The 144,179-nt window shown below is 40.1% G+C and overlaps 4 protein-coding genes across 4 annotated transcripts in view; 3 read left to right on the top strand and 1 right to left on the bottom strand.

Moving 5' to 3' along the window:
* Nucleotides 1-48,456, top strand: part of dars1 (aspartyl-tRNA synthetase 1) — a 49,350-nt gene extending 894 nt beyond the window's left edge. The window contains exons 2-18 of the mRNA XM_033024683.1: nt 10,212-10,308; nt 11,230-11,256; nt 12,684-12,741; nt 14,460-14,552; nt 15,885-15,987; nt 20,084-20,186; nt 21,644-21,721; nt 23,584-23,643; nt 32,083-32,194; nt 35,144-35,278; nt 36,990-37,137; nt 40,622-40,768; nt 43,542-43,584; nt 46,823-46,903; nt 47,000-47,111; nt 47,771-47,842; nt 47,935-48,456. Coding sequence (XP_032880574.1) covers nt 10,212-10,308; nt 11,230-11,256; nt 12,684-12,741; nt 14,460-14,552; nt 15,885-15,987; nt 20,084-20,186; nt 21,644-21,721; nt 23,584-23,643; nt 32,083-32,194; nt 35,144-35,278; nt 36,990-37,137; nt 40,622-40,768; nt 43,542-43,584; nt 46,823-46,903; nt 47,000-47,111; nt 47,771-47,842; nt 47,935-48,026 — 1,561 coding nt within the window. The 3' untranslated portion in view covers nt 48,027-48,456. The remainder of the gene's footprint in view (nt 1-10,211; nt 10,309-11,229; nt 11,257-12,683; nt 12,742-14,459; nt 14,553-15,884; nt 15,988-20,083; nt 20,187-21,643; nt 21,722-23,583; nt 23,644-32,082; nt 32,195-35,143; nt 35,279-36,989; nt 37,138-40,621; nt 40,769-43,541; nt 43,585-46,822; nt 46,904-46,999; nt 47,112-47,770; nt 47,843-47,934) is intronic.
* Nucleotides 48,457-53,649: 5,193 nt separating this feature from the next.
* On the top strand, nt 53,650-77,988 carry mcm6 (minichromosome maintenance complex component 6). Its single transcript, XM_033024682.1, has 18 exons — nt 53,650-53,735; nt 53,768-53,893; nt 56,343-56,489; nt 56,788-56,898; nt 59,646-59,895; nt 61,472-61,637; nt 62,873-63,018; nt 67,066-67,216; nt 68,783-68,924; nt 69,654-69,795; nt 70,866-70,973; nt 71,540-71,695; nt 71,786-71,914; nt 72,098-72,259; nt 72,766-72,904; nt 73,466-73,624; nt 75,473-75,612; nt 77,299-77,988. Exons 2-18 carry the CDS (start codon nt 53,793-53,795, stop codon nt 77,416-77,418), a joined length of 2,469 nt encoding a protein of 822 aa, XP_032880573.1. The 5' UTR covers nt 53,650-53,735; nt 53,768-53,792; the 3' UTR covers nt 77,419-77,988.
* A 3,776-nt stretch (nt 77,989-81,764) lies between these two features.
* On the top strand, nt 81,765-131,407 carry lct (lactase). Its single transcript, XM_033023503.1, has 16 exons — nt 81,765-82,407; nt 84,547-84,626; nt 89,385-89,441; nt 95,679-95,787; nt 96,482-96,581; nt 97,894-99,257; nt 100,075-101,616; nt 102,083-102,351; nt 104,704-104,994; nt 106,418-106,616; nt 107,781-107,983; nt 111,434-111,543; nt 112,955-113,089; nt 115,307-115,530; nt 124,631-124,853; nt 131,155-131,407. The coding sequence occupies exons 1-16, from the start codon at nt 81,765-81,767 to the stop codon at nt 131,405-131,407; spliced, it is 5,802 nt and encodes a 1,933-aa protein (XP_032879394.1).
* An 8,872-nt stretch (nt 131,408-140,279) lies between these two features.
* Nucleotides 140,280-144,179, bottom strand: part of ubxn4 (UBX domain protein 4) — a 65,546-nt gene continuing 61,646 nt past the window's right edge. The window contains exon 13 of the mRNA XM_033024680.1: nt 140,280-141,262. Coding sequence (XP_032880571.1) covers nt 141,124-141,262 — 139 coding nt within the window. The 3' untranslated portion in view covers nt 140,280-141,123. The remainder of the gene's footprint in view (nt 141,263-144,179) is intronic.

Below are 144,179 nucleotides of genomic sequence, written 5' to 3'. Positions count from 1 at the left end.
TTGCTATGAGAATAAGAAAATAGTACTTGCGTTTGAAACATTTACTTATCTTTATTCATAATTTATGTTTTAAAATATATTTAATCTGAGGAACGGGCTTGCCAGGTAGCGGGAGAGCGGGTGTAACAGCGAGAGAGAGCGGGTAGATGCAAGTCGGAGATGGGGAGAGACTGAACCAGCAGAGAGACTTTCTCGGCAGCTGAGCTGCTGTGTGTGTATAGACCTGCATTTCATCCGTAGTCAGGATCGAACCCTGGTCTCCGGCGCTGCAAGTGCTATTTAATTGCTACTGGACTGTCCCCGTCCCCAACCCGAGTGGCCCCCCCCATCCTTGTCCGGGGGAGGCCGGAGATGTCAGGGGTGACCCTGGACTGACAGGGCACCAGCCCGGAGCAGTGGTGGCCCCAGACTTCAACTCAGCTACAACTGCCGAGGAACATAGTTCCCTGATGGGCCGGGGTCCATCAGCTGCACCTCTCACCTTATCCAGTGGCTGTCGGTTAACCCCATCAGTGCTGGCGAAAGCCAAGCACCAGTCATCAACGGGGATGCACGCAAAATGCTGGAGTAATTCAGCAGGACAGGCAGCACCTTTGGAGAAAAGGAATAGGTGACGTTTCGGTTTGAGACCCTTCTCCAGAGATGTTGCCTGACCCGCTGAGTTACTGCAGCATTTTATCTGTATCCTAGTTGATGACTGGTATTCGGCTTTCGCCGACACTGAGGGGGTTAACCGACAGCCACTGGATAATATGAGAGGTGCAGCTGGCGGTCCCCGGCCCGTCGGGGAACAGGTTCCTCGGTAGTTGGAGGTGAGTTGAGCTGGGATTAGCGCTTCTTCTCCACGCTGGCTGTAAGTCTGGGGCCGCCACTGCTCCGGGCCAGTGTCGCGCCAGTCCAGGGTCACCCCGGACATCTTCGGCCGCCCCCGGACAGGGATGGGACACTCGGGAGGGGACGGGGATGGTAGTGAGACTCCGTTCGCAAATCTGCCTCCTGGGGTTACACAGGGGAGGGGTGCGTGGTTCGCCCCTGTATTAAAACCCAGGAGGGCAGCCAGAGTGAGAATGGAACCCATACACACAGGCTGAGGGGGACTGGACCGTTATTCATTAGATTGTCACTGTTGAGATTTCTGTATGGACCAGTGGCGAAGGGAGAAATAGTGTCGCTAACTCCAGGAGCAATTCAACAGCGCTTGCAGCGCCGGAGACCCGGTTCGATCCTGACTACGGATGAAACGCAGGTCTGTATACATGCAGCAACTCAGCTGCCGAGAATGTTTTTCTCGAGTGACCTATGACCTGGGCATGCGCAGTCAGAATACCGAAGTCGCTTATTGGTACATGTGACAATAAACTGACCTTGAAACTGGATCTGGATGTAGTACGCTGAAAAGCTCTAGGTAGAGCATCACTCAACTGGTTGTAACGCTATTTCAATTGGGAACTGGAGAACTACTTAAACGCTCCACTTGAAAATTGACAAGCTAAATAAAGCTGTCTTTGATTTAAACTGATTGGTGGGGGTTGGCAGTTTCCATGTAAAGTCCCCATAGTTATTGGACACCGATATCTCCAACACAGCTGCTACTTTAACCACAGGTGGTCAGGGAAATTGACAAGCAATCGCTTCCATTGACACTTGTGCAATGTTACTCTATTAAACAATGTAACATTTAGTATTTTTAGCTTATAGTAACAAAAAATAAACCTGTTGCTATTAAATGTAATAAACTTATTGAAAATATCATAATTTTTGAAAATCCAGTGGGGAAATAATAACTTTGGTATTGCAAGTCTGCAACTCTCTAGCCACTAGACTTCTTTCTTCCATTGACACAATTGTCTTTATAACACTATTTTCCATAATGCACCTTTTGCGTGCTCCCAGAACTGTGTAATAGATAGTGCATTTAGTTGATGGTACGGTGGAAAACTGCTGACTATCTGCTGTGTTGTGCTTAGTTAGTTGCTCACTTTTGTGTTGCAACTTAGAAATCGGGAATTAACTCGAGTTTTTGGAAATGTAGGTTGCATTTAGGTGAGAAGAGGTAAGTTTAAAGGAGATTTAAGAGGCAGGGTTTTTTTTTGCAGGTAGCCTGGAATGCACTGTCAGGGGAGGTGATGGAAGCAGATATGATAGCAAAATTTAAGAGACATTTGACAGACTGAACAGACAGAAAATGGGGTTAGATAGACGATGCCCAGGCATATGTGCAGTTTAAAATGGCATCATACATTGTGGGCTGAAGGGCCTGTTCCTTTGCTGTTTTACGTTCTATCAAAGGTGGCATAGTAGTGGTAGAGCTGCAGCTTCGCAGTGCCAGAGACCGGGGTTCAATCCTGACCTCGGGTGCTATGGTTTCTTCCCACATTCCAAAAGTGTGCAAGTTTGTAGGTTGATTTGCCTCTGTAAATTGCCCCTAGTATGTAGTGGGATAACTAATGTGAACAGATGATCAATGGTCAATGTGGACTCAGTGGGCCGAAAAGCCTGTTTCCATGCTGTATCTCTAAACTAAAAAGTGCTGGCAGATCTTATCTCCTGCCCCAGTGGTGGACTGAGTCTAGGGAAGGACCACAGATGTATCAAGGTGAGATTCTTTGCATTTGGCTGTGAAGAATCTCACCTGGTACATCTAAAGCCAAGGAACCAGATGCACTTCATATTTGGCTCTTTTGCTTTGAGTCGGCGGTAGCTGCTGTATGTAAGGCAACCCCATTGTTTGAATGTAGTTGTAGACATTATTTGATTGGTAAGACCAGGTAACTTTTGGTTTGGCTTAGAGATGCAGCATTCAAATAGGCCCTTTGGCCCAACGAGTCCATGCCAAACATCGATCGCCCGTTCACTCTAGTTCGAATTTCTAGTCCCTACACATTCGGGGCAATTTACAGAAGCCAATTAACCTACAATTTAAATAAAAGTATTAAAACAAATTACTTGTACATTTATATCATCAGAGACATTTAAAAAATGTTCAAAGGCCTTAGACAGCAATGAACTACTAAAAGCTCATAAGCATATTCTGGAGGTATGGGTTTGTGATCTGCCACCTGAGATTCCCTCGACATCAGTTGAACTACATGTAGGAGAAATCAGAAGTGAATGCAAGTAAACTGAGTTCAGTGAGACCCTCTCTCACCGCTCTCCTCTGAGATTCCTACCACCAGCCTTTTCCCATCCCCAATTCCCGCTCCTTCTTTCAGTCTGAAGAAGGGTTCCGACCCAAAACGTCACCCATCCTTTTTCTCCAGAGATACTACCTGACCCGCTGAACTACTCCAGCACTTTGTGTCGATCTTCAGTTTAAAGTAGCAAGTGCAGTTCCTTCCTACATATTTTGACTGCTCCATTGTAAAATCTCCTCAAGGTTGCCTACTTTGAAGAAGTTCTCCTTCGCTCTCCGACGGGAGTTCTGTGAGACTTCTCTCACTGCTCCCCCTCTGATTCCTACTGCTGGCCCTTTCCTACCTCCCAGTCCTTCCCCCCTTCCTCACTCTACTTTCAGTCTGAAGAAGGGTTCCGATCTGAAACGTCACCCATCCTATTTCACTAGAGATGCTGCCTGATCCGCTCATTTACTCCAGCACTTTGTGTCTATCAACAAAAATAATTGAATGTTTTAAGTTGGTCTTTGGAGATGATGTGTTTACTTTTGATAAATAAACTGAAATGTTCATGTCCTGATTGTACCTAATTAGAACAAGTAGTGCGAAAGTACACAAGTACTGAGTTATTAATATAAAATGACTCGCTTGAAACTCCAACTTCCTTACTCTAACTTGTTAGCAGTGGTTACGATTTAATGTCACATGGTAGAGGCGGTGCTTTAGTTATGTTTAAGAAGGAACTGCAGATGCTGGAAAGCCCAAGGTAGACAAAAATGCTGGATAAACTCAGCGGGTGTGGCAGCATCTATGGGGCAAAGGAAATAGGCAACGTTTCGGGTCTGAAGAAGGGTTTCGGCCCGAAACATTGCCTATTTCCTTCGCTCCATAGATGCTGCCGCACCCACTGAGTTTCTCCAGCATTTTTGTCTACCTGCGGCTTTAGTTATACTCTCTATTTAAAAAAAAAATTCTATTCATATTGATAAATTCCAGTCACACGCACACCCAGTTTCTCGCAAATGCTGCATTCACAAATGTCTTGGGGCAGACTTGACCTACATTAAACATGGATATGATCATGTTAATTCTGAGCTGATCTGGGCACAGTCTCTCTGCAGGTCTTTCCTCAGAGACCTCTGTTGGCTGTTTCAATTGTTGATGTTTGGGATTACTATCTCATGTGATTTCCTACACAATTAAAATATGGCCATATCTAAAAAAAAAAGTATTTTTGGAGAAAAGGAATTTTGGAGCTGGAAGGCCAGAATTTCCTGTTCAGCTGCATTTTTTTCATTGCTAAGCAGTTGGCAATGCTTGTGTTTGTACAGTATAGCAACACAAAAAAGCAAGGATGTGCCTGTCACTTTCCTGAACATCACTTGGTGTATCCAGCTGCATTTTAACTTTATTATAATATTTTAATTGCCGTCATGATTCATGATACAATCCTGTTTATTATCAATACGATGCAGTAGATACATAGATACATAGAAAATAGGTGCAGGAGTAGGCCATTCGGCCCTTCGAGCCTGCACCGCCATTCAATATGATCATGGCTGATCATCCAACTCAGTATCCCGTACCTGCCTTCTCTCCATACCCCCTGATCCCTTTAGCCACAAGGGCCACATCTAACTCCCTCTTAAATATAGCCAATGAACTGGCCTCAACTACCCTCTATGGCAGAGAGTTCCAGAGATTCACCACTCTCTGTGTGAAAAAGTTTCTTATCATCTCGGTCCTAAAGGATTTCCCCCTTATCCTTAAGCTGTGACCCCTTGTCCTGGTCTTCCCCAACATCGGGAACAATCTTCCTGCATCTAGCCTGTCCAACCCCATAAGAATTTTGTACGTTTCTATAAGATCCCCTCTCAATCTCCTAAAATCTCCTAAATCTCCTAAATTCTAGCGAGTATAAGCCAAGTCTATCCAGTAGATCCACTTTGATACTGTATCTACTTATTATGTACATTAAACATATTTCAATGATTTAATGATGCTCTATTGTCACGTATACTTAGGTACTGTGAAATTCTTTGTTTTTGCATACAATGCACAATGCAAAGAGTTGCTAAATATCTGGCGCTGGCTAAGTTACAAAAGTACTCTAATAAAAGACCATCTTTGTTCTCACATTTTAGAACCAGGGTCCTGGGGTTTCTATACACTAGATGATTTGGACAGAGAAGGTAAAGCTGTCATTATTGCCTTCCTTCCTCTAAAGTAACCAGTGGATAGAAGTATGCAATTTCAGTTGAACTATGCAAGTTTTCAAGACCCACAGAATATTTGATTTGGACAAAAGAGCTAAAACTCATTATTGTCCTTCCTCCAAAGTAATCTACTTGGCCTATTATAGAGAAATTAATTATTCAAAATGGACCTGTTCTTAACTAATGGCATGAATATTTGATTGTTTTTGGTATTTACTGTTATGAACATAAATGATAATAATATTTTCAATCTAATGCTATGACATGGTTCTTACTCATATTTTCAATCTCATGCTATGACATGGCTCTTACTCATTTTGGAAAGGATTCCATATTGGCATTTTGCCCACTTCTGATAGTGGATTTTATAATTCTTCATGCATTGGCTTAAAGTGTTGCGTGAAGGAAATCACTGTTAGGATTTCCTATTTACCAGAGGAAATGTTTGAAGCTGACTTTTCTGTATTGTCCCACCATTCAAAAAAGCTGCAGGTGTAGCCATTCACAATCTTAAACAGCTGGACTTTGAAGTAAACAGTTGATTTTAATTTTGGCTTTGCATGTATTTGAACCAGGATTGTGACAATGCAGGTAAATGTTATCCTTATACTGAATTAAATCTGGATGGATTCCCACACAAAAGTTGCTTGTTTAACACTACCACCAAACATTACATAATAATCTCCATTGGCAATTTGTTAATTTAAACATTTAAGCTATGTCAGTCAAGGCAAAGACCACTTAGATTTCCCAATGTACAAATTGATTTTCTTTTTAAATGATGATATTTCCATCCAGCCCCACTCCACGCCTCAGTGTTCTCTACTGTGGCTTAAACAGACTTGGATTTCTTGATCTCTTTGTAGCTCAGAGGTTCATTGTTGGGTATGAGATGGGTGCCATTACGACCTTGTGATCCCAAGAATTATCCCATGGATGATTGTGTTAATGGGGGTGGGGGAGCATTTGATAGCTCTGGGCTCTCACTGGAGTTAGAATGATATGGGGGGGAATCTCAATGAAACCTACCAAATTTTGAAAGGCCTAGATAGAGTGGATGTGGAGAGGATGTTTCCAGTAGTGGGAGAGTCCAAAGAGCACAGCCTCAGTATAAAAGTATGTACCTTTAGTATAGAGATGAGGAGAAATATCTTTAGTCAGAGGGTGGTGAATTTGTGGAATTCATTTCCATAGATGGCTGTGGAGGCCAAGTCGTCGGAAATGTTTAAAGCGGAGATCGATATGTTCTTGATTAATAAGAGTGCCAAAGGAAGGAGAATGGGGTTGAGAGGGAGAAATAGATCAGCCTTGATCAAATGGCAGAGCTGACTTGATGGACCAAATTGCCTAATTGGGTTCCCATGTCGTATGGTGTTGTTGTGTGTAACCAAATTTCCTTTTTCTTATCTTCACCAGTTACAGACTGCAGTTTCACCGATGCATCAATATCAATAAACTACTCTCTAAATTGGAGACATGCATTTGTTTTCTACCTCCAATTTATTTATTTGTCAATAACGTTGTCATCATCCACCTATCAATAATACTTGGCACATTAGCCCAATTTCGTAATCTTTCACGGATTACGGAGCTCAGTATCACCAGTCATCGCAACACATAAGTCACAATGGAAAGGTCAGCGCTAATACCACCCACGTCATGTAAGCAAAAAGAAAACCTGGCAATCCAATTGCAATCACTTCTATCAGTTCCATCTTCAATATTAATGGTAAACTTTGACAGATTTTGGTGTCAAATTACTGGTGAAACTGAATAGCAAATGCTTCTGCACTAATTCTGTGAGTGGAACTAATTACTTTCCTCTTCAAAGCACTTAGTTTACATACGGTGGATAAATAGGATACTTTGTAACAAGTTTGCCAATCAGTTTCATTACATGCCTACCGTGCTATGTTTTTTCTATGTATGACCAAATGCTATGTGATATCAATTCAAAAGTGTTCTGAACTCTAAATTAATATTCTTAAAGTTCCTTTCGTGCAAGGCTCAAAGAATTTGCCAGATTTCCAAGGAGGTGTCACCCTTCAACCCCACAGAATCCATTCAATGTTGATCATGATGTTTGTCTCGGCATTATTCAGTGGGGTTGGGAAAGGATGGATCTTGACGGATGGTGTTCAATGGCCTGTGATTCAGAACATGAAGGTTGAAAATATTGTCTTAGTAGACAATTAGCACTGGATATGGTTGGGGGAGTCCAAGCAATGGGAAACGTTAGGGCAGGAGTAGTATGAAGCAATTTGAAGATAGTTTTAAATTTGTGAAATTAAACTATTGTTTATCGGGAAGGACAATGAGGGTAGGTGAGCAGGACTTGATGAAAAATAAGAGGCAGTAGAATTTTGTACAGCAGTAAAGATTCGACTTAGGAGATATAGCTCTGCATTCAATACAGTCATCCCCACCAATACCATCAAACTCCACCAGCTAGGCCTCAGCTCGCCGATATGCGATTGGATCCTGAACTTTCTGACGGAGCGACTGCAGGCAGTGAGACTGGGCCCGCACCTGTCCTCCACTATCACCCTGAGCACCGGCACACCACAGGGCTGTGTACTAAGCCCCATGCTCTACTCCCTCTTCACTCACGTCTGTGTTCCTGCATTCGACACCAACACCATCGTGAAGTTTGCAGATGACACAACAGTGATTGGGCTGATCACCAACGGTGATGAAACAAAATACAGGGCGGAGGTGCAGAACCTGGCGGACTGGTGCACACGTAACAACTTGTCACTAAACACCTCCAAGACCAAGGAGCTGATTATTGACTTCAGGAGGTCCCATAATGGAGAATACGCCCCAATCTCCATTTACGGGGAAAGTGTGGAGAGAGTGTCCAGCTTTAAGTTTCTGGGCACTCACATTTCAGAGGACCTCACATGGTCCACCAACACCGCTGCGCTGGTCAAGAAGGCACAGCAACGATTGTTCTTCCTGAGGACATTAAAAAAGACTGGTCTGCCCCAACAGCTGCTGACACCATTCTACCGCTGCACCACAGAGAGCATATCAACGTATGGCATCTCTGTGTGGTATCTCAGCTGCACGGAGGCGGAGAGGAGAGCTCTTCAGCGCGTCGTCCACAGAGCGCAGAGGATCATTGGGACAGAGCTACCAGCCTTGGAGGGTATCTACCACACAGGAAGGCCGTCAGCATCCATAAAGACTCATCACACCCCTGTAACGGACTGTTTGAACTATTTCCCTCCGGCAGACGTTACAAGGCCTTCTACGCCCGAACCTCCAGACTCAAACAGCTTTATTCCAAGAGCTATAGCGGCTCTGAACCACCCCTGCTGAGTGCCCCCACCCCCCCCTGGACTGTCTCCCTCGGATGGTCACGACACACAGCTTATTTATTTATTTTACTTTTCTTTTTCATCGGTTGGAGCTGCATACTAAATCTCGTTGCACTGACGTGCAATGACAATAAAAGATATTATTATTATTATTATTATTATTATTATTATTATTATTATTATTATTATTATTATTATTATTATTATTATTATTATTATTATTATTATGTAGTCTTGAAGGTTCCATAGCCATTGGGCTGATGAACAGGATAGGCAATGTTTTACACTTCTTTATGACACAGAAGGACTCCACTCAGCCCATCTGAATTTGTACTGTTCCTCAAAGCATCCTATTTCCCACCAGTAATTCAAAATTGAACCTACTTTTAGCATGTTCCCATCGATCTATCGCCCAACTACCATAGTGGCCAATTATTCTACCAATCCACACATCTTTGGGTTGTGTGAGAAAAAAACAGAGTTTCTGAGGGAAACCCATCCAGTCAAAGGGAGATTGTGCAAACTCAACACAGGCAGTAGCGGAGGTCAGGATCGAACTTGGTTGCTGGAGTTGTGAGGCAGCAACTCTGCTGTCTGTGCTATTGTGCACTTTAAAATAATCTGTAGTTTGAAGCTCAGCCATGATCATACAAGATGCTGAACATGCAGGCAAGCTCCTGCTAGGGAGTGTAACAAATGGCAATGGCACAGGATACATTGACAAGTAAAAAAATGAAAATACAATATACTGGGATCTTTGGTTACAGTGAAATGAACAGAACTGCATATGTTGGGTGGTGGTCTGGAATTATTCTGTGTTAGCATTGTGTTTAATGCAAGCCATTTAATTTTAATAACAAAGGATAGTCCCTGGACGAAGACTTCTACCAAGTCTGCTGCTTATCTCTGCACAGCATCTGTTGTGGGCATATTGCATTTATGGAATTACAGAACAGCTTTTTGATAGCCCAGGCTTTTGAGTGTATAAGCCAACAGTAGACGAGTACTAATTTCTTCTTCCTCCACTGGGAGATCACACTAAGTCTGAATCTAGTCCGTTACGATTGTGTTATATCTGTATATCCCATTCATGTGTATTCTATTTTCAGTGGAGGTAACAAGATAACTGAGAAGATGAAAACAAGTTTTGAACTTAAACCTTGCTCTCTTTGTTTTTCTTACAGCTGGTATCCCATATTAAAAGTTCATCTGCGTTTATTTCCTGCAGAAGTAGTTCAATAATTGAATTCTAAATGGATTATTTGTCCACTTTGATCTATTGTAGCTGTTGGTTAAAGGCAATATTGGGTGTAAAAAAGCAATGCACATTTACAATGTTGTAAAATACAATTTTTTTGGAATGCAAAATATAAACAAGAGCTTTATCTGGAAATTACATGGTCATCTTCGCATCCATTAGAATTCATCCTACTTTCTAATAATTTCTTACTGTCTTAAAGGATGTATGAAATAGATAACAGATAGAATTAACAAGGTTATTAGATTTTGAATTGCTTTTTCAAACATATTTTAATGATTGCTACCATTTCAACTTGCAGTATTTCAGAGGACCAGGCACAGTCGAAAAAAGCAGCAAAGAAACTACAGAAAGAAGCAGAAAAGGCAGCTAAGAAGGCAGAGAAGCAAGTCAAATTGGTTGGTTTGAAAATACAATTAAATGCATGCTGTTGCTTCGACCAATTGTGAAATGTAGTCAACTAGACGACTTTGATTTGGAGATATATACCTTTTGCCATTTTTAAATAAAAGCTAAGTTACATAATATATTGTCCAAGCTTTACAGGTTAGCATGCCTTCAATCTTGTGTTCAGTATCAAAGACAATCAACCTCTTTGTGAAGTCCACTCAAATGTGCATTGTGAAGTTGCATTGTAGATTAGAAGATTACAGCAGTTAGTGCAGGAAACACATTTGTATTTTAATTCACAAGAAGTATTTTGTGTTTTGTATTTCTTCAGGTTTTTTAACTCTTTCCCAGATGTTAGTGACATGCTGTCTCCAATTCTTTGTTGTCAGCACGTTTCTGGGGCCCTACCCAATGGATATTCTTCATTAGCGAGCACCAACAAACTTTTTAATCATGGGAAGTATCACATCCCAATCTAATCTTTTCCTTGCCTGAAGTTCACAAAATGGATGTTTATCAACAAGTGATAAACTAGAGAGGTCCGGGATTTTGGTTTGCTTTTTCTCCTCTACATCCTCTTTCATGAGTTAAGGACCCTTTGACTCTAAATGTAGTACCACATTATCTCTTTGTCTCAGACTAGCTAACTTGTTGTGTACCGATTTAAATTATTTGGCTCAGCACAAAGCTATCAGGTTATCGAGATTTTGACAAAATTGCTTTAAGAGTGCAATTTAAGGAAAATGTTTTGAAACATAATTATGGTGGTAGTTCAGATTTTTGAATTAAATATAATAAACAACAAATTTGTATTATTGACTGACGATCATAAATAATGGCATGTTAAATTTGATATCAGTCTTATATTTGTGTAGTTTAATTAAAAAAGACATGATTCATGTAACTAAGATTTATTAATGTTTCTATAGGCAGCAGAAAATCAAGCAGATGAACAGGTTGGTGTATATCAAAATTAAAGATCTTAAGTTAATTTTCAATTATTAAAAAATAAATACTATAATCATTATAGTGTCATTAAATTAAATAACTTTGCAAAAGTTAATGTAAAGCACTTTACCATTAATATGTCTGAGATTTCCAATTCACATTTAAGATTGGTTAACTGGCTTTCATCAGTGGCCTACATCAGTGAGGAGATTGAGTATAGAAGTTGGGATGTTATTTTACACTTATACAAGACATTGCTGAGGCCTCATTTTGAATATTGTTTTCAGTTTTGGTCACACAGTTATAGGAAAGATGTTAAGCTCGGAAAAAGTGCAGAGAAGATTTAAGAGGATGGTGCCAGGTATTGAGGGCCTGAGCTATAGGGAGAAGCTAGGCAGGTTAGGACTTTATTCCTTGAAGCGCCGGAGGATGGGTGACCTTATAGAGGTGTACAAGTACATGAGGGGAATAGATAGGATGAATGCACAGAGTATTTTACCCAGAGTGGGGGAATCCAGAATCAGAGGTCATAGGTTTAAGGTGAGATTGGAAAGATTTAATAGGAACTTGTGGGGCAACCTTTTCACACAGTTAAATGGAATAAGCTGCCGGAGGAGGTAGTTGATGCAGGTATTGTAACAACATTTAAAAGACATTTGACAGGTACATGAATAGGAAAGGTGTAGATGAATACGGGTCAAACTTGGCAGGTGGGACTAGTGCAGAGAGAGTATCTAGATTGGCATGGGCAAGTTGGGCAGGTTTCCATGCCATAAGACACTATAACTTGCATATGGAAAAAATGTGGCAGAGACCATGTTATTATTGCTGGAAAATAGTGGGCACGTTTTTTTATCTTCCCTTCATGAACAGTTGGGGAGTGGGGAAATGGTGATAAATATATCATGAGCACTTTTCAGTCCATAACCATTCCCATGACCTGGGCTTAATTATATTCAATGTTCAAGTAGATTTCTTGTTTTATTTTGAGAGAACACATCTGTTGTAGGCCTGTGGCTGTAAATGGATTCTGAGCTATTTTTAATTTAGGTTGAATTTCAGTCTTGGTCTTTAAAGCTGATGATGTTGCAATATCAGAATTAGCATTTGAATGTGTTTCAGCGCAATATTCTGAAAATAATTTTGACCTAATTCGTGGGCAAGACCTTGTATGTTCATTTAGTTAGGTGATTGTATTTTTTATGATTGTGCATGATGTACAATTTTTTATAAACCTCATTTGCAATAATGATAGATGTAGATGCAGTTTTGATTCTACAGTTCATTTTAAGAATCCATTGTTCTACTGATTATATTTTATGCGATTTTATGCCAAGCGCCTTATGATTTATATGAACACATCAAATTATGATCCATGTAATATTTATTGATTACATATAAACTTCCTGTGTATTAAAAATGGTTTCCGTTTCAGGATTTTTCTAAAGACAGATATGGAATTCTTCCAATGATACAATCACAAGAAAAGTTGGGTGAGTTTAGTAATGAAGGACTTGCAAATTATGATAATGGAAAATGCGAGATGATGATTTATTTTAGAGGGCCTGAGTAAAAGTCTGGCTTGGATAGTTTCAAAAAGTGGCTTTAAAATCGTGTTTTTTTCAAACAAATTGATGTTGTTGTTCCAGTTAAAATGTCAGATACTAAAAACTGAACGATACCTTGTGTTAATGTTTTCTGAGGTAGGACACAAGGATAAAGTCCCAGGTTTGATTTCTTAATTGATTGACTAACTTGAGTTTTTTGAAGAGGTAACGAAGGAGAATAATGAAGATAGGGTAGTGGATGTTGTTTACATGGATTTTAGTATGGCTTTTGATCCCTCATTGGAGGCTGATCCAGAAGATTGAGATGTACAGGCTTCATGATGACTTTGATCGTATGAATTCAGTACTGGCTTATTCGTAGAAGACAGAGGTTTGCGGTGGAAGGTAGATATTCTGGCTGAAGGTAGACACAAAAGTAGACATTCTGGCTGAATGTCTGTGACCAGTGGAATGACACAGGGTTCAGTGCTGGAACCTCTGCTGTTTGTAAATGGGTTGGTGAGTACGTTTGCTGATGACGCCAAAATTGGAGGAGTTGCAGACAATGAGGAATGCTGTCAGAAGATACAGCGGGATATAGATCATCTATAGAAATGGGCAGAGAAATGGCAGATGCAGTTTAACCCAAGCAAGTGTGAGGTGTTATTCTTTGGGGGGTTGAATGTAAGGGAAAGGTATACAGTTAATGGCAAGACTCTTAACAGCATTGATGTACAGAGGGATTTTGGAGTCCAGATTCATAACTCACTGAAGGTTGCAGCATGAGTAGATAGGGTGGTAAAGAAGGCGTATGGTATGCTTGCCATATTTGCTGGGGGACTTAATTATAACAGTCAGGAAGTCATGATGCAGCTCTATAGGACTTTGATTAGGCCACATTTGGAATTTTGTGTGCAGTTGCCCCTTTACAGGGAAGATGTAAAGACTTTGGAGAGAGTACAGAGGAGCATTACCAGAATGCTGCCTGGATTAAGGTTTCAGCTATAGGGGGAGGTTGGATAGCCTTGGATTGTTTTCTCTGAATGTCTGAGATTGAGGGAAGACGATAGAAGTATATACATTTCTGAGTCCTAGATAGGGTAGGCGGCCAGAACATTTTTCCCAGGGTGGAAATGTCCAAATAGAGGGAATAGCTATCCAGTGAGGGGGAAAGTTTAATGAAGATGTGTGGGGCAAGTTTCTGGGGCCTGGAACACATTACCAGAGGTGGTGGTGGTGGTGGAGGCAATTGCAATGTGAGATCGGTTTAACTTGGCATCACATTTGGCACAAACGTTGAGTGCCGAAGGGCCCAGCCCGTTCCTATATTGTACTGTGCTTTGTTCAATGTTATCTGTGCATCTCTAGATTTTGCATGTCTCTGACAGAATGCTAGGCCCATAGGAAACCTTAGAATTTTTACTAATGGGAAAAATACTAACTTCTGAAGAAAGTTTAAATTATGAAGTTTAACCTTTATTGGAGTGTAGTGATCTCATCCAATATCCATATATTAAAGAAAATATGATCTGGGAGATTTTCATAAGCTGCCTAACAAGATTATATATTTTGCATGTTCATCTGAGTATCTTGTTGTTTTGATATTTGGGATGCCACTATTTTCTGAGCTAATTGTAAAACAGTGATATCTTCTTTACGTAAAGACCGTGTGTTGGTTCATGTGAAAAATCTGTCAGAAGATAAAGCCGACCAGATGGTCTGGCTCCGCTCCAGAGTCCACACCAGCAGAGCCAAAGGTAAGAACAACGCATTGCTGTGTTGAGTTGTCTTTCCCTTTATGAGTTGGTCAACAGGAAACAGCTGACTGGAAGTAGAAAATTCTCATCATAAGAATAAGGCTTTCATAAGAAGAAAACTTACTTCAGCCCAAACAACAAATTGGATAACTTATAACTCTTGAAAATAAAATAGAAAGTATGCACAAAACCAGTTTATGTAAAACATTTGATTGATTAACAGTGGTGCTTTCATTCTAGGTCATCGGGTGCAATAAGTACCTCAATTAGATTAATCCAACCACAACTATTCATTAAAAAACATGAGTATTTTGTTTCTGTTTAGATTATTGTTTGGAGCCAAGAAAGATGGTAGGGTCAGTTAACAAATATTTAAACTACCAATGTCAAATTAAACAAATAATCGATCATTAATCAAAGTTCACTACAGACTTGGAGCTTTAGTTGGTAGTTGCGTGGAGTATCATGGAATGCTCCATGAGCTGAAAGAGCTGTCTATGGAATAAGATAAACGAAGATACCGCTAAGATTGTCATAAAAGAGAGGTGGAGGGCTTATGTTATCCTGGCAAATACTTAGCTGTGGACAATTATTACAGTTATCCAAATTAGCTCTCATTTCTTGTCATTTCCTCAAAGGCTGCAAGAATTTCTTGACCTTTCAGCTTTCAAGAGAGGTCAAGGCTGAATTAGTCAAATATATTATTCCTGTTAATCATGTATGCTCTTATTTTTTTTTTAAATAAAGGAGCTAGACATCAGTCCAGTGTTTAGTATATGATTATCTTTGCCAGCTATATAGTTTTACATTATGGGTGTGAATCTGATGGGTCTTGGTTATTTATGTTCCTCTAAAGTTACAGCGAAGGGGATAAAAAATATGTGTAGCACCAACAGCCAATTAAGACTGTTCTGCCTTTAAAAAAGAACACCACTTTCCCGTCCTATCCCAGTTTCATTTAGTGGATTGCCTTTGTTAAATTATCTGAAATGGATTGTTGCTAATATAGCTTGCTTCCTGGCAGTAGATCTTTGATTAAACTATTTTGGCAAGCTAAGGATTGGGAAATATTTTTCCAAAAAATAAAAATTTGGTGTAAAACTTTCTGGAAATATACTTCAAATTATTGATTCGGTCTGTGAGATTCTGAGTTGACATTTCTATTTAATGTAGGAGGATATAAATGTTTTTCCACACGTGCTTCCGTCTAGTTTTAAAGGAAAAAGTAAATGAATAACAAAAAAATTGTGACTCAGTTGAAAGAAACAAAAGGGTGCGCTCGGGGATCTCGTGTTATGTTGCACTCAATGCAAACTATTTTTATCTTCACAGGGAAGCAGTGCTTTTTAGTTCTACGTCAGCAGCAGTTTAACATCCAAGGACTTGTGGCGGTGGGAGACCATGTGAGCAAACAGATGGTCAAATTTGCTGCAAAGTGAGTTCAGGAATTACATCCTGTTGTCCGAAGTAGAAATATGAGGAAGAACAGTGCAGGGCTATTCTGATAAATATCATTGTATGTTCACAGTTCTTAAATTGCATTCTTTTCATCTTCAAGCTGCAAAGAAACTTCAGACATATTAAAATTAATGAAACCTAGATTATTTTGAAAATTCATGCAAATTGAAACTAATCTGGTATATTATGACAGAGGGACCTAATTGATGTGTACAAAAAATGAGAACCAAGAATTGGGCAGTGAGAAGGTTTTCCCCAAAACAGAAGTGTCTGAAACTAAAAGGCAGATGTTTGAGGTTAGGGATGGGAGAATTAGAGTGGATCAAACAAATAATATTTTCACCTGTGTGGTAGTTGGAATCCGCAAAGCACTGTCTGACGTGCTGACAGAGACTGTCACAACATTTAAGAAGCATCCAGATGAGCACTTGAATCACCAATGCATAGATGGCTGTCAATAAAGTTCTGTAATATGGGTTTAGTACAAATGTGTCGTTGTTGATAAGCATGGACATGGGCATGTTATCATGTTGTGCTGGTCTACAATATCAATCCTTTATAGGACATAGAACAGTACAGCACAGGAACAAGCCCTCCGGTTCACAATGCCTGTGCTGAATATTATTCCAAGACCAATTCTTATCTGCTTGCACATAATCCATATCCCTCCATTCCCTGCATATCCATGTGCCTATCCAAAGGTCTTGTATCTGCCTGCACCACCATCCCCGCATCGTGCTCCAGGCACTCACCACCCTCTGTAAAACAACTCGCCTCCTTTGAACTTTGCCCCTCTCGCCTTAAGCTGTGCTTTCTGGTATTTGATATTTCCATCCTAGGAAAAAAGTTCTGACTGTCTACCCAATCTATGCCTCTCAAAATTGTATACACTTCTATCAGGTATTCCCTCACTCTGGTGTTACAGAGAATGCGATCCAAGTCTGTCTAACATCTCCCGGTAGCTAATACCTCCTAATCCAGGCATCATCCTGGGAAATCTCCTCTGCATCCTATCCAAAGCCTTCACATCCTTCATGTAATGGGGCGATTGTTCATTATGTTTGCTTCTGGGTGAGCAGCACCTTAGTTTTAAGATCCTTCTGCTTTAAATCCTTCCAAGATCATCTCACCCCAATTTATATCTGCGCTACTTTCTTCAGCTCGACAAGATAACTGTGACAGAAATAAGTCAATCCAATTTGATAAATTGCACTACTTAGTTAAGTGGAATTAAGTAGAAAAGTTATTTGTGGATAGAAAGAATGTAATAAGAATGCCTCTTGCATTATATTGACCTGGTGTTGCTCTCTTCCTTCATCATCACTTTTTTCCTTATTCTGCCTTTACCAATGTCTGCTACTCTTTTCCACTGTCTACAACTCAGCCATCTATGACATGGTTGCTGGGCCGCTTACCACTATTTTTTCCAAAAAACAAATTGATAACTAGTCATTCAATTAAAATATTTTCCTCAAGAAAATTTGAATTTTTCCACATACATAATTTTTATGATCATGACTATCATGACTATTTGACAAGGGGCTCAAAGCATTTTTCAACAGAAATTCAATTTCTGAATTCTAGTTTTTTTTACTTATGTATAGAAAATGAAGGTTAAAGAAAAAGCTAGAGTCTGGCATTGTATTAGATAGCTCTTTCAAGGAATGAGCGCAGTTTGGGAATCTTGGATTTTTTAAATATAGTGTACATATCGTGACGTAGTGTGTTTACAATATCTTTTAAGAATATTTTGGATCAAATTCTCTCATTTTTCAGTGGTTTCACAATTTTTTAGGTTTTCAAGGATTTCTTCTTAAAGAATCAACATCCTATTGTGCAATTGTATGGTTGTGTTTAAAATAGATATCCTGACGGATGTTTTTGTAAGGGTGATTACAGGTCGCTGGTCAGTAAAGGGCATTGTAAACTTATAGTTGTATGTGATTACTTTACAGCAGACTTTTTCACAGATGGCTCTGCTTGATTGTGTTAAACTGATATGGCTGGCTTAACAGACGCGACAGGAAATTTAGTTGCACCTGTCTCAGTTCATAAGCGGTATTTTTGTATGGGAGTGTGATCACAGATTAAACGGAAGGGTACTAGTTAGAAAAATGTGTTGTGTCTGTATGTGCCTATAATATACGCACTGCCTGCTCATGCAAGAAATGCCCACTTAAAGAAAGGACAAATGTCTGAATTTGTATTTTATTAATTAGAACATAGAACAGTACATCATAAGAACAGACCCTTTGGCCTACAAAGTCTATGCCGAACATGATTTTCTTAGAATCACATGGTAAATTTAGTCTCCTCATATTGTTAAAAAAAGTTATGGATTTAGCTCTCATTGCTATTTCTGCTCGGGCAACTATTTAGCCTAAAAGCCCACTTAATTTGGTGTTTTGGTAATAACACATCTACCTTCTGTCCCATACCCCTACCACCCTTTGTGTAAAAAAATTACCCCTCAGATTCCTATTAAATCTTTCCCCTTCACCTTAAACCAATGTCCTCTTATCCTTGATTCGCCTACTCGGGGCAAGAGACTCTATGCATCTACCCGATCTATTCCTCTCATGATTTTTTATACCTCTATAAGATCACCACTCATCCTGCGCTCCAAGGAATGAGTCCCAGTCTACTCAACCTCTCCCGATAGCTCCGATCCTCTGGCAACATCCTCGGAAATCTTCTCTGTATCCTTTCCAGCTTGACAATATCTTTCCTACAACATGGTGCCTCATCAAACGTCTTATACAACTGAAATGTGACCTCCCAACTTCGATACTCGATAATCCGACTGATGAAGGCCAATGTGTCAGATTCCTTTTTGACCACCCTACCTACCTGCGACTCCACCTTCAAGGAACCATGCACCTGCACTCCTAGATCCCTCTGCTCTACAACACTCCCCAGACCCCTACCATTCACCGTGTAGGTCCAGCCCATGTTAGGCTTCCCAAAATGCCACACCTCACATATCTCGCTATTAAATTCCATCAACCATTCCTCAGCCCACCTGGCCAATCGATCTTGATCCTGCAGTAATTTGTCACAACCATCTTCACTATCTGCAAAACCACCCACTTTTGTATCAGACATTTCCATATAATCTCATGTAACGATTCTGCTTGCTGCACCTCTAGATAAATCTTTTATTTCATTATTTATCACATTGCAACGCTTTTTGGTTTCAATTCCACTTGCTTCTATGGTATCATGGGCTTTCCTTATTGGTCTCTCCTGCCCATCCTCCTTTCTATCCCTAAACCTTGAAACCATGATATTAAACTATCAACATTTGTTCCAAATAAGATGAAAGATGTTTCATTCTACAATTGCAAGGTTTATATGAAATTCAAACAGGGATAGGAAAGATTAAGAGGACCATGAACCAAATGCAGGCAAACGGAACTAGATTAGGTGGATAATTTGGTCAAGTTGGGTCAAAGGGTCTATTTCCATATGACACTGCAACTCTATGACACTGACATTTCTGCCAATTTCTGTTTTATTTACATAATTATGACTCTCACTAATATTGTATTAGTGAATAATTCTCCTATTAAAGATACAATTGTATATATATAATGTAACATGCTTCACCGTTCCATGCCACTGATGTAATTGAACTCTACTTCATATGTAAGCCTGAATGGCTGCTGCCTTTGGCAGCTTCAATTAATGGAATTCATTAGGTGCCAATGAAAATGATTTTGTCTTCTAACCACCCTGATTTTTTTTTCCATCACAGCTTTAATTAACAATAGAAAATTACCCCAAATACCTATTTACGTGGAATAGGGGCATGGACCCACAAGTAAGGAAAGAAAACATGGATGCTCTTAAGGACGCTCTGAGCGTCTAAGAGGCTTTTAGAAAGGCATGTGGATATGCAGGGTATGGGGGGATATGGATTATGCACAGGCAAATAAGAGTTGATCTTGGCATCATGTTAGGCACAGACATTGCGGGTAAATGGCCTGTTCCTGTGCTGTACATGCTATAATGTTCTATTATACAGATTGGAAATGCTCTGCTAAATCATAGTACTTTATTCTATCTGTTAGCATTAACAAAGAGAGTATTGTGGACGTAGAAGGTTATGTTCGGAAGGTGAATCAGAAAATAGAAAGCTGTTCCCAGCGTGATGTTGAGCTCCACATTGAGAAAGTAAGTACCATGCGAAGCTGTAAGATGTGTTGTTTACTGAGTTAGCTGCTGTCTAATAATCTAGTTTTATGTGGTGATAACATTATAAAAGACATTATAAAAGACATGTACATTCTTCAAGTAAAAGTTCCCTTCTTCAAATAAAAGTAACTCTTGAAACATTCAAATACACAATTCAAGTAAGAACAATTCTCAGGTAAGGTCATTAACCTGAGTGCTTAACTCAGTTCCCTTTCTTGTAGGTTTTCAGATTATCTTCTGACTTGGAAGGTGGCTGTTGAGCCCATTGATTTTTATGCCAGCTCTCAGAGCAATCCCATTCCCCTCTGATTTCCATGCAATTTATTTCTCTCTCATGACTGTCAACTCCATCCTGTTTTTCCTTCCACCCATCTGCACGTGGGGTAATTTCCAGTAGCCAGTTAACTCGCCAACCAGTACATTTTTGGGATATGGGCGGAAGTGTGGGCTCCTGAGGGAATCTCACCTTGTAGGAGGGAAAAGGATCCGCACCAACTGCAGGGAATGTTAGGATAAAATCAGGTGTTTAAATTGGAGAATTAAATGTTCACACCATTCGGTTGTAAGCTACACAAGCAGAATTGAGGTGCCGTTCCTCCAGTTTTAGTGTTGCCTCACTCTGGCAATGGAGGAAACCTAGGATAGAAAGGTCAGTATGGACCTGTTGAATTTGGAAGCTGGATGCGTGGAAAGTGAAGGCCAGCCAAGGGAATTGTGTACTTTTGAATGGAGCAGGGAGGTGTGAGCAAGGGTGCAGGAAATTGCATAAAATGCCTTCATGGCCCTGTCGACTATAGTAGAGAGGAATTCACAATTAAGGAAGAAGGATAATACCTCGCATAATCCGTGTTGAAAGTCTGATCATTGATGTAGATAAGGACATGGAGCAACTAGTAGAATGCAATGGAGTCCTTGCAGGAGGTAAAAGTGGGAATAGGTATAGTCAAGATGTTTGTGTGGGTCTGAGCTTGTAATGGATGTTTGCCACAGCCTTGGATGTAGAGAAAGATCCAGAAAGGGAAGGACATGAAGGGGATTTATATGGATGTTTTCTTTAGAAATGGATCCTGGGAAGATGAGGGTAAGATGGAAATTGGCAGTATAAGTAATTACATTTTTGAGTTCTGCAGGAAAGTAGAAAGGACTGAAAAGGGGACATTTTTTCTGCCTTAATGTTGTTTTTTAATTAACATGCTGTACGTTGAACTAAATATCCCAGAAATTCTCCATATTGGTTTATAGAAAATATATCAGAGCTGCTTAATGTTGATTCATCTGTTTTCAGGGATATATATTTGGAAATCACAATACTATTTAGTGTACAATTCAATTTGTTGTACCCGAGATCTTTTATTTGAAGATCTATCTCTATTTATTTATCTATCTGTTCATGCTGTCATTTTATTGCTATCCTAATGTTCATCATTTACTTTCAGATCTTTGTTGTAAGTGCAGCTGAACCACGCCTTCCTCTGCAGCTGGATGATGCAGTGCGACCTGAGACGGGCGATGAGGCAAGTCTGTTCTATTCTCTATACACGTTGGTGCTGTAGTTTATGATTTAGCACCCACTGAGTGCCACACAGTTCTCCGAGCATTGTAATTTTCTTCACTTTGCTTGGATATATTTATTTAAAATGTAACAAATGCATTCCATTTATTTCAACAAGTTAAACTCAGTTTGCACATATGTTTGCTAGATTTAATTGTTCAAATAGATTTGAATGTCTGTGTTCCCCTCCCCCCCCCCCTTTCTCTCTTTTCATTACTCTATCAATCTGTTGGCCATCCTTTCACATATATTCTCTCCGTCCTTTACATTCCCCCCCCCCCCCCCCCATATCCTCTGCAACTTTAAATTTATTTGCCTTTTTCAATTTCCCAATTCTGACAGTCTTTGATCTTAAAGTTTATTGTTTACACAAATGCTATCTGATCTGCTTACTGTTCACAATAATTCATGTTTTTCTCTCATCTTTGCTCTGATGCAGTCACCAGAACCATGTCTTTATAAATGTGACTAAAAATAATAATTTGCTAACAATTCTAAATTATATAAGCTCACTAAATTTGTAATTCACACCAAAAAATCTTAATACAGTAACTTAAGTTGAATATTTCACCAAGACAGTTTTAAATGTTCTCGCTGAGATTGACACTAATAATTAGACTCTGTTCTAACATTAGATCCTTAAGAAGTAAATTATACATTATCTTTGATAGCATTTTACAGTACCTGTACATTTGTGGTAAACACATTTTTAACCATTCATAATTTATCACTATTAAAACTGATGTATTTGGTATGTTAATTTTGACTTTATTGGGAAATTGATGAGAGAAGTTACTTATCAACGAGAATTGCAACAAAACAGTAATGTTATAAACAATTCTTCACTGAGACTTCAATATAAATTACTTTTAGAGCTCCAAGTACATGTATCATATTTTTATTATTAATATTTATTACATTTCATCAAGTTTGAATGTTTGTGACGTTCAATTATAAAATAGAAATGGTCTCAGTAAAAGTAACAAAAATAATATTCAAATAGTAGCATATTTGATTTTTGTCACTTGGCTTATTGGCATAACATAGAAGACAGACAAAAATCTGGGATAATACATCTGAGTTATAGAAGCTTGATTAAACTCATTAAAAACAGCCTTACGTGGCCTCTTAAAAGATAAAATGGTATTTGATTTGTGATACTGCAGAACTGTGATAAGATGCAGATTGTTGTTAAAACAGTGCTGCCTTTTTCTGCTCATATTTTCCCATCATACTGGATGCAGGAAATTGATTAGGTGTTTCCTCTGTCATTATTATTATCTTTCTCACGCACTGAACTAATGGGTTGTTCTTTGATAATAACTGTAATAATAATAATCATTCATTTCAATAGGTGACAACAGGAAAGTCTTGACCATAGTTTTCATAATTTAGAAACAAGGAAACCATTTAGAACCATTTTGAAATAATTTAATCAAAAATAAACCAGTGTGAAGAAGGGTCCCAACCCGAAACATCACCAAACCATGTTCTCCAGAGATGCTGCCTGACCAGCTGCGTTACTCCAGCACTTTGTAGCTTTCATCATTTGACCAATTGGGATTGGCCAATTTTTTAATTTTAATTTGATATCTAATTATTGTAAGCAATATCAAATAGCTTATCTAATAAGCAATTGTCCACAATATCTAAATATTGTAAGCATTTAGAATTTTGGGAATGGGGCAAACAGAATTGGCCTTTAGTTTCTGTTAAAATATTCCCTTTTACTTGTATAACATTAGACAAGTGGAAATAAGATTCAGTTGATATGCTTATTGATACCATTGATCATTTAATATGTATTTTAATATTTCTATATAGGAAGGACGGGCCACTGTCAACCAAGATACAAGACTTGATAATCGGATAATTGATCTACGGGTAAGTTGCGAGCTGCATTGTTCAACAGCCTTCTTAATATTTGCTCACATAAGTAATAATAGATATTTTTTCTTGCTGCCTTTTAACTTACCTAACTTGCCTAGTAGTCCACAGGGTGCAACCAGGGCAGCACAGTTGCACAGCCGGTAGAGCTACTGCCTCACATGGCCAACGCCCAGGTCTCAATCCTGACGTCGGTTGCTATCGATGTGAGTTTGTACATTCTCCCTGTGACCATGTGGGTTTCCTTCAGGTGCTCCAGTTTACCCTCTCATCCCAAAGACGTACGGGTTTGTAGATAATTGGCCTCTGTAAAGTGCCGCTAGCGTGTATGGAGTGGATGCAAAAGTGGAATAACAGAACAAGTGTAAATGGGTGATCGATGGTTGGTGTTATATTCCGGAAGGCAGAATGAATAACAACTTACAGGCAGGTTGCCTGGATCACGAGTGAGGGGTTTATTACCCAACATTCCCTGCTTATATCGAACACCAACTCATTAACATATACATGAATATGCATGAATACATTACAGTTGGCATGGACTCGGTAGGCTAGAGGGTCTGTTTCCATACTGTACCTTTCAATCAATCAGTGACTGGTTTATATGAACAGAGTTCCCACATAATTCGTGGCATCAGTAAATCAATGAACGGTTAACTTTGTTGGTATAAAATATTTACAGTGTGAATTTTCTCAGTTATCTGAGTATAGACTTTTCAAAGAACAACTGTTATAAGGTCTCAAATGATGTAGCCTACAAGAAAAGCACTTCTCACTCAGTGCCTCAGAAGTAACCTGACAACTTCCAACAAGCAGGGTGCCCATAGCGTTTGGTCTGCCCAGTAGAGTTAGAATTGTGAAGAGACTCTCGGCAACTCTGAAAGAAAGTACCAGGACTTATTTGGTGATGACCAGAAACTCCAGGAGTTAATTAACCACAATTAGGTTGGCACCTTCAATAGTCCTCCAGATGGGCTTTTATTTTTCCTTGAGCAAGCTACTCCAAAGCTAAAGAAACAGATGGTTTGAAAGAGTAAAGGAGATTCAACAGTAATCTACCTTTCTCAAAATGTATGGATCCTTCAGAGTTATCAATATCATGTAAAACCCAAACAATCAAGATCTTCCCCGCTGAAAGCCAAGAAGAGAGTAGACTCATTGAAGACAGGAAGACAGTCAGTGAGTTTTGAACATTTAAGGAACTCATCAGCTGAGGCTCTGTCTTACCTCGCAGAACATCATTGGTTTAGTCTTCCCAGCCAGCTCATACTGACAAAATGTTCAAAAGGCCTTGTGTCAGTGAAAAAATAACAGCCTTCAGAGCATATGGCGTTTCTGCTGAAGGTCTAAAACGTAAGAGAGAAGCAGCAAGCAAAATATCCGCACCAACAGGAATCTCTGGCCTGTGACTAATCAAAATGGAGTAAAGAGCATCTGGAACCAGGAATCTCTTTGTCAAAAACAACAAAAATGGCAGAAAAATAATAATTCTTCCTAAACAACCCACCCACCATGAAGCACCTTCTACAAAATAGGTCACCAAAAAGAACACATTTCCAGCTTTTATTGTAAATTGATAGGCACTTCCCATTTCTAAATAAAAGTAAGCAGCCTTTGCCTTATCAAAATATTTCGTAATCTAAAAATCACTGATTTTTCTTTATTGTCTACTTGGTGTAAATAGTTCCAAAGTCTCGAATTCTGAACTCTGAACTAGAACTTATCACCTGTAGTTATGTAGAATCATTACATTGCATGGAAGGAACCATTCAGCAAATGGGTGCTCCACTCATTCTTTCAAAGAACATCCATTTAAACCCAATATACCTGCTGTTTCCCAATGGCCTGCTCCTGCACCTATTGTCTATTATCTATCTTCAGTATCTTCCCATACGGGTGCTGCATCGATCCCGACCACAGGTGCTGTCTGTGCGGAGTTTGCACGTTCTCCCCGTGACCCGCGCGGGTTTTCTCCGAGATCTTCGGTTTCCTCCCACACTCCAAAGACGTGTGGGTTTGTAGGTTAATTGGCTTAGTATAAATGTAAAAATTGGTCCCTGTGTGTGTGTGTGTGTGTGTGTGGGATAGTGTTAGTGTGCGGGGATCGCTGGTCGGCGCGGACCCGGTGGGCCGACGGGCCTGTTTCGCACAGTTTTGGTCTCCTAATCTGAGGAAAGACATTCTTGCCGTAGAGGGAGTACGGAGAAGGTTCACCAGACTGATTCCTGGGATGGCAGGACTTTCATATGAAGAAAGACTGGATAGACTCGGCTTGTACTCGCTAGAATTTAGAAGATTGAGGGGGGGATCTTATAGAAACGTACAAAATTCTTAAGGGGCTGGACAGGCTAGATGCAGGAAGATTGTTCCCGATGTTGGGGAAGTCCAGAACAAGGGGTCACAGTTTAAGGATAAGGGGGAAATCTTTTAGGACCAAGATGAGAAAAACATTTTTCACGCAGAGAGTGGCGAATCTCTGGGATTTTCTGCCACAGAAGGTAGTTGAGGCCACAGTTCATTGGCTATATTTAAGAGGGAGTTAGATGTGGCCCTTGTGGCTAAAGGGATCAGGGGGTATGGAGAGAAGGCAGGTACAGGATACTGAGTTGGATGATCAGCCATGATCATATTGAATGGCGGTGCAGGCTCGAAGGGCCAAATGGCCTACTCCTGCACCTATTTTCTATGTTTCTATGTCTTACAGGATATTCCAGAGATGGTTTTATTGGCATGTTGTGGTTGTCAGCATCCATATAGACATAAATGACACCCATTGACGTCTTTAAGGAGTGTTGTGGTGTATTTAGACTTTCAGAAAGCTTTTGATAAGATGATTAAAGTGCACTGTATTGGTGTAGGTTACTCATTAGTTTAAGAACAGAAAATAATAGAAATAAACAGCATTCATTTACGGATTGAGAGGCAATAATCTTCAGATAGTAAGGGATCTGATTTGGAGCCACAGAGGTTCATATTCTACAATTATCTGGATGAGACGATTAAATGTAATAGGTACAAGTTTGGGTGCTAGGCAATATAAGCTATGAGAAGAATGCAGCCAAGGTTTGCAGAATATTAGTAGGATAAATGAATATGGAAGATCAATGAGTTGACAGTTGCACATGGTTCAAGGAAACATAAAAGACAAGAAAATGCAGATGCCAGAAATGTAAATAAAAAGTGCTGGACATGGTGATGGGTATATGGAACGATCTGCTAGAGGAGGCAGTTGAGCCAGATACTATTACACAATTAAAAGACATTTGGACAGATACATCAAAAGGAATGGTTTAGAGGGATATGGGCCCACGCGGGAAATTGGGACCTGCGTAGATGGCGACCTTCGTCAGCATAGGCAAGTTGGACCAAAGGGACTGTTTTTGTGCTGTATGACGCAATGGCTCTAAATACTCAGAAAATCCAGCAGCATTTGTGGGGAGCGAAATGGAGATTGATGACATTTCAGAAAACTCAAAGCTCAAATATGTTTTAAGTTGAAGGAAAGTGGTGGTTGGAGAGAGCAAAGGGAATGTCTATGATAAGAAATCAGGAAGGAGTGGATGGCACAAGTGGGGGTTGTCATTAGGTCATAAGTGATAGGAGTAGAATTCAAGGTACTTTTTAGTACCATCACCTCTATCATATGTCCTGCCCCCAGCACCAGCTTAACTCGGTCCCCTGTTAAGTGCGAGGAATTTACTACATTTTTCACCAGCAAAGTTAAGAACATCAGATCGAATATTTCCCATCCTATCCGTGACCTGGCTGTCTCATTGGTCTGGTCTTCAAAATTAGACTGTTTCCAACCCGTTACTCTACCATCCCTTGTAAAACTGGTCGCCACCATGAAACCTACTACCTGCCCCCTCGACGTTGGTCCCTCTGCCCTTCTGAAGGATGTCATTACAATAGCCGGTCCCAGCATCCTCGTCATCTTCAACAGTTCTCTGGCCACTGGCACTGTTCCTACCTGCTTCAAGCATGCGGTGGTCCAGCCCCTCCTGAAAAAAACCTAACCTCGACCCCACCTTGCCAAGCAGGAATCAAAGCAGTCAACCCTGTGTGGAGCCACAGGAGATGGGCAACGTCATTGTGTATTTCTCCTCTGTATTTACAGACCAGTGTGGGACTAGTGTTGCTGGCACATATTGGGTGAGTGGGCCGAAGGGGCTGTTTCCACACTCTATCGCTCTATGGCTCCAACACTCTATAACTAATTTCTTTCAGCATCTGATTTACTGGAGATTGTACAGCGCTACTCTTTTGGGAAGTTTCCTGGAATATCTTTAAAGACAGGTGCAGAAGATTTGTTTAATTAATCTTCAATTTCTTTGTCCCCCAATTTCTCCATTTTTCAATCTGTAAGGAACTATGTTCACTTTTTATTTTAGCTAATCTGTGAAGGCTTTTGTTTCCAATTAGCCTCCTGTTTTTCTTTTTGCCAGATAATAATGGGTTCTTGAGGGTCATCGTAGAATTGGTGGAGTGCCTGTTTCTGTCCAGAATGACTATAACTATTTCTAATGCATCGTAGGCATCCAGCATTTATGCTATCATTGAGCTTGCTGAAAACAACCGATCACATTAAACCAAAATTCGCAAACTAGGAACCAAGAAACTAATAAGATTTGTAATTCATATGTAGTTCACTGAGTGCACACCAAGTACGCACTGATAAATAAAACGTGGAACTTGTGTGACTGAAGCAGAAAACTGAACTGTTGTAAATAAACGCTTAAAAAGTAAAATCTCAATTTTGAAAAATGTTTTTAAGAATTAGTTTGCCAAGCAGTAATTAAGGCCTAGACTACATGAGCATATGGATTTCTGTAGATTTGTGTTGAGACCAGTTTACCTGAGCTTCATGTCCAAAAATATATTAAATATTCAAGTCACATTGTGACAATACTGTGAGTGCACCACATTACTATCACTTTAAGGCTTGAATTAATATTTTGTTTCTGTTTTTGTTATCAGTAGATTGCAATGGTTCAAGTAGTAGCTCACCACTAACTTAAGAACCTGCAATTAATGGTGGTTTTGATTGAAGTAATTGAGGCACGACAAATTAGGTGCATTTTACAGAGGACAATTACCAACAAGGTCTTTGGAATGTGTGAGGAAACCAGAGCACTGGGTGGAAGCCCATGAGATCCCAGGGAGAACATTGCAAACTCCACTCAGGCAGCACCTAAAAGTCAGGACCGTACCTGGGTCTCTGGCGCTATGGGGCAACAGCACTGCCAGCTGTGCCACTCTTTTGCCCTGACATTGGCCCGATTCCATGGATGTTTTTTTTTTAAGCCGTGGATTTCATTCTGTTTCTGATCAACTGTTGCACAGTGAATCTGTTTTGAGCTAAGTGACGACAACTGGGGTTTGTGTGGTTTTGAAAGGAAACCAAGTATACTTTATCTTATGTGCTAAACTACATCAGTCATACGATGTGCGTATTGTTTATGTTTCTTGCATGAAAGATTTGAATATTAAATTTTTGCAATCATGCATCCCATATTTATTAGTTATTTTTTTGGAGCTTTGCAGGTGCAATGAACAGCCATACAATGAATAGTTACCCCAGTTAAGCTGGAGTAAGACAAACTTTGGCTTTCTCAATGTTTTGCTATCACGACCTTAACTGGTGACACCTAGATTAGGAATAGCAACACGTTTGAGTGCCTGAAGTCAATAAAAAATATTGTCAAGTTTGCAAGACACCTTCCTGGCTAATTTGCTTTAGTTATTGCAAATGTTGTTAGATATGACATTTACAATTACTTTTATAATTTTATAATTTTCTTGGTGGAATCTGCCCGAACTAAAGCCATAAATGTTTTCATTCGTAACAATGACAATCTCAAATTAGTATGAAAATATCAATTAGGAATTTTACCCTGACTAGTTCTTTCAGATTGCATCAATAACTGTATCAATCAGTGAGGATCTTAAATGGTCTGTGAACTCTGCTGTAGTTGTAAAAAAGGCGCAACAGAGACTTTACTTCCTCAGAACACTGAGGAAGGCCCATCTGTCTGCTAAACTGCTGGAGTCTTTCTACCGCTGTTCGGTAGAAAGCATACTGACTTACTGCATAACTGCCTGGTTTGGGAACTGTTCAGCAGCTCTCCAGAGGGTGATAAAAACTGCCCAGGGTATCATTGGACTCCCCCTGCCCCCTCTGGAGGACATTTACCACTCCAGATGCCGCAGCAGGACCTGTAATATCGTGAAAGACATTACACATCCTTGTCACCACCTTTTCACACTGCTGCCCTCAGGAAAAAGGTACAGGTCGCTAAAGTCACGCACTGCCACTCAAGAACAGCTTTTACCCATCAGCAATCTTGGAACTGAACTCTGTCTCGGGAGCAGGTTATGGGGAAGGAGGGGGGGTGGGAGACAGTGTTAATTTATGTAAATGTGAATCCATGGGTGGGTTTGGGGAGGGAGGGAGTATAAAAAGTATGAGTATATGAATGAAGTTCTTTTAAATGGAGAGACACAGTAATCTCGTTGTATGTGACACATGTAATGACAATAAAGCATTCTGATTAATAAACACTTTTTGATCATAATTATTTTAGTTTAGTTTAGAGATACAGCGCAGAAACAGGCCCTTAGGCCCACCAAGTCTGCACGACCAGCAATCCCACACATTAATACTATCCTACATGCATTAGGGACAATAAGCGAGTTCGGTATTCCGACTGCGCATGTCCAGGTCCTAGGTCACTCGCTATAAAACATTCTTGGCAAAGGTGGTGCTGCATTGTGTGCAGGCTTGCGTTTCGTCCGGTCTGGGTCGGCTCTCCGTCGCTGCGGGTGCTGTTGAGTTGTTGTTGGGCCGTACCCGTCCCCTCCCCGGTGTCCCGTCCCTGTCCGGCGTGGCCCTGGGCTGGCGGGGCGGCTCCGGACTTGCAGCCGCTGGCTCCAGCTCGGCTCTGCCTGTCTCGCTGGGTTGGCCGGCAGCCCTCCACCTCGACCTTCATCCCCTCAGTCCGACACCGAGATGTGCAGCCACCGGCCCTTCTCGAAGACGGGCGACTCGGAGCCGTTGCTGCTGGAGTCGTCCTGGTTGGAGAGAGAGTCTGCGGACAGGCTCCTGCTGGCCATGGGCAGCCGGGCGCCCGCTGGAGCTGCGGGTACAGTTGGTGATGGTGGTGCTGGCGGCAGCAGCAACTTCCTCCCTCTCCCCTGCCCCAAGTCTGGGCCAGCTCCAACTCCAGGTCGGGGCTGAAGGCCGCCAGCAGCGTGGCCCAGTCTAGTGCCGGGCTGGAGGAGGCTGAGCCCAGGCTGGCGCGCAGGCGAGGCCGGGGCTTTCGCTCCTCCTTGGGATTGTGGATGAAGTGGCAGCAGGTACCGTAGGGGCAGAAGCCGGTGGTGTGCAAGGTATGGCTTGTACTTGGGGTAGCGGCTGAGGCCGTGGGCGGACTGGCACTTGTCGCCATAGCGACCCATCGGGGAGCGGGTTCCTCTGGAGTTGGAGTGAGGTTGGGCTTGCTGTGGATCTGGGTCTGCTGGTGTTGTCGGTCCGAGCTGTCGGTTGGCCAAGCGGTGGAGGTGGAGGTGAGCTGGGATTGGCGCATCTACGCGCTGGGCCTGGAGGCCGGTGTACTGTCGGTCCGGACATCACCGACCGCCCCGGAGTGGGGAGGGGGGGGGAACGGACTGGGACGGTCCAGTGGTGGTTCGGCAGCGCTTGCGGGTCTCCCCCCCCCCCCCCCCCACCCCGATCTCCTGAAAAAAGACACAAAAATCGGACCCAAACTATACTGAATCCACGGAACTTCATTCGATTTCTATTTATAGCGTTCGACCTTTGACAAATCCCATGACTCCTTGTGTTTTTCGGAATACCGAACTCGCTTATTTACACTTATACCAAGCCAATTAACCTACAAACCCTACAAACCTATAAACTATTCTGTTTTGCTGCAGCAAGCAAGAATTGCATTGTCCTATCTAGGACACATGACAATAAACTCTCTTGACTCGACTTGACTCTTGAACTCCATACAGACAGCAGCCATAGTCGGGATCGGACCCCAAAGTGCTAAAAGGCACTTTTACCATTGCACCTGCCCTTGTATTAGAACCCGTGGAAAATAAAAGACACAGATAATAAAAGACACGGGGAGTAGCATGGCGGGTCAGGCAGCACCTCAGAATAACATGGATTGGTGATATTTTAGTTTGGGACCCTTATTCAGACTGCTGCAGAAGGGTCTTGCCTTGAAACGTCGCCTATTCATGTTCTCCTGAGATGCTGCCTGATCTACTCCAGCACTCCGTGTCTTCTTTTGTAAATCAGCATCTGCAGTTCCTTGTTTTTACGTTTCACTGAGGAAAATAAATTGGTTATAAACTAGTGATTAGATATTAGATTATTATGTTTTAAAATCTCAATAAAAAACTATCGCTTTGTCTTTATCACAGACCACGACCAGTCAATCCATCTTTCGACTGCAGTCTGGTGTATGCCAACTATTCCGTGAAACATTAATCAAAAAGGAGTTTATAGAGGTCCAAACTCCAAAAATTATATCAGGTATATAACATTTTATTTTTCATTTTTGAATAGGCCATTGATAATTTGTAAGCAGAATTGTGAAGAGTTTGTATTAGAAACTCGAATGTTGCATTGTAAAGACACAAGGATAATAATGAATTGTAAACGTATTGACTCAAATTCTGTTGTTTCAATACTTTGAATTCTGAGTGGTTTCTTGCCTTTTAAGCATGTGTGTGTTACATCTGTGGATAGTTAGTGAAATATGGAAGTCCTAAACTTCAAACCCTTTGTAGTCTATCAGAGTTCAGGCCAGAACTCGGTCTATCTCGAATTCTTCAACAGTAAGTTCTGGGAATTCATTCTCAGACCCTGCAAGGTCTCATCTATACTAAAGAAATTAAATATTTCAAGAGCATTTTTCTTTAGCCATAACATTATCTAATATGACTCAACGTGAGCTTAAAAACAGAAGATGATGGAAATACTCAGGCAGCATCCGAGGAGAGAGAGTCACAGAGCTCTCATGATCATCATGATATGCCATTGGTTTGGATGACCATACAAACCAGTTGATGATGGAGTTGTGCTTTTATTTTCCACACAGCCATTTTTGTGAAACATGCTACTTAAATTTATGAGACCATGTGTAGCTTAGACTTGTTTTTTGAACTTCAGAACTGCTCAGTGATTTAATTTGTTAATACAACAGTGACCCCTGCTGTCCAGAGGTGAAAGAGGTTTTCATTTATTCATTCTTCAGAATCAGGGCATTGTTTGCAGTGCCAGCACATTACCAGACATAGTGCGTTCTTGAGAACTCACAGGTTTAAACTGCGTAGTGCTTCTGTCAGGAAAGAACTGCAGATGCTGGTTTAAACTGAAAATAGACACAAAAGGCTGGAGTAACTCAGTGAGACAGGTATCATCTCTGGAGAGAAGGAATGGGTGATATTTCAGGTTGAGACCCTTCTTCAGCCTGTCCTGCTGAGTTACTCCAGCTTTTTGTGTCTATTGTGTTTCTGTCAGGAAAGAGTTCCAGACCCAGCGTTGATAAAGGAGATATCCATCTTAGATATATTTCCAATTCAGGGCTGCACGTGATTGGTGTCAGAGGAGGTGAATGTGAGGAAGACAGTTGAATGTGTTATTTCTTTGTGGTCCAAGATACTGGTTAGCAGATGGTATCAGAATAGCCCAGTACAGCAGTTTGTAGATGGCACATACCCCAATTATTGTATAATGCGCTGATGGGTGTTTTATCGTGGATGGTGTTGAACTGCTTAGTGAAGCCACACTCATCCATGTAAGCATGCGCTTGACTTCTTATAAAAAGCAAAAAAGAGTGGAAGTATTTGGCAGGTCAGGCAGCATTTGTGAAGAATAAGTGTTAACATGTAATGATAGATTATTGACCTGAAACATTAAATCTGTTTCTGTTTTCAACAATACTGGCTAATTTGAGCATTTCCAGTATTTTCTGATGTGACTGTAGTTCTCCAGCATCTGCAATTTTAAACCAACGTGTCTAGTAGATGGTGGGAAAGTTGCTCTGAAACTGCTGTCTGGTGACACATGTGCTGAATTTGTTCCAATATCTTAACCAATATAGGTGTGAGTACATTTCTAGCATGCGTTGAACCAGCTGCCTTCTTCTGAATCTTGTTAACATTTGTGAAATGAACGGCTGCTGGAACAATGCAGATAGGCAAATTTAGCATGCAACTCTGATTTGATGCTACTAAATAAGAGTTCAGTTATCTGAGCCTGTTGTTCAGCCCACTCCACGGTACAGGTGGTCAACTGCAGGAAGTACTATTTTAAGAGATGCCTAACTATTTATGGGTGAGGAACTAATTTACTTTGACTAGCTTTTGTTTTGATTGACATCTTTTTTTGTTTTCTAGACTACCTATAAGAATTTTCTCAAGACATTATGCTATCGTGTGCTGCATGCTGAAAGAGTTTTTTTGGGGGGGTCACCAATAATCAGTGTATCTAAATTTAAATGCATTTAGATTGACCTAGATGTAGAGACATTCCCCTATGAATGTAGTTTATTGGGACAGATAGGGCCTCAGCTTAACATCTCAACTGAAGAATAGTACATTGGGCAACAAAGCACTTCCTCCACATTGAGTTAGATTTTTGTATTCTGCTCTTCTAAGTTGGGATTTGAAACCATAGGCACCTGATTCGGAAGCAATGGTGCTGCCAGGTGTGACAAATGAGCAAATAAAATATCCTGATTATCACTTTGAGATATTTCAATTAAAAATAATGTAACTAACTAAATTAAACAAATACAAAGCAATAAGCAGCAACTCAGATTTCATCTTGATTAAATTCAGATAAGATATTATCAAAGGACCATACATCTGAGCATGCACTTTCTAGGATAGTATAAACGTTCATGTGTGCACTGCAAAATTTAATGGTTTTGAAAGCATTTCCTTATCTATATCTATATAGTTTGTGCCTCTATTGAGTCTCAGCCACAACAGAACATCCCAGCACAAAAAGAATAGACAACATAGTTCAGCTGCAGCATTGGCTTAAAACTTATCAGACTCCCCAACACTGCTTTCAGGTTCATGCATGCACCATGATAAAATCATTTCATAAATGCTTAACCTGAAAATAATAATTTCCGTTTTTTTTTGTTAACATATTGATGTATTTTGATTACGCAGCAAATGAACAAGGCATTCTTGTATTTGTTGATACTGTATGCTTGGCTACATTATTCAATATTAAGTATTTCGCGATTTATGTTTTGAATTCTTCGTTATATAAGAAATTGGATCCTTTCTGAGTTTCCAAATACTATGTCAAATGGTGAATGTTACAGAATGACTAGTTATCTAATCAGATGTGCAGGTGCAAAATTCAAACAAAAGACTTTTGATTTTTTTTATAATAATCATGTTGCCGAGATATAAATGGTGATTTGAGGTAATAGGACAACATCTATTGATTTTCTTGCAGCTGCCAGTGAAGGAGGGGCCAATGTGTTTACTATGTCCTACTTTAAAACCAGTGCATACCTGGCTCAGTCGCCACAGCTCTACAAGCAAATGTGCATTTGTGCTGATTTTGACAAAGTGTTTTGTGTTGGACCTGGTATGTAATTATTTCATACTTCATCCTTTAAACATTGTAACTAAAAGAGTGAATTGTGTTGGGTGAGAGGATGTTATTAAGGGTTCTGCTAATTTAAGTATGATGTTAAATAGATTAAAACTATGCTAATTCACATGAGAACTGGCAACTGCACAGCAAATGCTTGGGTGTTGCACATTGTTGTAGAGCACAGAAACCTCAGGGTGCAAGGACATTTTTCCACAAAAGTAGCAATCTAAGTGAACAGTGTTGAAGAAGGTATTTGACACACTTGCTTTCACACGTCAGTGTATTGAGTATGGGAGTTGGCCTGACATGTTACAGTTGTACAAGACATGGTCCACATTTGGACAGTGCTGTGTACAGTTCCCGTCATCTTACTGTAGGAAGTATGTCATTAAACTGGAAGGTACAAAAAGGAAGTTACTACGTCTGAAGGGTTTTAGTATAAGGAGAGGCTGGAGGACTGGGTCTTTTTTTGTCCTGGATGCTAGGAGGCTGATGCGTGATCTTATAGAAGATTATAAAATCAGGAGTGGTATAGATAAGGTGAAAGTACAGTCTCAGGGTAGGAGAGTCTAAAAGAAGAAGGCTACATTTTCTGGTGAGAGGGAAAAGATTAAGAAGGGATCAGAGGGGCAGCTTTTTTTACATGGAGGGTGGTGCATATATGGAATGAGCTGCCAGAGGAAGTGGTAGAGATGGGTACAGTTACAGCATTTGAAAGACACTTGCGCAGGTAATGGATAGGAACGGTTTGGAGGAACATGGGCTAGTGCAGGAGAGTGAGCCCTAACTCAGTGAAGGGGCTGTCCCACTTGAGCGGCCTAATTGAAGAGTTTAGGAGAGTTTGAAAAAATGTCATGTTGAAGACCTCCTTCGACCTCCTTCGACTATGTTGAAGACTAGCTACGATTAGCTACGACTAACTTCGGGAAAATTGGACACCGAATAGTGGAGAGTGAAGACGACCTCCTTAGATCTCCTTCAACCTCCCTTTGACTATGATGAAGACTATCTACGACTACCTTCGACTACCCTCGATTACCTACGACTAACATGCCGACCTACTACAACTAAACCTACGAGTAAAAAAAGTATCGAATTTTTCCATGGCGACCTTTTTTTCCTCGCGGGCATTTTTCAACATGTTGAAAAATATGCACGACCCAGCTGAGGCCTCGAGTACACGGGGACTACTGGAGCATGAAGGAGAGTTACAAAGACCTCCTACGACCTCGTGTCGACCATACTGCGAGTATGAGTCGAGGGCAAACTCGCCAGAACTCACAGATTAGGTCGCCTTAGTGGGACAGTCCCTTGAGGCCACTTGTTTGGCATACTGTATATTTCTCTGGCATGACTGCCTCTGTGTTGCATTAATGCTGTATTTTTAGATTATACAGAACATTAATCTAAAAATTATATTTATTTATTTATTTTGTAATATAAAATAATTCATGACATTGATTTTGACAAATTCTTGAAATACTCCTGTAGTCCGAATCTGAGAGTCCCGTTTGGATTGACAATGTCATTAGTGTGATGAGATGTACTTTATTTTCAATGTCTGCATTCTCAGTTTTCATGTCATCCTTAGTTCAGATTATATTTGGTTTTAAACAATGCTTAACTTTTCATTATATCCCTACCAAAACTCACTTACTAATTTTAGAAAATTATTACTTAAGTTCTCCCAAATCTTCCACAGTTTTCCGAGCTGAAGACTCCAACACCCATCGCCACCTGACTGAGTTTGTTGGGCTGGATATTGAGATGGCATTCAACTATCACTATCATGAGGTGGTGACTGAAATTGCTGATACTCTGGTACAGATTTTCAAAGGTTTGAGAGACAGGTAAAGTAACTTCTCTTTGTATTCATATTTTTAAATTAGTCAGGTTATTGCATTAAAATATGAAAATATAATTTGAGTGTAAGGAAACAGTTTTTTTCAAATATTTAACGATGTGCACTCAATTTGTGTATACGAATATAATTTTACAATATAGCTTATTGAACTGAATAAGAAGGTGGCATTTATGTCTGCAACTAGCTTTAAGCCCTATGCTAGCAACTTATGTTGCCTTCAGATGAAATTATAAATCAAAATCTCTGTCATGCAGCACAGAGGCCTTTCAACCCATCGTCCTTGCCATCCATCAAGCAGTAATTTACACTAACACTACACTAACCGTTTTATGTACATACATAAGATTATATTCAAAAGTAACGAGATTTCTCCATTGGAGGCCAATATTTATCCTTCAGCTCCCACAACTTGCATTGAGCCTCCACTTCTCAGGAGTGATAAGATAGTTTAAACTTTGAACAATTTAGGACAGAAGACAAAGCTTTTTAAAAAAAAATAGCTGATGGGTGAGTGAGAGACTTGAGGAATTGAGATTTAGGTTGGAAGGCGCAAACATCAAGCATAGGGAAGTGAAACTTAGAGAATCCCATGAAGCTGGGAGATCATAAGTTATAGAGCTAAAAAAGCAGAAGAGGTAAAGAAGGATAATGCAAGGGTGGGATTTAAAAACGCAGATTGGATTTATTAAAATCAATGTATTATCTGATGGGGAGCCACTATTAATCAATATGCACATAGCTGATGAATGAACAGTAATTAATGCAACAGATTACTTTTGGAAATGCATGATTTTACAGAGGAGAATTGAATCCCACAAATAATAGAGTTGTGGTTGAGAATTTTAGCAGTAGGTGAGATGTGGTAGAGCTGGAGATGGGTGATGCTATCCAAAAATTATGAATTTTGCTATGAGCACTTCCATCAATGTGACAATGCTTCAACAGTAATAGGTTTTGAAGCAGTGTTCATCCACAACTCGATTATCTGCTAATGTGTTCTTCATTAAAACTGAGTTCCAAGTATAATTCCAGGATTAATTGTGAAATTTTTGAACAATTTTATGAATCACATCGCCTCATGTGAATGGCCAAAGAACCAAAGAAAACATGGAGAAAATATTTTAATGCAATGAATAATTTTAATCTGGAGTGCCTGAAAGGAAGATAAAAGTAAATTTAATTTTCTTTCTGAAAGACAGTTGGATACTAAATTGAAGGGAAAAGATTGCAAAGAATGCCGAAATAGAATTTACTGAATTGCATTAAGATTAAAAAACCTGGCACAAGATTGATCGACCAAATGGCTTCAAATTTTGTAAAGATTCATTGTTCAGGTTTTTTTTTTTTAAATGCTCACTAAAATGCTGAAAGGACAGTGACAGTGACAGCAAAAGGGCATCTGCAACATTTATAAATAACAAGAATACATTTATTTAACCAATTAGATCTAAGGATTAAAAGGAAAACAGAGAAGGCTGATTGGTGGTCACTAAACTTACTTCATTTATTTTTTATTTTCGGACTCAAGGTCCAGACAAGGGGCAACATTACATAAAAATGCATTGAATATTAAAAATATCATAAAGTACATATAACATCTTAGTATATCACTTATAAAAGCATCATCAATTATCTATTTAAAAAAAAAAAAACACAATACATGAATTAAAATCCAGAATAAAAGAATGATCAATGTCCTACAACGAGACAACGATACCAGTTTCTCCACAACTGGGATTCGTAGCGTGTAGTGCTAAACCTTATATGACACCTTTAGACTCTGCAAACTTGTCTTTCCATAGTTCGACCACAGGTGCACAGTATAGAGTGGTGTGCAATATGCTCTAAATTGCGACATCTTCACCACATCTGCACATGCACCAAACTTACACAAGAGAATATTTGCCTGTATATACAGCATGCATCGTTGCCTATAAATATCCTCATCATCTGTAATTTGTTCTGTAATAAAATGCCCTAGATATTTTACCTTATTACAGACACTAAGATTGTTGCCAGACAATTTAAAATCAGGAAATGTTAGACCTTTATCGTCTTTGGTTCTACAGATCATAACAGCACTCTTACAAGCATTATATTTAATATCTTGTTCCACACCAGACACAGAACATATAGTAAGGAGCTGCTGGAGGCCAGCGCTAGATGGACTAAAGACCACAAGATCATCTGCATACATAATATTGGTTCACTAAAATATTACCAATCATGCACCCAGTATTACATGCTTTCAATTGTTTGGACAGATCATCAATATAAAGATTAAAAAGGACTGGGGACAAAATTCCCCCTTGTCTAACACCATTGCTATCCCCAAATGGGGCTGAGACCCTATTACCCCATCTTATTTGCATAGTCTGGTGGGCATACCAGTAGGCCAGAATTCTCACAATGTATTTAGGCACCCCTCTTTGACTCATTTTAACAAACAGCTTTCTGTGATTAACACGGTCAAAGGCTTTTGTTGTCAAAAAGATATTTATACTGATTTGATTTTCTCTTCACACAAATTAGCCGTTAATTTACAGAAGCTGCAAGATCCTCACCTCTTAAAAAGATTAATGGTGTGATGTCAATTTTAAAAACCATAAGATTCCAAAATACAAGTTAGCTAGAACCATTTGCCTGTTAATAATTCAAGTATCTATACATTGTAGCTGTAATTTGTTGACCAGTTTCATCATCCATGCACCTTTTTGTTTCTAAATTGTGTAGAAATTCAGCTACATACAGTTTTAATACAATATTTTCCATTGTAAAGTGCTTGCTATGAGAAACATTGAATATATTTGCATAATTTCCACAAGTTATGCCATCCAGCTGTTTCTAAAATAAAATTTACTCTGCATCTAATTACTTGTTCTTGTCCCATGCATATATTGAAAATTGTGGTTCCTGTAATATAATCAGGACAATACACAGTAAAAATATTTAATCAAAGATGCAGTGTCAGAAAGGCACAGTGGTGCAACGATAGAGTTGCTACCTTACAGTGCTTACAGTGCCTGAGACACGGTTTCGATCCCGACTATGGGTTCTGTCTGTAGGTAGTTTGTACGTTCTCCCTGTAGATTTTCTCCGAGATCTTCGGTTTCCTCCCACAATCCAAAGACATGCAGGTTTGTAAGTTAATTGGCTTGGTGTAAGTAAATTTAGTCCCTAGTGTGTGTAGGATAGTGTTAATGTGCGGGGATTGCTGGTTGGGGCCGAAGGGCCTGTTTCCTCGCTGTATCTCTAAACTAAACTAAACTAATACATTGTGACATTTCATTACATTCAACATGACCCAGCATTCCCTAAAACTTAAAGATTTACAAATATTTATTTACACTTTGTTACAGCTAGAGCTAAAACAAATAAATGAAAGCTAATGGTTCTGTAAAATTATTAAACAACTGTCATCTGAAAATGTGGAAAATCATAACAAACCATTATTTTTTTTAAATGGATAGGAATCAAATTGAGATTGAAACTGTTTGCAAACAATTCCCCTCTGAGCCTTTTAAATTCCTGGAACCAACTTTGAGGCTGGAATATTTGGAAGGTGTGTCTATGCTGAGAGAAGCTGGTGTGGAGATGGGAGATGAAGAGGATTTAAGGTAAATATCTGAGTTTAACTAGTTTTGCACTTGAGTTACAATGCCCTCCATAATGTTTGGGACAGATCCATCATTTATTTATTTGCCTCTGTACTCTACAATTTGAGATTTGCAATAGAATAATTTCTGAAGTTGTTAATACTAAATTGGATCCAGACTAAAAAATAATAATACTTGGAATATCAGTACAAAGTTTAACACTCACAACAAGCCAAAAAAACTTCCTCGACTACAGTAACTGGGAAAAAATTAATATTAAAATTTTGGAAAGGCCCTATAACCCCCACAATTAAAATGTGGATCGTGGAAATGTCGGAGACCCTACATCTGGAAAGAATTAGACTTGTCTTAATGGACAAACAAGAACTTTTTGTTAAAATATGGTCCCCATTCATTAACTATTTGAAGGGATAGATTGGCTTGGCACGGAAACCCAACTGAAGCTTGAACTCAGGATTAGATGAAAAGTTATACTTTATAATCTATGAACCTATCTCCAATGACGTATTATTAGTAAATCTTTCCACCTTTTTTTCTTTTTTGACATTTGTAATTCTTTTTGTTTCTTTCTCTCTTTCTATCTATATATATAAAAAACTAGAAGCAGAATCAATCCACAATTGAAAATGTTAATAATGTATGATTGATGTACATGAAAAGTTTTTACTATAATATGTAACTATACTTTACCATAACATGTTTGCTACTAATAAAAATATGTTTTTAAATTTTTTTTTTTAAATCACACGTGGTTAAAGTGCACATTGTCAGATAAAGGCCATTTTTATACATTTTGGTTTCACCATATAGAAATTACAGCTGTGTTTATACATAGTCCCCCCATTTCAGGGCACCATAATGTTTGGGACACATGGCTTCACCGGTGTTTGTAATTGCTCAGGAGTGTTTAATTGCCTCCTTCATGCAGGTGTAAGAGAACTCTCAGCACCTAGTCTTTCCTCCAGTCTTTCTTTGGAAACTTTTATTGCTGTTTATCAACATGAGGACCAAAGTTGTGCCAATGAAAGTCAAAGAAGCCATTATGAGACTGCGAAACACGAATAAAACTGTTAGAGACATCAGCCAAACCTTAAGCTTACCAAAATCAACTGTTTGGAACATCACTAAGAAGAAAGAGAGCACTGGTGAGCTTACTAATCGCAAAGTGACTGACAGGCCAATGAAGACCTCCACAGCTGATGACAGAAGAATTCTCTCCGTAATAAAGAAAAATCCCCAAACACCTGTCCGACAGATCAGAAACACTCTTTAGGTGTCAGGTGTGGAATTGTCAATGACCACTGTCTGCAGAAGACTTCATGAACAGAAATACAGAGGCTACACTGCAAGATGCAAATCACTGGTTAGCCGCAAAAATAGGATGGCCAGGTTACAGTTTGCCAAGAAGTATTTAAAAGAGCAACCACTGTTCTAGAAAAAGGTCTTGTGGACAGATGAGATGAAGATTAACATATATCAGAGTGATGGCAAGGGCAAAGTATGGAGGAGAGAAGGAACTGCCCAAGATCCAAAGCACACCACCTCATCTGTGAAACACAGTGGTGGGGTGTTATGGCCTGGGCATGTATGGCTGCTGAAGGTACTGGCTCACTTACCTTCATTGATGATACAACTGCTGATGGTAGTAGCATAATGAATTCTGAAGTGTATAGACACATCCTATCTGCTCAAGTTCAAACAAATGCCTCAAAACTCATTAGCCAGCGGTTCATTCTACAACAAGACAATGATCCTAAACATACTTCTAAAGCAACAAAGGAGTTTTTCAAAGCAAAAAAATGGTCAATTCTTGAGTGGCCAAGTTAATCATCCGATCTGAACCCAATTGTGCATGCCTTTTATATGCTGAAGAGAAAATTGAAGGGGACTAGCCCCAAAATAAGCATAAGCTAAAGATGGCTGCAATATGGGCCTGGCAGCGCATCACCAGAGAAGACACCCAGCAACTGGTGATGTCCATGAATCGCAGACTTCAAGCAGTCATTGCATGCAAAGGATATACAACTAAATACTAAACATGACAACTTTCATTTAAATGACATTGCTGTGTCCCAAACGTTATGGTGCCCTGAAATAATAATAATAATAATAATAATATATCTTTTATTGTCATTGCACGTCAGTGCAACGAGATTTAGTGTGCAGCTCCACTGATGTACAAGAAAGGTAAATAAATACAATACATAAATAAATGGAGGGACCATGTATAAACACTGCTGTAATTTCTACATGGTGAAACTAAAATGTATAAAAATGGCCTTTAGTAAACTCTGACAATGTGCACTTTAACCACATGTGATTTTTTTCTATTACAAATCCCAAATTGTGGAGTACAGAGGCAAATAAATAAATGATGAGTCTTTGTCCCAAACATTATGGATGGCACTGTATAACATGAACATACAGTATACATCTTATTCTGCATTGATAGCATTAAAGATATGTTATCTGAAAAATTAGTAACCTTGGGAATTAAAGCATATGCAACATTTTTATATTATTTCTAAAGAATGATTTCAATTATGATATCATGTTAGTTTGGCATGTTAATCATTAATTAATTTATTAAAGTATAAACCAATTGTACCAATCAAATTATTAGGACTAGATATTTGTAATAAATAGATAAGATTTTGCAATTTTATACTGGAAGGAAAAATTAGACATAAATTTGTACATGTAGATTTTGGATAAAGATGAATGCTTAAAGAGTTACTGATTCAGATTATGAGCATTTTTGCTATCATTTCAGCACTCCAAATGAAAAGCTATTGGGTCGCCTGGTAAAAGAGAAGGTAATAAAGATAAACATATTTGTGGAAATAATTTTAAAGATATGACTATCATGTTATTCTTTGTAAGAAAATCACTATTTTAATATAAAGCTTTAAATATCTTACTAAATCAGGTTTATATTAATAAGATATAAAGTTATTTCAGTATTTGTATTGGCCACCAAGTTGCCACAAGTTTATGTGGGCAGATAGTTTGTTAAACAGCAGTTTTGGCTTAAAACAATAAAAGTTCATTTGGACCCCATCAAATATATTATATTGAAGTTATTTTAGATCTATAAATAGCTTAACTTTAAATTGGTTCAAATATTTTATACAGTATAAAATTATCTCATAACATATTTCATTCTCACAAGAGAGTAAGTGAAACCAGTGTACGTACACCTTCCTTGGCTTTGCTAAAATTTCACAATGAAAATAACAAAAAATTATGTAATACAAGATTATTTCATAACCTGATGAAAGATGAAATCAGTGTTATCTGCACGTATAAAGACGTTTATATATCCCTGCTGGCATTATCACAAATGAACTACTAATTCTTGATATAGAGGTTTAAAGTAAAATAATTATAAAGAATCAGTACTGGAGATGGCAGTCATGTTCTTAAGGCATCACACCTACAATATAGCTAATTCAGTAATAAACTATTTGTAACTTTAAAAATGGATAGTAATTTTAGCAAATTTGCTGATGATACAAAAGTGGGTGGTTTTGTCGATAGTGAAGATGGTTATGAAAAATTGCAGCAAGATCTTGATTGATTAGCCAGGTGAGCCGAGGAATGGTTGATGGCATTCAATACAGAGAAATGTGAGGTGTTGCATTTTGGGAGGTTTAACATCAGGACCAACACAATGAATGGTAGGGCTCTGGGGAGTGTTGTAGTGCAGAGTGATCTAGGAGTGCAGGTGCATGGTTCCTTGAAGGTCGAGTCGCAGGTAGATAAGGTGGTCAAAAAGGCTTTTGGCACATAGGCCATCAGTCAGAGTATTGAGTATAGAAGTTGGGAGGTCATGTTGCAGTTGTATAAGACGTTGGTGAGGTCGCATTTAGAGTATTGTGTTCGGTTCTGGACACCATATTATAGGAAAGATATTGTCAAGCTGGAAAGGGTACAAGGGTACATAAATCATAAAAGATTTATGAGGATGTTGCCAGGACTAGAGGGTCTGAGCTATAGGGAGAGGTTGAGTAGGCCGGGACTCTATTCGTTGGTGCGCAGGAGGATGAGGTGTGATCTTATAGAGGTGTATAAAATCATGAGAGGAATAGGGTAGATGCACAATCTTTTGCCCAGAGTAGGTGAATTGAGGACCAGAGGACATATGCGTAAGGTGAAGGGGAAAAGATTTAATAGGAATCTGAGGGGTAGCTTTTTCCACACAAAGGGTGGTGGGTGTATGGAACAAGCTGCCAGAGGAGGTAATTGAGGCTGGGACTATCCCAATGTTTGAGAAAAGCATAGACAGGTACATGGATAGGACAGGTTTGGAGGGATATGAACCAAATGCATGCAGGTGGTACTACTGTAGCTGGGACATGTTGCGGTGACAAGTTGAGCCGAAGGGCCTGTTTCCACACTATTACATTGTGACTATGACCCCCCCCCCCCCCCCTCCTTACCTCCACCTGGTCCATTGGTATTGGTTTATTATTGTGATGTGTACTGAGATACAGTGGAAAAACTGTTTTGTGTACAATGTAGCAATGTTACAAAATTTTGAGATTTTAAAAATCAAGTCTGTAATTTATCCCATCAGATAAAGCATAAAAATAAGTTTAATTTGACACCTAATTCACTTTCATATCTCAAGTATTTAAAAAGTTATGGCCATTTTCATACTCGGAAATGAGCATCTTGTTCCCTATTGATTTTCTATGGACATAACAAAAAAGCTGTGATCGTGAACAGTCAAAAGCCCATAACTTTCTTAAAAATTAAGAGAACTGAATGAAATTTTCAGTTATCATAGATTGAAGCATTCTGAAACAAATATAAAATAATCTTACTTGGATGACCTGAAATTAAAGCATATAATTAGTTAACCTAATTGTAGCTAATTTCAGACTTCAATTACTAGATCTAAACATCTATCCATTTCTTAATAAATGATTAACATTTTTAAATAGCCTAAATGTCCAAATAATATTCACAAATAATTCACCATAAAACATGATTTTTAAATCTCATTTACATTAATTTATAGATCAAATGGAAGGAATTTAGTGTTCAATTGCTGTAAATAAATGCCCATTTAAATCAGCTTTCCAGTGGGTCCCCGTGGAACGCGCTGGATTAGAACGTTCACATTGCGGTAGATTTGTGCCCCAAATGCCGAGAAAAATACTGCGGGATATAGTGGGCCCAAAATGAGCTACTCGCAATATTAAACTTTGTATAAAGGGATCTTTAGAAGCCCTTTTTAATGTAAAAATATACAACCTACCTTCTGCTATTTGCTTTATGAGACCCTGCGGTTGCTGGCGGTCGCGGGTTTAGAGATTGATTTTTAAACTACTATAACTATTATATGAGGCCTTTAAAACTAATAATAGCTTTTGCGACGGGGTCTTCCAGCGATTTTTCGTTAATAATTAACTAGGCTGAACATCTTCGATTTGAACAGCCTAGAGAAAATCGCGTTTTAAACCCGCCCCCCTCTAAACGGCGCCAAAATCGCACACACCCGCAGCGACAGATTTTCAACGACGCTTCAGGTAGGCTTTGCAACATACCTATACAATGCAGGCTAATCATACCATGCACAAGTGCAATTGTGCATCCACAAATACAAGTATTGCAAAAAGAGAAAGGAAACAGTGTAGAATATAGTGTCGCAGCCACAGATAAAGTGCAATAAAAAAATGCCAACTACCCCAATATCTCATTCCTATACCAACATCCACACACACAATCTGATTCCACCAATGGCCTACTAACCTCCGTCTCACAACTTGCTCTAATTTCAACATATGGTTTTCCTTCGCTCTATGCTATGAGTCCTGCTTAAAGCTCTTGACCCAAAGCATTTGTCATCTGTTTGCCTCCACAGATGCTGCCTGACCTGCTGAGTGTTTCAATAAGTTTATTTTTTGCTCTTTAAAGATGCACCTTTGAACACCTGATGTGCATAGCTATTAGTCTGTCAGGATTCTGAGATGTAAATTTGTCTTAACTCACCTCAAGACTGAGTTACTTTGCAAATAAAAAGTCTGTTTTTTTTTCCCATTGCAGTATGATACAGACTTTTATATCCTTGATAAGTATCCCCTGGCTGTGAGACCTTTCTATACAATGCCAGATCCACACGACCCTGTGAGTAACAGTTTTCTTTAGCTTTATCTTGAATATAATTTCTACTAGCCAAACCAGTTAAATGTAATTAGATTTTATAAATATTAAACATTCCAGAAATATTCGAACTCCTACGACATGTTTATGAGAGGAGAGGAGATTTTGTCTGGTGCCCAGAGAATCCATGACCCTCAGGTCCTAACTGATCGAGCACTCAAGCTTGGGATAGGTATGCGTATTTACTTCTTTAAAAACAAATAATTTACAATTTTATTTTTGTTTGTTATAAATTGCTATATTAGCGATTTGGATCAGAATGTAGTTGGCCTGAAAGTTAGTAAGTTAGCCTATATATGATCCGTATCCCTCCATTGCTTGCACTTTGTTCCTATCCAAACGTTTCTTAAACGCCACTATCGTATTGCCTCACCACCACCCTAGCAGTGCGTTAGAGGCCCCAACTGCTCTCTGTGTAAAATGAAATCTGTTAAACATTCCCCCTCTCACCTTATAGCAATGCTATATTGTAGGACTTTGGACCTGGGAGAAAAATGTTCTGACTGTCTACCCTATCCATGCCTCTCATAATTTTATATACTTCAATCAAGTCTCCCTTCAACCTCTGACTTTCCAGAGAATACATTATGGCGTACTGGTCTCCTGGCCTCATTTGTTATGGGGACTGCTCTCCGATATGGTGAAAGAAATAGCAAATATAGATGCTTGCTGATGCCATTAAGCCACTGAAGCAAATTACATTGGTTGGCCATAGGAGAAGAGATATTTCCTGATTTACACTACTTGATTTACCCAGTACGTATTAATGGTTACCATTTTACTTGATGCCTTTTATTGATGTATAATTGAGAATTTATTTTTACATTACAGATGTAGAGAAGATAAAATCATATATTGACTCCTTCCGCTTTGGTGCTCCACCACATGCAGGCGGTGGTATAGGTAATGACATGTTACTGCATTTGTTAATATATAAATGGTTACAAATCGATTTAATTAAGCATTTTTTTATTTTTACTCTCCTCAACATTTAGGTTTGGAACGTGTCACCATGCTGTACTTGGGCTTGCATAATATACGTCAGACATCTATGTTTCCCCGTGATCCCAAGCGACTAACTCCATGATCAGACCAAAAGGCTCAGAAGATCTGTTAATATAGTATTATGGTGTATGTCTTTTCCGAAATATCAAATGACAACTGCTAATAAATGCCAAAATTGTTTTTCATCTTGTTGCTAAATTCACATTTTGTGAATTTTGAATTCGAATACTGGATTATAGGACTAAATATTGAAATTTGGTTTTAAAAAAAAACTCCTCACCGATTTCTAATGTAATGACAATTAATAAGAAGTATAAGAAAATACCTAATTATAAAAAGTAATATGCTTTAGTTTGCTTGTGGTAATTTACAAGATGGTTTGCAAATAACCATAATTTCAAGTGGTAAATCAAAGAAAATTACTGAGTTGATTAATGACTTATTATTGTAATGATTTTCAATTTTAATATATTCTGGACTTAATTGCAATAAACTGGATAATTAATAATTTACTAATCTGAAATGATTTTCTATAATTCCCTTGATATAAATTATTAATTTAAGCCTCTGTTCCACTTACGTGTCCTTGGCACGCTAAATACGCGACCTTGCGGTCGCTTTGAGGCGCGAAGGTCGCGTGCGATTTCATGCGTTCGCACAGCCGTCTGGAGCGTGTGACGTCATTTGAAGATAGACACAAAATGCTGGATTAACTCAGCGGGACCGGCAGCATCTCTGGAGAGAAGGAATGGGTGAGGTTTTGGGTCGAGACTCTTCTTCAGTCTGAAAGAAGGGTCTTGACCCGAAACGTCACCCATTGCTTCTCTCCAGAGATGCTGCCAGTCCCGCTGAGTTACTCCAGCATTTTGTGTCTATCTTCAATTTGCTTGGCCCCGGTTTGGGAGTAAAAGTGGGGGTGGATCCGGACCGCAACAGCCGTGAGCCCCAGGCCGAGTTTGGCGATCGTTTGCCTGCTTCTGCTGCTTTTGGAGGTGAGACTTTGCGTCGCACCAGGTCTTGGGCCTGTCCCACTTTGGCCGTCAGTTACGCGACAGGCCGTAGGCGCGCAAAGATTTTGTTCGCTACAAACATTTCGGAGCCCCGCGCGATGTCGTGCACAACTACATACATCAGGTGTTCAAAGGTGCATCTCAGTGGGACCGGCCCTGCGCGGCCATACGATGCCCGTGCGCCTCAACACGACGACGAGGTTGTGTAATTTGCGTGCCAAGGACACATTAGTGGGACAGGCCCTTTACAACTAACACATAGAATGACATCAAATTCTTTTGCTTTTTTTAATCATATCCTCCATGTCTATGCAATGCTGCTGATTAAGTATTTCTTGGACAAGCGTGCACTCAGTGCTTGCTTCATATTATTTGTCCTATGTGAGAATAGTGATTGCCACTGCTCTATGGAATCAAAACCTAAGAAATGGTTTAGAAATATTGGGGCTGCTCTGTGTGATGTTTCTTTTTAAACAGGGCTCACTGCCTTTTATGTGTTCTGTTGGTCTTAGTTCAGTCTGTGTAGGCTGGTTTTGAGGTATTAGGTTCAGGTACAGATCTGCTCTAAGAGTCCAAGTTGAAAATTACCACCATCAGATTCAATTTGAATTCACAAGATGAAATGGGAGAAGCCTATTAAAAGTGCAAAAAGGTAGCGTGATGAGGCTCTGTCTAATTTAGGTGAATTTTTGTTACGGTTTGCAGCGGTTATCATATGATAGTACTTTTGCTATTTACAATTATTAAATGTGTGATGTAATACTTTTAGCAATCTCATCAATTTTAGTGAGTTATTAACGTTGGATAATGGTGAGTTTTGAACTTTTCCCACCTCAAGGTCCCATGATGAATCATATTTCTGTCATTGTTTTGTTCTGCTTCATTTCTTCAGTTGCTTACAGGTGATAAGCTTCTAGGTTAGGAGTGATCATTTCTTTGGAGCCCACACAATAACAAATGTTTGCGAGCCGCAAGGCATATATAATGTTTATGCTGTCCTTTTATCACTAACATTCTCCCTTCAGAAATTTAAAGACAAATATTAAACCTGAATTTGCTGCATTGTAGCTAAATACTGTTAATATCTTGTAGTTCTTTATCCTTGCAGTTTTTATGGAAATTGTAAATTACTTTGAGTTGCTGTTTTTCTTTGTTAATAGGATATAAAACTGCAGGTAATTCTGCAATAATCTTCTTAACAAATAACACCATAAAAATCTGGACATTTACTGCAAGCAGTATTCTTGAACTGACCCAACCAATTTTGGTTTATCCATCAATTTCACTGCTCAATTTTCAATTAGACAGCATAATACGTCCTACCTCCATGTTCCCCCATGATCCCAAGCAACGAGCACCCTGATCAGACAAGGCTCAGAAGATCTTTTGATATAGCGTTATAACTAGTATATGCTTTTTCTGAAATAACAAGCTATAATTAGTATTAAAATATGCATCTACAGTACAGTGGGGTTTCACCGGGTGATGAGGCGGCAAAAAGGAGTCGGGAGGTTACCTGTGGGGATAATGGGGATGGGGGTCGTAATATCACAGGTAAGAAGATCAGTACTTTTTTTAACTTTGTCAGCAGCAGAACCGTGGCACCTCTTTTATGTACTTTGTGTATTGTAAGCAAAAACAAAGCATTTCACAGTACCTAGGTACATGTGACAATAAATAAATGAATGAATGAATAAGTTTATTGGCCAAGTATGTACACATACAAGGAATTTGCCTTGGTGCTCCGTTTGCAAATAACAACACGACATACAGTAACAATTAAGAATGACAAATAAAACATTAAACATTAATAATAAAACATTATACTATAAACATGTGAATGAAATAAAATACCAGAGCAAAATGAGGCTACAGACTTTTGGTTATTGAGTAGAGCTACTACTCGTGGGAAAAAAAGCTGTTTTTATGTCTGGATGTTGCGGCTTTGACAATCCAGAGTCGCCTTCCAGAGGGAAGTGCTTCAAAGAGTTTGTGGCCACGGTGAGAGGGGTCGGAGATGATCTTACCCACTCGCTTCCTGACCCTTGCAGTGTACAGTTCGTCAACGGGGGAGAAGGTTGCAGCCAACAACCTTCTCAGCTGATAGAATCGCTGCAGCCTCCGGATGTCGTGCTTGGTGGCTGAGCCAAACTAGACCATGATGGAGAAGGTGAGGACAGACTCTACGATGGCAGTATAGAATTGGACCATCATTGCCTGTAGCAGATTGTGTTTCCTCAGCTGCCGCAGGAAGTACATCTTCTGTTGGGCCTTTTTGACTGTGGCCCCCCATTTCAGATCCTTGGAGATGATGGTTCCCAGGAACTGGTAAGTGGGGGGGAGGGGAGGAGGAGCTCTCCTAAAGTCTATCAATTCCACTGTCTTAAGAGCAGTGACCTCCAGGTTGTTACAAAGGCACCAGGACGCCAGCTGTGTAACTTCCTGTCTAAGCAGATTCCTCCCCATCCTGGATCAGTCCAATCAGGGTTGTGTCTTTCCCAAACTTGAGAAGCTTGACAGAGTTGTCTGTGGAGGTGCAGTCGTTGGTGTAGATAGACACAAAATGCTGGTGTAAATCAGCAGGAGAGGCAGCATCTCTGGAGACAAGGAATGAATGACATTTTGGGTCGCGACTTCTTCAGACTGAGAGTCAGATCAAAGTTGGGGATGATCAAGGAAATGTCGTATGGATCATTGGTAGCTATGGGGAAGGTGACAATACATCTACCTTCCGACGCAATAATAATAATAATAATAATAATATATCTTTATTGTCATTGCACAGAGGTACAACGAGATTTGGAATTCAACTTCCTTCCGATGTAATAACATAATTAGCTAAAAATTTAGACACCCAGAGAAACAAGATCAAAAAATATATATTAAAGCAGTATAAAGTGCAAATAGGTCTGTGCCAGGTCGATGTGCGACGTGACCATCCGAGGGAGACAGTTCTTTGGGGGGGCACTCAGCAGGACCTGTTCAGAGCAGCTATAGCTGTGGGGATGAAGCTGTTCCTAAGTCGAGGTGCGGGCGTAGAAGGCCTTATAACGTCTGCCGGATGGTAGAAGTTCGAACAGACCATTGCAAGGGTGTGAGAAGTCTTTATGAATGCTGATGGCCTTCCTGAGGCACCGTGTATTGTAGATGCCCTCCAAGGCTGGTAGCTGTGTCCCAATTATCTTCTGTGCTCTGTGGACGACCCGCTAAAGAGCTCTCCTCTCCGCATCCGTGCAGCTGAGATACCTCACAGAGATGCCATATGTTAGGATGCTCTCTGGTGCAGCGTTAGAAGGTTGTCAGCTGCTGTTGGGGCAGACCAGTCTTTTTCAGTGTTCTCAGGATGAATAGTCGTTGCTGTGCCTTCTTGACCAGCGCAGCGGTGTTGGTGGACCATGTGAGGTCCTCCGAAATGTGTGTGCCCAGAAACCTGAAGCTGGACACTCAACACTGTCCCCGTTGATAAAGATTGGAGCGTATTCCCCATTATGTGACCTTCTGAAGTTGATGATCAGCTCCTTGGTCTTTGAGGTGTTTAGGGACAAGTTGTTATCCGAGCACCATGCCGCCAGGTTCTGCACCTTCACTCTGTAGTGTGTTTCACCACCGTTAGTGATCAGCCCGATGACCGTTGTGTCGTCTGTAAGCTTGACAATGGTGTTGGTGGCGAATGCAGGAACACAGATGTGTGTGAAGAGGGAGTAGAGCATGGAGCGCAATACACAACCCTGTGGTGTGCCGGTACTCAGGGTGATAGTGGACAGGTGCGGGCCCAGTCTCACTGCGTGCGGTCGCTCCGTCATGAAATTCAGGATCCAGTCGCATATCGACGAGCTGAGGCCTAGCTGGTGGAGTTTGGTGGGGATGACCGTGTTGAAAGCAGAGCTGTAGTCTATGAAAAGTATCATTGATTAGTACAGGTGTCATTGATTAGTACAGGTGTCAAGTGTTATGGGAAGAAGGCAGCAGCATAGGGTTAGGAGGGAGAGAGATCAGCCATGATTGAATAGCGGAATAGACTTGATGGGCCGACTGGCCTGACTGCTCCTATCACTTATGATCATTGAATTCCACCGGGTAGTGCCAGCAATGGCTGCCTCACCAACAGTCTGTATCTCCGTCCGCACTGCGGCCTAACATCGAGGAGTTTGCGGCCTTTGCTGGAGACCGACTTTAAGAGCTCCACCGCGGGAGCCTGCGGACTTACCATCGTGGAACTCGCGATCCCTTTGCCAGGGCTCGACCTCAGAGCTCTAATCGTGGGTGCTTACGACTTTAACAATTCGATGCTTGCGGTGCAGGAGCTTCGACCGCCCCGACGCGGATGCTACGACTGCCGGCTGCGGGAGCTTCGACCGCCCCGACGCGGGTGCTACGACTGCCGGCTGCGGGAGCTTCGACCGCCCCGACCGCAGGAGAATAAAGAGGAAGATCGAACTTTTTTGACTTCCATTACAGTGAGGAGTGTGGGGAATCCACTGTGATGGATGTTTATGTTAACTTTTATGTAGTTGTGTGTCTTTTTTTCGTACGGCTGTATGGTAATTCCCATGTCACTGTACCTTAATTTACACGTGACAATAAAAGACCTTTGAAAGGTTATTATATTGCTCGTGGGTTTGGTGCTTTCCAGCAGGTGAACACCAGATGGCGCTGTGTTCCTCGCCTGCTGTCGATGGGGGGGTCACATGATACAGCCGGGGGCACGGGGATTGGGCGCCTGCTGGCGGGAAATGAACACGTGTCGGGCAGTGGCGCGAAACTCCGGCGGCGCGAGCGAGTGATCGAGCGGACGGACGGACGGACGGACGGACTAAACTTGTGCGGGTGGCGGCGCGATGGACGTGGGGGAGGCGGCAGCGGCCGGAGCCGCCGGGCAACAGCTCAAGGACGAGCTCGCCGAGAAATGCCAGAAGCTCTTCCAGGATTTCCTAGAGGAGTGAGTATTGGTTGGTTGGTTGTTGGGGGGGGGGGGGACCCGGGGCTCGGGGCTCGTAGCGTTACTCTCCGGCCCGGCTCTCGGTCGCTGGGGGACTCACTCGTACCGCGGCCCCCCTAGTATCCAGGGCCCGGTGGTTATTTGCCGGCGCTTCCACCGAAGTTCAGAGGATGGTGGGTGTAGGTGGACTCCCCTCCCGAGTGGAGGGCCCGTTTACTGCCTATTAGTGTGGAGCCCAAAACAAATTAAGTTGTTAAAACTTTCTAATCCAACCTCTGCAATGGCGACAGTTGAGATGTTCTGATTTTGTGAACATGTGTGGATCAACCAGCGTTTGTTGTCCATCAACACGGTCCATCCTTCATTCTCACAATTGAGTTGGTGATGGAGTGTAAATAGGAAATGCTGGAAATACTCGGACCGCAACATATAGGAAAAGAGAAACCTGGTTAACGTATCGGATGTTATGACTTTTCGTCAGAGAATACAGTTAAAATGCAAGCACATTTAAGTTAAGAACAAGTTGCTGAAGGCCTCAGCGGATCGGGTAGAAAACCCATCAGTGTGAAGAAGAGTTCTGATCCGAAATGTTGTCTTGTCAATTCCATTCCTGAAAACAAGATCCTGCCTGACCTGTTGAGTTCCTCCAGCATTTTGTGTTTTGCTCAAGATTTCAGCATCTGGAATCCAGTGTCTCCACATTTTCAGTTGCAAGGAAGGGAGTGAAAACAACAGGAAGTCTAATGACAGGGTCCAAGACAGACTGAGTTGCTGCAATAGAGACTTCAGACTTTTTGTACTAATATTGAGGTTAATTTATTTGATTATATTGTTTATTATGTTAACTATTTGCATCGTGTATTTTCGGGAATGTCATGGTGTTGTAAGTAAGAATTTAATTGTTCTGTTAGAGGTAATTTGACAGTTGAACAATCTTGTCTCTTGAGAGGCCTTGTAATCCAAAATATACTAACATAGGAATTATGAACCTGATGGCAATAACATAATTCATCAGAAAATGCTGCAATCCATTTTAAAGGAAACATTCTCTAAGATATTTAGAGACTGACAATCTAGGAAATGTGATTTTTATGAAAGGCAAATCATGTTTGAAGTTGCAGAAAAGCGGAACCAGTAAATAGCTTCACAGTGGCATTGGATAAGACATCACATAAAAGGTATAGTGTAGAAAGGAACTGCAGATGCCGGTTTAAACCGAAGATAGACACAAAAAGCTGGAGTGGCTCAGCTGGTCAGCCAGCATCTCTGGAGAAAAGGAATAGGTGACATTTCAGGTTGTTACCTTTCTTCAGCTGAGAGTCAGGGGAAAGGAAACGAGATATAGACAGTATAGAACAAATGAATGAAAGATATGCAAAAAAATAACAATAATAAGGGAGACCGGCCATTGTTAGCTGTGGGCGAGGTGAAAATGAGTTAGAATGAGACTTAACAGGACGACTGAAGCTAGTACGGTGACTTGGGTGGGGGAGGGACGGAGAGAGGGGGGGGATGCACGGGTTACTTGAAGTTAAAGAAATCAATATTCACATACTGTTGGGGTGTAAGCTGCCCAAGCAAAATATGAGATGTTGTTCCTTCAATTTGCTTTTGGCTTCATTGGCAATGGAGGAGGCCCAGAACAGAAAGGTCAGTGGGGGAATAGGAAGGGGAGTTAAAGTATTTGGCAACCAGGAGATTGGGTAGGCCCCAGGCGGACTGCAAAGTTGTTCAGCGAAACAATTGCCCAGTGTACGTTTGGTCTTGATGGTGTATAAGAATCCACACCTTGAACAATGGATAGAGTAGATGAGGTTGGAGGAGGTGCAAGTGAACTTCTGCCTAACCTGGACGGAGTTGAGGGAAAGGTGTTGCATCTCCTGTACATCACCTGGTTTGGGTGGGAAGGGATGAGTTAACCAGGGAGTTGCAGAGGGAATGGTCTGCCGTTATTCATGGAAGAGCACTATCCACAGAGTTGATATCTATTGTATTTGGCCTGATGCTGATGGATCCTGGAGGAAACATAGATATTCAGAGCCACTTCCTCTGACCCAAATCCTACTGTACCATATCTAGTGGGTCTTTTCTGGCAGTGGCTAGGGTGAACTTGTGGATTATGATGACATCTGGCAAACTGAACTTCTGTGAGTATAAATGTGTTTTATCTGTTTGTGGGTTTGATTTGTGTAGATGTTATGTTGACTCAATAATTCTATTAATTTATTCTGGGACAGTTGATCATGGTGGGTTGCTGTACCAAATTGTTAAATTATTCCATGTAATTTTTATCGTCTGAAATGGTACAAGACTTGTGATGGAATTGATGACTTGCCTAGAGTTAATGTCTTCATTCACCTGCAGCAATAAAACTCCCCTTAATCCATCAACAGACCACACTTTAGGAATTTGTAATTTTGATTTTAAAATAAACTAATCTTTCTTACAGATTCCAAAATAGTGATGGAGAAGTTAAATATTTACATGATGCAGAGGAGCTGATCCGCCCTGAAAGGAATACGCTTGCTGTAAGCTTTGTAGATCTGGAGCTATATAACCAACAGCTGGCCACAACCATTCAGGAGGAATTTTATAGGTGAGAACAGTTAATCTATACTGAAATCTATACAGTATATATTATAGATACTGTTTCTCACGTTGCATTTTGTTCAGTACTGTAAATTGCTTAGAAATTATGTTAACTCGGTTGCTTCATAGAAGTATGAAACTCCGGTTGACCAGCTGGGTCATGGTGGGTCCTTCACGTGGGTTAAGTCATGGAAGACTGAATTCCAATTTTCAAAATGATTTTTAAGGTTTATTCAAAACAAACATCTCTAACACTAATACCAACAGCACAGGCTCTGTTACCAATCTCTTGTTTTCTTTTTCAGAGTTTACCCACATTTATGCCGTGCTGTTCGAAATTTTGCTCGAGACCATGGAAACATTCCACAAAACAAAGAGTTTTACGTGGCAATTCAGGATTTGCCAGCCAGACACAAGTAAGAAATAAATGGAATTGTAAGATTATTATTTTTTTTTTTATTAGAAGTACGGTAAGTTACAATACTACACAACACATATGTCTTAATACATTTTTTGAGCTTTAAGAAAAAGATAGAAGTAAAGAAAGTAAGAAAGTGCGCAAGAGTCGTGAAGGTGCAGGAGAGTGTTGAGAAAAGAAAGCCCCTTAGAAAAGAAGTTAGAGAAGGAAGTAAAGAAAGAAAGTAGACCCTAGAAAAGAAGGAAAAAGAAAGGAGAAACAATCGCTCTATTATAACATTAAACTCCGCAGAAAGGGGACTACCAACCAAGTCTGTTTTTGTTGTTTTGGGGGTTTTTTTACCTCCCGTTGCCAGATCGTGTCACCTTTTATTTATTTATTTATTTTAAAATTACTATTGCACCTTATGCTTGTAATAGTTCCAAAAACGTAGACCACGTCTTTTGGAAGTGGTCTGCTTTGCCTGCTAAGAGGAATCTCATCTCTTCCAGATGTAGTGTTTCAAACATATTTGATATCCACATTTTTATTGTTGGTGTAGGCGCATTTTTCCAGAATTGAAGTATGAGCTTTTTTCCCATTATTAGCCCGTAATTGAGTAAATTCTTCTGAAACAAGTTTAGTTCAGGGTTACCTTCCGATATTCGAATTGTAAGATTAAACATCGTTTAAGATGGCATTTGTATTTATTGTTTTAAACTATTATCTAAAAGTGGCCCATTAAAATTTACCAATCTTACCTGTGGTGGCTATAATTCAGTTTGAATTGTAAATTAGAAGCGTGAGCAAAGATTTGAAGATTGATAGCTCATGGATTCAAATTTAAAGACTGCTCAGTATCACAAGATCAATACAGTTTATAAAGTGAATCATGTCCACTTTCTAATAAGAAATCCAAGTGCACCGAAGTGCTGCTTAGTTTCACCAATAATGTTTCTGCCTATTACTGTTTTGATAATCACTACTGACTGCATCTTCAAACTTGTCTGTTCCTGTACTCTGTTCAAATTCATACAGTCCACTTATTTATTATTGAACACTAGAGCCCAAGAACAGGCCTCTCAGCCCACAATGGCTATGCCAAACATGATGCCAAAACCATCGCTTACCTACCTGCACAAAACCCATATCCTTTTATTCCCTGCCTATCCATATGCCTTTAAATGCCACTAATGTATCTGCTTCAACCACCATCCGCAGCAGTGTGTTCCAGGTCCTCTGTTTAAAAAAAAACTTGCTACACACATCTCTTTTATAAACTTTGCCCCTCACATTTTAAAGCTGTTCCTCCTAGTAAAGAGATTTCCTGTAGCGATGTTACAATACTTACCTTCAGCGGCGCTGCAGTTCTGCCACTGGCCGTGTGCGCGACTTTTGCGCCTTTGAAGGGGAGGGGCAGGATTAAAATGCATTTTTCTCCTGCCTGTCAGAGTCGAACTTTCTCAGGCTGTTCAGCTGCTGCAGAAAAATCGTTCCGACTTCCATTCTCGGAAGTTTTTTTATTTAAATCGCGGGACAATTTAATCCCTGGAGTAAAATAAAAAGATACTTCTAACGCCGTCAATGCCTACAACGGGACGGATCTCACGTAGGGGACAAAACATAAGGCGAGTCATTTATTTTACATATAAACTTGCTTCTTAGGATGACTTTAATCCAAATTTCATTGGCGAGAATATGATTTTGGCCCCATACGAACCGGCAGTGTTTTTCTTGCCGATATGGGGTTCAAATTCACTGCAACCGCAACGTTCCAATCGATCGTGTTCCACAAAAACCCACTCACAAGATGATTAAAATGCCCATTAATTTATGGGAAATAAACATTAAATTCCTTCCATTTAGCCTATAAATTCATGACAATGAGATTTTAAAATCATGTTATATTGTGAATTCTTGTGTGAATGTTATTTGGACACAGGCTATTTAAAAATGTTAACCTTTTCTTAAGAAATGGATAGATGTTTAGATCTAGTAATTGAATGTTGTAATTAGCTACAATTAGGTAACTAACTAATTATATGCTTTAGTTTCAGGTCATCCAAGTAAGATTGTTTCATATTTGTTTCAGAATGCTTCAATCTATAATAACTGAAAATTATATTCAGTTCTCTTAATTTTTAAGAAAGTTATGGGCTTTTGACTGTTCTCGATCACAGCTTTTGAGTTAAGTCAATGGAAAAGCAATAGGGAACAAGATGCTAATTTCAGAGTATGAAAATGGCCATAACTTTTTTAATACTGAAGATATGAAAGGGAATTAGGTGTCAAATTAAACTTCTTTTTATGCTTTATCTGATGGGATAAATTGCAGAAATCTCAAAATTTTGTCGCATTGCTATTTCCTGGGCAAAAGATTCTGACCACCCTATTTACGCCTCTCATGGCATACTTCTTTCAGGTCTGGTATTTTATACTTCTATCGGGTCTTCCTGCAACCTCCGGTGTCCTAGAGAAAACAATCCAAGCTTTTTTTAATGAGATTATACTACTGCATAATCTCATAAAAAAGATTAATTCAACCGCAGCGGTATATTTATGGGATTTACATCCAAAAGTAAGGAAATTCTCCCAGTTCTAGACTACTTACATTTCAAGTGTGCTGAATTATCTGAGTTTTACAGTAATCAAATGTGATCCTAGTTCATGGTCATCATATTGCATTAGAGGTCATCATATTGCATTGTAGATATTTGTTTAGAAAATTAAAGAAATGTTAAAACGTCTAACTGTTCTGGTGTCTAGAATACGAGAATTGACATCAGCCAGGATTGGAACCCTGCTGCGCATCAGTGGCCAAGTTGTCCGGACCCATCCTGTTCACCCAGAATTGGTCAGTGGAACGTTCATGTGCCTCGATTGTCAGACATTGGTTAAGGATGTCGAGCAACAGTTCAAGTACACACAGCCTAATATCTGCAGAAATCCAGTGTGTGCCAACAGGAGGAGATTTATGTTGGATACCAATAAGTCACGATTTGTTGATTTTCAAAAGGTGAGATTATGCTGGAATTAAAATTTTCCATCTGTTGTGTAATGCTTGGGACTTGATCTCTGGAAGGAATTCTGATTACTAAAACAGGAGGAAAAAGATGAAATTGTGTTGGTTATTTAAAACAATTTTAACAATATAAGTTTGGGCAAGAACGTGATGGTTTGAATGTTTGTGGAGAGCATAGTGGCTGAGGACTCGGTGAATGTTTACAGTGTGGAACCCCATAAAATATTCTTTACTACTTCACTAATACTGCTCTTTCCTCTTAGCTTATCAAATGTCTATTGATGCTGCACCCATCAGTTTAATTCCATTGGATTCAGTTTTCAGGACAGAGCTTTAGGTGGCAAATATTTTGAATATATATTTTTCGAATGCTTGTACCACATCAAGCAATTTCCCATCATTGATCTCTTCTTAATTCATCAAAAGTCTACTAAGTTAGTCACAATTTGCCTTTGGAGAAGGCCAAATCTATTTGTGGACTTGATCATTCTAAATTGAAAGTGAGATTAGCTGAAATATTTTTATGAGCAAGGGCTCTGCAAATCAAATAGCTGCTGTAATTTTCAAATTCTTTGATTTTGTAAATTCATTCCTCATTGCACTGTCACAGTACTGAAACACGCTTAGTAGAGAGACACAGGGTGGAAACAGGTCCGTTGGCCCAGCGAAATCGCACCGACCAGCACACATACACTAGTTCTACCCTACACACGTGGGACAATAAAAGTTGCAAAGATGACAAGATCAGGACCATACTTTACAGCAACTTGCAATAGCAAAAGAGGAAAAGGGCGAGTTATTCTTGGTGTAACTAATTTACTAATTGGCATTTTAAGCTTTATTCTGCTAAAGATGGAGAAACCAGTTCCTGGTATATTTGAACTTAAAACTCGTTTCTTTCATATTAACTGCTTTGTTTTATGACAGAAATTAAAAACTATAAATATACCCATTAGTTTATCTTTGTTAGTTAATATCCCTACTTTTAAGTATTTGCATGGTCATAAGCCTTTGATATTCTTGTTTTAGTAATGTTGGAATATTCTAGTTTTTTACATTATAATTTAGTGCTCAAAATATATTTAATTCTTTATATGTTTATATTGCAAATAACATATTCTTAGAACTGCCTTTATTACTAAAATAATAAAACTTAAAAGTAATTTATTACCTGGTAATGTATTGGTGTGTCTCAAGATTATTAATAGCTCAGTTTCAGCACCAGTCTTTTATTCTACACGTTTGCAATTAAAGTATTTATTTTGTTTTTTAAGCATTTAGGGTAAATATAAATAATTATTAAAAAATTTAAGGTTAGTACAAATATGTGAAAGATAATTTGTGGAACAGTATAATTTATGGAACAAAATTGTTGATTTAATAGATATACTGCATTTTCTAAACATAGTACATTTTTTTACAAATTTCAAACTAGATAATACAAATTTTGTGGGTGGTTGTTGCTGCAATATATAACTTGTTAATCTTTCTGTAAATGCTGTGATATAATGATAACGTGAAACAGTTGTTTGCTTGTTTATCGTTTTTTTAATTTGTCGTGCCTTTGTAGGTTCGTATTCAAGAAACGCAGGCTGAATTACCCCGTGGTTGCATACCACGTAGTGTGGAGGTTATCTTGCGTGCAGAGACCGTGGAATCTGCACAAGCTGGTGACAGATGTGACTTCACAGGGATGCTTATTGTGGTTCCTGATGTATCTCAGCTGACTACACCAGGTATTCAATAAATTGGAAGCCGATTGAGACTAAATGCCTTGTACCAGTTTTTCAATACCTTAATAGGATTTGTAGATTCATGAAATGTAGTAGAATTTGATGAGTAAATTCTATGAACAGAAAATATTTGTTTGGAACCAAGTCCTGGAATGACAAAGACTTGGCGATCCTGGATGTTCTAAGTGACAGGTGCTACTGCACATGCTTTTGGCTTGGAATCAGCCCCAATTTGCTAGTTTACCCGTATTATACAGGATAGCATTACATGGCAAATTGCTGTCTCGATCCAAGCTCAAATTAGACTTTGTTGGATCAGAGAATGTTCCTTCTCTGCTGTTCATTTCAGTCGGGATTCACAATTTATAGAAAGTTTTTTGTAATTTTGCTTTAGTTTATTGATATAGTTTTCAATAAATGTATTTCCTCAATATTTTTAATTTTTAAATATCTGAATATCAAAGAATTGCTTCACTGCTCTTACATCATTAATAGAGCAATGGGATTCAGTATAATTTGATCCAAAATTGTACCAAAGGTAGAAAAAACAGTTAAGGGCTGAACTACATGTTGCTGGTCAGATAGGTGGAAGTTCAGGAATGACATGGGGCGCTGCTGCCTCTCTGTCAAGGACATTCCAGCACTTTATCCTCAGACATTTTCGTCGCCTCCAAGGGGATCCCACCACTAGCCACATCTTCCCACCTCCACTGCTTTCCGCAGAGACTATTCCCTCCGTGACTCCCTGGTAACACATCGCTTCCCACCCAAACCACCCCATTCCCTGGGTACTTTCCCCTGCAACCGCAGGAGATGCAACACGGGTCCCCATACCTCCTCCCTCGACTCCGTTCAAGGATCCGACAGTCCTTACAGGTGAGGCAGAACATGACTACTTTCATTTACATGACATTGCTGTGTCCCAAACATGCTGTAATTTCTACATGGTGAAACCAAAATGTGTAAAAATGGACTTTATTAAAATCTGGCAATGTGCACTTTAACCATGTGATTTTTTCTATTACAAATCTCAAATTGTGGGGTACAGAGACAATTAAATAAATGATGGGTCCTTGTCCCAAACATTATGGAGGGCACTGTATGTGAAGTTCAGTCGCCAATCTCCATTGATGCTTATAGGCAGTTGAATGAAAATTATGTATTGCAGCAGTGGTCCGAGAGACGTATTGTGCAACTATGTATTTTTTCAGAGTCCCCTAACAGCTTTGTTTCTTTAGGTGTCCGTGCTGAAACAGGCTCTCGAGTCAGCAGTGCTGCTGGGTATGAAACTGAAGGAGTTAGAGGTCTTCGTGCTTTAGGTGTACGTGACCTGTCTTACAAACTGGCTTTCCTGGCATGTTCTCTGGCACAAACAAATCCACGGGTATGTATACTTGTTTAAATGAAATTGTTCAAGCTATTTGTAAGAACAGGACAGTCCTGATTATCAATGTACCTAATCATATTAAATCAAAGTTTTACTGTCTTTAGCACTATTGATAAATAATGTTATATTTCTACATAGTGGGCAAGGAATTTTGGGGAGGGGGTGATTTGCATCTTCATAACATTTCGGGATTCCAGAATTCTAGTGGCAAATGGAACATGGTAATGGCTGGAAGTGTTAATTTCAATTGCCCAAGTTGAGGTATTAAATTGATGTTTGTTTCTTGCTTCTTCGATGTTAAGTTTAAGGTTGCCGTCAGACCTGAACTCTTAACTGCCTTAATCAAAATTAATGCTTTAAAGTTAGTTTGTGCTTTTTGGGGTTATGTTGACAGGGCTCTCGCTTAACTTTTTTTCCCTGTTGCCAGCCGGGCAGCCTAGGCAGCTTTTTAGGTTGCCAAATGGCAGTTTAGGTGGTCATTTAAGACGGCTTGCATGACACGTTCGATAATGTGCTTGGACGAAGTGCGTAGTCACCAGTCAGAATTATGGTCAATGAAGCATTCACGTATTATTTCTACTTCAAATAAAGTCACAAACTAAACATATTCACCAATCAAGCCATGATATATACCACAATGACATGCAGCAAAATTGCAATACAGTATCTCATCTCCTTTTACACGATGCAATGAATGCAATTTCTATTATTTCTTTCCACTTCCAAACAAAAATGTGGTTGGAATATTCAGCGAATGATCAACCTCAGTGAGACCAAGTGCAGGCTTGGCGATCGCATCGCACAACACCGACACAATAACCAACCTGACCTCCCGGTGGCTCAGCACTTCAACTCCCCCTCCCATTCCGAATCCGATCTTTCTGTCCTGGGCCTCCTCCATGGCCAGAGTGAGGCCCACCGCAAATTGGAGGAAAAGCACCTCATATTTTGCTTGGGTAGTTTACACCCCAGTGGTATGAACATTGGCTTCTCTAATTTCAGTTAGTCCTTGCTTTCTCCCTCCTTCCCCTCCCATTCCCAGCTCTCCCACAGCCTAATGTCTCCGGCTCTTCCTTTCTTTTTACCGACCCCCCCCCCCACATCAGTCTGAAGAAGGGTCTCAACCCGAAACGTCGCCTATTCCTTCGCTCCATAGATGCTGCCTCACCCGCTGATTTTCTCCAGCTTTGTCTACCAACGGGATCCCACCACTGGCCACATCTTCCCATCTCCTCCCCTGTCGGCTTTCCGCAGAGACCGCTCCTTCCGTAACTCCCTGGTCATTTTGTCCCTTCCCACCCAAATCACCCCTTCTCCTGGCACTTTCCCTTGCAACCGCAGGAAATGCTACACTTGTCGCTTTACCTCCCCACTTGACTCCATTCAAGGACCCAAGCCGTCTTTCCAGGTGCGGAAGAGGTTCACATGCACCTCCTCCAACCTCATCTATTGCATTGCTGCTCTAGGTGTCAGCTGCTCTACATCGGTGAGACCAAGCAAAGGCTTGGCGATCGCTTTGCCCAATACCTCCGCTCGGTTCGCAATAACCAACCTGATCTCCCGGTGGCTCAGCACTTCAACTCCCCCTCCCGTTCCGAATCCGACTTTCTGTCCTGGGCCTCCTCCATGGCCAGAGTGAGGCCCACCGTAAATTGGAGGAGCAGCACCTCGTAGTTTGCTTGGGCAGTTTACACCCCAGCTATGAAAATTGACCTCCAATTTCAGGTAGTTCCTGCTTTCTCCTCCACTTCCCAGCACTCCCTCAGCCCACTGTCTCCGCCTCTTCCTTTCTTCTTCCCACCCCCTCCACCCTCACATCAGTTTGAAGAAGGGTCTCGACCCAAAACGTCGCCTATTTCCTTGGGTCCATAGATGCTGCCTCACCCACTGAGTTTCTCCAGCATTTTTGTCTCCCCATTCACACAGGTTCTGTTATCCCACTTTCCTCACCCACTCCCTATACGTTAGGGGCAATTTTACAGAGACAAGTTAACCTACAAAGACAATGCATCTTTGGGATGTGGGAGGAAACCTACATGCTTGCAGGGAGAATGTGCAAATTCAACACAGACAGTGCCCGACGACAGAATCGAACATAGATCTCTGGCGTGTGAGGCAGCAAGTCCACCAGCTGTGCCACTATATTTTATTTTCCAACACACAAAAAATTATATGTTGATAACTTTGGTTACTAAAAAAAAAGAAACTATCCGTTTTCAGTCTTAAATCTCTAAGTGATGCCCTTTACAGCTACTGTATGTTTTAATTCAGTTCAAGACTATGGGACAGTACATTGGCCATAAAGTTGCTGCCTAAACTTGCCAGATACCCGGAATTGATCCTGAATATGGGTGCTGTCTGTATGGCGTTTTTCCCTTTGATCGCGTGGGTTTTCTCTGGGTGCTCTTGTTTCCTTCCACATTCCAAAGGTGGAACCTTTTTCAGATCTAACCCAAAACGTAATATTTTCCTTTTGTCCAGAGATTCTGTCTGACCTGTTGAGTTACTCCAGCTTTTTGTGTCTATCTTCAGTTTAAGCCAGCATCTGCAGTTCTTTCCTACACACACGATACTATACGATAGAACTTTATTAATCCCAGGAGGGAAATTGTGTGTGTGTGTGTGTATAGTTATATATTCATATATAAATATACAGTTTTGTTTTCTCGTTTATAACATTGTTTACAGAGTTCTATTATGCTGCTGCAAGTAAGGATTTCATTGGGACATGAGAGAATAAAACATTCTTGACTTGCGTCGCTAATGTGGGATAGAACTAGTGTACGGGTGATCGGTGGTCGGCGTGCGCCGAAGGGCCTGTTTCCCGCTGTATGTTTAAATTAACCTAAAACTCTAAAACCATAGGAAATCTAAAGAAGGGTCTCTACCCGAAACGTCACCCAATTTCTTCTATCCAGAGATGCTGGCTGCTCCATGGATTCTGACGCACAATTAAAGCATGGAATAGTCTTCACCCTACTATAGTTACCCAACCAGAAGCAATTAAATTTAAGGTAGCTCTTTTTTTCCCCAAGAACCCGTTTTTGATTAAGTCCAAGTCAAGAGTCAAGAGAGTTTTATTGTCGTGTGTCCCAGGTAGGACAATGAAATTCTTGCTTGCTGCAGCACAACAGAATATGTAAACATAATACAGAACAGGAGATAAAAGTTCACTGTCTATATACCATAGCCCATATGTATATACACAATAAATAAACAGATAAAATGCAATAGGCTGTTATTTTTCAGTTTGGTGGTGGTTTAAATTCTGTTTAAATTCCATTTCGAATATTTTTGGAGGACCAGGAAATCAAGAAGCAAGAGTTACTCCAGCGAGTAATTTTGCGTGGGTTTTTAGCGGTCGCGGCGAGTGGACAGCAATGGCAGCCAGATCTCCTTCCATGCAAAGGGAGGGAGAAAGTGGCCGATGCCGACCAGTTGCAGTGGCAGTGCGCATGTGCAAGGTGGCACATGCGCACAGCCACGGCCGACGATGTGCTGGCCAAAGATCCTCGCTATAGGATCTTTGTTGCAATTCATGGTTGTGCGCATGTGTAAGGCGGTAGGCCGTGCCGGCGGACGAGGGGCGGGCGGAGACCCAAGACACAGACACGGATACGGGTGGCAGGCGGAGAGTGACAGAGAGAGAGAGAGAGAGAGAAAGATAGAGAGGGGGCCCGCTCAGAATTAAACACTAGGTGTCCCAGGTGCTTGCCAAGTCGGGCAAAATGGCATGGCTTTTAGGTTGCCCGGCGGGAATGTGGGTTGTCATTGGCAACCGGGCAACCGGTAATTTCGAGCCCTGGTTGAGGAAATGCAATGAAAGAAAATTTCAGAAATAGTTTCAAGAATTGATTTGCTACTAGCACACAAAGCGCCTTTTTTTTTTGGAGGGGATCAAGTTAAATTGGGTTTGTTAATCTCGACTGTTTTAATTAACTAAATATAACAAATAAACTTGGTCTTTATTGGTCCACATGTAGTCTTGTGCTATTCTGTTAATTAGAGCCTTTCGATTTATGCCATAAAACTTTTTTTTTTAAGTTTGGTGGTAAAGAATTGAGAGAAGAAGAACAGACTGCAGAAAGTATTAAAAATCAGATGACTGTTCAAGAATGGGAGAAGGTGTTTGAAATGAGCCAGGATAAGAACTTGTATCACAATCTCTGTACAAGCCTCTTCCCCACCATTTATGGTAAGCAACATTTTGAACATTTTTTTAAAAGTTATAATATACACTATTAACTTGAACCAGATTAAGCATATCAGGTCATCAGTCAGTAATGATCAGGTGAATTTTAAAAAGTGTCACCAGTATTAGTTTTTGATAGATAATGGCTTAATATTGATTTGCACCCAACCAATTTTTTGTTGAATCTAATCTCTTTGAACTGCTGAATTGTTTAATCTATTTATCCTTATTATAAAACTCTGATCTTGTATGTGTGTGTGTGTGTATTTGTGTATTTATTTGTTCGTGTACGATCACATCTTCTCGAAAAAACGTGCAACGGCAAAAAAAAATACATATTCCGGTAGAGATTTATCCCGTGAAGTCAAAAATCACATCTGAAAAATTCATGCATTATTTCTCGAGTTATTAATCAATGTTCAAAAATCTGAAGAGACTTGGAAAAAAAGAACTGATTTTTCCCTGTGCTTACAGCTGTGATGTCACAATGGATTGTAGCCCTGCTCGCAACATTGTTGCTGTCCAAGTACACCCAGCCCTGTTAGCCCTAGCAAGTGCGAGTTCATTTTTTTTAAAGTCACAGTACACCGAGTTCTGCTAGCTAGCAAGTGCAAATGCATTTTTTTTAAAGTTTAACAATGAGGGAGGGTGCATAAGGCGAAATGGGCAGCCCCTGCACAGTTGTCAGCTATGAGTGAGTGGTGGAATATTGTGTTGGGGGACCAGGCCTCCCATGTGACAGGGTCCCACTTGGTCTAGTATATAACAAACTCTCATCTTGTATGTATATATATTTGTTTGTGTGTTCCCGAAATTCTGCCAAAACTGTACACGATAGCGCAACAATTTTAGGCCCACCTTACTCACCATTCGCCTGCGGTGTGCAGTAGCATGTTTTGTTCGATTTGACAAAAGTATTTCCCCTAAATAAACCTTGAAAATATGACTAAAACGTCATTTTTTATGCATGCCTGTAAATGCCCGAAATACAGCCAAAACAGTACACGATAGCTCAACAATTTTAGGCCCGCCTTACTCACCATTCGCCTGGTATGTGCAGTAGCAAGTTTCGTCCCATTTGACAAAGTAATTCCCAAGTTATTCCCTTAATAAACTTACATTTCATTTTTACTGTTAACTGCGCTCCGCACATGCGCAATTGTGGGAGGGTTGCCGGGCCTGCTATCCGCGCATGAGCAGTTGGGGGTTGCCAGGCCCACAGCCATTTTAAGATCGTCAGCCACGCCTGTGCATTTGGGGGAGAGTTGCCGGCCCCGCTATCCACGCAGGCGCAGTTGAACGCGGCAGTCGCGCCCGTGCAGTGCGGGCCTCCATTTTAAGATCGCCATTTGTACTCTTGTCACAACCTGACAGCTGCGCCTGCACCGTTGGGGGAGGGTTGCCGGGCCAGGATCCCCATTTTGACTGAACATCACCTCGTGTATGGGTGAGTGGTGGACTATTGCGTTGGGAGAGGTGGGACCCAACGGGTCCGCACTTAGTCTATTTTAGTATATTTACCCGTTATTTTAGTGCAATGTTTAAAAGTAACTTTTTTGCCCTTTTTAGGTAATGATGAAGTGAAACGTGGTGTTTTGCTGATGCTTTTCGGTGGAGTTCCAAAGACTACCATGGAGCGCACTTCTTTGCGTGGTGATATTAATGTTTGCATTGTTGGTGATCCAAGCACAGCCAAGAGCCAATTCCTTAAGTGAGTTGTGCTGGAGAGTTAAGATTTTTGGTGACTAAAGTATAATTAAAATCGTTTCAGCTGTGACTCAGTTGTTACTAGGAAACACTCAATAGTACAAGCACCAATTGTATAGGGTCTTTTATAACTAAGTTCAAGTAATTTGATTAAATGTATGGGTATGAAGGGTAAAACAATCCGGTTGGATTGCAATTCTATTTTAATGGAAGAAATGTAATTGTGCTGCACAGAAAGTTACTATTAACACCCTTTCAGTTTTGTTTTTGTAGTATACTGTTCATTTTACCCACAGCCAATGTAAATTGGCATCAGATTTAAATGAAATTTTATTGAAAGATCTCTTAACCAGGTGCAACAATGTAACCACGGGGATAGGAAGAATTAGTATTTGTGTTAAATCTTGCTGAGTAAGTATGGTATATAACTTTTTGTTTTAATATTTGAGAATTAAAAAATACTTGCATTGGCTGGCCCAGTGGCGCAGCAGTAGAGCGTCTGCTTCACAGCACCAGAGACCCGGGTTCAATCCTGACCTTTTGTGCTGTCTGTGTGGAGTTTGCACTTTCTCCCTGTGACTATGGGTTTTTTCCAGGTGCTCCGGTGTCCTCCCCATTCCAAACTTGCAGATTTGTAGGTTAATTGGCTTCTGTAAATTGCCTTCTATTATGTAGGATGTGTATCCTAAACTAAATTAAAATTAAACTAGTCTGTTTTTTCTTGATAAAATAGGCATGTGGAAGAATTCAGCCCTCGGGCTGTGTACACAAGTGGCAAGGCGAGCACTGCTGCAGGTCTGACAGCTGCGGTTGTGAGAGATGAAGAATCCCATGAATTTGTCATAGAAGCTGGAGCATTGATGCTTGCTGATAATGTATGATCATTATTCTTATTTTTATTTGAAGTGTATTCCAGCAATAATAGTTAAGTGTTTCAGGATCCTGATGGAATTTTGAATTTGAGTTCAAAAATGTTTGCAGTCTTGGTGTATATCTAAGTCTCTGAACCTGACTAAAGAGAAGATTACGGAGAGTCGGATTGTCAAGGAAGACTCTCTCTAACTTCTACAGGTGCACAGTCGAGAGCATACTGACCGGTTGCATCGTGGCTTGGTTCGGCAATTTGAGCGCCCTGGAGAGGAAAAGACTACAAAAAGTAGTAAACACTGCCCAGTCCATCATCGGCTCTGACCTTCCTTCCATCGAGGGGATTTATCGTAGTCGCTGCCTCAAAAAGGCTGGCAGTATCATCAAAGACCCACACCATCCTGGCCACACACTCATCTCCCTGCTACCTTCAGGTAGAAGGTACAGGAGCCTGAAGACTGCAACAACCAGGCTCAGGAATAGCTACTTCCCCACAGCCATCAGGCTATTAAACCTGGCTCGGACAAAACTGATTATTAATAACCACTTTCTGTTATTTGCACTTTACCAGTTTATTTATTCATGTGTGTATATATTTATATCATGGTATATGGACACATTTATCTGTTTTGTAGTAAATGCCTACTATTTTCTGTGTGCTTAGCAAAGCAAGAATTTCATTGTCCTATACAGGGACACATGACAATAAGCTCACTTGAACTTGACGTGTGTTCTCAAGCATCCATATATGGTGACGAGGAACTGCAGAATTGGATCACAACTCGAAATGTCGCCTACCCATGTTCTCCAAAGATGCTGCCTGACCCGCTCAGTTACACTGCACTTTGTGTCTTTTATTTGCATATGATTATCTGGAGTATAATGCTGCAGTACTGGGAATCTGACGTTAGAAGTCACCTGTTTGAATGGTGGATGCCATGGAACTTTGCAAGTCTTGGTACCAGTTAAGCTTGTTCTGAGTCATGAATATGACATTCTTTTTCTTTATACTATGCTTATTCAAAATTACGATCTTCATCAGGGAAACCTATTTCAACCATCTATTTATTTTTGTTAGGGCGTTTGCTGCATTGATGAGTTTGATAAAATGGATACAAGAGATCAAGTGGCTATCCACGAAGCCATGGAGCAGCAGACCATTTCCATCACAAAAGCTGGAGTCAAAGTAACTTGTTTATTTGATACTGAACTGCAATCCTCAAAAAATAAATTGTCAATGGTTTTCCATTGCTTGGTGATAAGTTGGAAGCATATGAAACTTCTAACTAGTTTCATTCGTTTTTATCTGTTAAAATTGACGAATGCTTTTATCTAAGGCAAATACTTGAAGTACTTTCCAACCTTTGGTTTATTTTCGGGAAACGGTACTGAAACAATCTAGACTAGCTACTTAATTTGAAGGACCTCGGGTGTCCAATATTGAATGCAGGGAAAACTATTGATGTAAATTTTCATTTTATTGGGAAAGTGAACTGAACAAAGGATTCAAGATTACAGAATATAATTATTTTAAAAGGTGTTAACATTTATGTGCAGAAGATTATATTTTAGTCCTCTTTGCTGGAGTATATTCTGTATTTTCAACTGGTAGAATAGCTGCATTTTAAATATGGAAATGGGAAATCTGTGAAGGAGACAGTTAGGCAGCATGAAGTCTGTGCATATTATTTAATTGAGGTAGTGACATTCCTGATCATGTAACATAATATACCATTACATTTCTTGTTATAGGCAACATTGAATGCCAGGACTTCTATTTTGGCTGCAGCAAACCCAGTGGGTGGCCGGTATGATCGTTCAAAATCTCTCAAACAAAACGTGAACCTCACAGCCCCAATCATGTCTCGATTTGATTTGTTCTTCATTCTAGTTGATGAATGTAACGAGGTAAGAATACATGTTGACTCAATTTTTATTCTCCATTTTATAAAAGTTTTAAATTAAGGAATTTGCCTGATTTAAAATTTTACTAACTAGGTAACTGATTACGCCATTGCCAGGCGCATAGTGGACCTTCATTCTCGAATACAGGATTCTGTTGATCGAATCTACTCTTTAGATGATATCAGGAGGTACCTGCTATTTGCAAGGCAGTTCAAGCCTAAGGTCAGTTACTTAATGTACTTTACCCAAATCTCTCACCCCCAATCTCTCTTCATAAAGTCGTGTGTTGTAGGAGTCTACTGAGCATTGATATGTTTTCTCTGTATGTATATACTTAAATATGGAGATCAAAGCTACGTACTTTGAGCTTTGATGTGGTCTCATCAAGGTCCTGTATCACTGTAGATCTCAAAGGAATCGGAAGACTTCATAGTGGAACAGTACAGACGACTCCGTCAGAGAGATGGATCTGGGGTAACCAAATCGGCGTGGCGAATCACAGTGCGTCAGCTGGAGAGTATGATTCGACTTTCTGAGTCCATGGCTAGAATGCATTGCTGTGATGAGGTGATTACAGTCAAATAAAAGGGTTTATTTTCTTTAAGAAAAGACAACAACCTCTTTAATTTCCAAGTCGACAGGAAGGGAATGGTAATACAGACCAGGTGCAGGCAGGTGGAATTAATTAAGATTGGCATTGTGTTTGGTGCAGACAGGTTGGGCTTATGGGTTTGTTCTTGCACTGTATGTTTTCTATATAAGTTCCATTGAAACTTAAAATAAGTGATTTTTTTTTAATTCACATGGTGCAGTTGTGTAAACAAAAGCCTATTAGAACAGTGCACAGCAAGAAATCCTTGATACAAATGGGCTGGAGACTGAACACCATATCTTTACAATGATTAATTGATTCCTCAGTATGTGCATATAGATATAGAAATATTTAGGGAAAAAACAAGATTCTGGATTCTCAAGTAGCACACCAACAAATAAGGAGGAAGATACTCAAAATACTGTGATATCTTGAACTTTAAACTTGCCAGAATTGATGTATATTTTTTGTGGCTTTGTAGGTACAGCCTAAGCATGTTAAGGAAGCTTTCCGGCTGTTGAACAAATCGATTATTCGAGTTGAGACTCCAGATGTAAATTTTGACCAAGATGATGAGGGAGTAGAAGAGATGGAACAGGAAGTCCAAGAAGGAATAAATGGTATTTTTAATAATAGTAGGATTGAATAAATGTCATAAAAGTTGTTAGTCTGAATATGAATGTAATTATTTTTTTTGTCACTTAATTTGTTGGTTTTACATTTTTGAATAGTACCTAACTTAAAATGTCAATCTCCTTCAGCCTCCTGAATAAATCAGATTTACTGCTTTTATCTCTAAAGCATGTTCTTTCAATCCATGCATAATTACGTGGGAGCTAACATTTTGATTTTAATGCCTTTATGTTCATTAGTATTCAAATCCAAGTGTTTGGGACCATTTGATCTTAATGTGTAAGTGGGGGAAAAAATGTGGACTTTCCAAAAGGAGAGTGCAATTGAGTGAAGTACAGAAGGATCTAGTTGTTCTCGTGCATGAATGACAGAAAGTTCGCTGGAACATCTGACAAGTAGTTAAGGCAAAACAACATTTTGTCTTTTGTCGTGAAGGGTTTGGAATTTAAAAGAAGGGAGGTTTTATTAAATGTTTATTAAGAGTCAGTTGCCAGGTTAATTGCTGGGATAAATGAGTTGGCCTATCTAATAAATTATAATTTTGACAGGTCACTCAGATATTCCAAATGGGATAAATGGTGTCGATGGTGTTCATTCTGAAGACAGTATCAAGGAGGATATCACAAAATCCGCACTGCGGCTGTCCTTTGTAGAGTATCGCAAGATTTCAAATCTTCTGATCATCCATCTCCGGAAATTAGAAGAAGGTAAGAATGCAGATCGTTCCTAGGTAGATTACTTAATGCAACTAAAGTGATGCTTTAGAAAACTTCTTGATCGTAATGTTTTTAACTATTATGTTAAAAATGTGGATTCTTAGAGACCCATGTTGAAGGACCTTAACTTGCCTTCAGGGAGAATCTACACCATGTAATTTCATCAGGCAGGAAAGACCTCAGAGTGACTGTTTTCAAATCTATTTAGAATTTCTTTATTTTTTTTAAAATTGGGAAAAGCATAACAAATTAAGGTGAAATGGTAATGGGTTGCATAATTTGATGCTTTGAATGATAATATGTTAAGCCTGTTATATGTATATATGTGCAAGATGAGCATTGAATTGTTTTTAGTGATAGATTCTTGTTACTTTTAAATTACACACTATACAGAGTTTAAGAGGCTATTTAATAATTGTATGTGTATTGATGGATCAGAAAGTGAATTGGTGAAGCAGCATAGGATTTAGAATAATTGGCCAATTTGTAGAGACCTGGCTTAATGGTAACATTAATAAACAGTATTATCTAAGCGAAAGATACTGAATACAAATGTGCAATTGATTTGCCGCGAGGAGTCGTTGAATAACTGATGAGCCATTTCAGTATAATTTTGAAGTAACTTTTTGTGCCTTGTATAATATAAATCAAACCAGGAGTTTGGCTAGACATGTTTAAATTGCTCTTTACAGATGATATTCTCAATTTACAAAAATGTGTTCCTATAAAACATTAAGTTTTACATAAAACTAAGGTTTTTACTGCAGGTTACAATGTAGAAATTGTTTGTGTTTCACCATCAAAATATCAACACGTGCCTGAACTAATAAAATATTTTTTAGTCCCGAGTTAATTAAAATCATGCATAATGTAACCACTGGTCTATTGCTCCTAATTTATATCTCGGAAAGAAGTGGTAGTTCTGCCTGTCATTTCAGTAGGGGAGATGAGAGGTAGTGTTGTCTTTGAGGTTTGATGATGTCAGTGGTGAACATGATCTTCAAACTTATTACTTCCATGGCTTTTGAATAGCACGGCATGCTTAGGTCTGAAGAATGGTCTTGACCCGAAACGTCACCCATTCCTTCTCTCCAGAGATGCTGCCTGACCCGCTGAGTTACTCCAGCATTTTGTGTCTATCTTTGATTTAAACCAGCATTCGCAGTTCTTTTCAACACATGCTTAAGTCCTAAATGAGGTCCGCTGTTGAGTGGGTATCAAGGTTTTATCGGATTTCTTTCCCATAAATTTAAGCCTCAGGCACAAATTATACTGTTTCTGAGTAAAAGCATACTGGAAAGAATTACAATGCCATATACAATTCAAACATTGCCTGCACCAAAATACATTCATACTAAACCTCTCTATGCAATGGCTGCTTCGCTCAGCTAAAAGATCTGGCTTAAAACATTCAAAGTAACAAGAATCCGCCAGGATTAGGACTGCATTCAATGCTCACCTCACATGTTTATATAACAGTTAACAAACTATCGTTCAAAGTATCAAATCATGCAGTATGTTGCACTATTTCCTTGTTTTCTTTTTAAATATATTTTAAAAATGTATTTCCAATACTTGTTACCATATGTCCTAATCTTTATGGCACAGCAGCTACTTACTGATTGAACTCTGTAACCATTCGGATGGATTAAAATAATAAAGACATGTTACAGTAGAGGAAGATATTTGGGTTCCTTGGAAAGATGATCCATTTGACCTTAACATTTATTTTGATGCTTTTGCCTTTTGATGCTTTGACTTGGTTTATCTTATACGTAGGCATGGAACAAAAGCAATTGTGCTTGTCCATCTCACTGACATTTAACTTTTAATTTTCAGAGGATGATGATGCTTCCCCAAAGAAGAGTGAACTTGTTAATTGGTACTTGAAAGAAATTGAATCTGAAATTGAATCAGAAGAACAGCTCATTAACAAAAAGAGGTTAATTGAGAAAGTTATTTACAGACTTATTCACTATGTAAGTATGATGTCACTTTCAGATTGGTTAAGGGCCTGTCCCACTTAGGAGACCTCCATGGCGACCTTAAGCGATTTTTTTTTTTTTTTAAATCATGGTCACGGTAGCCTACGACCTTCCACGGCTATGTGTACGACCTCCTTATGACTATGTTGAAAACCTCCCTCGACTATGAAGAAGACCTCCTTCGACTATGTTGAAGACTGGCTTCGACTATGTACGTTTTACTCAAGGATGGTCTCTGGCAAATCATTCTGAACCGTGCAAGCAAGGAAGGAACTAGTTTGGAAGGTGTAGTAAAAATATAACTACTGCTGTTTGCAGTAGCCCTTTTGCTTCTGCAGCTTTTTAAGAAAGGCAGAAGGGGAAGAGCAAGGGTGAAGAGGAAGCACACAAAGAGGTCTCAATGGGTGAATGGAGATGATGTGATGGACTGTCCCAGTACACCAAATGACTGGAAGAGAGTGGCACTGGGCTTTGACACATGTCAAGTCAAGTTTATTCGTCACATACGCATACGAGATGTGCAGTGAAAAGATGGAAATTTAAGCACATATGTTGGGCAGTGGATGGCAAGCATGCCATTCTTGTGCCTGTCCCTGTACCCCTCATCCACCTGGCATTCCTTTGGTACTTAAAATTATCTACCTTGTTTGAATTTGGCATCATTGCCTCAAAGGTATTTTATTAGTCACATACACACTAGGTGTAGTGAAATGCTTATTGCCATTTTGCAGCACATAAAGAAAGAACAGACATAACATTAATAAGAGTTTTAGAACATAAAAAACATCCCCCCACAACGGTTCCCATTATGAGGGAAGGGCACAAAGTCCAGTCCCCAACCCCAGTTTGGTTTGGCATTAAAGCAAACCAATTTAAATCATTTATTGGAAATTATCCAGAGTAAATTATGCTTGACTGCAGCAAAAGAAATGGAAATATGCAGCAAGTCCATTATTATCTATCTTGAAGTATATGTTTGGGAGGTTGATTTTGTTTATTTCCTGGAGATAATTAAATATATTATACTTCAAGCACAATGCCTCTGAAGATGTTGACCCTATTGTTAGACCCTGGCTGCGATCATCCTGAGATCAAAGTATCATCCTGCATACTTTGCTCTTAACATATCTCAGAATCCCCACTAAAGCCAGCAGGATATCTGAACCTACAAACCGTCTGACCTGATATAGGTAGAATATAAATACAGAAATGGTGCAATGTGTCTTAGACTTCCAGGATCATAATTAGATGTGCAGAAATACTCAAATATTAAACATTTTACTGAGTGGTAGCCAGTGAATAATAAGATTCACCCCATTACAATGAAGTAAGATTGAAAAGTCACATCATGAACATTTGTTTAGGAAGTGGCACTTTTACTTCCCACTGAGCTGGTTTGCATTCATAGAAACATAAAAAATAGGTGCAGGAACAGGCAATTCAGCCCTTCGAGCCAGCTGATCATCCAACATCAGTTCCTGCTTTCTCCCTATATCCCTTGATTCTGTTAGACCTAAGAGCTATGTTTAACTCTCTCTTGAAAACATCCAGTGAATTGGCCTCCACTGCCTTCTGTAGCAGAGAATTCCACAGATCTACCACAGCTGGCTCTCAGTTCTGCAAGTGTCGAAATCTTAAACTAATGTGCTTTATGAACCTTATGTTTTAATTTTTTTATAGGATCATATCTTGATTGAACTGAAACAAACTGGTCTTAAAAGCCGGAAGGGAGAAGGCGATGAAGTTTTGGAACAGGATCCTTACCTCGTGGTTAATCCTAATTATACTTTGGAAGATTAAGTACCAGATGTTACATCGGATCAACATGAGATGTGTTAAATACATCAAATTTCTCTAAAGTAGAGGCCTTTCCAAAACTTGTGGCATAAAACAATTTTTTATAGCTCTTCATTCTATTCCAGTGTAAGATAGTTTACATTTGCCTCTTAATAAGATACCAGTGTAATCAGGCAACAAATGGTGCCTGTTACATTTTGTAAAATGTTTGATTTTTGAGCTTTTATTTTAAAGCACAATTGCGACTTAGGTTAAAGATCAAACTAACATAATACATATTACAACTACTGCAGAATGTTTGCTGAGTGTCTTTTGCATATTAACGGGCACAATGTGCTGATTTATGTGAGATAAATATGCAGGTATTTTAGATTTTGTAAGGGTGGTCTGCATTTATATTAAAACCTATAAACCGTGGCAAGACAAGGTATAATGTTGCACTGTTTTGTTCCCATGATATTAATAAAGTAGAAGATTACTTCGAACTGTGGAATTCTGGGAACTGTTCAAATATTTCAATCAACTTTTGACAATGAAATTGAATGCTTAAATAAAGTAAATTATAGCTACTCAGTTTACTATGTTGTTACGTTACTAAATGCACATTTAAGTTAACTATGCAAGTCAGATATTACAATACTATTTTCATGACCTTGTAGGATAAAAATTAGGCAACGAGTCAACTGCCATGTAAGAAAAGTACTTGGATTACATCCGGGTAAACTTCCAGAGAAATTGTGAATATTCCCCACAAGTCTTCTAGGTAATTTGAAGCGATTTTTAGATTGCAACAAAGCCACCTCAATAAAGTTATCCAAATGTATGAATGTCTGCACAATTTGTACAGAATTTAAACAATTGAATGTCATGATTACAAATTAAAGTCGTCAAGTACAAAATGCGCATTTTCAATGCTATATTGTTAGCCTGGGCAATGCAACATTTAGATTTAAGGAAGAATGAATTGACATCCATAAAATACTTGGGCACCAAGAGGAAATATTTGGAAGAATGGTTGTGTTGTTAGATGCTGCACAAGTGAAACGGGTTGGTGCATTTTTCCACATCAAGAGTACATGTTACAGAGCTATGGATTATTCTTGTCAAGCATCTCCCTAAGTCAAGCCATTGTCCCCACATGCCTCAAAACTTCCACAATAATCCCCATAGCGAAGAAACCAGTTGTTGCCTGCCTAAATGACTACCGCCCTGTCGCCCTGACCCCAATAATAATGAAGTGTTTTGAACGCCTGGTGAAACCCCACATTACTGCCAGCCTCCCCTCATCGTTAGACCCCCTCCAGTTTGCCTATCGCCCCAACCGTTCTACAGAGGATGCCATCTCTACCACGCTGCACTCAGTACTCACGCATCTGGAAAACAAAAACACATACGCCAGAATCCTATACATTGACTTCAGCTCAGCGTTTAACACCATCATCCCACAGAGACTTGTGGAGAAACTAATGTTGCTGGGCCTCAACACCACCCTGTGTCACTGGATCTTGGACTTTCTGACAGAGAGACCGCAGTCAGTCCGTGTTGGCAAGAACACTTCAGGCTCGATCACGCTGAGCACCAGCTCCCCTGAAGGCTGTGTGCTCAGCTCGCTGTTGTTCACATTGCTCACACATGACTGCTGCCAGATTCAGGGACAATAGATCATAAAATTCGCGGATGACACAACAGTGGTGGGACCCATCAGCGGAGATGACGAATCAATGTTCAGGGAGGAAGTAAAACAACTAGTGGACTGGTGCGGCAAAAATAATCTAGAATTAAATGTCGACAAAACAAAGGAGATGGTTGTCGACTTCAGGAGGGCGCAGCCAAAGCATACACCCCTCAACATCAGTGGCAAGAGAGTGGGGAGCATAAAGTTCCAGACAAATTACAGACAGCCTCACCTGGTCCAGGAACACCACTGGGACCATCAGACGGGCCCATCAGCGACTGCACTTCCTGAGGAAACTAAAACAGGCCTCACTCCCCACCAACATCCTCAGGACTTTCTACAGGGGTACGGTGGAGTCTGTACTCACGTACTGCATAAATACGTGGTACTCCACCTGCAACTGCTCGGACAGGAAGGCTCTGCAGAGGGTAGTGAGGGGAGCAGAGAGGATCATTGGCGTCTCCCTACCCTCGGTACAAGAACTGTTCCAGAGCCGCTGTCTGAAAAAAGCTCAGAGGAGATAAGGACAAACTGCACCCCCTCCACATACACGTGGATCTCCTGCCATCAGGCAAGAGATATCGCAGCATCAAAGCCCGGACTACAAGACTGCTAAACAACTTCCTGCCACAGACTGTGAGGCTGCTAAACAGTCACTCTGTACTCACAGTCACCTGATTCTGCGGCTTGGCACGGACACTTTAATAACTGGCACTGGCCACTCAAATCAGCTGCCCCGGACATTTTTATGATTGGTTTTACTGTATTTTAACGTCGTTGTTTTACCTGCTTTTAACTATACTGTTCCATCAGGGACTGGATTGTTTTTAGTGTTATTATGTGTGAAATGTTTTAAATTTCATGTGCGATGCTCCGGTATTCCCTGGGAAACGTCTTTTCATTTTGCACTGTACAACTGTTGCTTGCAAGATGACAATAAAGGTTGATTGATTGATTGATTGTAATGTAAAATAACCACAGGATTAAATACAAGTAATAACATCTCGTGCAGCCTGCAGCCTAAAGTGATGAGTTGATTAATTTTATCTACAAGTTTATATCAAGTTGGCAATGACTTATTGGTGCAAACTGACAAGTGCAATGTGTACAATTACCATGCAAAATAAGATCATAGTTAATGTTTCCTCAAATCTGTTTACGTAACTTGTTGCACCTTTGTACTTGATTCTTCGACACATTTAGGTAGTGCCTCCTAAGAAAATTGTTTAAAAGATAAACGTGCAATAAATCCCACAAGTTATTGATATTACCAAGTTAAATTATAAATGTTAACAACATTTATAATGCTTGTGTAAAGCATTAAGATTTGTCATTCTTAACTCCATACTATTTTTATTATTATCTTGATCTGGACTGTGAAAACACTCCTATTCACAAATTTGTGCAAGTGCTGGGAATCTTAAATTTTGACCTGTTTTGGTGGCATGGAAGTCAGGATTTTACATAGGTTTGAGGTACATGGATTCACCTGCAGTATAAGAAACACTTTCTCAAAGAGATCCTGGATTTAATTCACTATATTAGCAACTTAATGGATATCAATGTGCTTATTGGAGCGCTTTCTATTGTTCTCTCTGCTGTCTGGGATGCTGGTGGAGGCAGATGCGATAGTGGCATTTTAGAGACTCCAATTGGCACATGGATGTGCAGGCAGGGGACATTATTTTGGCATCCTGTGCTGTATGTATGTTTACAAAGGAGAAGATAAGTCATACTTGCTTCTTTCCTCTGATCACTTCAGCGATCCAAACTGAAAGACACATCTGTCTAGGGCTCATTGAGTTTCATCTGTTCTTTTGAATAAGTGACTTAAGTTACTTAAAGGGGCTGTCACACTGCGGCGACCTAATTCGCGAGTTAAGAGTGTCTTCAACCTTCAAGCTCGAGGGCACTCGCCTGGAAAACCTCGAGCTGGATCGACTGACCGCGTGCACACACACACACACACGCATCGCAAAGGTGGGGGCCAGGGAAAGGGGGGAGCGCTGTGAAATTCAGACCTGTGGTGAAGAGAAGGTAAAAGACGGCTGGCACACAAGGGCAAGGCCTTTTTTTGGGGGGGGGGGGGGGGAAGAAGGAGTGGAGACACTTTTAAGAAGTATAATAAAGTTAGCGGGCATTTTACCTAATTTTCCTTGGTCCTTAAAACTCCAATGAGCTAATCAAAATGCCCAATCAGCGAAGGAGATTGCCTACGGCTGCCCTCGACTGCCTGTAACTAAATAGCGACCCCACACCACAGCACTACGAGTTAAAAAGAACCAGGCTGACCAAAGTTTACTCCCGGAAAATTTTTCAATATGCTGAAATTTATTATGTGACAGCTGAGGCCGCGAGTATTCAGGAACTTCCCTCGAGCATGAAAGAGTTCCAGTGACCTCATAGGACCACGTGACGACCATGCTGCGAGTTTGAGTCGAGGGCAAACTTCTCCAAACTCGCAGATTAGGTCGCCGCATTGGGACAGCCCCTTAAAGCTCCAAGAAAGAGCGGTGAAATATTGGAAACAAAATCTAGTTGTTAACATGACCATATTGAGACCTTCATGAGGAATATAATGTGGGTAGGCGGTGCTCAAAAAGCTTATCAGTATTTCACCAGATAGAGCTGTTATATAAAAGCCTCACCTTGCTCTCTACACTAGATCTATAAAATGGAACTGCAGAACAGTATTGTTGTTTTAATTTTCATAAGTTTAACTGGTGCAGAAATAAAATTGCCACCTGAGTTTATGATAATTGGTGGCCCTTTAACAAATGCTCTGGTGAATACTTTGGCTAAAGATGAAGATAAATATCAGATGAGTGATTTCAGTGTGGAAGAAGGCACACACTTCTTTTGTCTGGACCCTCTTCCAAGGTATTTGAAAGATCATCTCCTAAACGTACAGCAAAAAGGTATTTCCCATTACAAAGTAATGCTTCCTTGGGCTAGTATTCTATCCGAAGATATATCTGAGAAGGTGGATCCTATCCAAGTGAGGTGTTATTCAAATCTCCTAAATGAATTAAGAAGTGCAAATCTCAAACCTGTAATGGTTCTGTGCAACCCTCAAAGTCTGACCGTGAAGTATGCCAACTGGGAGAATGGGACACTTATTGATTCTTTTGCAAATTATGCACAATTTGCTTTTGCAACCTTCGGAGAAAAAGTTGAAATCTGGATAACATTTGATGATCCTTCAAACATAATATCCAAACACAAAACAAAAAACACTGAATCTTCAGCAATCAGGAATATAATCCTTGCCCATGAAAAGGCTTACAAAATTTATCACAAAGAGGTGGCATCCAAAAGTAAGGTTTTATCAATTATTTACCATTTTAATCTTTTTCTGGTGGCTCTGAATTTCAGTAACTTTTTTGTTTTCGTTTACATGCTTTCGCCGGGTGTGTCAATGTATTTATTGTACATAGGGAGCAGAGATGCACACAGTATTTCAATTGTGATCTACCAAGACAAAAATACCATTAATTATTTTCCAGATATAAACTCTTATATTCTCATTTCATACATTATTCCAATGTCCATTTGTTTTTATATTAGTATTTATGTATTGTAGTTGTAGTCATGAATCATTTTCCCATCTACCTCATTCTAGGTATTTTCCCCTGTCCACAGAATAAATTATTGGTTCTCTTGCAATTCTAAAACACCACTATTTAATTGAATTTGGCTTTCTTTTCTGATCACTTTGAGAACCTTCCTTATATGTTGTCAGTTCTACACCCCATCTAGTTTCTAACTCCAGTAGCAAATAATAGAGCAATGCCAGTGTTGGAATCTAACACCAGAGGATAATCAGAAAAATGTTTAGTTTAGTGATACAGCATGGAAACAGGCCCTTTGTCCGCGCCGACCAGCGATCCCCGTATATTAACACTATACTCACTACCATTAACATTACACCCACTAGGGAATTTTTTTACATTTACCAAGCCAATTAGCCTATAAACCTGTACGTCTTTGGAGCATGGGAGGAAACCGAAGATCTCGGAGATCTCCGTTGATGGGACAATCTTGACTCCTGTAGGCTGCGGTGGAGCCCTCCGTAACGGGGCGATCAGCTCCTGTATCAGGGGGGAATCTCAGCTCCCCCATGCCGGCGATCTAACTGCAGGTCGGGGCTGGTCGAACCTCTGCGTCATTGGAGCTTCCCGACTTGGTCTCTCCTGAGACGACGTGCCCTTGATGGTAAAATCCGCAGGCCTGCGGTTGGAGCGATCCTAGGCAAGGAATCCGCCCCGATGGTAAGTCCATGCCCCGCAAGTCAGTTTGTGTGAATTAAAGAAGGTGCCAGACCACCAGTTGGCGGAAAGGTGGTGGTGGACCTGTATTTATTTGGGGCATTCGCAATTGCTTCATAGCAAGTAAAATGGAAAAATTGGCAATGAATATGCACACGTATCAAATGGGATTTGCTGCAAGTAATTCATTGGCTGAAAACTGCTTTTGGACATTAAAGCCATAAAATAAATGGAACATTCCACATCCAGCAGGTGGGGAATAATCAGACACTCGTGCCTCAAAGTGAAGAACATGTGTCAGGAGCTCAACTGATTTTTCTTGATAAGCTTTGCCATCCCATTATGCAGCAGACAGGAAATCAATTTAACATTTCTTGTGAGGAACAGGAGGAATAAATAACAACAGTGCAAGAATATCAAATTAGATGTTCAAATTCAATGCTGGGCCTCAAATCTACACCATATTTTGATTCAAAAGCATTCTAGTTACTGAGCCAAAGTAATTTCAAAATTAGTTTTCCCACAATGAATGATCAAAGTACGAAATTAAATTTTGTAAAATTGGCAAAATGTATTGAGGTCGAATATCTGACAATTGCCCAAGGGTAATTAGCAGCAAGAGTGAAAATATTAAGCGGAGCAAAAAATAAGTTCAGCCACATGATCTTCCTTATCTATTTAATATAAGAGACAAGACAAGAGGCATTTATTGTCACATGCACCAATTGGTACAGTAAAATTTGGGGTCACCATACGAATAAAAAGAGAACAGAACACGATAGTCTTTAACATAAACATCCTCCACACAGCGGAATCAAAGTTTCCCATCGTGAGGAAGGCCCAAAGTTCAGTCATCCTCTTTAATGTTCTTTGATGTTGACCTGTGGTTGTGTTTATTTGGCAATATATTATATTGTTTGACTACATAAACAATATAATAATAAATTCTGTGTTATCATAGTCTAAAGTCAACAAAATAAAAACCTCTGCACCCTTTCCAAAGCTTCCACATCCTTCCTGCAATGGAGCGGCCAGAAATGCACACAATAATCCACTTTTGAAACCTTAGAGCATTGTAAATACTTGTAGGTCTTGCAATCAATTTTCATATTTCTTGCGATTTTAGTTTTATATTCTATCTCAGTTAATAATTTTTGATAATTTTGTTTTGTTTTTAAATTCTCGCAGTACTCGACATATCTAATCTTCCACGCAATTCAGAGCCAACTACCTCACCCATTTTTGCTGTTGGGCCCCATTTCCATGCTGTATGGCTATGACTCCATAACGATATTCCAAACAATTGCAATTCTTTGCCATTCAGTAAGATCATGTATGAATCATTACTATCCGTCCTGTTCCTCAAAGCACAAAATGACACTTTATTTAAATTTAAACCTGGAAAATAGTTAACCATTAAATGTTTTTGTAGTCTTCTCGAATAAAGGATTCCAAATATATTTAATCCTTTGAGTGGGGGGATTTTTCCATATCTTGCTCCTCGCTGGCCAATGGGGTCCAAGCAATTTTTAGTTTGCAGTGCGGAATTAGGCCCTTTGGCCCACCAACTCTGCACCGATCAGTGCACATTAACACTACCTTACACACACTAACGACAATATTAAGCCAATTAACTGACAAACCTGAACGTCTTTGGAGTGTGGGAGGAAACTGAAGATCTCGGCGAAAACCCGCGCAGGTCACGGGAAGAACGTACAAACTCCGAACAGACAAGCACTCGTAGTCAGGATAGAACCCGGGTCTCTGCTGCTGTTATGGTGCCGTCCTTGGAAGAAACAGCTCCTTTGAGTTACTAAAACTCCTCTCATACTTTTATATGTCAAGACCACTCTCATTTATTTAAAGCCCAGAGAACATATCACTGTCCATAATGTTTGGGACAAAGACCCATCATTTATTTATTTGCCTCTGTACTCCACAATTTGAGATTTGTAATAGAAAAAATCACATGTGATTCAAGTGCATATTGTCAGATTATATTAAAGCCCGTTTTTATACATTTTGGTCTCACCATGAAGAAATTGCAGCTGTGTTTATACATAGTCCCACCATTTCAGGGCGCCATAATGTTTGGGACACATGGCTTCACAGGCATTTGTAATTGCCCAGGTGTTTTTAATTGCCTCCTTAATGCAGGTATAAGAGAGCTCTCAGCGCCTAGTCTTTCCTCCAGTCTTTCCATCACCTTTGGAAACTTATTGCTGTTTACCAACATGAGGACCAAAGTTGTGCCAATGAAAGTCAAAGAAGCCATTATGAGACTGAGAAACAAGAATAAAACTGTTAGAGACATCAGCCAAACCTTAGGCTTACCAAAATCAACTGATTGGAACATCATTAAGAAGAAAGAGAGCACTGGTGAGCTTACTAATCGCAAAGGGGCTGGCAGGCCAAGGAAGACCTCCACAACTGATGACAGAAGAATTCTCTCTCTAATAAAGAAAAAAACCCAAACACCTGTCAGACAGATCAGAAACGCTCTTCAAGGAGTCAGTTGTGGATTTGTCAATGACCACGGTCCGCAGAAGACTTCATGAACAAAAATACAGAGGCTACACTGCAAGATGCAAACCACTGGTTAGTCGCAAAAATAGGATGGCCGGGTTACAGTTTGCCAAGAAGTACCTAAAAGAGCAGCCACTGTTCTAGAAAAAGGTCTTGTGGACAGATGAGACAAAGATTAACTTATATCAGAGTGATGGCATGAGCAAAGTATGGAGGAGAGAAGGAACTGCCCAAGATATAACCATATAACCATATAACAATTACAGCACAGAAACAGGCCATCTCGACCCTTCTAGTCCGTGCCGAACACATATTCTCCCCTAGTCCCATATACCTGCGCTCAGACCATAACCCTCCATTCCTTTCCCGTCCATATAACTATCCAATTTATTTTTAAATGATAAAAACGAACCTGCCTCCACCACCTTCACTGGAAGCTCATTCCACACAGCTACCACTCTCTGAGTAAAGAAGTTCCCCCACATGTTACCCCTAAACTTCTGTCCCTTAATTAAATATCCAAAGCATATCAGCTCATCTGTGAAACACAGTGATGGTGGTGTTATTGCCTGGGCATGTATGGCTGCTGAAGGTATTGGCTCACATCTTCATTAATGATACAACTGCTGATGGTAGTAGTATAATGAATTCTGAAGTGTATAGACACATCCTATCTGCTCAAGTTCAAACAAATGCCTCAAAACTCATTGGCTGGCAGTTCATTCTGCAGCAAGACAATGATCCCAAACATACTGCTAAAGCAACAAAGGAGTTTTTGAAAGCTAAAAAAAGGATAAATTCTTGAGTGGCCATGTCAATCACCTGATCTGAACCCAATTGAGCATGCCTTTTATATGCTGAAGAGAAAACTGAAGGGGACTAGCTCCCAAAACAAGCAGAAGCTAAAGGTGGCTGCAATACAGGCCTGGCAGATCATCACCAGAGAAGACACCCAGCAACTGGTGATATCCAGGAAACGCAGACTTCAAGCAGTCATTGCAGGCAAAGGATATGCAACAAAACACTAAACATGATTACTTTCATTTACATGGTATTGTTGTGTCCCAAACATTATGGTGCCCTGAAATGGCGGGGACTATGTATAAACACTGCTGTAATTTCGACATGGTGAAACCAAAATGTGTAAAAATGGCCTTTATTAAAACCTGACAATGTGCACTTTAACCACATGTGATTTTTTTTCTATTACAAATCTCAAATTGTGGAGTACAAGAAGCAAATAAATAAATGATGGGTCTTTGTCCTAAACATTATGGAGGACGCTGTAGGTCCACTCAGTCAATCTATCTGTTCAGGTCTTTTTTTGTGCCTGATCTCAGGCACAAAATTGTAATTGGCACCCTATTTATTTTTATTTCAAGCTCATTCCATTTAAGTGTAGCACAAATTTGTTTACTCTTTCATGTTAATTTTGTGCAGAGTCCCAAATTCCTTTGAGCACAACCAATTACTGCTTCCCTATTTAAAAATATTCTGTTTCTATGGAGACGTTTAACCGTCGCAACATATGCTTTCACACTGAGCAACAATTTAAGTATGTTTACAATCACTAATATTCTAATGGAAGTTCAAAAATACCCCATGGAATTAAAATCAGTATCTAAATGTAAATATCATACTTCATTATCATTCCATCACCTTGATTGAAAATGATTATCTAATGTGCATAGATCAAAATAAAGCTATGTTGCTGTGATTCAACCACTTTATATTTTTTGTACAGTAATATACTAATCCTGTATAGAGCAACTGGTTGATGACCTGAAAAATTAAAGATATTTCTGTCTCTACAAAAAGTACTCGAGTTACTACATATGCTCACCATTTTCTGTGAATTATATTGTATGTGATCAAATCATTAACAAATCAGATGGCAGCTTTTTGTAGCTGATTAAAGGCACTTTGCTAGCAATGTACCTTTAATCATGAATTAATCATTCTGCTTTAAAAATTCTTGATAGAGATGAGAGAAATCTCTGTATGATGAAATAAAATAAACATAAAGTGTGATTATTATTTTCCTCCACTGCCCCATACAGGAGGAAGAATGTCTCTTGTTTTCAATATTAACTACATGATTTCTCCAGGTGTTATATTCCAGCAAGTTGTCAAAGCGGTGAGATTTCAGATTCTTAACCTTGGTGCCTTATTTATTCTATATGTCAAAAATAGTTACATTATTATCCATATTACTATCAATTATTTTATTCCTGGCAACTGCTCTCGGGCTTGAATTATACTAGTAAGCTTAACACCTCAAAGTGGATAATCATTTCAAACCTATAATGAAGTAATGTACAAGACATAGCATCTAATTGCACATTATTATTCAACTGACTGAAGCTCAAGACAAAAAAAAGAATGAAGCAAAAGCAGGTTAAAATTCTTACCTCATCAACGAACAAACCATTACACTATTTGCACAATTTGAGAAATTGAATCCAAAAAGAAAATTGGTTTCTGATATTTGTATATTTAAACTTAAACACTCAAAAAATCCGAGTATGTGAAACATCTGAAACCGGCATTAAAAAGAATTGCCTGAATAGAAATTTGTAATTGCCATCACCTTTGAAGTGCAAGGAATGTGACTGTCAATTTAAGCTCAGAGAGTTCCTGCAAAAAACAATTAAATTAAAGTTGCGGGATAAATTATTGTTCTGCGTTGGTTGAGTAATAAACATTGGACAAGTCACAGGGAGAACTGTCATTCTCCACTGAATAGTGCCCAGGGGTCTATGATGTCCACATGAAAGGGAGAACATGGTTTCCCTGAAAGATGGTACTTCTGGACTACACTATATTGTAATATGGAAAATACTCATTAAAGTTTTAAACAAATACTTTTTTTTACGTAAGAATGTTGTTCACTGTTCTCAAAGTATTTTCTGCTTTCTATGGACAATGTAAATGCTGTTAAATGGAGACATTTAATTACTCCACTCGGGTGCCAGTTAACCCCATCCCCAGCTATATCTCCCTACCACTTGCCAGGCTTTGTCCTCTCCCTCTCCCCAATTCCAATCAGTCTGAAGGAAAGTCCAAAAGACCCAAAATGTCATCAGCCCATTCCATCCAGAGATGCTGTCTGACCTGCTGAGCTCCTCCAGCACTTTGTATTATTGCTCAAATTATATTAAGGCTAAGATTGAGTCACCTGTGAACTTACTACAAGCTGTTACGTAATTTTCACTTGAAAATTCCATGCTCCTTTAATCTGAGTAAGACAGCGCAGGAAAGTAGTAACTTGTATCCCATATCAGCACTGGAGGATGGAAGGAAGGGAAGTCCATAGTCAAGTGATCATTAATGTTGCAGGATGTTCAACTAAATGATCTGTGCTTACCCTGGATTTAATACGATGCTGCATATTATATGTTTATAAGAGTTGAACAAATGTTTTGGGAGCTGCAGAAAATATTTAAATATTTTTGAAATTTGATGTTTCCTTATCATAAAATAGTTCTTTTTAATTGCAGGGAATGGTGGACTTGATCGCCCTAACAGTGCCATATGGTTGTGAGTCTGATCAGAAGGCAAGTAAAGTATTATAGAGCATTCTCAAATTTTGATTATAAGTGAACCTACAACTGCACTACTAGGGTGCATTTGTTTCTTCATATACTTGTATGAGATCACCAAGAAAATAATGAAAATAGAAATGTCGGTTCTTATAACAAGTCATCAAACCAAAATGTTAACTCTATTTCCCTCTTCTCAGATGAGTGTTCTCAGGATTCTAATTTCAGGTTTCCACATCTACATTTTTTCCCTTTCAATTAGGAATTGAGGAACCAAGCATTGCAGATTTGTGGACGACACACATTAAATGATAAAATGTGAAACCCAAAAAGAATATGAAAATCATTTTGCTGAAATAATTTGCTTTCAATTTTTCTCAGTATATTGTTCTTCATCTGTTTGTTAAATATGTGGATAGTTGTTGACATTGACAGTGACAGTGACAGTAAGCAATACCCCTCCACTAATTTGCTGATATTTGTAGTTCAGTAGCTGTCATTCTCCCAACTAGTTTCTCCATTCATTGGATAGGTATGTTGCAAAGCCTACCTGAAGCGTCGTTGAAGATCTGCTGCTGAGGGTGTGCGCGATTTTGGCGCCGTTTAGAGGGGGCGGGTTTAAAACGCGATTTTCTCTAAGCTGTTCCAATCGAAAATGTTCAGCCTAGTTAATTATTAACGAAAAATCGCTGGAAGACCCCGTCGCAAAAGCTATTATTAGGTTTAAAGGCCTTGAATAATAGTTATAGTAGTTTAAAAATCAATCTCTAAACCCGCGACCGCCAGCAACCGCAGGGTCTCATAAAGCAAATAGCAGAAGTTAGGTTGTATATTTTTACATTAAAAAGGGCTTCTAAAGATCCATTTATACTAAGTTTAATATTGCGAGTAGCTCAATTTGGGCCCATTATATCGCGCAGTATTTTTCTCGGCATTTGAGGCACAAATCTACCGCAATGTGAACGTTCTAAACCAGCGCGTTCCACAGGGACCCACTGGAAAGCTGATTTAAATGGGCATTTATTTACAGCAATTAAACACTAAATTCCTTCCATTTGGCCTATAAATTAATGTAAATGAGATTTAAAAATCATGTTTTATTGTGAATTATTTGTGAATATTATTTGGACATTTAGGCTATTTAAAAATGTTAATCATTTATTAAGAAATGGATAGATGTTTAGATCTAGTAATTGAAGTCTGAAATTAGCTACAATTAGGTAACTAACTAATTATATGCTTTAATTTCAGGTCATCCAAGTAAGATTATTTTATATTTGTTTCAGAATGCTTCAATCTATGATAACTGAAAATTTCATTCAGTTCTCTTAATTTTTAAGAAAGTTATGGGCTTTTGACTGTTCACGATCACAGCTTTTTTGTTATGTCCATAGAAAATCAATAGGGAACAAGATGCTCATTTCCCAGTATGAAAATGGCCATAACTTTTTAAATACTTGAGATATGAAAGTGAATTAGGTGTCAAATTAAACTTATTTTTATGCTTTATCTGATGGGATAAATTACAGACTTGATTTTTAAAATCTCAAAATTTTGTAACATTGCTACATTGGAATGTATTTTGCTACTCTCACAACAACTAGAGCGTGAGATTGCCCAGAACTGTTGAAATCCAAGAGTCAAGAGTGTTCAATTGTCATACGTACTGGCAAAGGAACAATACAATTTATACAGTGATACAGGCGTAATGCATTCTACACCCTCTTTGAACAGAAGCTCGGTGGAGAAACATCATCCGTCCCGCCAGTCTCGGATGCATGTGTAGCAGCAGTTTTAGTTTAGAGATACATCTCGGAAACAGGCCCTTCAGCCCACCGAGCCTGCGCTGACCAGCGATCCCCACACACTAACACTATCCTACATATACTATGGACAATTTACAATTATACCAAGTCAATTAACCTACAAACCTGCATGTCGTTGGAGTGTGGGAGGAAACCAGAGCTCCGGAGAAAACCCACGTAGGTCATGGAGAGGACATATAAACTCCATACAGACATACAAACAAGCAATCGTAGTCAGGATCGAACCCGGGTCTCTGGCACTGTAAGGCAGCAACTCTACTACTGTGCCGCCATGTCACCCATTTACTGTGGCAGACATAAGATCGATCTTCCTGGAAGTGAATCCGTGGAAAGGAACTGGCCCAGTAGGTGTTCTTGCCATGTCGCAGGATTTGTGCGGATTAGCTGGCAGAGTTATTCACAGACTTCTTTGACCTCTTACTACTCCATTCTGAAGTCTCCACCTGCTTCAAGAAGACCATTATCATCCTAGAGTCAAAGAAAAGTAAGGTAGTGTGTCTGAATGACTACCGTCCAGTGGCTCTGACTTCCACTATCATGAACTCCTTCAAGAGACTGGTGATGGCACACATTAACTCAATCCTCCCAGCCAGCCTTGAGTTGCAGTTTGTTTACCATCACAACAGGTCCACAGCAGACACTATCTCCGTGGCCCTAAACTCATCTCTGGAACACCCAGAAGACAAGGACCCCTAAGATAGATTCCCATTTATCGATTATAGCTCCATCTTCAACACAATACTACTGTCCAAATTCACCTTAAATTCCTGGACCAAGGAATCAGCAACCCCTCTCTGCCATTGGACCCTCGATTTTCTGAGCCACAGACCACAATTAGTGAGGATAGGTGATAACATATCCTCTGTTATCATTCTCAAAACTGGTGGCCCGCAAGGATGTGTTCTCTGTCCCCTACTATAGTCCCTATGCATTCATGACAATAGGGTATTAATTCGGCATTAACACCATCTCCAGGTTGGCAAATGGCATTGCTGTGCTGGGCCGGAGTCCTTTTAAAGCAGATGGGTCCTTAGACCTTGGTAGTGAGGGGTTATAGTTATAAAAAAACTCCAACCAGTTGTTCCACACAAGTTTTAAGAATGTAGCTGAGTGCACCATCAGGGCCATACTCTCTCTGAAGGTTCACCTTGTGAAGGATTTTCTGACACCAGCCTCGGTGACTGAGATAATAGTGTCATCTGGGTCTGTGGGGGTTCGAGAAGGTACATTCACGTTCTCCCTTTCAAAGGCAGCATAGGTCCGTCCGTATTCTCCCTTTCGAAGGCAACCTAGAATGCTTGAGCTCACCCAGAAGTGATGAACACACTGCTCCGCACATTTCCTTATGAAGTCAAACAAAATGGAAACAATCTAAAATCAATTGAAATTTACTTTTAAAAATTAAAGCTTTGAAGACTTAAAAGTGAAAAGTCATGAATTATTACTACTACAGTTTAAAAGCCATGCTCACTGAGATGCAAGAACGTTTTCAATCTATGGATCATATTTAGCACCCACTTAATATGTGATTCTTTGGACTGGAACATCATTAATGTGTGGCAGCTGATCATATACTTTTGCTCTTTCAGACAGACACTTCAGGAAATGAAAACTCAAAAACAAAAAAAGATTCCTTACTGGAAAATCTGATGAAAATAAAGGTAGATGCTTATTTAATTATTTTTTGCACAAATGAGCTATGAATCTCATATCTAAGGAAGTATTTGAAAATTATTACTTATTTGGCAATATAAACTAAACTATTCGTTAAAATTATGCTTCATGATTAAAAATCCAAAAGTAGTTAAAAAAAATGTTTTAATGGTGGTCACAGTGGCACAGCGGTAGAGTTGCTGCCTACAGCGAATGCAGCGCCGGAGACCCGGGTTTGATCCTGACTACGCGTTCTGTCTTTCCGTGACCTGTGTGTGGGTATGTTGCAAAATGTACCAGAAGCGTCGCTGAAAATCTGTCCCAGCCCGTGTGCGCGATTTTGGCGCCGTTTAGAGGGGGGCGGGTTTAAAACGCGATTTTCCCTAGGCTGTTCAAATCGAGGTTTTTCAGCCTACTTAATTATTAACGAAAAATCGCTGGAAGATTCTCTCGCTTGAGCTATTATTAGTTTTAAGGGCTTTATTAAATTGTTATAGTAGTTAAAAAATTAACCTCTAAACCCGCAACCGCCGACAACCGGCCGGATCTCATACAGGGGAAAACGGAAGGTAGGCTGTTTATTTTTATGTTAAAAAGGGCTTCTTAAGATCCCTTTATACAAAGTTTAATATTGCGAGTAGCTAATTTTGGGCCCATTATATCCCGCAGTATTTTTCTGGGCATTTGAGGGTACAAATCCACCACAATGTGAACGTTCTAAACCAGCGCGTTCACAGGATCCCACTAGAAAGCTGATTTAAATGGACTTTAATTTACAGCAATTAAACACTAAATTCCTTCCATTTGGCCTATAAATTAATGTAAATGAGATTTAAAAATCATGTTCTACTGTGAATTATTTGTGAATATTATTTGGACACTTAGGCTATTTAAAAATGTTAATCGTTTATTAAGAAATGGATAGATGTTTAGATCTAGTAATTGAAGTTTGAAATTAGCTACAATTAGGTAACTAACTAATTATATGCTTTAATTTCAGGTCATCCAAGTAAGATTATTTTATATTTGTTTCAGAATGCTTCAATCTATGATAACTGAAAATTTCATTCAGTTCTCTTAATTTTTAAGAAAGTTATGGGCTTTTGACTGTCCACGATCACAGCTTTTTTGTTATGTCCGTAGAAAATCAATAGGGAACAAGATGCTAATTTCCGAGTATGAAAATGGCCATAACTTTTTAAATACTTGAGATATGAAAGTGAATTAGGTGTCAAATTAAACTTATTTTTATGCTTTATCTGATGGGATAAATTGCAGACTTGATTTTTAAAATCTCAAAATGTTGTAACATTGCTACTGTGTGGGTTTTCTCCGAGATTTTCGGTTTTCTCACACACTCCAAAGATGTACAGGTTTGTATGTTAATTGGCTTGGTAAATGTAAAAATTGTCCCTAGTGGGTGTAGGATAGTGTTATTGTGCGGGGATCGCTGGTCAGCGGGGACTCGGTGGGCCGAAGGGCCTGTTTCCGCGCTGTATCTCTAAATTAAACTAAACTAAAAGAGCATTGTTGGTTATCACAAATGTGCATTTGTATGGAACCACATTCCTCTACTCCTGTATCACCTACGATACCTGGGATAAATGTATGTAGTTTTACCATTACTGACACAAGACCAAATGTAACTTATTTTCCTCTTTTGAAAAAAGATGTGATATTTGAAATCCCACATTTGCTAGGTAATTCACCCATAGCAAGGAGGATTGAAGTATTGATCAGAGGATCGTGTTTTTCCATTCTAGTTTCCTATATTAGATTAATGACGGAGACATGATATGGATTGATGACTTGTTCATGTTAAGTGATAATGATTAATGTATTATCTCCTGGCCACTAATATTATCCAAGTCACCATCTCGTGCGTTATTCTTCAACTGAAACATTAATTTCATTCTGCTCCTTTGGAAAGACTATTCATTAAGTACTTTAGCTATCTACGTTCTTTATCTTCACAGAAAGATTTTCCTTTTCGTCTTTACACTGCATACATGTTATTTTAATTATTGTTTTTAGTTTAGTTTATTTTAGTTTAATTTAATTCAGTTTAGAGATACAGCAGGAAAACAGGATCTTGGTCCCACTATATACACACTGACCATCCGACTTGTTCTGGTCTACTCACAATGTGGCTTCCTCCCCATCAGAGAAACCAAGTGTAGATTAGAAGACCATTTCACACCACATGTGCTTTCTGTGTGCAACAGCCACCTCGCATTTCTAGTTGCATGTCATTTCAACTCTCCTTTGCAATGCCACACTCACCTGTCTGACCTTGGCCTTTTCTATTCCAACAGTAAATTATTAAAGACAACTTAGAAGAGCAATGTTTCATATTCCACATGGGATGAATATTACATTTTCCAATTTTATTTGATCCATATTCCCTGAGTTCACCAACACACACTCCCTTGTCCACCTAGTTTTTTTCTCCCATTTTTTCTCCCATTGTTTGTCTTTTGTTTCCCATTCCCCTCGCCCACTTAGTTCCACTTAGTTCCATATTAGTTCCATCATCCCCTTCCCATAGCGTTCCACCTATCACCTTCCAACCTCTGGCCCACCCCTCTCTAGCACTGTTATATACTGACCATTTTCCCCCTTCTCTTCCCTCTCTGTCCTGATGGAGGATCTTGACCCGAAATGTCGACAAACTTCTTTTCCTCCACAGATGCTGCTTAGAACCATTCATCATTTGAAGCTGAATTCATTTTTGTAAGCAATAGAAACAATAAGGCATGTTTTTATTTTGCAGAGCATCAACAGCTCTTTACAGATCTTGGTCTATAGATTAGACTTTTCACAATGCACTGTCTCAAACAGCAGAGAGCATGTTAGATCTGCACTGACTGAAATTGTGAGAGGTACGTGAAGAATCATCAAATTCTGAGCACCATTCAGACCTTATCCATGACCACATAAACCACCCCCAACTTAACAATGCCAATTCATCCTACTGAACGATCGCACACTGCTCTAATTGGACATACGTTATGTTATGGTAATTCAACTTATCTCAAGAGTCAAGAATGTTTAATTGTCATATGTACCAACAACAGAACAATAAAATTCTTACTTGCAGCAGCTTAACATGCCTGTGAACTCAACAACACACAGATAACAATCAAAATTCAATAAATCAATAACCATAACCTACATGCAAAAAAGCAAAGTCCATATAGTGCAAACAAGGACATGGTACTGTTCTATTGTTAAATTATACTGTTGTGTAATGTTCAAGACCCTCATGGGTGCTGGGAAGAAGCTACGCTTGAACCTGGGGGTCATGGTTCTCGGGCTCCTCTATCTACTTCCTAGTGGTGATAACGAAATGAGAGGGTGGCCAGGGTGGTGTATGTCTTTGATGATTAAAGAAATGTTATGCTTTCTGGTAAGTTTCACCCTGTACCCCTGGATCCAGGCAGTTTGCCGCCAATACAATACAATACAAGCACAATAGATATCAATGTTAATAAAAAATATTATTTTTATCTTAGTATGTTACCGTATGTTCAGAGTTTAGAATAATTTTGCTCTGTTGATTTTTCTTATTGGCAGCTGTGACCATGAATGAGGTTCCAATTGTTGGCTGTGATGCCAATTACTTTTTGGACAGTTTACCATTGTATTATCAAACAGGCACCTCAGATAAAGAAAGGTATCTAAATATAACATTCTTAAACTGCAATAACGTTATTGTTTCTCTATAAAGAGGGATAAATTAGCTATTTGAAAAATTTGAAAAATTGCAAATTTAGTCAGTTTCTTTAAATGCGCATTTTGTAACTATATGTACAGTATTATAAAAGGGAGACATTTATTTTCTATGAATCACTCAGAAACTTGCTTTAAAAAAAAATGGAAAAAAGTGTTGGCCTAGAAATTGGATTGCACATTTGTTGCCTCCATCTTGCTTTAGCTTCTTGCTGTTGAAACCCTGGACATATCCTGGCAAATTACAGACTCAATAATTCCAATACTATCCTGGGCATCCTCTAAAATCAGTTCAAAGCTTGCTGTCTTTATCCCATTGTACATTGTTTTAAGTGAGCCTGCTTGCTTATTATGTGGCACTGTTAATTTAGCTGAAAAGCTTGCATATGACTGTTAGATGACAACTCCATTTTAGCTGAAAGTCTGTTATATCCCTTCTATTACATCTCGCTCACATCATTTTGTTAATCCTGAACTACATTCACACTTGGAAATGTCAAATTAAAAATGTTTAATTATGTTCTATCTAAATCCTCACACTTGCCTATTGCAATATTGCAACAACTTCCTTGCACATCTTTCCCCTTCATTCTTCCTTCAAACCTACAGCACCTGTCCAACTTCATTAATTTTTCAAAACCCTCCTTAAGTACAGGTATGACCAAGACTTTGGTTACACTTCCTACACAGTGAAGAACTATTTTTCTCGAGTATAAACAAATAATAAAAATATACAGTTTGGGACTGGACAAAAAAAAATCCTTCTTATAAGTAGCCAGTAATTCTAGAGGACAGGCACCCTTTAAAATGTTCTTAATCTACTACACCTACAGTCCCATCTTTAAATCATTAAGGGCGGCACAGTGGTGCAGCGGTACGGTGATGTCTGTACGGAGTATCATGTTCTCCCTGTGGTCGAATGGGTTTTCATTGGATGCTCCGGCTTCCTCCAGATTCCAAAGGTTCGCATTTTAATTACCTTCTGTAAATTATCCCTGGAGTGTAAGGTCAAACTACTGTACAGCTGATCGCTGGTCGGTGTGGATTCAGTGTGCCGTTTCTACGCTTTATCTCCAAACTAAACTAGTTATCTTCTCTGCCTAGTTATTCCCCAGCATTAATCACACTACTGAATTATTGGCTCCTACTTAGCTTGTGGGTTTTTATTTGCAAGTACTTCACTGAATTTCAAGCAAATAAATTTATGGATTAGTATGGAATTTGAAGTATTTTAACATTTTATTTAATATTTTCAGTACCTCTTCACCAATGGAAGATGGGGTTAAACTTCAGCATGTGGAACAACCGAATGAAGTCAAACTTCCCACAGCATCTGGTCTTACATCCTATCAAACTGTATTGCAGAAGTTTTCAAACCAATTTGCAGCAGAGAGGGATTCCTTTTTGTACGGCACGTTCCCCAGTGGCTTTCTTTGGAGCACAGCTACAGCCTCATTTAAAATCGAAGGAGGTTGGGCTGAACAGGGGAAAGGAGAAAGTATTTGGGACAAGTTTGCTCACGAGGGAAAGATAGAAAGAAACCAAACTGCAGATGTTGCCTGCGACAGTTTCAATAAAATTGATTATGATGTTTATTTGATGAGAGGTTTACGAGTTAACACTTACAAGTTTTCCCTGTCATGGCCGAGAATTTTTCCAACCGGCTATCGTGCTAAACTGAACCAAGATGGAGTGGACTATTACAATAAATTAATTGATAGTCTTCTGGAGTCCAATATTCAACCGATGGTGACACTATATCACTGGGATCTTCCTCAGTCTTTGCAAGATATTGGTGGTTGGCAGAATGAAAGTGTAATAGATACTTTTGCTGACTATGCAGATTTTTGTTTCGCCACCTTTGGAGACCGTGTGAAATACTGGATCACATTTAATGAGCCCTGGGTTGTTAGTTATGCTGGATATGGCACAGGGCAGCATGCACCCGGAATCAGTGATCTAAATACTGCAGTCTACAAGGTTGGCCACTCCATAATCAAAGCCCATGCCAAAGCTTGGCACATGTATGACAAAAACTACCGTTCTCGACAACATGGTCAATTAGGAATAGCATTAAATTCAGACTGGGCCGAGCCTTCCACTCAAAATCCAACAGACGTTTTAACAGCTGATCGTTACCTGCAATTTATGTTGGGCTGGTTTGCTCATCCCATCTTCGTTAATGGTGATTATCCGGCAGCCTTAAAAAAACAGATAGAAAAATATAATCAGGAATGCTCATCACTTCCTGTCCAACTGCCATCATTTACGGAAAAGGAGAAAAATTACATTAGTGGAACGTCAGATTTCTTTGGCCTCAGTCACTATACCTCTCGACTGATCAATTCTACCACAAATAACACATGTGCTTCAAACTACAATCGTATTGGGGATTTTTCCCCGCATGTACACCCATCATGGCCGCCGACTGCATCTCCATGGATATATATCGTTCCATGGGGACTGCGAAGGCTGTTACATTTTGTTAGACATGAATATACAGGTACAAATATTCCAATTTATATAACAGGACATGGAGTGCCAAGTGATGGTAATGATTTTATAAATGATACCTTAAGAACAGAGACATCTGCTGCCTACATTAATGAGGCATTGAAGGGTAAGTTTGTTATCGCTACAGTTGTAGAAATTCTTGTCAAAATAAGGGTAATCATTTTTGATATCTATACATAGATTATCTGTCTGATCCAAAACATTCTTTGTTTGAAGAAGGGTGTCGACCCGAAACATCACCTATTCCTTTTCTCCAGAGATGCTGCCTGACCTGTTGAGTTACTCCAGCATTTTGTGTCTATCTTCAGCATCTGCAGTCCCTTCCTGATCATTAATTTTGTTCTCCTTTCCACAAATGCTTCCTTAAATGCTATTTCCTGCACTTTCTGTTTTTCATTATAAATTGCAGATACTGTCTTTATGATTTTGGTACTGTTGATATATCAATGGATATTATTGACACTAATTATAAATGTTAGTTAAACAAAATAAGCTAAACTGTGTGATATTTTGATTAAGGATCTCATACTTTTACTTGGGTTAAGTACAAATAAATTACCAAAGTTAATCTCATTTTAATTGTGCAGAAAAATCTCACTTTTCCCCCCAATCAAACACAAGTCCTCCCTTTCACTGGTTTGTATATTCCAATGGTTTGCTGCTTCCAATGGCTACAACCTTACAACCATATATTTCAGTCTCAGCTCATTGCATGTTGCAAGCCAATCAGATGGAGGTCACGGCCATCATAGCACATGTACTTCTGGCTGTGCCAGGAATCAATCAGCCTTCTCTAGGTGACAATGGCAAAACAAACTGGTGTTGACTTTTAAATGATGGCCCAATACTTCTTTGTTACGTGTAGTTACTTAAAAGCATAACTAACATCATCTTCCTTTCTCTCCCCAACCACCTCAAACCAGCTTTCATTTTGGATGGGATTGATGTAAGAGCATTTACACAATGGTCACTAATGGACAACTTTGAAGGTCCACAAGGATACAGCCATAGATTTGGACTTCATTATGTGAATTTTGAAGATTCCAACAGACCTAGAACTCCAAAGGAATCTGCGTATTTTTACACACAGATCATTGAGAATAATGGCTTTGTTAACAGTTCCTCGAACAATTCAGTTCAGAGCCTCACTCTCAACAAGATTAAAAGGCTGACATATTTACCAGCATCAGAAGTGCCATCAAAGGCTAAAGTTGTCTGGGAAAAGTTTTCAAATCAGGATGAAATGGAAAGGGACAACTTTTTACATGACACCTTCTCAGAAGAATTTGGATGGGGTGTCTCCACTTCAGCGTACCAAATTGAAGGAGGGTGGAATGCTGATGGAAAAGGACCAAGTATCTGGGACAATTTCACCCATAATCTTAACATCCAGAATGGTGATATTACATGTGACAGTTACAATAAAATTGATGAAGATCTTTATATGCTTCGAGCATTGAGAGTTAAAAACTACCATTTTTCTTTTTCATGGTCTCGAATTTTCCCCAATGGGAGACAGGAGTCATTGAATCCGTTGGGGGTTGATTATTACAATAAACTGATCGACAATCTTCTTGCAAGCAACATAACACCAATGGTAACACTTTACCACTGGGACATCCCTCAAGCACTTCAAGATATTGGAGGCTGGGAGAATGAAGAATTGATTGACTTATTTAATGCATTTGCTGATTACTGTTTCATAACATTTGGAGATAGAGTTAAGTTCTGGATAACATTTAGTGAGCCCTCTGTGTTTAGCTGGAAAGGATATGGTACAGGTGCCTTTCCCCCATCTTTAAAAAAGCCCGGTGATCTTCCATACAGAGTGGCACACGTGTTGTTGAAGGCTCACGCCAAGGTTTTTCACACCTATGATGATAAATATAGGAGCACGCAGAAGGGCTTAATTTCTATTAGCCTTAATGCAGATTGGGTGGAACCAAAGGTAACTAATGACCTCAGAGACGTGGCTGCAGCTGATCGCTACTTGCAGTTTACGCTGGGCTGGTTCGCACATCCGATTTTTAAAAATGGTGATTATCCTGAGGCGATGAAATGGGCGGTTGGAAACAAGAGTGAATTGCAACGCCTACCAACATCACGCCTTCCTCAATTTACAGAGAAGGAAAAGACTTATATCCGTGGTTCTGCAGATGTTTTGTGCATCAATACGTACACCACAAAGATTGTTAGTCATCAGATCAACAAACTTAAAACCTTTTCTTATGAATACGACAGGGACACCGACGAACAATTTGACCAGAGTTGGCCAACTACATCTGACAAGAATTTTAGGGCTGTAGCCTGGGGCCTGAGGAGACTACTGAACTGGATCAAAGAAGAATATAATAATCCTCCCATTTATGTAACGGAAAATGGAGTAGCTACTAAATCATCTTCGAGTGTGGACGATACAGATAGGATATTCTACTACAAGACATACATCAACGAAGCACTGAAAGGTTATTTTGTTTCTGTTTTTCTGCCAGATGCAGTAATGGATGTCTTTGTACTTATGGCATTTCGAACATTTGGACAAATTCTAACTTTTAAATTAATTGTTTCCATTGCTGTCTCTTAGTTGTCTAACAAAATCATATAGGAATGGTCTGGAATTTTCCAGTTACTTTTCTAAATACTCTGATTCATTCAAAATCTTTTGCAATTTTAAATACAATCCTATCATATATTTTTACCAATTTTCTTTAATTTAGATAGGATCCAACAATATACAAATTATGGGACCATAAAGCCCACAAAGTCCTTGAAAAGATGAGATACATCAGAGCACAGTTATAGATTGGTGAAATGAGAAAATACCTTTTTAAAATATTTCCCTGGCATTAATTGATGTACTAAATGTCCAGTAAGAATAATGTTTTTGAAGTATCTGGAAGTTAACTACTTTTTCTTCAAAATTATTTGCAGCTTACAAGTTGGACCATGTTAATCTTAAAGGCTATGCTGCCAGATCCCTCATGGACAGCTTTGAATGGGTCAATGGATACAGTTTACAATTTGGACTACATCATGTGAACTTCAAAGATCCTAACAGGCAAAGAACTCCCAAGCGATCAGCGCACTATTATGCAGAAATAATTCATGACAATGGTTTCCCAAGACAGAAAGATGATGAATTTCTTCATGGTGAATTTCCAAAGAACTTTGCTTGGAGTGCTGCCACTGCTGCCTATCAGGTTAGTCATTAAGTCTGATGAATAGCTTTTGGTGAAGAATATAGTTCTTTAACTAAAAATGTGATATGACGATAAAGTAGAATTACACTTTCATGCCTGATGTTAATTGCTTTCTTTTTTTACATTTTCTATTGAAATAGTGTGGTACAATTTGATAACTAAAATGCAAGAACTATAATTCTATTAATAGAAAAAATCTTAATAAAAATTAATACAATTATCTATTATATCTGCTTCCTCCTAAAATGGCTCATTTTTAATTATCTATCAGTAAGTCCAGTTTCTTTTCATCTATTACATTGAAATGTTTTTGTTTAATAATTATTTTCTAAGAGACAGTAACTTTACCGCTTTCTTACCAAATCAATGCATTGGCTGTTTACATCATGGATAGCATTGACAGTCTCCAGTTAGAACAACTATTTGGCTTAGTTTAATAACACTGAAGATATTTGTGACAGAATAGTTACCCAATGGTGAGCAGAGAATTTCTTTAATTCTGATGGTGGTTGCAATCTGCAGCACAATTATGTAGTGGTGGTGAAGCAACACAAACAACATTTAAATAAAGACACAAAATGCTGGAGTAACTCAGTGAGACAGACAACATCTCTAGATAGAAGGAATGGGTGACATTTCTGGTTGAGACCCTTCTTCAGACTGAAGTAGTCTTCCCAACCTGAAGAAGGGTCTCAACCTGAAATGTCACCCATTCCTTCTTTCCAGAGATGCTGCCTGTCCCGCTGAGTTACTCCAGCATTTTGTGTCTATCTCGTGTGAAATCTGGGTGAACACTTGAATCATCAAGGCATGGGAAGCTACAGATCAAATGCTGGTAAATGGAATTAGTATAGATAGGCACCTTATGGTAGGCATGGATGGTGGAATATTGGTTTCTGTGCTGTATTCTAGGACAATACCACCCTTACTTTGCTACACAATCTCTGGATAATTGGGCTGTCACTGGAATATTGCACTACCAAACTGCCAGATTCTAAGATATTAGCTGAGGCTCTATAAGGCGCTGGTCAGGCCGCATTTCGAGTACTGTGGGCCCCATATCTGAGGAGCCATATCTGGCTCTGGAGAGGGTCCAGAGGAGGTTTACAAGAATGATCCCAGGAATGAGTGGGTTATATATATGATGAGCGTTTGACACCACTAGGCCTCTACTCGCTGGAGTTTAGAAGGTTGAGGGGGGGCCTCATCGAAACTTACAGAATAATGAAAGGCATAGATAGAGTGGATGTGGAAAGGATGTTTCCACTGGTGGGAGAGTCTAGGACCAGAGGTCATATCCTCAGAATAAAAGGGCGCTCTTTTAGAAAGGAGGTGAGGAGGAACCTCTTTAGTCAGAGGACAGTTAATCTGTGGAACTCATTGCCACAGAGGGCTGTGGAGTCCGTCAGTGGATATTTTTAAGAGATGGACAAATTATTGATTAGAACGGGTGTCAAGGGAGAAGACAGGAAAAGAGGTTAGGAGGCAGAGATCAGCCATGATTGAATGATGGAGTAGACTCGATGGGCCGAATGGCCTAATTCTACTATAAGTTGTGAACACGATATCCTTCTATATTAATCTTGGTTCTTTAGAAATGAAGTATAAGAGTATCCTTCACAGCCGCTGGCCAAGCCTCTGATAATAGTTTGGATATAAGATGCGGTGGAATTCTGCTATTGCTTTGGCAATTACACGTAGCTAGTGAAATACTGAAAGCTAATTGATATCCTCACCTGCAGAAACAAGGAACTGAAAGTGCTGCAAAAAAACACCTGCTGAAGTAACTCAGCGGGTCAAGCAACATCTCTGGACAACATGGATAGGTGACATTTTGTGTTGGGACCCTTCTTCAGATGCAATACTCCAGCATTTTAAGTTGTTTTGTGATATCCTCACCTACTTGGCATCCTTGTTTCTGATCCTTTCCCATTCTAAAGCATTTTGCCACAAGAAGTGTAGGTTCCATCTTGATTTTTATTTAAGGTGCAATTTAAAACAATCCTTTAAAACAAGTAACATTTGTTTCCCTGCCTATAAATTGAATACATCCATATTCTGTCGTTAGTTGGCAGGTAATATCGGGGTGATAATTTTTAGGAATTAATATTTAATAGGAAATGGTGGAGACGGCTATGAGACCATCCCACATTATGTGGGCAAAACCACTTTCATCAATAATATTATACAATTACATGCAGGATATCTCATGTCACAACTTCAGATAACAGAAATTCAACCTTACTAAATTCTCAAATCACTATATTCAAAAATAGGATACGGAATAAAAATTTGCTCCCACAAACTTTACATCAATGCATTGCATTTTTACTGTTATCCAACTAACTACAGATTGAAGGAGCTTGGAGAGCTGATGGCAAAGGACTTAGCATATGGGACACATTTTCTCATACTCCGTTGAAAGTTGGTAACAGCGATACAGGAGATATAGCATGTGACAGCTATCACAAGATCGAAGAGGATGTGGCTATTCTCAAAGAACTGAAAGTCAACCATTACCGTTTCTCCCTATCATGGCCTCGCATTCTCCCTGATGGAACCACACGTTTTGTTAATGAGGTTGGATTGAACTACTATATAAAGTTTATTGATGCTCTCCTTAAAGCTAACATCAAGCCCCAGGTAAGCACTACTAATTAACAAGACCATTTTTACTGACTTGTGAAAAATGGAACTACACATCCATCATTTGTGGACATCAAAACGAAATAACTGCTTCATTTTTGACCTATACAGTTTGATATTTTTATTGTAAAATCTTTCATGTTGGAATATAAAATAAAGGAGATTTCTACTCAGCTGAAAATGAATGTAAAACAGAAAGTTGCCAGGCCTCAGCTATTTAAGGCAAACAGAATTTGAGCCATTCAAACTAGGATAAATAACATCAGGTTTAATTTTAGACTTGCTTGAATGAGCAAACTTGGTGCAAGTCATCTCAGTACCCATGGATAAGTGAAGAGTACACAACTAAAGTGTACATGTGCATGGATTATGTACAAGAACTACAGCAGAATTACCTGCCAACTATTACCATCTAGACTCACAAATCTAGGCAAAGGTTCTGATTTGGGGCAAAGGTAACAAACACTTTTAAACTACAGCCCAAATGGCAAATAAAATCACAGAGACATGAATACCAGATGAAAAGTGAGGAACATTTATTGATTTTTGAGATTAATCACATTTTTGCTATTATAAAAAATAAATAGAATTTAGCCACTGATTGCTGGAATAGTGCTAAATTTTGGGTAATGATACATCTGTGCATTTTTCTTAGGAATGAATGGACATTTATGTGAAAATGTAAATGGTTAATTCCTATTAAATGTCCCAATTGTTGCTAATATCATTGTATACAAGATAATGGAAAGAAAAGCTATTTTAAAATTTCAGTTCTTGAAATGTCGCAATTGCCTTTAATACACAGATAGACACAAAAGACTGGAATAACTCAGCGGGACAGGCAGAATCTCTGGGGAGAAGGAATGGGTGACATTCTGGGTTGAGACCCTTCTTCTCAGGGCCTGGTTTCAGTAAAATACAATAATCCTAATAGTTATTAAATCTACTGATGTAAACAGCTTATTCAATTGAAGACCGAAAGAGGGTGCAGATGCTGGAATATTGAGCAAAAAGAAAAAAAACTGCTAGAGGAGCTCAACGGGGCAAGCAGCATCTGTGGAGGCAAATGGACAGGCATCATTTTAGATCAAGACCCTTCAATGTTTTGAAGGAGAGACGTGACTCAATGCACATCTGTCCATTTCCTCTACAGGTGCTGCCTGCCCCGTCGAGACCCTCCAGCTGTTTGTTTTTTTTTTAACTCAAAAATACGGTAAGTATTTTATTTGTGTAGTTTGAAAGAATGTGCTAATTATTTTCTGTCGACTCATGCCGTCAAAATATTAGGAAAAAATTTTTGTGCAGTGATGTTACAGTATAAAATGCAATTTTAGAAGATCGTGAACCCATTATCAGAAAAATATTAAAGTCAACCATGCTCAATCCAATATTTACTTGTTTATCTGCTTGTCATCAACAGGTTACACTTTATCACTGGGATTTGCCTCAAGCACTCCAAGATGTTGGTGGCTGGGAGAATAGCAGCACAATTGACCGCTTTGTAGAGTATGCTCATTTCTGTTTTCAGAAATTAGGTGACAAGGTGAAGTTCTGGATAACCCTAAATGAGCCTTACAATACAGCACTTCTTGGTTATGGCTATGGTACCGCTGCACCAGGTAGTGTATATATAAACACACACATATGCATACTATTGCTTAAACTCAATTTTCATTTTTGCTGGAAAATTTAAATATAACCATTAATTTTCTCAAACAATCTTTTCTTTCTTGAAATTTCTTGTTTCCATTTCATGTCAATAATCCACAATATCATAAACTCAGTTGTGTGGAATCCCTAATAATCCCTAATAATAAAGTTTAGACTAGTGCGACATTGCAGCTAGCAAGCTAGTAAAACACGATTGCAGGATTGTTTATAGTATTTATCTTTCAGGTATTAGTTTCTACTTGTATAATATAGATTAATTTGGAAGATAAATTATCGTTAATTCCAGTTTAAGATTAGTTAACCATTCTAACATCAGCCTCCCACTTATAGAAGGGTAGACTATCGTTATGGAATCCTTAGCTTGATCAAGCTTGCTACAGTGATGTTCTGCAGAACTCCGAATTGGTTGTTTGTTTATCATACAACAAAGGAAATTATGTTTTGATCCAAGCTTTCCATATTAAATGTAGCAGGTAAAATTTATGAGTTCTTACTATTTGAAGTAGTTTTCAAACATGGTGTTGAACTGCGATTTTCTGCAATGACAGACACATTTCTGCACAGGATTAGTGGATTGAAAGTACTGAGCTGGGAGATGTTACTTCTGTGGATGTGCTTCATGCGGATGACCTTCCAGTAATTAGCGGTATTTATGTAATTGTCCAGAGCAGTAATAATGGGTACACTGACAGGTGGAAATGAATAAAAACAAAATCTAGATCATTAAGCTACGAGATTCAGATTCCCATGTCAGCTCCAATTTCCAGACCCAATAATTAAATATTTTAGTTCATTTCTCCAACAGATGAATAGATGCAATGAGATAGTGCACCTAATGAATGAAAATTCTGTTAATCTCAAATCTCATCACATCACAGTTTTTGTATATATAACTACATCATCATCACACACAATGAACGGATTTTATAATGGGAATGCAACATATTCTGCTTTTATAATCCAGCTCTTTGACGTCAACAGGAGGGCAAGATTCAACCGTTACCAGACATTCTCAGTTACTTCAAGCAGCCAAGGATTAATTTATATCCCAATTATGTTTAAAAATATGAAATTATTTTAATTTAGTAAGCCATTCTTTCTTATGTTTGCAGGAATTGGTACAAGATTGGGCACGGCTCCTTATGTTGTTGCTCACAATCTAATCAAAGCCCACGCTGAAGTTTGGCATTTGTACAATGAAACGTACAGGTCACAACAGCACGGTCTGATCTCCATAACAATAAACTCTGACTGGGTTGAACCACGGAATCCATACAAACAAGAAGATGTTGATGCAGCAAATAGACATTTAATGGTAAGAAAGAAAATGTTGTGTTAGTTTGCATTTTATTTGGGTAAATAAGCTTAGAAACACAGAAAACATAGAAAAATAGGTGCAGGAGTAGGCTATTCGGCCCTTCGAGCCAACACCGCCATTCAATATGATCATGGCTGATCATCTAAAATCAGTGCCCCATCCCAGCTATTTCCCCATATCCCTTGATTTCTTTAGCCATAAGAGCTAAATCTAACTCTTGACTGAATTAAGAGAGGAGGAAGTAAACAATCTCTTTCTGGCCATAATCGCTGTTAAGCAATGGATCATGTGTATGGATAAGATGCAACTTCTTGCACTGCAATTGTCTTCAAACACATAGGAGCCTCTGCATCTACAATTCCTGTCAACTCACTGTCATCCAAAGAATACTAAATCCTCGACAGGAGAGATTAGAAACCCACATGAAACACAATGTGTATCAAACCATCACACAAACCAACCTCCCTTCCATGGACTCCATCTACACTTCACGTTGCCTCTGCAAGGCCACCAATATAATCAAAGATCAGTCTCACCTCGGTCACTCCTTCTTCTCCCCTCTCCCATCAGGCAAAAGGTACAGGCGTTTGAAATCGCATACCTCCAGATTCAGGACAGTTTCTTCCCAGCTGCTATCGGGCAACTGAATGGTCCTCTCATCAACTAGAATGCGGTCCTGACCTCCCATCTACCTCACTGGAAACCTGAACTAGCTTGAATCGGACTTTGTTTTGCACTAAATGTTGTACTCTTTATCCTTTTTCTGTGAACTGTAGAGGCTTGATTGTAATCATGTATAGTCTTTTCCTTGACTGGATAGCATGCAAACAACAGCTCTTCACTTACCTCGATACATTTGACAATATTAAACTAAACTAAACTAAACAAAGAGTCTACGTCAGGAAGATGAAATTGAATGTAACAAATTTATGGCCAATTTTGATACAGAAGGCAAAAACATGGGATCACGTCGGAAAACTGTGATAGAAAAATATTGACAAAAACCTAGAAACATTACTTAAAAAAATTTCCAACAATAATTTATATCTGAAGGAAAAGGTGTTGCACTTTTTTTCCCCTTCAATTCCATTGTGCAATGTGGGTGATGCTGGAAAGACCAGCATTGCCAAAAGGTGGCAGTAAATGCCCCCCTGAATGACTGAAACCTGTAAAATGGAGGTTACTAGAATTTCTTCAATTTTTCTCAATTCAAATAACATATTAGCTTTCCTATTTACATAATAATCTTTTGTGAATCATTCAGCAGAAGCCCCAGTTTTCTCTGCATTGCATAGGTTTATAAATCTTTAACATGTTGATAATATGATCATTGTTTTCCTGACAAAATAAACTCCATCTTTTCCCACAGTATATTTAATTTCCCAAATCTTTGTCCCCTCACTTCAACTTTCTACACCCTTTTGTAGCCTCCTTTCATATTTTTCACAATCAATTTCCCCACTTATCTTTGGCTTGTAAGCAAAAAAACTTCAGTGCCTTACATCTAAGTCATGTATATAAATCGTAAAATGTCGAGGCCGCAGGACAAATCCATGTGGCATACCAGTTGTTGCATCTTACCAACCAGAAAGTGATTCATTTATGGCTACTGCTTTCCACCCCCTTTACCATGAGCATTTGTTCTGTAATAATCTTTGATGTGGTACCTTAGCAAATATGTACACTGTGTTTCCTTTATCCACAGCACATTCTCTTCAAAGAATATTAATAAAACGTGATTTCCTCACCACAAAATCACATTAACTATGTCTGATTTTTTCTAAATGCCTCATTATAACATCTTTAGTCATAGCTTCTAACAATTCCCCCATGACAGATGTTAATTTAACTGGCATGTAGAGAGTTAGATATAGCTCTTAGGGCTTGCGGAATCAAGGGATATGGGGTGAAAGCAGGAATGGGGCACTGATTTTGGATGATCAGCCATGATCATATTATATGGCGGGGCTGGCTCGAAGAGCCAAATGGCCTACTCCTGCACCTATTTTCTATGTAGTATCCTGCTTTCTATCTTTATGTGTTAAAGGGGTCACATTTGCTATTTTCCATGGAATCTAGGGTATTTTTTGACAATTTAACCCACCACATGAGCTTTCTCCCAAGCTAATTCTTTAAAACCCTAGAGAATAGAATCCAGCAATTCACCACCTTCAACAATTTGCTCAGTACCAACTTAACCAGCGATTGTAATTTTCTAGAGCTTCCCCATTCTTTCCAATTCCCGATTGACATCTATTTCTAGGATGTTACTTACATCTTATTCATGCTGAATTTTCAACATTGGCCACCCTCTTACTTTTTACTATTAATTTTCCAGGCCAAATCCTATAAACCTTTGGTGAGTCTGCATCTGTGATATAGTTTACGTTTTTGGATTCTGTTTTAAAATGGATATACTGCTCATAGAAGGAATGCAGCAACGAATGATTAGACTAACTCCAGGTATTGCTGGGTTGCTGTGCAAGGAGAGATTGGCCCAAAAGGGGCCTGCATTTTCTTTAGAAAAATCTCATCAAAATAAAATTCTTACAGGCTAATTACTGGGAGGATGTTCCCCTCACTGAGGAATTGACAACCAGTGATCAGTCACCAAATAAGTTGGCCATTTAGAACTGCTCACTATGTTCTTTCCTTTTTTAAATATCTCAGAAACTTCAACTATTTTTAGTTTTATTTCTGCAAGCTATATCTGAAATTCTAATCTTTCCTTTCTTATTATCCTGTTAGTCTCTTATTAATCTAATTTGCTGCTTTTATAATATTCTGCCTTATTTTATACACCTATGTTTGCACAATTACACTCTTTATCATTACCTTTAAATTCTTTGGTCAACCACGGATGGTGGATATACTTAGAATTGTTCTTTTTCATTGAAACATGCTCTACTCTGCATTCTGAAAGATTCCCTCAAATGCCAGCAAGCTCATCATCCAAGCTGCATTGTATTTTGGAAATGTACTCTAGCTTTCAGTAATGTTTGAAATGCACGGTGGCACAGCGGTAGAGTAGCTGCTTTACAGCGCCAGAGATCCGGGTTCGATCCTGACTAAGGTGCTGTCTGTACGGAGTTTGTACATTCTTCCTGTGACCTACATAGCATTTTTTCTGGGCTCTCCGGTTTCCTCTCACACTCCAAAGTCATACGGGTTTGTAGGGTAATTAGTTTGGAAAAAATCGTAAATTCCGCGCTGTATCTCTAAACCAAAAACGCATTGATGCGAACGAGTTGCACAGTTACTGCTGGCCGTATGAAGCAATTGTAATAATAAATGAAGCACATAGATTTTGTGCAATCTGCCTTACAAAGGATAGGCAAGGAACAAATGCTGATTGTGATTTACAAACCAGTGTTCAAGAGCTACTGATTTAGCCCCCAAAGAATTTGGACTCGACCAAAGCATAATTTAATATTTTTCTCCCTTTAGTTTTATGGTGGATGGTTTGCATTTCCAATTTTTAAAAATGGTGACTACAATGAGGTAATGAAAACACGTGTGAGAAAGATGAGCTTGGCTCAAGGATTGACCAAGTCTCGGTAAGAAATAAGCATTTTCAATGACTAGTATTTAGTGTGTAATATGTAGCCAGATATTAGCACGTATTTCTTTGTTTACGTTAATTGCAGCTTTGTATTAAATTAATGCTGCCTTTGGAAAATGACTCAAATTCTGTAAATGATTTAATGTTGTTATAAGAATTTATTGTTATTGCTGTAATTATACATTGAATCAATAACATGAATTTAATGCTAGTTTCAAAGTAGAAAAAAACCCAAAATTGCTTGGTCAAAGATGCATATTGTCTAGAAATTCATCAGATTTCTAGCCTCACTGTACTACCAGGAAATTTCTTGGGTTATTTAACTTAGTTAATGGATACTGCCCATCAATTTGGAACAGTGAAAGACAATATATTGGCTCAGGTTGGGACACTCTTCAGATTACTCTCGAGATGCTACTTGATCCACTGAGTTACTCCAGCACTTTGAGCTCCAGAGATGCTGCCTGACCTGCTGAGTTACTCCTGCACTTGGTGGAATTAGTCTGAAGAAGGGGCCTGACTCAAAACATGACCCAAAACCATGTCACTTTTCCATATTACTCCAGCACTTTGTGTCCTTTTGAGTAAACCAGCATTTGCTGTTCCTTGTTTCTATAATTTAGAACAGTTGTAGGTGTAGCATAAGTAAGTAAGTAATTTTAATTTATATAGCACTTTTAAATCAAATCACGTTGAAGCCAAAGTGCTTTACAGAGAATAAATCAGATTACTAAACATCCATAATGACCCATTAGGCTACTTCTATCCAGGTAATTGTTTTATAACTTAGAGACAACAAGGTGTAAATGCCTTGGTTTCTGCTTTATTTGGTCAGAATCAACCATTTGTCTTCTCACATCATACTTCAGGTACCACCTGCTAGGCATCCTCTGGACATTCAAAGAAGATGATCTCATTGATTTATAGTATCGGTGCCACAGCAGCAACACCATAAACTGCCAACAATTATAAAACTAGTACAATTATAAAGCAGAAACCAAGGCATTTACACCTTGTTATCTCTAAGTTATAAAACAATAGTCCAACCACCATTTTTCCTTAGAATTCTTTGGGAATAGATTAAGTAAGGAATAGCAATTGAAGAACGATAATGAGAGGAATTTCAAAATTACTTAAGTTGCCAGGATAACATCAGTTGATCATTGAACAAACTTAACCGGGCTACCTAAATATTCCTTTCTTGTCATACTTGTGGCCATCAATAGGACGTGGAACTTTTTTGCCTACCTAAACAATCCAACAGTCAAACATGTTTTCATAGTAATTTAAAATCATAAATAAAACTATCTATCACAGTGAGATCTGAGAATTACTGGTGCAAGTGGCAACATTTGGCAAGAAAAATGTTTTGAGATTCTTAACTGCCTTCCAAATAATCTTCTCAGGCTCCCTGAATTCACAGAATCTGAAAAAAAGAAAATTAAAGGGACCTATGATTTTATGGGATTTAACCACTACACCACTGTGTTGGCTTTCAATGTCAATTTTGGAAATTTTATCCCGATGTATGATGCTGACAGGTAAGGTTTAAAAAATTATAGAAACAAGAACATAATACATTAGATTTAAATGTTAGTTAGATTGAGGTTATTTTATGATATCATCTCCAATTCCTATCCTCTGCCAGAAGGTCCAGATGAATCACAATCACAATCATACTTTATTGGCCAAGAATGTTTTGACATATACGAGGAATTTCACTTGGCATACAACTAAACAGCAACGGAACACACAAAATACATTTTAACATAAGCATCCACCACAGTGACTCCTCCACATTCCTCACTGTGATGGAAGGCGAAAAAAAGTTCAAATCTCTTCCCTTAGCTCTTCCGCAGTCAGGGGTCTTGAGCTCTCCATCGAGCCCTCCCCCTAATTTGAGGAAGGACATTCTTGCTATTGAGGGAGTGCAGCGTAGGTTTACAAGGTTAATTCCCGGGATGGCAGGACTGTCATATGCTGAGAGAATGGAGCAGTTGGGCTTGTACACTCTGGAGTTTAGAAGGATGAGAGGATATCGCATTGAAACATATAAGATTGTTATGGGTTTGGACACCCTAGATGCAGGAAACATGTTCCCGATGTTGGGGGAGTCCAGAACCAGGGGCCACAGTTTAAGAATAAGGAGTAAGCCATTTAGAACAGAGACGAGGAAACACTTTTTCTCACAGAGAGTGGTGAGTCTGTGGAATTCTCTGCCTCAGAGGGCGGTGGAGGTGGGTTCTCTAGATGCTTTCAAGAGAGAGCTAGATAGGGCTCTTAAAACTAGCGGAGTCAGGGGATATGGGGAGAAGGCAGGAACAGGGTACTGATTGGGGATGATCACATTGAATGGCGGTGCTGGCTCGAAGGGCCGAATGGCCTACTCCTGCACCTATTGTCTATTGTCTATTGACGGGACGATCTTGACTCCCATAGCCATCGACGTTTGGGCCCTCCGCATAGTATGAACTGTCCACACACAGTTATACCTATCTGGTGAACTTACAATTGGAGTCCCTCAGCAATCTATGCCCTCTTCCCTTTTATTTACACATAGCTATTGCGAGACATGTGTTTTGTTGTCATACATACATCTATGATACTTCCCTCTGCCACCAGCACTTATGCCATCCATTTAACAACTATAATGGCAGTGGAAAATTAATAATAAACTGCTCTATCCTTCAATTCAAGAGACTAACACCATTACCACCAATATGATCACAAACTCCACCCATGAATCATCAATTTCCTTAACGTGTTTTTAATCCTTAGCGATATATGCTTTCTCCATATGAAAAGCACAACAGTCAGCCTTTCTATTCTCCATTACTTTACCGCATCTTATTTCTGTAATATTTTCCAGCTTTACTTCCTTTTGAAAACTCTACAATCAATCAAATTGACCTCTGGGTTCCTCGACTTTAATAATGATTGCACTGCCTTCAAGAACATTAGGATTTTCGATAGTCTCTTCCTGAACTGCACTTTCACAACTCAAAATCCCAGTTTGTTGAATCTTTCAATGGGAATTCCTAACTATCTTGTTTGCATTTTTGTATAGTATAATCAGATCTAGATAATGCATAGAGCAATCTTCCAGTCTGAAGAAGGGTCTTGACCCGAAATGTCACCCATTCCTTCTCTCCAGAGATGCTGCCTGTCCTGCTGAGTTACTCCAGCTTTTTGTATCTATCTTACCAACTGAAGATGTTATTAAGGTGGAAAAAGTGCAGAGAAGATATATGAGGATGTTGCCAGTTCATGAAGGGTTAAGCTATAGGGAGAGATTGGGCAGGTTAGGACTCTATTCTTTGGAGCGCAGGAGGCTGAGGGATGATCAATCATATAGAGGTGCATCAGACCATGAGGGGGACAGGGTGAATGCACTGAGTTTTTTACATAGGGTAGGGGAATCAAAAAACCAGAGGGCATAGGAGCTCGACAATCTTCTTTGAATTTACCATGCTGGTGCTTCAATGCATTGGGTTAGCTCAGTCCAGTGCAGCTGCATCAGGATATCCCTCAGTTAATTATATTTAAATGAACCCAGGGATTCATAAGAACTTCAACCACTTTTTCCTAGAAAACATCAACCACTAGAAAAGTAGAAAGGACTGTAAAGTTTAAATTAGGTATATCCATTGCAGTATGTACCTATAAGTAGATTTTAAAATGGGCAAAAGTAGACTTCTCTTTGTACATTTTCTGTTAAATTTTCTACTGTGTGAAATAATTCCTCCTTTTATTTCCAGAGGAACTGGGACAACCGTAGATCGCACCTGGCTTAGATCCGGGTCTTTCTGGCTGAAAGTAACTCCATGGGGTTATAGGAAAATTCTTAACTGGATCAAAAAAGAGTTCAACAATCCTCCAATTTATCTAACAGAAAATGGCATTTCAGAGCATGGAGATAAAGGGCTCAATGATGTCTGGAGGATCAATTATCATCGGAGTTACATAAATGAAGTTTTAAAAGGCATGGGCATTTATCTCCCTTATTACATTTCCTGCTGATTTTGTAGACTTGCATTTTAATAACACCGACAAACGCACCTGCCAACAACATCCGCTTAAATGCAAATGAAGTCTAAGTGGTAAACAGTTTACTATTATTTGCCACATAGGTACTGCTACACTACCTTCAATCCAGTATTTAAGGCACACTTGCTGGAGTTTAGAAGGATGAGGGGCAATCTTATAGAAACATATAAAATTATGAAAAGACTGGACAAGCTAGATGCAGGAAAAAAATTCCCAATGTTGGGCGAGTCCAGAACCAGGGGCCACAGTCTTAGAATAAAGGGGAGGTCATTTAAGACTGAGGTGAGAAAAAACTTTTTCACCCAGAGAGTTGTGAATTTATGGAATTCCCTGCCACAGAGGGCAGTGGAGGCCTAGTCACTGGATGTATTTAAGAGAGAGTTAGATAGAGCTCTAGGGGCTAGTGGAGTCAAGGGATATGGGGAGAAGGCAGGCACGGGTTATTGATAGGGGATCAGCCATGATCACAAAGAATGGCGGTGCTGGCTCGAAGGGCCAAATGGCCTCCCCCTGCACCTATTTTCTATGTTTCTTGCTAACTCTCGTAAACACTTTCAAATGTAAAGCCCTGCTCTTTGCACTGTTCACTGTTTTATCAACACATTACACATATTTAAACCAGATATTTGATATTAATATCAAATATATTAATGAAATAATTTAATATTGATATTTGATGGACATTAATTCATGTCATCCATGCCTCAAATAAAAACCTTTAATAATACAAGATGTTACTGTCAATTCAAATTAAGCATTTAGATTTAAACCCAACTCACACCTATGCAGTAAAACTCTGATGTCACCTATGGGGTGAACAGATTTCTGGACTTTGCATGCTGAAACTCAAATACACTTTTATCACGTTACACAGGAGTATTGCGGGTGAATTATAGATGGCTTCGCCATACAGTCATAGGTGTCAAGAGTAGAGGAAGGGGCTGAGCACATAGGAGGACATTTTATTGCTGATCTACACTGATAGACAATAGGTGCAAGAGTAGGCCATTCGGCCCTTCGAGCCAGCACCTTCATTCAATGTGATCATGGCTGATCATCCACAATCAGTACCCCGTTTCTGCCGTCTCCCCATATCCCCTGACTCCGCTATCTTTAAGAGCTCTATCTCTTTCTTGAATGCATCCAGTGAACCGGTCTCCATCGCCTTCTGTGGCAGAGAATTCAAGGATCCAGTTGCAAAGGGGAGACTCTCTGTCACCCATTACTCTGGTGCTCTGGTAATCAAACCATCACGTTGTTGTCGGCCAAAATAGTAAGATTAAACGAGAACCTACCAGTTTGAAGTTTGATCTTTATTTTATGAGGAGTTACGTCGAGGAGCTACGTGAAGAAGGCCGTCCAGGCGCACGCACGTCAAACTTCAAAGCAGCGGTGTGAAATCACAGATGATATATACCGAAGCATAATAGTAAGCTACGTGATACAAACTTAACTTACCTACGGTAGGGGGCGCTGCACTGGCAGCGCCTGTCGGCAGCGTGTCCGTCTTTTTTCAACTTTTTTTATTTTTTTAGTATGTTTAAAAGTGTGTTTTGAATGTTTCTTTGTGTGTTATGTGTGGGGGGTGGTGTGGGGGGGTGAGGGGGAAACCGTTTCGGCCGCCTCTTCCATGGAGAGGCGACTTTTTCAGGCCGCCTCCCCCGTGGCCTAACAGCATGGATCGGCGCCGACTTTCCCGGAGACGTGCCCGGGGCTTCAGCGGTGGGCACAGCGTGGACTCTCGGCGCGGAGCGGGTGAGACCTCGCTGGAGGGGAGCGCTCCGTTACGCTGGCCCGCGGCAGCCGGCAGCCTGAAGCAGCGGTCTGCAGAACTCCAGCTGGTGCGGCGTCTGCAGCCCGGGATCTCACGTTGGGGACCCGGGGGAAGAAGCTTCCACCGCCGGCCCGCGGCCATCTTCTACCGCGGGCGCGGTATGGACTTAACATCACCCCAGGAGGGGAGCTTCGACCGCCGGCCCTGCAGACTGCGGTGCTTCCGGCTGCGGCACGGCAGGTACTTTAAAACTTTGACCGCTGGCCTGCGGCCTACACCAGCCTGAAGCCGCGGTCTCTGGTTGGGAAGAGCCGATCCTGGACTCACCTTGACTTTGACTTTGTCCCTTACCATCTGGACGCCCGCAGCAACGGCTGTGGAGGGTGGAGGTCCCGACCACGGGGGAAAATGGAGGAGGACTGGCCAAGCTCTGTGCCTTCCACCACAGTGATGAATGCTGTGGTGGATGTTTGTGTAAAATTTTTATTGTGGTTGTGTTCTTTATTATTGTACCGCTGCTGGCAACCCAAATACCACCGACCTTGGTTGTGTGGCAATTAAATTATTTCAATTCAATTCAATTCAATTAGGGTGGGAGCGGAGGGCACGTAGTCCCTCGACGTAACTCCTCATAAAATAAAGATCAAACTTCAAACTGGTAAGCTCATTTAATCTTACTATTTTACTTCGGAGTCACATGAGTGACTACGTGAAGATTTTAAAGCTTCTGTGATTTCAGGCAGTAGATTCAATTCCGGCGTATCACTGCATTTAGATTGACTCTATGAGTGAAAAACAGTCAATAACATGCAACCATGACATTTGTTAATCAGTTAATGGTTTGTTTTATGATAAACATTATGTCCCATTTGAATCACTGGGAACATTTAATACTGAATCCAAACAGTACCACCAATTACACCAGGGTCTGCAATCTCTTTGTGGTAATATTTGTAAAAATCCTTTCATTTGACCATCCTGCGGTCGTGAGGATATGGTCTATTGGAACGTCCTGGTGGAATAAGATTAAAATTTGTCAGTATCAATTCCTGAATCCAATAGCACCTTATTCAGCCATCTTGAAATTGTTTGTGTTGTCACTTTTTTGTGTGGTTATTTATGGTTGATAAATAATGCGGATTCTACACCTCTAAGGTGCTTGGTGGTCTCAATGTAGTGTTTCAAACATGTAACTACACCTAGTCTTTTCTGTAGGATATACTGAAACCCAATTTACACCCCGAGACTCCTGGTCTGCTCTGTTTTAGCAGGTCATAGACATAGAATGTAATTTCCTCTGCTGCCATTCCATTCTGTCTACTCTAGTAACTTGTGTAAAGTTTGTACTCTTTGGGCTGAGACTAAAGCCATTAACATGACTACTTTCATAGTGATTTTGTCTAAAAACAAATTTGAGATGGAATTCCAATCCCTAAGTAGTGTGAGTACATCCCTTACATTCCAGATTTCCGTATATCTCGGTCTGGGAGGTTTAGCATTAAAGATGCCCTTCATATATCTACAAATCAAGGGGTGTGATCCTAGAACTTGTTGTTCCAATGTTCTCGATAAATATGCAGAGAGGGCACTCCTTGCAGCGTTGATCGCACTATACTTAAATTAGCATCAAAATGTAATGTTGACAAGAATTCTACAACATCTGACTTGTGTGCAGCATGGTAATAATATTTTGTGTTGAACAAACTGCTCCCATTTCTTAATGTAAGAGATATACTGCTTCTGGGTATTATCCCTCCAGGATCCTGTAATTACATACATACTGCGATCCGTTAGTCTCTTCCAAGATATGTCCTTTTTTTAATCTGCAAATCAATAAATCAATACGATCATGTAAATGATGAAATCACCAGTTACAGAGTGCATGAGTAGGTTTTCTTGTCTTGATACATGCATTATAGGTTCTGTCATCTTTTTTAACACTAGTTGATACCATGGTTGTGTGGCCAGTCTGGAACCACGAACAATCCTGAAGCATTATCTTGTTTGACCTTCTGTAGACTCTACTGATCAGACAAAAGGGAGGAAATGCATATAAACATTCCACCCCAATTTAACGTAAACACATGTACCCTTGTTGCACCTATGTCTGGTTCCCACGAAACATATTGAGGTAACTGGTGGTTCAATCTGGATGCAAACAAGTCAATTTCTGGTTTCCCAAATTTATTCACAATCTTATGGAAAATGTCACGGTTTAACAGTATACTGAGTTGGATGATCAGCCATGATCATATTGAATGGCGGTGCAGGCTCGAAGGGCCGAATGCCCTACTCCTGCACCTATTTTCTATGTTTCTAACATCCATTCTGTATTGTCATTAAATTTCCGTGACCTAGTGTCTGCAATATATTGAATTTACCTGGTAGGTAAATTGCAGAACCAAATGTCTCTCTTAATGCACCAGTGCCAATTCCTGTTTGCTAATCTGTCAAATGCTTCTGATTTGATTCCACCCATATGATTGACATATGCTACTGCCGTAGTATTGTCAATCTGAACCTGTACATGCAAATTTTGTACCTTGCAGCAAAGGGCTTTAAGCCCATGAAATACACTTAGTAATTCAAGATAATTAATGCCATGTGTCTCGAGCAAAGGTTCTTCCTCTGCATTTGATCTATCTCCACAGCTTGAGATGGTATCAGCATCTCCCCAATCTAGTGCACTTGCATCGGTTTGTAGGCTGATAGCTGGTGATTCAACCAGAATTTTTCCTGTAAGATCAATCAACATTATTAATTCACCATTTTATATCATAAATTGCTGTGTTTGGTAGTTACATGGGTCTATCAAATACCCGGAATGTCTTTTAACCTTTGCTCACTGCAGTTGATGGTAATGCAGTGGGCCAAGCTGAACAGCTGGAAAGAAGCAATTAGTTTGTCAATTAGGCTTGCCACTTTCCTGATTGATGGTTGTTTGCCTGCAATTAGTTCCTTACAACTCTCAATTCACTGCAGCTTTAGTCCTTGGGTACGTCACTATCATGTGCTCTGAATTAATAGTGAACCCCAAGTAATCAATTATTTTGTTGGGTGTCAATCTAGATTTATCTGGAGAGATAAAGAAGCCCAGATTTTTAATGTTAATTTGACTTTTAAAACTGATGCTGTCGTTATGGCTTCAGTGCCACAACTAAAATATCATCCAAATAAACCATTATCAAATGGCCTTGGACTCTTAACAATGCTAAGATTGTTTTTTCCAGTTTAGTAAACAATCTAAGGGCTGAGGTTAAACCATAGGGCAATGCTTTGAATTGCCACAATTGATGCATCCAGATAAATTTCAAATATCTACGATCTTACCTTGCACAGCCACAGAGTAATACGCATCTTGGAGATCTATGCTTGCCATATAGCCTCTTGTTGAATTTAACTGCAAAGCATTAGTATATGTCTCCATTTTGAAATGTTTATACTGTACAAAAGGGTTGAGACTTGTAAGGTCGAAATGATTCTACTGCCACCATCCTTTTTTAGGTATAGAGAAAATACTAGATATGCACTGGTGGTTTTGATGTTGTTTTCTCAATTACCCCTTTTTTACTCAATATATCAAGTTCTACTTGAATAATTCTAATCTCTTCTTTAGAGAACATGTATTCGTCTTGGAATATGTTGAGTAGGGGAATTTTCATTTTTTGGTAGCATTCAATTCTAAACCCCATTATACTGCACAGTATATAGGCATCAGATGTTATTTGTTGCCCTTCTTTTTAGGAAGAATTGTAATTTCCCCCCAATTTGTGAATAGGACACATCTGATATGTTTGTCTCAGAACCAGAACCACCTACCTCAGGATTTGCTGGTGTCACTTTTTGTACCTTGCCCCTTGTGGGAATAACCATGTCCTCCACGTCCTGGGGTCGTACGCCAATATCGTGTATGCGGGACGAGCGACTTGTTCCTTCACCAGTTCCAGCCACCCTTTGGTATGAATATTGCCTTCGTTATGGCAATTGTATATTAGATGGTTTACAGAGCCCTGCAAACTTAGGATGTATGTTAGGTCTTATCGCATTTTTGCGAATAGTTTATTTCAAATTGTGCATTACACATCATTCCCATAACATCCTGATGTGACAACGTCACATTTCCTTCTTTCAGGACTCTGGCAATGCCGTGATGCTTGACCACATTCTTAGTACCCGCTGTAATCTCATTTCTTGAACGCATACTGCAGTGCCCATAACTCCACACTTCACTGTTGACAGATGGGACTACTAGCAGATCGCAATTCTGCGGGATTTCATATTTGTTCTCAATCTCATCCATCCTTGGTTCTTCCAAATGATGGGAAAGCAGGTATTTATACTTCTGCTATATCCTCTTTTAGAGGTTGTCCCTTTTTTCTGGGACTAGAGAACTTATGGGCCAGCCCTGGTACATTTCTTTTTTTTGTGGGCTCTGGTCCTTATATGATTCGTTATCAGAGTATTCTGTATATTCCTCATAATGGGTTTCACCTGGATATTCATCATCAGGTATTTCATGTGATGGCTCTCTGAGAGGTCTACGCTTTTTTGTCCCTCTTTGGGGTACATCAAGCTCTTCCATTGAGCTGTATATTGGCAGCCCACTTTTGGATGCTGCTCCATATTCTGGGTCTCCTGTAGACCAACGTCTGTATTGTCTTTCAGACATTTCTGGTGCTGCCTCCGTTTCAGGTCAGCCCATATATTCATCTTTATCATCAGGCATTTCGGTCGCTGGCTCAAATCTGGGCCAACGTTTCCCAGAACCTCTTCTGGGTGTTCCATGCGGTTGATCTTTGAGCCCGCGTTTTTTTTTTTATACTCCTTCTGGAGTTTGCCTTTAAAGTCTTTTTACCCATGAGGAATTCCAGCTGAGAAAGTCTGTCTGATACGATCTCTGTTTCAGATTCGTCCGAGTCTACCAGCCGATAAGTTTTGTTTTTGGCTTTGCTCCCGGCGGGAGTTTCAACGGGACTTTTTTCTCCCGGTTTAGAAGTACTCGGTTTATCTACCGACTTTTTAGTCGGGCGCCCGCTACTCTCAGACATCTTGAGTGCTTACTGCAGTGCGTTATCCCTTATTCCTCCCACCTTTCTCCATAAACTAAGACTTGCCTGTCTCTGCACGCAGTCTCTCCAGAGAAAAGCAGCCTGAAAATGAAAGTAAAAATACTTACGTTCAGGTTTTCTTTCACACATCGCTTGGAGGTCCGTCCTCCTACCGCGGTCGCAGCGCAATGCGTCTGACGAGATGACGCGCGTGCGCCTGGACGGCCTTCTTCACGTAGTCACTCACGTGACTCCGAAGTAAAATGTGATGTCTGGCCCTACTTGTTTAAAGTACCGTACATCATTTACACGTTCCTGTAATGTATGTGTCCTGTTGCCAGCTCGCCATCTGCTTCAAATTAAACAGCTCATTCTAAATAAGTGCCTCGACTTTCGCAAGTTTAAAAATTAATCCTGTTTCAGCACATCCATTGCAGTGAGCAGTATTTTTAAGTTCACTGACCATCTTGTTTTTATTTCTTACTTTACACCATTTTAATGCAGAGATAATACATGTTGTATTTGTTTTAACAATGTAGCAATGTTACAACATTTTGAGATTTTAAAAATCTAGTCTGTAATTTATCCCATCTGATAAAGCATAAAAAGAAGTTTAATTTGACACCTAATTCACTTTCATATCTTCAGTATTAAAAAAGTTATGGCCATTTTCATACGCGGAAATTAGCATCTTGTTCCCTATTGCGTTTCCATTGACTTAACTCAAAAGCTGTGATCAAGGACAGTCAAAAGCCCATAACTTTCTTAAAAATTAAGAGAACTGAAATAATTTTTCAGTTATTATAGATTGAAGCATTCTGAAACAAATATGAAACAATCTTACTTAGATGACTTGAAATTAAAGCATATAATTAGATAGTTACCTAATTGAAGCTAATTACAAAATTCAATTACTAGATCTAAACATCTATCAATTTCTTAAGAATAGATTAACATTTTTAAATAGCCTAAGTGTCCAAATAACATTCGCACAAGAATTCACAATATAACATAATTTTTAAATCTCATTGTCATGGATTTATAGGCCAAATGGAAGAAATTTAATGTTTAATACCTGTAAATTAATGGGCATTTAAATCATCTTGCGAGTGGGTTTTTCTGGAACGCGATAATTTGGAACGTTGCGGTTTGCGGTGATTTTATATCCCATATCGGCAGGAAAAATACTGCTGGTTCGTATGGGGACTAAATCACCGTTTCGCAACTTAAAATGTTAATTAAAGGCATCTTAAGGAGCACTTTTATACATAAAATAAACGGCTTTCTTTTACCTGTCCCGTACCTGAAATCCGTCCCCGTTTTCGGCATTGACGGCTTTAGAAGCTGATTTTAAAATTACTCCAGTGCTGAAATTGTCGGGTGATTAAAAAACAAAAATACACAGAACGCCCGTCGGAACGATTCTTCAGCAAAAGCTTGCACTCCAACCAAATATATTCCAGGACAAGGTAGGAAAAAACTGCTTTTTAACCCCGCCGCCCCACTCAAAGGTGCCAAAATCGCGCACACGGTCAGTGGCAGAATTGCAGCGCCGCTGAAGGTAAGTATTGTAACATACCTACAGAAACATATTAAAATGCTAGGAGATATTGGGAACATTTAAATAGAGGCTTAACATGTTCCAAATATTTTACTATTTGTTCTATGAATTCTAATACTTAAATAAGCTATCTCTCTCATCCATTGTTCACTCTAACTCCATTCTGAGAATGTACCGCTGAACTGCTGCCAGTGAAGCAATTGGCTCAATATTTGTTATCTACGTTATGGAATTGTCAACACTTAACCAACAATAGAACCAGATTATTGCTGGAACAGAACAGTACATCACAGGAGTAGGTCCTTCGGCTCACATGCTTGTGCCGAACATGTTAAAACAATCTCGTCTGCTTCCATGTGATCCATATAATTTAAATCCCTGCATATCCCTGTGCCTGTCTATCTGTCTCCACCACTACCCTTTGCAATTTGTTCCAAGTACTCATCACTCTATCTGTAAAAAACTTGCCATTTGCTTCTACCTCAAACTTTGCCCTCTCACTTTAAAGCTATTAGTTAAAGCTAAAGTTAGTCCCATATATTCACATCCTCTCCTCTATCCCATTTCTGATCTTTAACAGATACTGATAACTTGTTGAATAATACTTAAAGGGATGTAACAGAATTCTAACTATTTTCTATTTCACACACAGCTATTAAACTTGATGGAGTCGATGTACGGGGCTACACAGCATGGTCACTGATGGACAACTTTGAATGGGCTGTAGGTTACGCTGACAGATTTGGATTATTCTATGTAAATTACACAGACCCTTCTTTGCCTCGCATTCCGAAAGCATCAACCAAATTTTATTCTACAATTATACATTGTAATGGCTTTCCTGATCCGGCTTTAGGGCCACACAAATGTCTGCAATCAGAGGGTAAGTAATACCACTGTGCATTATACATTGAAGAAAACACAAATCCTACTGCAATTTTTGATACTCGTCCTCACTGTCTACAATACCACCTACGTTAGATGCCACTTTACCATCAATTTGTCCACTATTAATATTATTGCAGAAGAGCCCAAGAAATAGAAGCAGGACTGGCTCTGTAGATCCTCATATATGACCTATCATTCAATAAAATCATAGCCAAGGATCTTACCCCAATTTTTGGCAAGGTAACAACAATACTTATCCAAGTGAAGCCTTGGACAGGAATGTGGATGTGGTGATGGTATTTTCATTGCATGCACACTGATGTCCATCTCAGTGGTAGAAGTTGCAGAACTGGTGGGTTTCGACAGTGCATCCTGTCGATCGGAGCTTCTGGAAACATAGTGCACATGATGGGAGATGTGAAATTTGATTTGAATGCCGAAAGACACCGTTTGAGCAAACAGTTCCTTCCTCCAACAAACTGATGTTCTCCCTGCAGTTGCTGAGACCAAGGGGTGGAGGATTGCATCCTTCACGTGGTCCGCCCTGTTTCGCCGAATACAATCAACCCGGCGTGCACAATTAAATAAGATCAAATAGAACAAGTTGTCCTACAACTTTAGGCTGTGCACGTCATACGCAAGAAGAAGAAGTAGCTGAGACCATAGACGATAGTAATGCAAAAGGTGGTCAATAGTGTTCTGTTGTTGAGATAGGTTTAGGGTATAGACAATAGACAATAGGTGCAGGAGTAGGCCATTCAGCCCTTCGTGCCAGCACCGCCATTCAATGTGATCGGCTGATCATCCCCAATCAGTACCCCGTTCCTGCCTTCTCCCCATATCCCTTGACTCCGCTATCTTAAGAGCCCTATCTAGCTCTCACTTGAAAGTATCCAGAGAACCGGCCTCCACCGCCCTCTGAGGCAGAGAATTCCACACTCGCGACTCTCAGTGAGAAAAAGGTGTTTCCTCGTCTCCATTCTAAATGGCTTACCCCTTATTCTTAAACTGTGGCCCCTGGTTCTGGACTCCCCCAACATCGGGAATCATGTTTCCTGCCTCTGGCGTGTCCAAACCCTTAATAATCTTCTATGTTTCTATAAGAACCCCTCTCATCCTCCTAAACTCCAGAGTATACAAGCCCAGCTGCTCCATTCTCTCAGCATATGACAGTCCCGCCATCCCGGGAATTAACCTTGTAAACCTACGCTGCACTCCCTCAATAGCAAGAATGTCCTTCCTCAAGTTAGGGGACCAAAACTGCACACAATACTCCAGGTGTGGTCTCACTAGGGTCCTATACAACTGCAGAAGGACCTCTTTACTCCTATACTCAACTCCTCTTGTTATAAAGGCCAACATGCCATTCGCTTTCTTCACTGCCTGCTGTACTTGCATGCTTACTTTCATTGACTGATGAACAAGGACTACCAGATCCCATTGTAGTTCCCCTTTTCCCAACTTGACACCATTTAGATAGTAATCTGCCTTCCTGTTTTTGCTACCAAAGTGGATAACCTCACATTTAGCCACATTAAACTGCATCTGTCATGCATCTGCCCACTCGCCCAACCTGTCCAAGTCACCCTGCATTCTCATAGCATCCTCCTCACAGTTCACACTGCTACCCAGGTTTGTGTCATCTGCAAATTTACTAAGGTTACATTGAATCCCTTCATCTAAATCATTGATGTATATTGTAAATAGCTGCGGTCCCAGCACCGAGCCTAGCGGTACCCCACTAGTCACTGCCTGCCATGCTGAAAGGGACCCGTTAATCCCTACTCTTTGTTTCCTGTCTGCCAACCAATTTTCTATCCATGTCAGCACTCTACCCCAAATACCATGTGCCCTCATTTTTCCCACTAATCTCCTATGTGGGACCTTATCAAATGCTTTCTGAATGTCCTGGTACACTACATCCACTGGCTCTCCCTTGTCCATTTTCCTAGTTACATCCTCAAAAATTCCAGAAGATTAGTCAAGCACTATTTCCCCTTCGTAAATCCATGCTGGCTCGGACCGATCCTGTTACTGCTATCCAAATGTGCCGCTATTTCATCTTTTATAATTGACTCCAGCATCTTCCCCACCACCGATGTCAGGCTAACTGGTCTATAATTCCCTGTTTTCTCTCTCCCGCCTTTCTTAAAAAGTGGGATAACATTAGCTGTCCTCCAATCCACAGGAACTGATCCTGAGTCTATAGCACATTGGAAAATTATCACCAATGCATCCACGATTTTTAGAGCCACGTCCTTAAGTACCCTGGGATGCAGACCATCAGGCCCTGGGGATTTATCAGCCTTCAATCCCATCAGTCTACCCAACACCATTTCCTGCCTAATGTGGATTTCCTTCAGTTCCTCTGTCACCCCAGATCCTCTGGCCACTAGTATATCAGGAAGATTGTTTGTGGCCTACTTAGTGAAGATGGATCCAAAGTACTTGCCATTTCCTTGTTCCCCATAATAAATTCACCTTTTTCGGTCTTCAAGGGTCCAACTTTTGTCTTAACTAATTTTTTCCTCTTCACATACCTGAAGAAGCTTTTACTATCCTCCTTTATATTCTTGGCCAGCTTACCTTCGTACCTCATATTTTCTCCCCGTATTGCCTTTTTAGTTATCTTCTGTTGTTCTTTAAACATTACCCAATCCTCTTGCTTCCTGCTCATCCTTGCTACGTTGTACTTCTCTTTTATTTTTATACTGTCCCTGACTTCCCTTGTCAGCCACGGTCGCCCCTTACTCCCCTTGGAACCTTTCTTCCTCTTTGGAATGAACTGATCCTGCACCTTCTGTATTATTCTCAGAAATACCTGCAATTGTTGTTCCACTGTCATCCCTGCTAGTGTATCTTTCCAGTCAGCTTTGGCCAGCTCCTCCCTCATGGCCCCATAGTCCCCTTTATTCAACTGTAACATTGCCACCTCCAATTTACCCTTCTCCCTCTCCAATTGTAGATTAAACTTGACCATATTATAGTCACTACCTCCTAATGGCTCCTTAACCTCAAGTTCCTTTATCAAATCCGGTTCATTACATAACACCAAATCCATCACGGAGGCATTCCACAAACTCCCTTTCTTGGACTGATTTTTCCAGTCTACCTGCATGTTGAAATCTCACATAACAACCATAGCATTACCTTTACTACATGCCAATTTTAACTCCTGATTCAACGTATCCTATATCCAGACTACTGTTTGGGGGCCTGTAGATAAGTCCCATTAGGGTCTTTTAACCCTTACAATTCCTTAGTTCTATCCACATCTCCTGTTTCAATATCACCCCTTGCAAGGGACTGAATTTCATTCCTCACCAACAGAGCTACCCCACCCACTTTGCTCACCTGTTTGTCTTTTCGATAGGAGGTATAGCCTTGAATATTCAGTTCCCAGCCCTAGCCCTCTTGCAGCCATGTCTCTGTAATTCCCACAACATCATACTTGCCAGTTTCTAACTGAGCCTCAAGGTCGTCGACTTTATTTCTTATACTTCGCGCATTCATATACAACACTTTGACCTCCGTATTCACCTCCCCTCTCGCACCGCTCGCAATTGGCCCTGACCTTACTCTTTTATCCCTTTTCAAACTTTCCTTCCCATTAATTCGAGAGTTTTTTGTAACTTTTCCTGTAGTCACTTCCCCATCAACTCCATCTTTATACTCCTAATTTGTCAATCCATCCCCCCCACTGTTTAGTTTAAACCCACACGTGTAGCCCTAGCAAACCTGCCTGCCAGAATGTCAGTCCCCTCCAGTTAAGGTGTAACCCGTCCCTTTTGTACAGGTCACCCCTACCCCAGAAGAGATCCCAGTGGTCTATAAATCTAAATCCTTGCTCCCTGCTCCAGCCCCTCAGCCACATTCAGATCCCCTATATCCCTGTTCCTATCCTCACTAACACGAGGTTCTGGAAGCAATCCAGTGATAACCACCCTAGAAGTCCTGCTTTTCAGTCTTCTTCCTAACTCTCTGAACTCACGTTGCAGAACCTCCTTCCTCTTCTTCCCGATGTCGTTTGTGCCTACGTGCACAACTACTGCTGGCGGTTCACCTTCCCTCTCGAGGATGTTCTGAATTCAGCTCGTGACATCTTGAACCCTGGCACTAGGAAGGCAACAGACCATCCTCGCGTCTCGTCTGCCGCCACAGAATCTCCTGTCCGCTCCTCTGACAATGGAGTCACCCACCACTATGGCTCTGCCCGACGTCGGTCTCGCCGGTCAAGTCCCATCTCTAGGATTGGAGCCACCGATGTGCCCGCCGCTTGGACTGGAAGCATCGTCTCCCCCAACAGTTCCCAAGAGGGCGTACCTGTTTTCATTAGGCACCTGGGTTACCTGCACTCCACGATTATCACCCTTTCTCTCAGTCATACACCTTCCTTCTTCCCGTATCCTCGGCATGACCACCTCACTGTAGGTCCTGTCCAGGAAACTCTCATTTTCCCGGATGGCCCTGAGGTTAACCAGCTGCTTCTCCAGTACCCTAACACGGTCCTTCAGGATCAGAACCTGGACGCACTTGCCACAGTTGTAGCAGCCAGAGGCTCCATCCATGTACCTGGTCTCCCACAAGAGGACATGACTTCAGAATTAAGGGACAGAAGTTTAGGGGTAACATGAGGGGGAACTTCTTTACTCAGAGAGTGGTAGCGGTGTGGAATGAGCTTCCAGTGGAAGTGGTGGCGGCAGGTTCGTTGGTATCATTTAAGAATAAATTGGATAGGCATATGGATGAGAAGGGAATGGAGGGTTATGGTATGAGTGCAGGCAGGTGGGACTAAGGGAAAAAAATTGTTCGGCGCGGACTTGTAGGGCCGAGATGGCCTGTTTCCGTGCTGTAATTGTTATATGGTTATATCCTGCAAGCATCACACTGTCTCATCTTACCCGTCATGTGTTCACCGCATCCCGTCCTCTCCAGCCTTTTGCATAGTCTCCTCTCCTCAGCCTACTCGCCGAAGACTCTCGAGCCAAAGACTCACATTTTGCTCACAAGGCCGGTTGCCCACTGCCGCTCTCGTAGAGCAGCCTTGCTTATATTGACTGCTAAATTGCCTAATTTGCCAATTTACAAATCAAATTCCTTAGTTTATAAACTATTTTTCCCCACTGACCCACCTCTCCCATGGGTTTCAGCCAATAGGCTCTTCTCCCTGCTTCTCTTTGATTGCTGCTTCTCCGAGATCCACATAAGCACTGGGTAGTGTGGGTTAGTTCAAGAAGTGATTGTTGTAGGAAAGTAGCTGCTCCTGAATATAGTGGAGTGCGATTTCAGGCTTCAGTACCTTCCTGCCCAATGGTACTATTCTCCCAGATGATCCTGGGGTCATCCGGCTGCAGCACCAGACATGCATATAGAGAAAATTGACCAGGGGACTGAGCACATAGCCTTGAGGTGCTCCTGCATTAATGGTCATTGAGGAGGAAGCGGTGTCGTCAATTTGTACTGATTGTGGATTGCCAACATCAAATTTGAGGATTCATTTGCATTGGGGTTGAGCAGAGACCCAGTTCCCCAATTATAATAACAGATTTATGGGGAATGTGATTGTGTTGAAAGGTGAGCTGTAGTGAATTAACGACACCATGATGTATGTATTCTTATTAGTCACGAGGCTCAGCCCACAATGGAGAGCCAGCAAGATCACATACCTTGTTGAACTGCTGTGATGGTAGACGCATTGAAGTAGGTCCAGATCCTTACTAAGGCAGGAGTTATATATGTCTTAACCAACTTCCCAAAGCACTTCAAAACCACAGTTATCAATGTCACCAGTCGGTAGTCATTGAGGCATATCACCTTGTTCTTCTTGGGCACTGACATTATGGATGTCCTTTTAAATCAGGTGGGCATCTTGAACCTTAGCAGAGGTTGAAGATGTCCGCAAAAACTCAAGCCAGTTGGTCCTTGCAGGTTTTAAGAACGAGGCCGGGTACACCATCAGGGCCAAATGCTTTCTGAGGGTTCACCCTCAAGAAGGATCTTCTAACATTGGCCTTGGTGGACTGAAATTACAGTGTTGTCAGGGACAGTGGGGGCTCAAGAAGGTACATCAATGTTCTCCCTTTTGAAGCGAGCATGGAAAGCATTGAGTTCATCCAGAAGTGATGCATTGCTGTATTTAAGCTACCATTTGGGAGCACTTCATTCTTTGTTATCAATCAGAATTAGACAAATGCAAAATATATTTTTTCTTTTACTATGAATGAGTAAAAGCATGTAGAATGATTTTTCACTAAACATAAATAAATTGTTTATTTTGCTAGCTACCACCACAGAACCATCAACAGTGAAAACCACTTCGACTGGCTTGACATCTGGTGCACAGGTTTATTTCCTAGGATTAGAAATTTCTAGTCTGGATGCAACAAGTGCTCTGTATACTTTGTTCATTATTTCAATAATTGCTGTTGTGTTATTGGCTATCTTTGCATATAAAATTTGGAAAACTGGAAGATCAAGGAAATATCTGGATTCAGCCTCGGACACGATGAATTTGTCAGGAAATCAAAACACTAGGATTTGAAGCAATCATTAACAAAGAATTTCCATGGTGTCACCCAACTCACACCATCATTTCAGTGTAAAAATATTGTGTATGCTTTGCTCTTATTTGTTACTAATCATAGTTGCACAGTAAAATGTTATATTTTAGTAATTGAAAGCTCAGGAGGAATGATTGTTTAAGCTTCTTCTGCAGGGTTTCACTAAAAAGCCCTATTGAGATAGTGGGAGAATCCACACTGACATTCAGGAGGAATGTGTTTGGTCTTCACTGAATTTTCATTGATATCGTTATTGGTTTAAGATGTTTTATTAGGAGCAGCATAGCAGATAATTTAGGATTGTCACCATTCCAGCTATATCCTGTCATCGCCAGTAATTAATGCTGTGAACACCTGGCAGAAACCTGTTTCCTTTCATTTTCTTTGAACAATTTCTTTTGAACAATTATAAATATGTAGCATGCGGAAAAATGACGCAGTAACAGGCCATCCAACTAGCTTGTGGGCTGAGATGTCAAGAAATGTATTCAACTGGAACTAACAACCAGCACTTCAATTAATTCACAGGACCAGATCTGTTTTTATTAAAAGTTTATAATCAACGTCTCAGATTTTTACTTTGAATGCATTGGAAATGATTTTCATCCATGTATAAAATTATGCTATTCTAGTTTGTACAAATTTCAAATTTACAATGTGACACACTGCTACAATGTGACACAGCGCCAGAGACCCGAATTCCATCCTGACTTTGGTGCTGTCTGTGTGAATTTTACACATTCTCTACATGACCGTGTGGATTTCCTCTGGGTACCCCCACATTGGCCCAAGTGTGTAGGGAGTAGATGAGAAACTAGGATACCATTGAACAAGTGTGAACTGGTGATTGTTAATCGTTATGAACTAAGTGGGTCCAAAGAGCTTGTTTCCATGCTGTATCTCTAAATTAAACTACAATTTGTCTGAATCTCCCCATCTAATAGTGTGTGATTTTTCCTACTAAATCATACTTGAACCATGAAGCATACCAGGTGCAAACCCATGAACTGCATAGATGACTGCAAGCAGATAAGGATATTTTTGTGAAGTTCAATTAGTGACAACTGGGAGAATGTCAGAGAGAAATGATTTGAAAACTCTTAGAGAACAAGAAAGAGTATATCTCAGCTCATACAAACCTTTGCTAAGTCCAAAAAAGTATAGGATTAATAAATTAACAAGTAAAAGTTAAATGGACCTATGGATGTATTCATCTGTTTTGAAGCAAAATCAACACAATCAAACACTTGACTTTTTCTCAGAATAGTGTAAAAGTTTAGAATAGATGTATGCAATGTGTCATTATATGCAACAGTCCGTCATTGAGCAAAGCAGCATCACTGCAAGATGTGTAAGAAGGAACTGCAGATGCTGGTTTAAACTGAAGATACACAAAAAGCTGAGGTAACTTCCCAGCATATCTGGAGATTTCAGGTTGAGACCCTTCTTCAGACTGCAAGATGGATACATATTGCAAACCTCAGTTCACCATTATCCCTACAAGGGGAAGTGAGGATATTTTCAACATGATAAAATGTGAGATAAACAGCAGAAGGTGTGGTTCAAAGGTAGCTGGCGAGCGTAAGTAGAGGTGGTGCTTAACAACGAGGCTCTCCATAACAAAGTCTAATTCCCATCCATATCCTAAAACACTCAGCTCATTGTTAAATGTAAAAATGTCTATTCAGACCATTCTTCCTTGTTCTACCTTTTGTATGCAAGGTCATCTAAAAGTTCTGCTGCACATTTCCAACTTTCACATATCCCACTGAGCCAGCATTCTGGTGTTTGCTATTCTTCTCTGCATCCAATTAAGCTATGCTTTTATTTTTAACATTATTTTCCACCGTTAAATTCCCACATCATTTCAACCATATCTAATCTTACCCTGTCCTACAACTTTGTCCAATATGCTCTGCTCCAATTCTGAATTTTCAGCATATTAAATCATTCTATCCTTGGTGGCCAGAATTTGAGCTGCCATGGTCCGAACTTTGAAACTCCCTTCGTTAATCTCACTGATTCTTTCCCCTTTTAAGACACTTGTTAAATCTTACAGAGGCTTAGCTTTTTGTCATTGTAGTGTCTTTTCAATGCTTTTGTGAAGCAAATTGAGATGTTTTGCTGCTAATGTTATTGAAAGTGTTATTGTTATTGAAAGTGTTATTGTTAAAATGGCTAACCGGTTATCAATTATTAGGGCTGCTCTATCCCTCTAAACTGCACCTTAACGAAACTAAAACAGTCACAAGGAGAATGTGCAAATTTCCCACCTACAGCACCCGAGGTCAGGATTAAACATTCACTACAGGATACCTAGCTCTGACTGCTCATGTACCCATGGTATTTATTTGTCATGGATTTCTGGTCAATGCTTGTGACCCAAATGCGCCTGACCACTTTATCAATCCATGCTTGAATGTCGCCTGGGTATTGCTGCCTGCAAGGCGTGAGTTAGTTCATTTGCTGAGGAGTTATAAATGGAATTGAACATTGTGTAATCCTTAGCAAGCATCATCACTTCTGATTTATGATGGAAGGAGTCATTGAGGAATCAGTTGAAGATGGTTGCCCAAACACCACTGAGGAGCCCCTGCTGTGATATTGAGAGATTAGGATGAGTGTCCTCCAGCAACCACAATTATTCCACCCATTCCTTCTCTCCAGAGAAGCTGTCTGTCCCACTGAGTTACACCAGTATTTTGTGTCTATCTTCGGTGTAAAGCAACATCTGCAGTTCCTTTTACACAATTATCTTCCTTTGCTAAAGGCATGACACAAACAACTGGAGCGTTTTCCCTTGATGCCTTGTTATTTCAGTTTTACCAGTGCTATTTTACATGCTTCAAAATTTTGTTTTCCTGTCTGAGGAAGCCCAACCACTGCCTCTCTGTAAGCATGTTTATTTGCCTTGTGAATATGTCCACATTGAAAAGTCTCCTTTAACAGCACACCCATTCTAATCAGTCCAGTCATGGAAACCCAGGTGGATCCAAATTAGCGAGTTTTATTGTAGGATATGTGAAAAAATTATTTCAGTACCTCTTTCAGTACTACCTTGTTCACTTTTTTCTAGTACATTCATGGCTGCATTGGTGCTACTTCCTGTTTTCATACAGAACTTAGAGGGTCAATTTCTACACAACTCACTTTTAGATAAGTGTGAGTGAGGCCTAACACAAATTGGACAAACAGCAATTTCACTTGGGCAGCTTACAACCCAGCAGTATGAGTATTGATTTCTCCAACTTCAAGTTCATGACACGTTACAACCATTTTCTGGGACTGTGAGCCCCATATGAACCCTGCAAAGAAGCTTTCTCAGCCCTACATTTTTCCCTATACTCACTCACTGTGTGGTCAAATTCGGCTGTAACTCCATTGACCAGGCTGCTAATGACACCACCGTAGTGGGCTGGTTTTCAAACAAAGCTGAGACGAAGTACAGGAAGGAGATGGAACTGAGTAACATGGTGAAATGACAACAATCTCCGCCCCCCCCCCCCCCCATGTCAGCAAGATGAGGGAGTTAAGGGCCTGTCCCACTTGGGCGTCACTTGCGCGTAATGTACATCATTTACACGTCATGGTGCGCATTACGCATGCATGGTGACGTTGGCAGTGACGCGCGGCGCCCCAGGATTTTGGGATGTACAAAATCTTCGCGCGCCATCTGCCTGACGCGCAAATGACGCCCCAGTGGGACAGGCCCTTTGCTTATTGACTCGAGCAATCGAAGTGGAATACATGACCCAATCAGCCCTGTGGAGATAATCGAGTGCTTCAAGTTGTTTGGCGTAAATATCAGTAACAATTTACCCTGGAATAACATTGACGCTATAGCCATGAAAGCACACCATCTCTACTTACTCACACAATGAAGGAAATTAAGTGTCTCCAATGAGTCTTGCCAACTTCTACAGATGAACCATAGAAAGCATCAGGATGCTTCACTGAAGAAACATCACCCATTCCTTCTCTCCACAGACGCTGCCTATCCCGCTGAGTTACTCCAGCATTTTGTGTCTACATTCGATTTAAACCAGCATCTGCAGTTCTTTCCTGCACAGGATACTTCACTGTTTGGTTTGGCAACAGCACTGTCCATGACAAGGAATTGCAGAGTTATGGATCAAGTACTTTTTTCATCCTGGACATTTCTTCTCCCCTCTCCAGTTCACAGAAGATATAAAAGCTTAAAAGTACATATCAACAGATCCAAGAACAGTTTCTTCACTAATATTATTAAGCTACTGTACAGCCCTGCCATAAACTAGGGTGTAGTCCTGATCTTCTAACCTACCTCATTGTGACCTTGGATTTTTTAAAATGTAATTATGTTTTTAAATATCTTTTTAAGTTTAGTTTAGTCATGAGTAGTGAGGTACAGTGAAAACCTTTTGTTGTGTGCTAACCAGTCAGTGAAAAGACTATAAATTATTACAATTGAGCCATCCACAGCAGGCCCGTACAAAGCTTTTCAAAAAGGGGGGTGGCATGACAGGAGTACAAAACATTTATGTGAAGTATTGAGCGCACAGCGCACATCACGAGCGTGAAGCCCCTCGCAGCCGGGGTTTTAGATGATCTCGGTTGCATTCTGAGCCTTCTTTTGGAGCAATTTTGCACCAAATATTTGACCAATATTTCAGAAATAATTTTGGTGGTCAAGATTAATAATTGCAGAGCTGCCAAGTTTCACCGAGCATTTCCATATTTTGATGGCAAAAAATCTGTATTTTGAAGGGGAAATCGGTATTTCCCCCTTAAATGCAATGGAACGTACGACACAGAAACTGGATTTTTGAAAATCAGTGTTTTGCATGCAACCTCATGTATTCTCAAATATCATTATGGAATACTGAAAATCAGTACTACTGAATTGTGAAACCATTTTTGAAATGTGAATTTATAATTCTTGATTTTGATTCCATAACATGAAAATATATAATATACATAAATTTCACAATTCATCATATAGTTTACCAAACAATCAAACAAGCTGGCATGATGCTGCATAATTATTCAGGTGCTCCTGGATGTATATTGCCATTTACCCCTACTACTAATGCAAAGGCATTAGTTGGCCTTAGCCGATATGCCATTCCTGGTTCCACGAATATAGCACCTCAGACCAGTCTATCTAGCATGGCAGTCCTCACTTTGTTAATGCTGTCAAAGCATGTGTGGTTCCGCAGTACACTGTGCAGGTGGCCCTATTTCTACCTCTTCTTGCAGTGCCACGTTTGGTCTCCCGAAGTGTGACTTAATCTTTATTGGCAGTGTTCAGTTCATTAACGCTGTCCAAGGCCTGTGTCATTCCGCAGCTAGTACACTGATGCAGATAGCCCGACTTCCACCTCTTCTTGCAGTGCCCTGTTTGGGCTCCCAAAATGTGAGGGGATTAGCAGACAGTTCAGGGTTCCTCTCACAGACTTTGACAACACTCTTGGCAGACCAGCATATATTGCCATTTAGCCATAAAACACATTTTCCAGTTCAATTTTCCGAGAATGTAACTGTGCAAACCTAGTCACCACTTTGTCCAAGTCATGGGCAAAGTCATAGTGAATGTACATTAAGGCAAGTGCAGACAGCCTGTCATTGCTCATGGAAGTCCTGGTGTAGTGATGCAGGCGACGGATAATCGTGGTCTGCATCACGACACCAATTATCCGAGAATGTAACTGTGCAAACCTAGTCACGACTTTGTCCAAGTTATGGGCAAAGTCATAGTGAATGTGGATTAAGGTGACTGCAGACAGGTGATTACATGGAAGTCCTGGTCTTTGCTTCTTCGTGGATGAGAAAACGAGTGTGTCCACATTGGCTGGATCAAAGTAAGATGCCAAGCGAGATTGCACCCACTGCAAGCATGCCGCCCAAGGCGAGCATCTCTCTGCCGCTCAGGCTCATGGCCAAGGGACCCGGCTACCTCCGCAGTCAAATGTAGGGGGACAGGCGGGGTTGGCAGAGCGCCCTGGGGAGACTGGCTGCCGACAAGGCCAAGCACTTGAAGAGCCAGACGGCGAGGGGGTGCAAAGTGGAGGCCAATGGTTTGGGCAGCTCTGCCCCCGAGGAAGGAAAGCAGCAGTGGCAGCGGCAACACAAAGACTTAACTGCCCTCCGGCAGCCCCCAGCAGAGCGGGCAGCTGGTGCTCCCGCCTGACATCGTGCATCGCTCCAGCTCCAAGAGGCAGCTCAGGCCTGATTCGCTGGTCATGTACCTGCAGAAGTGCGAGTTTGTGCGGGGAGCGGCGGCCACCAGCAGCGCCATCAGTTTAAAGGGCACTGGCAGCCTGGTCCTGCGGCTGCTGCCTGGCTCTGGCTGTCGGGGCGACAAGCAGCAGGGGCCAGCAACGGGAGCAGCAACGTCGGAAATGGGAGAATTAGCAGAGTACAGCACCCCAGGGTGCACAAGTAACCACACCAGCAGCACTCTAGGGTTCGCAAGTAACCACACCAGCAGCACCCCAGGGAGAAACAGCAGTCTCGCCAGCAACATCCCAGGTTGCATAAGTAACTCCCCCAGCAGCACCCAAGGGTGTACAACTAATCACCCCAGGAAGCACCAGTCACCACACCAGCAGCATCCCAGGGTGCACAAGTAACCATGCCAGCAGCTCCACAAGAATCAGCAACAGGTCATCCCAAGGAGCCGCTCAAGTGGCAGGTTGATGAAGGTGGATTACGGCGCTCGCACTCCACATCAGCTGCTGCTTCTCCCGAGCCTGCTCGGGCTTGGACAGTTTCTTCGAGCACTGTGGACTCGAGCCCGAGGTGATCGAGAACCTGGCCAGGGAGAAGTTTGCCGCCGACGCCACTTTGGAAAGCCTTGCCATCATGTTTCGCAGAGTGAAAGGCCTGTCCCACTTGGGTGACATTTTCGGCGACAGCCTGAATAGAGGTTGTCATGTCGTGGTCGGGTCGTGACGCATGGTGACCCCCATGTCGCCCCAGGATTTTGGAATATTCAATTGAAATATATCCAGACCAAATTCGTGATGTATAAGACCAACTGTAGAAGTTAAACCTGGATAAATCCAACGTATAGTTGTGAATGTTGCTCCTAGAAACATAGAAAATAGGTGCATGAGGCCATTCGGCCCTTCGAGCCAGCACCGCCATTCATTGTGATCATGGCTGATCGTGCCCTATCAATAACCCGTGCCTGCATTCTCCCCATATCCCTTGACTCCACAAGCCCCATAGAGCTCTATCTAACTCTCTCTTAAATCCATCCAGTGACTTGGCCTCCACTGCCCTCTGTGGCAGGGAATTCCATGAATTCACAACTCTCTGGGTGAAAAAGTTTTTCACAGAACAGGCTGGATGGGGGGGACAGTACAGGATGGGGGGGGGGGGGGGGGTCACTGCTGTGCGAGGCCCAACATTCGCTCCGACCCTCGGTCACCCCGCTCTACAGCCTCCGCCGCTGCCGACCAAAGCGAGGGCTCGCGGCGGGGAGGGGGACTGGCGGGGGGAAGACAGGGACCGGCTTTGGGGGGGGGGGGGGGGGCGTGGACCTGGCCGAAGTGGCGCCTGGTGTCGGGTCACGACCGCCCGCCGGCAACGGACCCGCTGCATGGCCGCCAGGTTGACCGGCGGCGAAGCTCCGACGCCGTGGATGAAGGCGATGCACCGTGCTGGGAGACACCGCAGCCCCGAGCACGGAGAAGCGGGCACTCCTTTTGTTCCCCAAATCATCCCGCGGGTCAGATTGGACCATTTGGTAGTTGAACACTCCCGATAAAAAAAAAAAACAGATTTCCCCTCCCAGAACGCAATATTTCACGGTCCCACTCACCCAAACTAGGCCCGGAGCGTCGAGGCAATGTATTGAAAATGGCGGCACTTAATCCCCCGCGCGCATAGAGAATGAGTCATCATCTTCCCCCAACTGCGCAGGTCGCAAATATTTTTTTTCAAATCATCCCACGGGCTGAATTTCTTTCCCCCGGGGATTTGTTTTTATTCTGGAAAAAGGGGGTGCGACCGCAACCAATGCACCCCCCATTCGGGCTGCCATGCACAGTGTACAGATAAATAATAAAGGAAATAAGCTTTAGTACAAGACAAAATCCAGTAAAGTCCTATAGTCTCCAATGAGGTAGATTGCAGCTCAGGACTGCTCTCTAGTTGTTGATAGGATGGTTCGGTTGCCTGACCACAGCTGGGAAGAAAGTGTCTCCGAATCTGAAAATATTGATATAGTACCTGCCTCAACTAACTCCTTCGGCAGATTTGTCAGAACTCAAAATGGAATTCAACAATTTCAGATATCTGGGAATTTGCATCTAAATCTGAGCTGGCTAGTTCCGATGAATTCATTAACCTGTAATGTTAACTGTTTTTCTCTCTACTGCTGCTGCATAATTTATTAAGTATCTTCCACTCTCTCATATTTCAAATTTCAAACAATTTCAGTATGCTCCATATTTAGTTCTTCTCTCTCCCCCCACCCCCTCCCCACTCTCATTCTCTTTCATATCCTTTTCTTTATACTCCTCCACACAGATCATCAGCAATTATCTTTAGTTCCCAACCTATCACAAACATCTACCTTCTCTTCACCCCTCAGCAACTTAAAACACTTCTAACTTCACTTAGTGCTGGTGGAAGATGATCAACCCAAAACACTGAAGACACAGATACTGGAATCTGAAGGATCCTGACCCCAAATTTCATCTGTCCATTTCCATCCACAGATGCTGCCTGACTCGCTGAATTCCTCCAGCAATTTTGTTTTTTGACCTGAAAATTTGACCATTTCTATCTCCCCAAATGCTGCCCAACCTGCTGAACGCTTACAGTATTTCCATTTATATCTTACATATCCAGTATCTGAAAGTGTTGACTTTTCAATAAGTGACAATCACACTATTTATTTAAACAATCCTCCAAAATTAACTCAAAGTAATTTTTTTTAATATATACAGGGTACAGAATTTCCCTGTAATGCATGAAATAAAACCCAATGACTGCCCTTCCGATCAATGTATCCAACATTAATCAAGCCATGAACCATACAATGGAAACATACAACTTAACCACAAAAAGGAGTTTGAAAAATTGAATAAAACTATTATTTTCATGAGTTATAAAAGTATCACAGGTTCAGCAATGTTTCAAGCACAAATATCTTTATGTTCAGTGGCATTAGTAAATCATTTCCTTTGTTTTTCCATGGCTGTAAAATGATCCCCACCGGGGTGTACCATTACTGCATTGCAATATCTCAAACACTCATCTTATGTGACAGATATGCTACCAATGATTCACTATTTTATATATAAAGTTGTGGGAAAACAAGTTGCAAACCCACATTTGTTTTGGAAAACTTTAAACATTTTATTATCAGCTTTAAATTATAAGGGTCAGTGGCTGGAGAATCTTAACTGATGTGTCATAGAGGCAAGGAATGGATAATACCCAAAGACAGGATTTCAAATATATATATATTACTTTAAAAGATGTCTGAAAACATAATTTGGAATTTGCCTAAAATGATTTTTCTGCACATTCGCATTTTAGCAACTATTCTGCCCCACCAGTAATATTGTATAAATCCATGCGTGAAATTAACAGAAGTACAAAATGCATCCTCTGTCCAGTTTTTTTCTTTTAAATGGAAGTTTACTTGTATAACTTTAGAGCAAAATAAAATACAACTGTTTGTACTTTAATATGGCAGAAGCTACATCTGTTGAGTTGAATTCCCATTCCATGTATTGTTTTCATCATCTGTATCGTCCTCTCTCCGCAGTCTGTATATCCTTCCCTCCCTCTTGAAGTCCTCTCCACGTTTCTCAAGCCTTCTCCTCCTCCTCACTTCCCTGAGAATGCAAAGCAGTAAAATCTGTACAAAGGACAACTCCAAACACACATCTGCAAAAAAAACAGGACTGTTGACAACTGCTTTCATTATAATAAATAGAATACCCATGAAACTGCTTTCCATTTAAGTAAATAGAATACCCATGAAACCAGACACACCCACCAATTACAAATGCAATGTATATTACAACAAAGAGAATTCATGTTAGATGGAAAGCTGTGAAGAAACTATTATGTCTGAGAACAAATGCTGGCACAGATCTATCACCAGATTCAGATGTTTCGCTGCCACTTTGTTCAGGGCACGCGTAGTGAAATCACCACACAGAACAGATGGATCACAGAGGGTTCAATCATTAGCAAGGACAAACCTCAGGAATAGTATTTGAGATGGAGACAGGGAAGACAATGAACATAACTTCCCCTTTACACTCCTCAATTGTTGCTCCTAGGCAATCAACTGGATGTTGGAGCATCATATTGTCACACAAGACAAACTGCTAACAGCTCATTCACTCACTTCATCAGGTAACGAGGAGCTACTGAGCTCCCGACGCACAGCACCTTCCATCCCCCACACCATCAAATATTAGCTGCAATACAGAGGGAGAGAGGCAGGCAAGCAGCTAATCGCCCTTCCGGTTTGTCTGGCATCCGACAGGTCCTCTGCTATATAGCAGCTGGATTACCCCATACAGGAATACCCATAGATTGCAGATTTGTCATTCTATTGAAAATGAACCGATAATCTAGGATACCCAGTACATAAAGTGAATCAAAATCATATTATGCTGGTAGACTCAAGAAATAAGTGGGCAGATGAAACCCATGCAAAAGGTTGATTGATTTGATCATGCAACATTCAGATAGATGAAATTTGGTTATGTGACATTATTTATATTGCTCACAGTAAATCAAAATATATATATATTTACAGACCTTCCCCAGAAACAGAACTCTCATCTAACTCACCCCTCCACGAACCAACACTATCACAATTTTTGCTGCATCATCTCTTCAAGCCAAAACTTACACTCCCACTCTTCTCAATTTGTGCATTTATATCACTTTACTACCCAGTTATCTCCTTCTCCCCTGTATGTATTGCTTTCTCTCTTCCTGTTTCTTTCTGTCTGGACACACATTTTTTTAAAATCTCAATGATTTCATCCTCTCATCCAGCAATGAAGCTTTGAGTTACAAAAAGAAAGGGACAAGTGCGGCCAGGCAAACAAGTTATTGAACATAAAGCACATTGCATCTTGCGTTACCAGGGAGGGTAACTGATCATCTAGTCAATAACTGTGGTAATTGTGGTGGCTCACACCCGAAATTTTATGAGCAATGCCCCGCTTATGGCAAATCTTGTCTCTATTGTAAAAAGAGAGGCCATTTTATCCTGTGCTGCCGTGCCTGTGCCAACAGGGCCCAGTCACAACAATCTCTCTATGCACTTGAACCCACTCTCCCACGAAGCACTGACTGAAGCAGAACCACAACCGCAGCACGTGCAAGAAGTCAGCCAAAACATACATTCTTGTATTCCCGACTCGGTGACTACAGACAGTGATCCCATGACAACGCTCAGTATCAACAACACCAAGATTGCCGCCAAGATAGACACAGGGGCAAGATGTAACGTAATCGCGCTGGCAATCTCAAAATAATTCACAACAATGAAACTGTTCTGAAAACAAACTCGAAGTTACACCCATTTGGTGGGGGGGAATTGCAACCAGTGGGTACGATTACACTACAATGCCATCTAGCATCTCAAGTTTACAACTTGGAATTTTTTATCGTAAAAGGAGAAGTGCAACTTCTTCGGGGCAATGAGGCATGCCGTAATATGAACCTAGTTTTCTTCGGCAAAACTGTGTATCAGCTGTCGACCTCCCAAAATCCTACCCAACAACTATTCGAACAATACAAAGAGCTTTTTGACAATCAGCTGGGCAAGCTTCCCACATAATACAGCATTGTGACCGACAAGGAAGTTATACCTGTCGTTCGTTCTCCTCACAAAATCCCACATGCAATGAAGGACCGTGTCAAAGCTGGGTTGCAGCAGTCAAGAAGAACAAAGACGAAATAAGGTTCTGCATCAACCCTAAGGATTTAAATACTGCCATCAAACGGCCACATCACCCAATGCAGACAGTGGAATAAGTTGCTGCCAACTAAAGCCACAGTTTTTTCTGTCCAAGATGCAAAGAACTCATTTTGGCAAATGCCACTAGACCATGCATCCTCCATGTTAACCACATTCGCAACGCCCTTCGGATGTTATCGATTTTTTACGAATGCCATTTGGCATCAATTCAGCCAGTGAGGGTTTTCAGCGTACTATGGAACAATTCTTTGATAGCTACCCATGTTACATAATTGTAGACGACATCCTGGTCACCAGGCGCAATGCACAAGAACATGACTCAAACCTGAAACAGGTCCTGGATCGTGCCAGGGAGGTAAATCTCAAACTCAACCCTCTCAAATGCAGGTTTCAGGTCGATGAAGTGACATATGTAGGCCACGTGTTCACCAACAACGGACTTAAGCCAGACCCATTTAAAACCATTGCCATCAACGAAATGTCAGCACCTATATGACTGCTCTACAACAATTCTTAGGCATGGTAAACAACCTTGGGAAATTCATTCCAAACTTCAGTGAGCTATCAGCCCCGCTGCGACAACTGACCCACAAGGATACGCACTGCTCCTGGCACCAACACCAGCAGAGGGCATTTGAAACCCTCAAACAACTAATGTCTTGCACTCCAACCCTCGCATACTTTGATGCCAAATTACCCGTCATCCTTCCTGTGATGTCTCCCAGTATGGACCGGGTGCTGCGTGCCAACAAGAATACGGAAAGGGCTCCAGACCAGTTGCCTATGCTTCCCGTACCATGACC

The sequence above is a fragment of the Amblyraja radiata genome, chromosome 7, assembly GCF_010909765.2.
Source record: "Amblyraja radiata isolate CabotCenter1 chromosome 7, sAmbRad1.1.pri, whole genome shotgun sequence".
NCBI classification, from domain to species: Eukaryota; Metazoa; Chordata; class Chondrichthyes; order Rajiformes; family Rajidae; genus Amblyraja; species Amblyraja radiata.
Note: the sequence above shows the minus strand (reverse complement) of the source record. Positions and strands in the feature narration are given on the sequence as shown.

What these genes read in the sequence shown, in the direction of transcription:
- mcm6 (XM_033024682.1), top strand. Translation starts at nt 53,793, where the DNA reads ATGGACGTGGGGGAGGCGGCAGCGGCCGGAGCCGCCGGGCAACAGCTC. An exon ending in TTCCAGGATTTCCTAGAGGA is followed by an intron (nt 53,894 to 56,342) that starts GTGAGTATTGGT and finishes TCTTTCTTACAG; the next exon opens with ATTCCAAAATAGTGATGGAG. An exon ending in GATTTGCCAGCCAGACACAA is followed by an intron (nt 56,899 to 59,645) that starts GTAAGAAATAAA and finishes TCTGGTGTCTAG; the next exon opens with AATACGAGAATTGACATCAG.
- lct (XM_033023503.1), top strand. Translation starts at nt 81,765, where the DNA reads ATGGAACTGCAGAACAGTATTGTTGTTTTAATTTTCATAAGTTTAACT. An exon ending in CTGCCACTGCTGCCTATCAG is followed by an intron (nt 102,352 to 104,703) that starts GTTAGTCATTAA and finishes AACTAACTACAG; the next exon opens with ATTGAAGGAGCTTGGAGAGC. An exon ending in CAAGGATTGACCAAGTCTCG is followed by an intron (nt 111,544 to 112,954) that starts GTAAGAAATAAG and finishes TAATCTTCTCAG; the next exon opens with GCTCCCTGAATTCACAGAAT.